The sequence below is a fragment of the Mercenaria mercenaria genome, chromosome 10 (genome assembly GCF_021730395.1).
Source record: "Mercenaria mercenaria strain notata chromosome 10, MADL_Memer_1, whole genome shotgun sequence".
Lineage (NCBI taxonomy): Eukaryota > Metazoa > Mollusca > Bivalvia > Venerida > Veneridae > Mercenaria > Mercenaria mercenaria.
The window spans coordinates 54,713,222-54,816,905 of record NC_069370.1 but is presented as its reverse complement, the minus strand read 5'-3'; the positions used below and the strand labels follow the sequence as shown (position 1 = coordinate 54,816,905).

General features: G+C 34.1%; 3 protein-coding genes across 8 annotated transcripts; all 3 read right to left on the bottom strand.

The window, feature by feature from the left end:
* Positions 1 to 422: 422 nt before the first annotated feature.
* Positions 423 to 29,654, bottom strand: LOC123561513 (uncharacterized). 6 transcript variants are annotated; one of them, XM_045353949.2, is made up of 3 exons: positions 29,505 to 29,654; positions 7,177 to 8,261; positions 423 to 5,730 (listed from the first exon to the last, which is right to left on the bottom strand). In XM_045353949.2, exons 2-3 carry the CDS (start codon positions 8,237 to 8,239, stop codon positions 4,334 to 4,336), a joined length of 2,460 nt encoding a protein of 819 aa, XP_045209884.2. In that variant the 5' UTR covers positions 8,240 to 8,261; positions 29,505 to 29,654; the 3' UTR covers positions 423 to 4,333. The 6 variants fall into 6 exon arrangements, with proteins under 6 accessions (XP_045209884.2, XP_045209883.2, XP_045209881.2 ...); XM_045353948.2 differs by lacking the exon at positions 29,505 to 29,654 and adding an exon at positions 20,193 to 20,330; XM_045353946.2 differs by lacking the exon at positions 29,505 to 29,654 and adding an exon at positions 13,969 to 14,123.
* Positions 29,655 to 35,182: 5,528 nt separating this feature from the next.
* Positions 35,183 to 40,611, bottom strand: LOC123561514 (leucine-rich repeat protein lrrA-like). Its single transcript, XM_045353954.2, has 3 exons — positions 40,300 to 40,611; positions 39,523 to 39,734; positions 35,183 to 36,403 (listed from the first exon to the last, which is right to left on the bottom strand). Exons 1-3 carry the CDS (start codon positions 40,364 to 40,366, stop codon positions 35,237 to 35,239), a joined length of 1,446 nt encoding a protein of 481 aa, XP_045209889.2. The 5' UTR covers positions 40,367 to 40,611; the 3' UTR covers positions 35,183 to 35,236.
* Positions 40,612 to 43,268: 2,657 nt separating this feature from the next.
* On the bottom strand, positions 43,269 to 98,359 carry LOC123560715 (uncharacterized). Its single transcript, XM_053516923.1, has 41 exons — positions 98,217 to 98,359; positions 93,990 to 94,202; positions 87,442 to 87,507; positions 86,446 to 86,553; positions 85,720 to 85,839; positions 84,490 to 84,604; positions 83,652 to 83,802; positions 82,640 to 82,733; positions 82,106 to 82,220; positions 78,737 to 78,808; positions 78,174 to 78,309; positions 77,759 to 77,984; positions 77,170 to 77,334; positions 76,591 to 76,733; positions 76,003 to 76,204; positions 75,028 to 75,083; positions 74,448 to 74,594; positions 74,093 to 74,207; positions 73,557 to 73,694; positions 73,151 to 73,270; positions 70,349 to 70,434; positions 69,937 to 70,144; positions 69,453 to 69,593; positions 67,680 to 68,647; positions 66,643 to 66,759; positions 65,445 to 65,654; positions 64,987 to 65,066; positions 64,341 to 64,449; positions 61,671 to 61,824; positions 61,176 to 61,358; positions 60,877 to 61,012; positions 60,500 to 60,700; positions 59,075 to 60,305; positions 58,581 to 58,749; positions 57,936 to 58,163; positions 55,938 to 56,131; positions 54,647 to 54,955; positions 54,328 to 54,401; positions 53,539 to 53,669; positions 49,130 to 49,159; positions 43,269 to 45,483 (listed from the first exon to the last, which is right to left on the bottom strand). The coding sequence occupies exons 2-41, from the start codon at positions 94,089 to 94,091 to the stop codon at positions 45,475 to 45,477; spliced, it is 7,359 nt and encodes a 2,452-aa protein (XP_053372898.1). The 5' UTR covers positions 94,092 to 94,202; positions 98,217 to 98,359; the 3' UTR covers positions 43,269 to 45,474.
* Positions 98,360 to 103,684: the final 5,325 nt, after the last annotated feature.

Sequence of the window (103,684 nt, the reverse complement as noted above, 5' to 3'; positions counted from 1 at the left end):
ATGTTCAACAGAACATGTATTACAGTAGTTATCATGGTCATAGCTACTCTGTGCTGTTCAGTACCTCCCTATGAGAACAAAGTCACTGTTGCAGGGAATACCTACATGAAATCTGAACTTTATTAGATAAGAGTAACCGACTCCTTATTCCATTGTCACATATTCCAGTCTCACAGTGGCAGAATTTGACCTTGCTAGTTTAATTATAACTAGTCTATCCTGTACTTTTACTCTAGTTTTCCAGAGATACTACTACTACTAGCCTATCAGCGTAAGAAATTTCAAAAAGTTAAAAAAAAACTTGGGATTTGCAGTTGGAAGAGGATTCGTTTCAGCGGGCCTGATATTTCCAGAAAAAGAAAGTTAAAACTGAATAAAATCTGTAGTAGGGTAACATGTGCTTCAAATGAAATAAAAACAAAGATATTTCGAAGTTTAATTAGTTACGATTGCTCATACTAAAAATAACAACAAGACACGTATTTCTCATAACTAGGTTATTACAATACTTCTTATAAATAACCAACCCACAGTTTGTGCTACCAAACCAAAATATGATCAGTCTTTATTCAACACATGTCTGCTAGGCTAAAAACAACTTACAGAAAACTGACTCCTGATACAATGTTATAAATAACACTTATTAAATGGCTTGCCTTAGGCCTTTGACAAATAATTTTGACTATTGAGTGGAAAGTCACTTTGTGTATATACTACTTAAGAATAACTAATTTTACAGCAAAGATTTTGCATGATCTTGTAAGTGCAACATTATTCAGTGACGGAACTTGTGCACAATTATTGACTGATACAAAGCTAACAATCTTTTTATTACATACTTTTACACAAATAACACTTGTTCTTCAGCATGAAGAAAATACTAGTATTAACATTTACAAACTTTGAAACACAATATCAAACATTAAAATACATCACAAAAGACATCACACACATCAAACATTAAAATATATCACAAAAGACATCACACACATCAAACATTAAAATATATCACAAAAGACATCACACATCTGATAATATTCTGTTTATTCACAGAGTTTTGAAATGACTATTATTCGTATAACAAATGTACATTTCAGCATTAACGCCCCCTATCATTTCATTTTCAAGTATTTACTGACCATTCATAAACTCGAAAAATTTATATCATATAAGCATTTTGCTTTTGTTAAAGATTTTAAGATTAAACAGTTATAGTTATATAATATAGCAATGAAGTTATATTCAATCAAACTCGAAAGGTGCATGAACATTAATACTGAACTGTCCGGCAGTCCAAGAACTGGAAGCCTAGTCTGCCATTTAGACGCTTTATAAGCTTCAGATATTGAAAAAGTTTATGAATAGCATGATAATTTCATTAACCATATTTTTTGCTGGAAGTAACAACTGGAAAAACAAACATCAATTTCAATTACTGTATTTTTAGCATTTAAGCATTACAATAATATCATGTAAATGTTACTGGACATCTGGACGGCAGGGTAAACTTCAGGTTACAGGTAGACAGATAAGACATTTGTCATTCTTCCACTGAGCTTACAACGTAAAACTGCACATAGTAACAAAACATTTCACTGATATAAAATATATAAAGTTGAGCTATGCCTCAAGTCTAAATGTTACAAGTGACTTAGAAGTATACTGATAATTTGATAATATTTACTACATTTCTGGTGTATATACTATTGAAACAATTTAAAATTCTGCCTTTTCTGTGACCCTTATTGTATGATTCATACTTTAAATTATTTTTTAATAAACATGTATAGATAAGAAACACTAACACAATACTGTTTTCATATAAGGGCAACTTGTCAATTTTTTGTTTTCTTCCCTATTCTCATAGGCTTCCCTGGAAGATGTTATATACTGCTAATGTGTACCAACTCTCGTGAATGTTGTTGTGACCCTAAAGGTCGAGAACTCCAGAGGTCACAATACTTGTCTGGCTATGATAGTTTACTTCACAGTATGAAACCGTCCTGTGTATTTTCCCACAAGTGACCCATGGAAAGCCTGTGTTGTGATGTCATATTTGAACGTTTGCTATTCTATCAGCCACTGTTAGTTGACGATTTTGTCACTTCAGACATCTACTTGAAAGCACCAGTATGCACCATTAAATTCAATAAACAAATGCGGAAAAAAAGCAAACAAAATTATAAATCTATTTAAGAAATAAATCATTATGTAGTTGCCATTTGGATAAAAGTATATTGGGTTGTTTACAGTATGTCTGTATATATTCTTTGATCACACTTATAACAGCCAAATTTATTTTACATTCAGTTGTTAGCTATATCCCCATAATTTGTTTCTTAAATGAATATCACTTTTCGCCTCTCTCAAGGTATAGATGTTTTAAAATATATCCATGAAGTTTTGTACACATTATACTCTGTTTAATATTTCCAAAGTGGACACATTGGTTGGGTCTGGGTCTGAATCCTAGCCACCCCTATTGCAGTGTGTCCTTTTGCAAGGCACTGTATAATGACTGCCTCAGTCAACAGAGCTGTAAATGGTTACCAGCAAACTGCTTGAAGTAACGTATAATTAATTTAAATGTTCTTAAAAATAGTGCCAAATAAAAGCTCTACACGGCTCATGTTAAATGTTTCACAAAGCAATCTACCTTTTCACAAAAACCCCTGCAACTAAGTCAACTACATATTCAAAACTTCCTAATAAACAATTTATATTTCTTATCAAGTTGAGTCTGCTTAGTGCACTATATAAAGAAACGCTAGTAGTTCTTAAAGCAGCATGTTAACAGTGGTACAGTAAAATACCCAAATGTTTAAACAGGAAGATAAGTAAATTCTATAAAAATCATAACTTTTGATATACTTTACAATTTCACCTCGCATACAAACATGTTTTTGAAATTAATAATGCCTAAAAACTCACTGAATCAAATAGTTTTCCAAGTATAAACAACGTTATCTTCTTCTACTTCTTAGCGTTCACAATGATATGATATAAGCACTTTCTCCATTTAAAAAGCGTATGATGTGAACCTGGTGGCAAAAAATGAGTTTTACAAAAATCCTGTAAATACCAATGTTGACTTAGACCAAAAAATGTCAGTGACCAGTTATTTACATTCCAAAAAGTACAAGAATATTTTAGAGACAGAACTTTTAGTACCTACAACTTGGTTAGCAAGTGTTTGCTTAAGTTTTTCATTTCAAAGTCAGATACAAAATGACCTTTCTTGCAAAGGTCATTTACTCAATACTGTGAAATCACTTATCTTCCTGGGGGACTATTTTTTGTGGATTTTATGGTTGGGTCAATCTGCAAAATTAAATCCTAAAGAATAAACAAAATCCTGTTACTGTATCTTTAAAATAGGAAATCCACAAATTTATGTCTTATTTTTGTGTAAACTTAGTAGAATGGAACTTTATGCCCATGAAATCAAACGATTTCAGATTAATAACCTGTTCAAACTGTTTTTGTTTTAAATACATGTACAGTCAAACCTGTATTAAACAGCCAGCAGAGAGTGACTGCCTAACACAAGATAAAACTAGAACAAACACTCAATCTGGGAAGTTAGCTAACTAGCTGCTTAAAACAAGTGGCTGTGTAATACAGGAGCCCACCAATGCACGTTCAACTTATTAATTCTGCCATAAATCTACTTACACCCTTTGCCAAAATGGTCATGTAGAATCTGACTGTACATGTCAAACAATTGCAACAATGGGTCAATGAACTCAGCATTACATGTATGTTTCAAATACAAAAACGACTGACTGGTTACACACAGAATGCTCCTTGTGACAACTTATATATTAAGTTAATGACTGTGTTTTAATAGAAATACATTTGTTTTTTTAGCTTTAATGTGACTTTAAGATAATATGATGGTCAACTTCTTTAACCCAGTCAGGCATTTACAGTCGAACCTCTGCCAATGACACCATCACACAAAAAGGCAAACATCTGCTTTCCTATTATATCATTTTCTTAGCAAATCTCTAGCAAACAACAACCTGTGTACAACAACTTACTTCCTTGTTGAGGTACAGAGATTTCACTGTACATTGAAAGTTAAGTTTGCCCCACTAAAAGATGGGTAAATCATGTATTAACCTCTAGCCTGCTGGTGGCGAGTTAGTCTGCCTTTGCGACCAGTGCAGTCCAAGATTTGCAGGCTAATCATGGTCTGCACTGTTCGCTATTCAGTTTGTAAATTTCCACTGAACACCTCTTCAAATAATAAAATAATGGTACTGCCCAAATTGAATGATGGACCAGTCCATTTTAGAAATTTAGCAGGCAGAGGTTAAAGGTAATAAAATCAAGGCTGAAGCAATTCAAAACGTTCTACCATTGGATCCTCCCCAAAATGCGCGAGAACATGCTGTTCATAAGTCTCCTGGGGGATTGTAACTGGAAAAACATCTCCACACATTGGACAAGTTCTATCATCATCATTTGTTGTACCACCAGCTGCAGGCTGTAGAGTAGCTGGGGATTCGTCGTAAGTGTCGAAACATTCAAACACGTGCATTTGAAACTGGTCTTGCGTAAGGCGAGAAAATTCTTCATTACAAACAGGACATATTTTAACTGCCGCCACATTTCCTTCTGTTGTCTCTTCTTGCACAGGCCTAACAATGTTACGAAGCTCTCGCGGATTAGCTGTTACAAACACAGTATCCTCATGTTCCTCAATTGGACGCTTTGTTTCTGTTTGTGCGTTTGCATTGTATATATTTTCATAATCTGGTTCATTATACTGTTCTCTATACTGATTTTGGTAGGTATGGTCGCTAGCATTCTGTTGTTGTATAACTATATTTTGACCAACCCCTGAAGTTTCTGCATGTACGAACTCACTCTGTTTGCCATTAGCGGACTGAGGTATTTCAAGTGGTTGTAAGGGGTCGAGTACTGATCGAGTCATAGCATTATTATCTGAAGGTCTCCCTCTAACAATAATTTCAGACTGCGTCATTCGATCTGGAATCCTCTGCTGCTGTTTCTGCCTCGGACTTGAAATTTCTTGACTATCAAACTGATTTAAGTAATTAATATTGGCTGAGCTTGTTGGAACTCTTGGTCTAGCACCAGCCTGAATGAAAGCTGTTTCTTGTGAACTAGACTGAAATAATGCTGGATTATTTGAAACATTTGGATTATTAAAAGTCTCTTTAGCTCTAGGAGATTCTACAAATGCTGAACCGTATGGGTCATGAATATTTTCTGCTCTTGGACTAGCAGCATTTCTTGGACTTTGTTGAGCATAGGCAGGCTGATTTGCAGAAACAGAAGTTCTTGGAAATGTATTTTCCTGTGTATTTGACTTAATAATATTACTATGTTTTGGATCAATCAGATTTTCTGCAGGACTTCTGTTGTGATTAACTACATTTGCAGAATCAAAGTTGCCTGCCAATTCCATCCGTTTTGGTTGTTGGTTTGTTTCCATGGCAAGCATCGGAGTAACGTTTCCTGTTGGTCGTATTGTATCGTCAACCCTCGGACTCGTTTTCTGTCCAGGTCTTTCTCTGCTCCTATAGTCTCCTCTGTCACTACTTCGTCTAGATATAGGAGAATGGCCAATTTGTGCGTTCTGATGTAAACCTGAATAGTTTTCATAAACAGGAAGTTCCTGATACGGATTAAAAGATGATCCTTGTGCTTCAGGACGAAATGACGAAGTATCCAGGGACCTGCCTGGTAGCTTTTTACCTGAAACATTTATAATAGAACAATCATAGATCATATCATTATTATGACTGCGTAACAGTAACAGAAATTATAACAAAATAAATTACCCAAGTCTGACATTGAAATAGATCGCAATTACATTTAGTATAATTTACAGTATGACGTCAGGTAGAGGAATTTTTTTCATACCATATTCAATAAAAATATTTTCCTTTCCCAGTACTGTAGAAGTGCTCATTAAACACCTTCTAAACAAAAAAATAACTAAATTTCTAAGCAGCACAAGTAAATTTCCATTTGCAGACAAAATACTACCATTCCTTGTAAAAACAGTCTCCTTCAACATCGCGAACAGTCCTTGTCCAGAAACTGCCATGCAACATTGACCTATGCAACTGGTTCTTCAATAATGACATGACTTTGACAGCTGTTTATAAAACACACATGTATGCCCCACCCCACATGGCAGTCTTTGGAATGTAAAAAGGTGTGTTTTATTTCCAGTATGCAGTGACCTTAACAAGAATCATTCCAACCATAAACAATAATGCAACAAAGTCTAATGGCAACAATCCTATCATTTTTAGTATAAAGTTCATAAACCCATTTTCAGTCCTGAGGTCTCTGTTGCCTTGACCTTTAGCCTCAAGAACACCAAAAGAATAGGGGTCACTAAGTGATCATAGATACATGTAAAATGTTATCAAGTATAATGACTGTATTCCAATGCATTCTAAATGTCAAACTGTTTTAGCCTCAAGGTCAGTGTGATTTTTGACCTAAAACAAAAGAACAAAGGGGACATCTAGTAGACCAGGGCAAGCATCCTATAAAGTTAGACAACTGCAGGCCCAAGTGCTGCACTAAAAATTTACTAACTGCAGGTTACCATACAATAATGTAACAGTGGCTTAGTGACTGCAAAAACAAACCGGGTCATCTACTGCCCAGACAATCATCCTACGAAGTTTGACATTCCTAGACCAATAAATTCTTCAATTATTATACATAAACCACTTTTAGTCTCTTTGACAAACTGGCTCATTAAACAACAGGGGTTATATACTGACCACAGGCAATCCCTCTCTAAAGATCTACCACTGAATGCCCAAACATTTATACTGGAGACAGTAACAATGACTGACTGAAGCCAAAACAATAAGTTATTTATCTACTAACCACAGAAAACCATCCTACGAAGCTTGGCCACATGAACATAACAATATACCCTCTCTTCTTCAAAGGTGAATATGAAAATGTAATGGACAAGACACCCAATAACTGATATATGACCTTCAGTTCAGATGTGGTGCATCGAGTCTGTTAAGTTTACGCAGTACCTTGCCTTTCTCTTATTCTTATTTTCCAACCAAGATTCAACTACTAACACATAAGCATGTAAATGCCTTATTTTTTGAAGGAGATGCGTTTAATGCATGGATGCTAAAAAGATACCAAGCTGTTTACCAGTACTCTGTATCTGAGAAATAATTCGTTGCTGATCTGAAATTTTCTTTTTGAGATCTTTTACTTCATCTTGTTGCGTACGAAGAATGTCCAATGCTTTTTTTAAGGCTTCAACATCACCATCAACATCATCAGTGTCATCCACCTGTCTTTGTTGACTTCTTATATTTACTTCTATTTCATACTGTTTACATTTGGCTTCCAATATTCCCCTACTCTTTTCTGATTCAACAAACTTTCTATCAAGTTCCCTATATTGTGAAACTGACTTCCTTAACTCATTTTCAGCTGCTGCCAAACTTGACCTTAAAGTTTGTATTTCACTTTGACCTGAAAAGCCAGTTCTCTTGTTTGTTTCAAGTTGTTCTTGTAATGATTCATTGCTAAGTTTTAGATTATGATTGAGTTCTTGTTCTGATTGCAGTGCATTTTTCATCTGTGCAACCTCTAAATTTTTCCTATCAATTTCATTTCTCATTACTTTTATGTCTTCTGTCATTGCTTCACAGTTGGAGTGCAGTTCTTCAATTTTTCTTAAATGTTTTACTGCCTCCCTTTCATACTCTTCATTTGAATGTTTAAGCCTAGCAATTTCTTCATTTCCTAACTGTATAGCATTTGCCGAAATAAGAACTTCCCTTTGTAAATGCTGAACATATCCCTGTTTAGCACGGTTCTCTGCAATTGAATCATCCTCACTTGTTCCCCCAGCAGCATGTACTACCTGTGCATCCTGCATGTATCCATCCATATTCTGAAACTGTCCCTGGTTCCCCTGTGTTGCATCCATTAGCGCTTTTTTGAATGATTTATTCACCTGTACCAGCTCTTTATTCTTTTTAAGCTGGTCATTGTGCTTTTTCTGAAGGGAGCTAAACGCAGTCTGCAAGGCAAGTGCCGGGGCCAGGTCTAAACTATCATTTGAATACTTTGCACGTTTTATCAGTTCCTGTGTATTAAAGTTTGAATCTAGCTGACTGGAGCCAGAAGCTGTATTTTCCTGACTGTCCTCTTCTGGTGTTTGTTTCAACAACTCAATATCATCATCTGACAAACTGTCCATATCATTATAGAATTCTCAATACCTGAAAAATAGATTGTGAACATTATGTTTATATTGATAAATATTCACAGGGTTATCTTAATTTTTTAAGAGCATCTAGCCTCTTCAGTTATTCAAGGAGACAATTTATGTGATTTTCAAGCTTTTACGAGTTTTTTGTTTTCATTCTAAAGAACATAATGATAGATTTTTTTTTATTTTACAAGAAGGCCATAATGATCATATATCATTCCCCTGAATATACAAACATGTTAGTTACTATCATTCTAGGCTGTTATGAAAGCATTTATGCCTATTTATATTATTGTTGTTTGACATACTGTGAGCATTTATATTTTGTGTACATGTAGCTCAAGACAGCTCAAGAAATGACGTCTTTAAGGCTCTAACAATGTTGAGTAAGTATATTAAGCACTGCATTTTTGACAAATTCAAGGGCCATACCCCTTGACTTTTGTACGAGACACTGTCACCATACACATTCTGCCGAAGTTTAAAGATGGTTGCTTAAAGAGTTGCTGCTGCTGATCTTCTAAATCAAGGACCATAACTCTTTCTTAACTATAAACACTGGATTGAAGTTCTGAACCAAAATCTTGTGGCTTTATGCATTAAAAGTAAATTGTTGCTAATGACTACTGTGTTAAAACCGGAAATAAAGCACTTATTACTACATGTATATCTATGGTCATAACTTATCTTTCCCATTATCACATTTTCCTATATCGAGTACCTATATACAACCTGAGTAAGTTTCATGAAGACTGTGTTAGGGAAATATGGCATCTCCTGTGCTAACTAAATGTGTGTCAATATGACACTGATACTTTTACTTCTATTACAAGTTATCAGTGCAAGACCAGGTAAACTTTCAAATTACCTTATAGTAAGGGGTGTTGGCTGGGGGTAAGGATACTATATAGAAACATGAAACAAAAGACACTATACTTATACAGAATTGTTCTTTTTACTAATATATGTGCATATCAGATAAACCCTTAATGTTTCTGTGGAAATAATTTAGTCCTTAGTCCTTTTTTTAAGTAATTACAAGATTGTGAAGAGTCCTTATTAGTGTCAGATATATTACTGTTTTAATTAATGAGTTTGAAGAGCCTTTCAAAGAAAATAGAAAGTAAAGTAAAAGGTAGAAATAACAAGTTTTGACTAAGAAATGATCTTTCTTTCAAAGTGAAGTTTGGTCATAAATTATGAACATTAGAATATCAGTAAAAAGATGACCGCGCCCAGAATCAAACCCAGACGCCAAGGCAATGAAGAAATTTTGTGCTGTTGTTACCAATACTGCTATGGAGGATTTAGTGTAAAATACTCCTTAAATATAGATATTTATAATTGAAGCAGTTAACCTTGAGGAAAACGTTACAAACGCTTTTCGATTTTCATTGTAAAAAAATAGTAAAAACAACCAAATCTCATGTGTTTCCATAACATATATAGTCTGTCAGTAAATAAGTTTCATTTAGCATTGATTTCCTGATATCTAAAAAAATCTTTTTATGTTGCTGTCGGACGATCTAGAGGCCAGTGCCTTTAAGGCGTAAGAATTTTTCCTTTCTGATGAGGTCTTGTCATATGCTGGGGAAATTCCTGAAGGTTACTACCCAGGAACCTAATCTTGATCAGGCTGGTCTCTGCACTTTTTTCTCTAGCTGAGTATCTAGATACCACTGGGTTTGAGGGGTCTAGGACAGAACTCACTGACTAGTTTTGCTAACTTCACTAGAGCCAGCCATATCTATTACTGACATCACTTCAGTGGCAAATTTGGCAATTAAAAAAAGGACTCTTTTCCAGCATCTGCTGAAGTACAATGTAGCTGAAAGACTGTTAATGCTGCCTGTGTCAACAGCTGATTGCGAGCGTGGTTTCAGCAAACAAATCATCAAAACGTTGCTGTGAAATGGACTTAGTGAGGCAAACATGGCAAATTCTTGTTTTTCCTGGGACTGATGACTTAATATTTTCTTTGGTATTTAAGACATGGATTGTGCTCATGAATTATTGAATTTACTTTACTGCTTAAGGAGGTAGGTTACCTTCATATTTGTATGTGCGCATGTCCAACCGGAAGCTAACGTGACGATTTACGACGACGTTTACGACAAACTAAATGTGTTTGTATATTCATTCTTCTGAAAACAAATCATGAACCTGTCTTCGATCTGATGCTTTATGGTTTAATAATGCAGAAATAATGAATAAATTGCCGCAGAAACGCTTCAAAACAATGTTGCCTTAAAATGACGTCATGACGTTACGTGTCAGTTACCGCTCAAAATTAATAGCTTTTATCTTGAAAGTACGTTATTCTGTGCATTTTCTTTATTTTAACTTTTTTTCAAATAACCATTATTAGCTAAAATATTTTTATGAGTCTTTTGCTCTGAATAATAATCAATATTTTGCTTCTTTTATGTAGTTAAATTGAAATGTTATGCGGAATGTAAGAAAATGGATGATGGTAACCAATGTTATTTGGAATATAGTTGGGTGAAAGGTTATTTGTTACGGCCATTTTCAAATAAAAAATCTAGCAGTTTGATTTGTAATACCTATTTTTCAGGTTCCGTTGATAATTTGTTACTTATATACTAAAACTAAGATCTAAAACTGTTCAAATTTAAGTAGAAAATTGTGGTTTCTTGAGTTGAATTGATGTTACCATGGAAATGAAGCCCGTGACCTATATTGTATCTAAATGTAAAATTCAAAAGCGTTGACACTGGTCTATTTAAGAAACACAGCTTCGGCTTTTTATTTTCATTTCAACAATTTCCATGAGAATAATAGTAGCATGCTGAACGAATTTCCATGAAAAATGCCAGACGAGGGGTACTGCTGTAAGTATTCTAAGATGTGAAATTTGTTTGAATAAATGCAAATAACACAAAAATATAACTTGCGTTAGAAATAATATGTTTTAAAGCTACATTAACTAGAAAGATAATCTTATTCAATATTTTTTTATAAGAAATTACGACAAAAAGCAAGATATAAGCTATTTTAAACATCTCTATTGCCATGGTTACTTTAAACTTTAAGAAAAATTGGGTTCCATGTAAAGTGCTTGGTATTTTGCTAATAATATTACCCAAATATTCCATGTTGGTCATTAACAGAATGGCACTGAAGCCATCGAAACCCCCTATTTTTATACATAGTTGTTTAAAAATGAGAGAACATGCGTTACCATGGAAACACGAGCCCCGCGACATATACATTTTAAGCTTATACTAGAAAGCTAACGTGCATACTAGTAAAATTATCAATTATGCAGACTTTTACAGATATCAATGAAACTAAATTACACTGAAAAGTGTTAAATATCCGTATTTTCCTTCTTCTTTCAATATGAAATACCTTTGAAGGGTCATGTTCTTCAAACCTGGATAAAAATTGAACTTGAAGGGACAGAGACTAACGAAATTGAGACTGTAGCAGTTAAAACTTCATATTACACAAAATACAAGAAAATGCTGCGGTTCAACTAATTTAAATTTACCCTTGTAACAAGGTAACCTACCTTCTTAAGTAAATAAATAAAGGTGACTACTGGAAATTGCAATTCAATAGATATGCCTCAGTTGAGAGTGAGATCTAATTAAGACTAAGGAAGTGGCTATTCGTTTGGTCCCATCTGAATAGCCTCTTAGGCTATTCATACGGCTTTCCTGTACGAATAGTGAAATAGCTTTCAGGTGGCTATTCGTATGGCAGTTTTGTATTACATTGTACTGAAGTCATTCCACCAAGTTATTTTTCAACCGATTTCTTTACTTTTCAGTCGCAAGTATTTCAAAAGTATTTAAAACTCTTTAATCCCAGGAAAAATACGATCTCAAGTTTGATGAATAATAACTGCAATTTGTACACCGAAATAGGAAGCTTTTATCAAATTATTCCTTTTTATCGGGACCAATGAATTAAAATAATAAACTTAATACTGTTTTCTTTAGTATAAATTTAAGACAATAAATTTTGGATAAGGCCTAATGCTCGTGAAAACATGTTGCCGTTATATTACGTGTTTTTTGTAAATATTCTATTTATAGATAGCTCTCACTCGGGTTGGAGGCTAGCTTGTTGAATATGAAATTTTAACAGTGTTTTTCATTGTTTTAGATACGTACATTTTAAATGACAGAAAACAGTAAACAGAATTATTTATAAAATTTTATTCATCCTGAGAAAAACTCGATCACAAATTTGATAAATCATTGATAGTAATTAGCCTTTGTACACCATAACCAGAACCATTTCAGCGGTTTTGTGTTTTTCTCGAGACTTAAGAATCTAGTTATTTTATGGAAAAGCCATACGGGAGAGCTGAACAAACAGCACTTGAGGCTATTTGGACTGGACCGTACGAATAGCCACTTCCTTCAGCTAAATATAATATTAGCTGTTATCCAATACTTGATCGACTGAAAAATCTGTAAATTTATAGAATGTAATATGTAAATTTACAAATAATACTTATTAATATCTTAGACATGCACTGTTAGCAGGTCTACCCCGAGACACTGCCAAAGTTATTCGGACTGACCTACACTCTTTACCTGGGATGTATGGTATAGAATATAGATACAATTACATAAGCAAGAATGTTAAACTTATATTTGGTACGAATAATGTGCCATTCAGCAATGAAAATACTAGTTCAATTACATTAAACTTGCACAGGGCGCCTTTTAATATTTGGACGTTCAACATGTCCCTGTGTCAAGTTTAATCGAATGTCAGCCATTTGCATAGCACAGATTACGACTTTATTTTATTGAAGTGTAATGTAGGAAAACTCTCAAACACGTGAAACATTGGTTTACCGTAACTAAAACTGCACCACCAATCACTTCTCCGGCGCATTTCACAGAAACTTCTAGCGTAATTTATTGAAATATCACGAACAATACAACACCGAATAAATATATAGAATCAATTATACATGCTTAGACGAAAACAAATACGTTTAGCCTACGACACTTGTAAAAATCTGCGGCCATTATTTAACGCATGGGTACCGCCGAACGCATGTGGACTAGCCTTTTAAACTGCTTTGATAGGACTTTACAACTAATTTAAGTAACTTTTAATAAAATTACAACCAATAAATGCTGATTACACCCATCGACTATAAACATATGCATACTACATAGACAATACGTTAGTAACGGGCCGCATTTTTTTTTCAAATCCGACCGTGAGAATATTTTTTCGTCTAAAATTAATCTTTATAATAAAGAAGATTTGACAGTTCGTGTTGTGTTGTGGAAGTGAATGGATGTAAATTTCATTTTCAAAGTGCGTACTGATCTTCAATAACTTCAGTAAGACTGTATGTTCAATGGATGTGTAAATTAGGTTTCTTTGTCCGTTGTTGGTATTTAGCTATCGCTTTCAAGTCACTTCTACCGTGAACTTGTAAAACCTTCCGCAAGAACTTTTGCGGAAAGCTCTACCGGGAAATTCATACTTTCGATAAAACGTCGGACTATATGAAATGTCAAAATCGTAAAATATTGAAGTCCGACGTTTATTTATAGAACTATGAAAATACGAGTTTGTGACTAACTACTGAAAAATTTCAAATCTGATTTTGTGCCAGCTGTCGAGCTTTGTCCATGTGACCTTTATTTCTGACATTATACATTTTAGGTATTTCGTAACTGTTCTCTACCATTTTGGGTACGTCAGTTATTGTTTACCAGAAATCCTTAAATACGTGTTCTACTGCACTTAAAGTCCATTCCTTCTAAAAAAGTGGAAATCCCAAAAACCGATTCCTGTACTGACAAATCTTTTCCTTCGGGAAGCGCGTAGAAGTACGGAAACCAGTCATTTTGTGGGAAAACACGGGGAATTCCCGAGTTTGTCTATTCCCCGTAACGGACCGTATGGTGCCGCACTAATCAAAATATTACGACATATATCGGTAAGATAAGATATCACAAGATTTATTCGTGAATATGTATGTCATAGTAATCATAAAATATCACAGGTAGTTATAACGAAGGTCATATCTCAAAAATAGTTATCACAAAAGGTCACATTCGCGGCCGATAGCCTAACATAATTTATAGAGAAATTTAAGACTCTAAACCTCTAAACTTCTTCAGTCTGATTTGGAAGCTGCTGGTAAATGGGAACAGGATTGTTTGATGCATTTCCATCCTGATAAATGTAACGTCCTTAGTATTACACAGAAAAAGAATCCCATCCAGTTTAATTATAAACTATCATCATACTCCAGAAAAAGTTAAGTCATCAAAGTATCTAGGCGTAACACTTCAAAACAACTTGACACATTTTTGTGTTTTACATTACATGCCTTCTGTTGCCTTTGCGTATGTTAGGCTTTCACCTGGCGGAGATAACTTTTATTTACACTGTCTTGTGACTTTGGAACATGGTGGGGGTAAGAGTGAGGTTAGGTGCACCATAAACTGGTTTAAGCTCCCCAGTGATGGTTTTGCCACTGACCGTTCCAAGGCGGTGCCCCACTGTGTTCGTTTATTTGTTTGTTTGTTTTGTCCTTGTGTGTTTGCCCTGTGTGTGTGTGTGTGTGTGTGTGTGTGTGTGTGTGTGTGTGTGTGTGTGCGCGTGCGTGCGTGCACGTGTATGTGTGTGTGTGTGTGTGTGTGTGGAACGTGGCTTTCCCTGTTGGATATTCTTCCTTGTTTTTTTTTTGAAATGGGATAAGCACATAAACTCAATAACTAACAAAGCAAATCAGTCCATTGGCTTTCTGTCTAGAAATTAAAAACAAAACTCTTCCAAAGTGAAAGAACATGTATATAAAGTTATAATAAGACCAAAGTAAGAATATTAATGTATTTTGGACCCGCATACTATAAGCCAGATAGATCAAAATACAAAAGTTAAGAGAAGGCTGCTAGATTTTTCACTAATCGCTATCACAAAACATGCCTAGTTTCTGATATGATAACACATTTGAATTGGCTATTATTAGAGATAAGAAGAACTAGAGCCCATCTAATAATGTTCTTTAAGATTGTCCACCATGTAGTAGCTATATATATCCGGAAAAGAGTTTACTAATACTAGCTGATTAAAGAAAGCGGCATGGACATGGTAACATATACAGCTTCAGTAACATTGGCACAGCCAAAGAATTTAAAAAAAAAAAAGAGTTTCCCCTAGAACAGTAGGTCAGTGGAACATGTTGCCCGCTGTCGCACACACAGCAGCCACAGTTAATCTCTGCCCTAAATCTTTACTTAACTACTTCCGAACTTAAAATCGCCCCTTTTTGTTTGTTTCATTTAAAAGTTATAAAAGTTAAACTTTTTAAGTATAAGTTGTAGAACTTGCTCATAATCAACAGAAAATAAATTAGTATAAACTAAAAGTTCTGGTGCTTAAAGAAGATAAGTGACAGCATTAACTAACTCGAATATACCATATTAAACTACATTCTGTCGATTCGTGTTGTTCAATGCAAATTAGAGCCGAGTCCCCCCTGTCCAATCACACACTTTTAGCCAATCATTGTATCACATCAAAACGACGTAGACAATATTGTTTCAGTATGTGGTAGTTGTTCTGATACCTGCATATAGATTTTTTCAGACGGCATCCGAAAATCCAAGAAAGGTCACCGATGCAACTGGGTAAGGAGAGGGCGGTGATTACATAAGTTTAATTTAAGGCCTGGTTTGATCACTTCAGGTTTTGGAAAAAGAGGTAAATGAAACAGCCAATAAACAGAGATCCAACTGAAACAAAAAGACACATATAGCCGTTTTAGCTTAAATTTCGTCAACACAATCGGTTATTACATTCACAAATGACTGTTTAAGGGCAGATATTTTAGGTACGACCTATTACCCGGACTTGAGGATTCCGCATTTGTTGTAAGAGGCATACCATCTGATCTAGCCTCTTGATGTTAGATTATTTGGTAACATCTTAAAGAAAACTGGATCCAGGCTGTAAGGAAATTCAGGACGGAACACGTTTCTAATATTTTAACAAAAACAAAAACAAAAGAAAGAAACTTGTGTAGCTGTGTCAAAAACAGCATGGAAATTATCTTAAACAAAAGAACATGTAATCAATGCCTTAGGTACATGTATACTGGAATATTCCCTATTAACGAATTGGTTGTTCATCGGAACCGTCAAAGGTATTCGAGCTTTTACGACTAGAAAGTTGTCATGTTACACCCTTTCAGCCATCTTGAACAGAATCATAACGATCACAAAGTCTGTCCGAACCAGAGGAGATGGAATCTGAAAACATTGAAACCAAGAGACATATAGTTGTCAATAAAATGAAGGACATAGAATGCCCGGAAAGCTTAAACAAAACGAAAAAGTTACACAGTAAAGCTCTCCATCAAAACCATGGACGATTGACATCTGACCATCTACTGAAACATCTGCCTTACTCGGCACCTCTCGCACCGCCAGCACATACATATTTCAGTAAGTATGGGAAAATAGCAAAACAAGAAACAGCAAAATCGTCTTTAAAAGAAAGACTTGGACGTGGAAAGAAACAGTGAAGAGAAGGAAGAAAACTAAAGTATAAATAAACGGAAAAGAAAACAGAAAGAAGCAAAATAAAGAAGACCTTAAAAAAGGAGTTAATATTGATGGAAAAGGAAATGAAAAAGATAATGACAAGTCAGAAGCGAAAAAAGTGAAAGGAATGATCTGGAATCACTTGATGGTGATTATTCCGTCAATGATTACTTTAAAGTTTTGTTTGATATAAACGATTAAAAATGCAACTGTTATGATGCGTATGATGATGCTGAAGTATTAAATTGGATCTTTGTTAGTTTTTAATTTTTGAGTTTTAAAATTACATGTATTCCCCTTCTAGATTGTTCCCCCTTTATATTTCTATATTGTTTAAAACTGTAAATGCTTACTCCGTTTCCCCGCACCCAAATTTTCCAAAAATAATATAGACATGATTGTATATAAGTTTCCCCAGTGAGAAGTGTGGTTTTAATCCAGGAAGTTTTCAAATTTAGAAAATAAATACTACCTAATTCAATATGGCGAATGCTGTTTAAAGACAGCTTGTACCCGGTATATAATTAAACACCGAATACTAATCTACTTCCCAACATGGGAAAAATTATCTTTAGTAACTAACTAACTACCTTCCCGAACGGGGAGTTTTCGCTGTTGTAAAAATGCAGTGATACAAAATTTAGTCTGCAACTTAATTTGTTTAAAAAAACAAAAACAATATAAAATAAATGGTACGCCTGTGTCAACTTCAGTTTCATGCATTATTGTGATAATCTAAGTGTATTTATCTTTTTGCTATAGTAAGATTTATTGCGAAGTGTTGAGTCATCACTTAATTGGCACTGGAAAAACCAATTTAAACTTTAGCATGTTTAGGTCCAACTGTCCAACTATTGCAAAGTTTATATGCATGGATATACTATTGAAATAAAGCAATATTTTAGACAAGTCTTTTGTTGCCCATTTATGTTATATGTATCTTCATTTCACAGAAATCATTAGTTAATTTGCAGAGATTTCTGAGTTAGAGACCTAGCTCTGATGTTGTCTGAAGAACTCGCCTGAATATACGTTGTTCATTCGCAGAAAGTTATACTTCACTTGATGCATCTAGTATAAGCAAAATATGTCTTGGTATTTATGGTTCTTTGGTACAAATCGTTGATAGAGAAGCATAATTATAAAAGTTTTGTATCAATTTATCATATTTATAACAATGGCATTTATTCAAAATTTCAACTCTCCCTATCAGACGGGTTTAAAATAGATTACCTGACTAAAGAATTTATTCATTTAATGAAAACATTCGAACCTTCGTTACATTTTTACTTCAAAATGTAACTGTATTAGATTTAGTTGTTTTTTAAAGCCCTGCTCCCCGGCTATTCAAATTCTTTTGTGTGTATGCAACCCATGATTACAATAGGTAACAGTTAACGGCCACGTGCCACACTTTAGCACGCAAAACCACGGGTATTTCATATAGAATTTTATATAAAATATACTCTATTTTAACAGGCATCACTGTTCATACTCAGGGTTTTCATGCTTTTTCAGTGACAATTCAAGGTTAAAAGGTAGGACGGGAGCAGGGCTTTAAATGTTTTCCGTGCAAGTTTTTGAAGTTATAGCTGCACATTTGTCAAAAAGATGTTCGATAGCAATCGATCGTCTTAATCAAATCTATATATTTAAAACAAATCAGAGAAGGGAAGTAGAATTTATAATTTTGCATCAATATTAAAAGACATTAAGCTGATATAATACATTTTTACTTCCATAGCATTCACTGTCTTTGATATCCTACATATTTATAAACATCTAGATAACTTTTGCTGTTATGAAGTGCGTCAAACGCTGCATCTTTTCCAAATTCATAATATCTAAGCTAGCTCTCTAATGAGGAATTCTTGATAGAGTTTTAAATTAATAATGTTTTGTAAAATGTTAAGTTATTCATGTATTACATACACACGGTTTTTGAAAAAAAATAAAGGGAGACATTTCAAAATATTTATATATGTTGTTCCAGAGCCGAAATAAACATTATTACATACTCATTTGATAACTCCGTTATGTTTCAATGGAATCTGAAACGTCAATATTTTTCCATATTGACGTTCAAATTTCGTACCGTGTGTCACATACTTTGTGACGTCAGTTTCATGTATATCGCCGCGTTTAAAAATTCTTTAACGACGATATTTTCAATTTTACTCAAGCTTATTAACAAATTTTTATCATCTATGTAATAATTTTAAGCGTTGATACGTATGTATTAAAAAGATCATTAGATTTGCATCAAGAAATATGCACTCATTCTTTCACGGAATAATTTTGCGCTCCTAAAGACGCGCAATATTTCCGCCGCAGAACGCAAGCATATTTTCTCGATACAAATCTAATAACCTATACATATATAACGATTTATACACAATTTGGTTTAAACAATATTTATTTTCAGAAAATGTAGAGCAAACTTTCATTTACACAAATCAAGGATTGAGTAGAAAGCTAAGCTTATTTAGAAACTCGTTCCTTATAGATAGCAGGGATAGCTGGTAAATTAGAAAATAAAGTATTTATATGCAAATAAAACATGTATATCAATAATATATTCCCAAAGCTAGACAATTTTATCTCATTTTCAATTTGCACTGATTGGATCGACATACGTTTTAAAGGCAGTACAAAATTGAGAATCCAACATATTTTACGCATCACTGCAATCAATTCGACGTAAACTAATTAATGTATACTCGTATAAGATAAGATAAGAATATATAGATTTCTTTTCTATATATACTTACACGCAACCAATATGTAAATATCAAGAAAACAATTGTGTATATCAACTGACAAAACGTGCCTTAGAACATGTTATACTTACTTTGCAATATATCGGGTGTAAGTTATTTTTGGAACGAAGTTGTATGATTAATAAGCTTAGAAGTATAGATACATTTCTGAAAATATTAATCCGTAGTGAAAGAACCCCCCGCCTAAAAAACAACAAAAAAAAAAAAAAAACAAAAACAAAAAACAACAACAACAACAACAGCTAACAGAAAATGTCAGAGAAAGACCATGTCAAAAATTGTACACATCTTTATTATAAATGTTGTCAGCTGCCTTGTAATTTTGTTTGCTTTATAAATAATCACATTTGTAGTTTTTTGATGATTTGTTGTCAATCGCCATTGTCGATCAAAATGTCAAAAATTCAAAATATAATTTTTTGTTGTTTTATTTATACTTCGTTTGTCACTTTACCTGCATTGTATGGAGATAGGCACTAAAGTTTGGAACAATTTGGAATAACCTAATGTGAAACTTACAGTAATCATGTTACCATATCATAATAAAATATTGCATCGGTAAAAAATAACATAGCTGAAAACATCTTATTAAAGAAATATTACCTTCAGAAGTATCAAAATCAGCTTTGATGGGTAGCAATATTCTCAAAACTGGTTAACTAAACCAAAGCTTGAAATATATCACATCCAAGGTTGTTTAGAAACGAAAGCGAAAGTGGAAAAAGCAAATGCGATGTAACACCTACCGGTCAGACAGTATATAAATATATCATATGCAATACTTAGATATAATATTTGTCACAAATAGGATGGTGATACGATATGCGATATGAATATAACGATAAAGAAACATGTGTAATACATTGCTATAACCGACATTGCACATTATACGGTTGGGGTTTTTCTACCGTAGCAAAATGAAAAGATAATCTATAACGTATATACATGATAGAAGAAAAAAATTGAAATTAGGTAGTTTCGTTCAAATAGATTGTTTTAGGTACGGATTGGAAAACCCTGCTAAATTTCACTGTCTTCGTTTTTCTATAGTTTTATGAATTTTGTTGCGAGGATAATATATAATCAGCGAACGTATTATTTTATTTAATGAAAAGCATTTGTAAGCTATGGTCTTAACCTTGATTAGGTTATCCATTTCTTTTACTTTTCTAATATTTTAATAACCAAGACAGCTGCTTACATCAGGTTGCTGTTATTTCTGATCCATTGTGATCTTAAAGTGCTATAAATGTTATTTTATTTTATTCAGTAGTTCCACAAATGCTTGCTCATGTCATAAATTCTTGCCAAACTGAGTCTGCTATTATTTGCTTAGTCGCACTCTAAACTGTTTGCTTTGAAAGGATCTTATTACTGATGAAACACATTGAGTTAGCAGCAAATGTGCTTCCAATTCGATAAAAATAAACTATTTTAAAACTGAAAAATATTGATTTAATGTCGTCAATTAGAAGGAAAAGAGTGATTCCACTTGCTCAACAATAGAATGAATATGATGAGCAGTACATATAAGATGTTCTGCACTTTTGCTTTGCTAAGTCGAACCTTTTCTACAAAACCAAAGCATACTGAATCCTTTTTTTTCTATTATAATAATTTCCTAAACATTAAATAAAATATTGTCAATGCCGATTTTGCGATACAATATACAACGAACCAGAAAGGATTACCCAAACGGCATGACGCTTGGTTGGGGATTGATGACATACTGAATGAATACATCAGAAGTACTTTACCTGTCATAAAATATTTAACCATGGTATCATTCCAAGGGAGGTAGCTGTAATTAATTAGTGATGACATTTACTCTTTAAACTTATAAATCTGGTACATTGTTTAGCTGTCTAGGAAAAGTCTTAACTTCTGTTTTAAATAAGGTTTGCAGATTTTTTTTTACGAAATATAACCTGATAAAAGAGTATTTGTCAGTCTTTTGAAAATGGTTATTTCCTACAGGCAATGTGTTGATAAAGAAACAGGGGACTTTTCTGGGCTTTTATTGACTTAAGACAAGCTATCGGCACTGTCCAGACATTGGGGTTATCGTCAATTCTAGCATAAAACTGCTGTTATTGTCACATTTCGGGGGTGTTTTAAAAGGAGAGAAAACGTGTGTTAACAGAGAGATTCTCGCGCTCACGTGCTGTTATTAACACCTTTTTATATATGCGAGTTTCGTGGCAAAGCGTAAACGTCTTTCGGCCCCAAAACGGATAATTCAAAACGAAATGACGTCAACGTAAAAAACAGTCAGACATTCCCGCACATTTCATGGAAATTTAATGACGTTGAGGTAGGATGTATTCATTTATTAGTATTTTTTCCGGGCTAGGGCACCAACCTATCCCTTGGGATTCTGCAGACGTTATAACACGAAAAAACATGCGTTATCCCAAACTTACCAGTATAATGTTTATTACATTTAAAGTAATTAAAAGTATATACACAACCAAGAAAATTATGTATTACGCAAATGGGCAAAAATCAAAATATTTCAACTGTATTATTGGCGTTATCTATCGCCAGTACTGATATTAATAATTGTCCCAGAAACTGAAAATGAATTGCATCACGCACTTAATTCATGTAGAGATTAAAACGATATTTTGAAATGTGGAAAGTCACAAATAGTGTAAAAACTTTTTAAATGTTTCTTTGCAAAACTTTTTAAATGTTTCTTTGCAAAAGATAAACAACATCAGTATAATTATATTTTGAAAATCGTTGAAAAATACCAATTTTTATGTCTCTAAAACGTTTTCGTGATATTTGTAAGACATTAACACGTCTACGGAGTGGGAAAAGTGTGCTGAGGAATTCTACATTTTAGTTGTCTTTTTTGTAATTCTAAAAATCTTGCTTTTCAAAGTGTATGGTATATGGAGAGACGTGTCATCATTGTCTTTGACATTAAGTAGGAAATAAAATCCCTCACATCTATAAAAGGAAGTAATAGAATACTATGCATTTTATAATCCAACTAAGTATTTCTTCGTAAAATGTATTGTAAAAAGGAAACAGAACATTATCATACCTGGGACAAATATTAAATCCCTCAACTGTTACATATTAATGCCAATTATTGAATGACTTGCCTGTCAATAGTCAAAACTGTTTGCCAGAAGTACATGTAATTAAAACTAATTTCAAAGTGTTTTTTTTTCAATTTTTGACTTTAACCCAGTAAACTTATGTTGAACTGGAGACCGGTGATTTATATAAAGAGTCGTGTAATACTAAGTCTTGTTAATCTGATAAACTCACTTGTCACACAATGCATGGACTAGCCATTATGTATGTAATAAAAGAATTGGAATGGATTGAAAAGAATTGTTTTCTGGAACATGAAAACCGACAATATTTGTCATAGTGTTACATATTTGTTAGTATTTTAGCACCTCTTAATCTTCATCATATTGACGGAAAAATGGATAGGATTCCGGTTTTTATTTTGTCTGACCGTTGGCAAACGTTTATCATGCTCCTTTGAAAATATCTCTTAATAAAAACTGATAGATTTAGTTAATAAATATAAAAGCCTTCTAAAATGTATGATTTGAATGAAGTACGTCAGATGTTGAAAATACGCAATGTCTTTACAAACAATGTTCACATTTACATCTTCAATTAAGGAAAATACTGTTGCTTTGTTCTCCTGGAACGCTATCTGCTTGCTTATATTAGGTGTACCCGTCTATATTTTTTCGCTTCAGCTTCTTTTTGCTGTGGGCCTACTTTGCAAATGATTGGCTCTGTGGCTGTGTTTGTGGTGCTCTGTGCTTCCGAGAATTCTACCCTTACCTATTATCTCTTGTTACATTGAATCAATACATTGTAATTAAGAGAAATGTTTTATCGTGTACCAATAAAACCTGAAATGTTATATCCATGACCTTACCCATATTGTACCTATCTCAGTTCATACAGTTATATTACAAACATCTAAACACGTGGCATGATTAGTTCTGTTAATTTAAGTTCTTTGGTCAGAGACCGCAAGGCAAATGAGTTTATTTATTCTGTATTTCCAGTTAACACTACAAGTCATAGAGGAAAAAAGAATAAATGTACCGGGCTTTACTCTGGGGAACAAATAAAATCATTGTTGTTAAAGGTTCACAGTGCTATTTCTTTAACACGCCCTGCACATTTTGCGAATACAAGGTAGATTTGAAACTCCAAAAAATATCCTTTTATAAGCAATAGTTATCTAAAAGTTTGAAAACATAAATATGAAATGTTTATTAGTATGTGATACTCTTCGTTATATGTTTTATTTCCCTAAAATAGTTTTGTTGGTTATTTCCCCAATAACAGATAACACCGTTTACATATACACCAAGAACTAAAAGGCAACGGAAAAAATGTTAGTCTGACGCTACTTCTTTCCGAATTGTTAAAAGCGTTCAGGGCTTCTGTGTTTATGTTTCTGTAAAAATGTGTAAACTTTTGAAAACGGTATTTTTCTGAAAGTTTTACCGGAAAATAACATTTTGATAACGTAATTCAAATACCTTCGACATCGTAAATTTTATATACCCATAGAACAAGATAAACATTTTGACTTAAAGTTACTTAAACGCTGTTATGTGAATAGTGAACCTCATTAGGAACAACTATCGTTTTAGTATTATTCGTTATAATCAAACAGGTTCACCATAAAACTGGGGAAAACCTGCACTTTGATACAATGACCGTGTTTTTCATCGGTACTTGTGCTGTAATTGAATATAAATTAGTGTATATCTAATTTTAAGATGTCACGTTAGTATTTGGTCATTAATGGGATTGCTGCATTACGTATTATCGTGTCTCAAGTTGTTCAGTCTTAAATAACCTTTATTTGTGAAACAGTTTAGGTTAAGTTAAGATAAAGCTTGGGAATTGTGCATTTTAATGAAATTGGCCACAGATAAACTTCATAATTTCGAGTACAATGTATCGGATAATACAATTTCGAGCGTGACCTATCAATTTGCTTAAACAGCTTAGGTATTATTTGTTTCATTTATTACTTCCCCGTCGCTAAACCTTCCAACTTATTTGTACGCTTAACAAATTCAGCATGCATTTGGCTCAAGCATATCGTCAATATATTAACTAAATGAGCTATTTTATTGTAATACAGTGTTTAAGTTTTTGTTTGATAGTCTATAAATGGTATGGCCGAAAGATTTTTGAATAACTTTGTAAAATGACTAACTAGAAACTTTGTCAAGTGTATCAATGCTTTATAACTGAGGTCTATACACATGCATGCAAAAATTAGTCAAAAAATTAGTTTTAATAAGGCAGGATGTTTTTACATTTGATTTATGCAATATATTGTTACCATATTTATATTTGTTTAGCATATAATAATACAGGTAACATCTTAAAGAATTATGCAGAAAGCACTACTTTGATTTTAAAACGCTCTCTCTAATCATTATGTGTGTCCATGGTAATTAGATAGATAATTCAATGTGCGTTGTCTGCTTGCAGTTTTTTTCCTTTTATCCAAATGGTGCGAGTTCTAAATTCGTCAAACAATGATATAAAAAGAAGAATACGATTTCAGATATAATATTCAAGTAATTGATACAAACTTAGATCTGAAGTGTAAAGTCATTTTTACGTATTCTTTTTTACAAAGAAAGAACATGTCATTGACAGAAAGATGTGAGTTAGAAGAGATGAGGTGAATAGGCCAGGATTGTCACACAAAAAATTGACCACGAAGTTGTATTTTTACTTTGAGTTCTGCTAAAGTATTATAGCTATGTATCATATTCATTGTTTCCTGCATATATTTATGTGCGTGTAGAAATAAACTATTTAGTGCGCATTAATTATGAAATCCAAATTCATCGGTTACAGTTATTGAAGGGATTTGTGCGTTCTCGTTGGTATAAGGGACAGCTGAAGTAAAAATGTTAAGGTTTCTCAATTAGCCTGCTTACACCCAAAGGAAATAGATCTTCATTGCGACTACCATAAGTCTTGAATCTGATATATACCTTCCCCAGCATAAAAGTGGCCTTTGACTTCCAGTACATCAGAGTAAAATTGTCTTTTGAAGATCGCTAAAATGTATAATTGCTATGATCTGATCGTAGTTGATTCCATTCACATAGCGCAGAAGGCAGAAAAGAATAAGCAAAAAGTTGAGTATGACAATGAAAAATACTAGAATCACTGGTATTTCTAAGATTGTATACGGATGTTTGTCCAACAGTTTCAGACGTCAAGGATGAAAGGTACGTGCGGTCGTGTCGGCACTATAGGAACATCAATAGGACTAGGGTGTTTAAATAACCAGAAGATATTTTTAAATGATAATATTCTAACTTTCAGTTTTATATTACCTTTGGATGATTTTATTTTAAAATAATAAAAGAAATTCTTAAATATTGAAATAACTGTTTTTGTGTTTAGATTCTAAAACAATGTTTTTGGTTTATATACTTCACCTTATTTACATATTACGAATGATATAATTGGGTTATTATAACAGTAGTCCCGCATTGAGTGTACGCACGGAATGAATGTACACTATTAAACCTATGTAAAACCAAACCCTAACCTTTAGTCATTATACCGTACACTCAATGCGTTGACGTATAACAGGAGTTCGATCTGGCAGATCGGATCTCACGAGGCGCGCATGCGCCGAATGTAATCCGTCCTTGCAAAATCTACGAGATGCGAATACAAAATCTTAGATCTAACTACTGTTGTAATGACCCTTTTATTATATACCTCCACCTTTTTGTTTCTTTATTTGTAATCAAACGAAATCTGAAATGTTTGTTAATGTTAAAATGTTTTTGTGTGCGCTAATTATATTACTGTGTCAGCTCATGCATATTTAATTAAAGTAGTCTGGCAACATTACAATACAAAAGGTACAATACGAATTTTGTTCCGCCTGGTCATATTTACTTGTGAAATACAATCGAAATTTTTGACAAAATTTATATAGGTATATAATACACTTTTATTTTATTATCACAGCAGCGGCCGTAAAAAGTCTAACCGTACCTTCTATCAGAGCTGTTATATTTCGATCTCTTCAGATCGTTCAGCACGACATTTATGTTGTGTTAAGGTACTGTTTAATTTTTCAGCTTGACCATTTCGGCTCGGGTGGTTCCAATACACCAGCTTTAAAAGCTTTGGGTATTGTTTAATCAACCCTTGGATATGGTGCCTGCTTTTTAATTTTGTCTTTTGGCAGTTTCTGTGATATGCAGGCTCCATAACCACCGATCCCCTCTCTAAATTTCAGTTTGTTTAGTTCTGCCCATTGTTTTCTCGTTTAGGGCAAAGTCATTATTTTTATATGGGATACGCCGCTTTTCATGGAATTGCACTCTGTGCATCATTGAAGGTTCCATGTGTACCGCCGTATGAATACATCTGCGGATGTCTCTAAATTATATTATGGTACTTATTACATGTGTAAATGTTGATTTCTGCTCAACCCGGGGTTAGAGGGCGTAGATGGTAGCTTGCATTTCCACCACCGTTTATGAACAGGCTCAATCAAACCGAGCCTACAACATTTTCGTTTATGTCGTGTTGGGCGACCTCTGGTTTTCCGCTTTTTATTTTATTTTCTTATTGTATGTGCACTGGAATCAATATTGACACAACAGGTTTATATTTTAGTCAATATTTGAATCAATATTTAAGTTATGTATTTATGTGCATACAGACGAACGATTCTCGGTCATAAAAATGGAGCTGTTAAATTCTTTTTGAAAAAAGAAATAACATGAAATAAAGAGCAAAATAATCAATAATCTTCTACGAATACACCTAAATTTAATTAGGCCGAACCTCAAACAAATTCCAACATCCAAGTTTTATTGCTGATTTATAATTTTTAGTTAAGTATACAGTACAGAAAAAAGTCCTCAAAAGAAATCCAAGCCAAACCCTGAAAATTAGGAGATATTTAATGGCAGCTTCCTTTACATTTTAATTTCACAAAGTATTCCAAATTTATCTATACTGAACAGCAAAAGAAACTATCCAGTTTTAAAACTGGGGTATTTTTTATTCAAAAACTTTAATTTATAAATCACTTGTGTTTTTCATATCACATTACACTTGCAGAACTTCACGTGTAAAATTTAAAAAAAAAATCAATCAACCGTGAAGTCAGTAGTCCCACAATAGCCGTTTTGCAAGAAATTCACGTGCGCCTGTAATTAACAACTTTCTTTGTGAAATTTTATTGTCATTGGAAATATTGATAATTGGCTAACTCGAAAAACAGCATAAAGTTTCAAAAATATTGTTGGCTGCACCGTACGACTGGATCAAATTTAGCGCGAGCGCCTAATTGGAATGTTACAATGCAACTGACGCGCAGAAGATATAGCCTTTCAAACGGCTAATGTGGGACTACTGACTTCACGGTTGATTGATTTTTAAAAAAATATCACGTGAAGATCTTCAAGTGTAATTTTGGTATGAAGGAACAATTCAAATTTGAAAAATTGATTTTTTATTTCAAAATATACCAATTATACATCTGGATAGTTTCTTTTGCTGTTCAGTATACAATAAAATCAATTACAAAACATTAGTATAATTTCTTCATTCACATGCATGCATTGCATAATAAACCAGTTCAAGAAGCATTAATAATTGTCGTAACTGATTATGAATCTAGAGCAAATATTGATATTTTCATGTATCTCACCCACCATCTTGGTAAGAAATTCTGTTCTGAATATTGACACCTATGTTCTAAATGTTGACACCTTAACACTTTATGACAGATGGTAAAATACTATAGGTAGGCTACCAGTAAGTGCTAGAGATCTTAAAATACCCTTTTTACTGATATTCAAGGAACATATTTATGCTGTAGTGTACCAGTAAAAGAACAATACAGCATTATGGTCCACAGTATATACGATTTAAACGGTATTTCAGAATTCCAGATGTTATTTTGCAAAACTGTGCTTTGATATTTTTGAGGACATTTTTTTCTACGTTTCACTTCCTTACATACTACTTATTCCACACCAGAAACTTTGTTGGAATTAGTTAAACCCCAAACGTTGAAATGACCAGCCTAAATCCAATTGATTTCGCCTAACCTATACTAATCCTTTGCCCAAGACTTCTTACACACATTGTCTATATATTGGGCATACGAATAAGGAACATGTGCTAAAGTCTGAAATATAAATGAATATAAAACAATCTCATTTTCCATTTATAGCCGAAAACTTTACATTTTGATCTTAAAATGGCATTTTAGTGAAGGCAAAAGGTATTTATTTAAGCTGTCCTAAAAATATTCTGACCGTTGTAACCAAAAAATTGAACCCCATGTCACACTTAATATATTAATTCTTGAACTATATTTTTTAAATGTAGTGAAGTTTATCAATTGTTTGGAGTGATTAGATATGACCTCACTTAGATCTAATTTCATTGATCATATTCAGTTATGCTCGTTATTTTCCTTTATTTATCTGTAACCTGTGATGTGATATGGTAGGATTGTCTTTTTCAGAAGAAAATGTCAGGGTAATACCCGTACATGTAAAATAGAAAAAGCGGAAACTCTACGCAGCACGACAAAAATGCTGCAGGCTCAGTTTGCAAACATTTTTTTTTCATGTTTCGTCGCTATATTTTTACAGTTATAAATTCACAGGAACTATACAAGTATAAAAAGTCTAGTACCTCTTGGCAACGAATATACTAAAATAAATACTTTAATAGAATTTTGCCTGTGGATACTAGACTTTTGATACTTTCTGGATAACAATATATTTGATACAATATGGATAAAAATGATAGATATAATATTATGAAAAGAATTAGATCTACCTACAGCAACATAGGGGCAGCATAGCATGATAGTGATTTAAATAATTTCCTTACCTGAAATTGAACAAAAGCTACTATCCGTTCATTGTAAAGCTATGATAGTATATCGTCGGTAAAGTATAAAAATTTCAGAGGGAGTTTCCCTATATTTTCCAACGTTATAGTTAGTGTACATTGTTTACTGAAGTATAGAGTACAGATTTAAGTTAACAAAATGTGCAGTTTACATGTATAAATATATTGTATCAATTGAAGCAAATAAGTTTACATCTAGTTATTTATTGGCGTATTTCAAGGTTCCACAGCAGCATGTTCATTAACACCAGATGCAAGGGTTTTTTTCACGTGTGGTATAATCCACGAATGAAAATGTAAGATATGGTGTTCATGCGTAAAAGATATTTTGATCAAACAAATTTTGTTTTTGTTTCATCTTTTTGACTATTTATCCATTTTTATAGTTTCTTACTAACTAGTGGAAAATATGTTTGACATTTGTCACTGTGAAAATACCAGATATATGTCATTCTAATATTGCGATAATTCACCGTTAAAAATGTAATTTGCTTCTGTTTAAAGGGCACTTATGGCCGTTATTTGAATTTGTGTTGTTTGTTTCACATTAGTACAAAATAACGCCCTGCCTGTTATCACGTATGTTCGGCGCTACGTTAAATTTTATCTGTACCAAATGTATTTACTTAATTGAAGGGGTCCGTGCATAAAGGTACCTATCTCCATTTAGTAAAAATGTTGGGAAAACGCATTTTTGTAAAATTTCGATGAAATGTGATTTTCCCCCAAATAATTGCAGCTATAGATTGTATACTATTTAAACAATCATATTACAAAGTTTCGTGTATTTTGCTTTATTCATATCATTTTATAACAAAAAATCTTGTTTTTGTCGATTACGTTAAACCATGATTTGCGAATCAAATTTTCCTAAATATATTAATGAAACATATTACATTCATATACCTGATATTGTCTTTTTACATTAGGCTTCTGTTCTTTTTATTATCCGAAACAGCCATTAAAGCCCAGAACTCCTTGATGTCAACTAATGGTGGAGTTAGACCCAATGTTGCATAATTTATGTGAAATACCATTTTTTTCACTCTTAAACAGTAGAATGCGCTGCTGGGGGTGTTAATCAGGTGCAGAATATTCTTTTTTATGCCACAAATGCCCTAACTCCATTTTGACCAAAAATGGAGATAAGTAACTTTTTGCACGGACCCCATCAATTATTCCTATCTCATTTTAAATCTTTACATTTCTTCCTCACTGTATGGTAACTACAACGATAGCCGTGTGTTTGGATTTATCCAGTATGGCTGCTCAAAACAACAACAAAATATTGGACGGAACCTCTTAAAGATAATTTACTATGTCTTGCTATGTTTCGTTACCAAACTCTGTTTAGTAACCCCGGTAATGTCCAAAAGAAGTAATCGCCGGACTGTCATGGCGGTCGGAGTCGTATTTAGCACATATGTATTTTATAAACTCTTGGACTTTGGCGTTAGATCTTCCAAAATTTCGTTTTTATCAACTGTAAAATCAAAATATTTGGGACTAAATGGATGTAAACATACTACATGATAATCTCTAGTATAAGTTATGCATAAACTATGATTTGATATATATAAAGCAACAAAAAAAAAGAAAAAAATGAAAGATTCAAAAAGACATAAAACGTATAGTTTGTAACGGTTTGGATAACATGGATGACTTAGTATCTTTGTATGTTTGCGGTTTGGACTTACCCTTTCAACTGCAAATTTTAATATTTTCATATTTTACAGTGGTTTATGTTCAGATATATCCTCCGGCAAACCAAACATGGCCATCAAACATTTATTTAAGATTATTGTAAATGTATATGCTTATAAAAGTTAAATCAATACATTCATATGTTGATCAGTATGAATGCTAATTTTGCTAGTGTATTTAATCATGCAGATGTTACTGCTGACAATTTTCAAACCTGTATTTTCAAGAATTTTATGAAATGTGTATATACATATCCTTGCATATGACCAGAAAAAATGTGTTAAATTTGAGCAAATGTTCAGTGTATGCTGAAGCTTGCTTCGATTTGCTGCACACTGACGCACACCTCACAAGTAATATCTGCGTTAGCACTTGCCCAAATGAACATCCTCGTAGAAGGCATAGCTCCTTGGTCTGCCGGAAATACGTTAAGCAAAAGGTGTACAATATTGTGCTTCCACACGAATGGAACATCTTGCCACCTTTCCGTATGTTCTAACAGGTTTATACCCCAGTGGTGGTTTTGATAATGACAGTTCAAAGTCGACACCCAAATGTTTGTTTGTTTCTTCTACGTTACGTATACGTTATAGTATGTTTATAGTTTAATAATGTACACATCCATGCATACACTGCTTTCGTGTTTTTTTTCTATTAGATATGTTTCCCTTTTTATAATTTCTTTTGTCAAGCCTAGCAGTGAAATTTTCCAGTCTCCAGTGGGAAAGGGATGGCCAAGAAAAACAATGGTCAACACGATACATCTTTGTTGAAAATTCAAACGCACAGGGTTATTACTAGGTAAGATGCAAATGCAAGAATACATACAATTGTTAATTAAGTAAATAATACGTCCCAATTAAAGGCTTTGTGATCTGTTCAAAATGAATGATTCACTTGCTTGTTTAATATATACTGACTTCTGTTCTAAATTTGAAAATGATTTCACGACTGTTTATATTCATCTCAATAAAAACAGCAAAGATTAAGTTCAATAGGGGAAAAAAGGTCGACTATTTAAATGCCATGTCACTAGAAAGCTAACTGAATGAATCAATGACATAAAGAAGTACAAAAGAGCCAGTAATTTTGTTAAGACGTATGTTTTAATCATAGAAAGTTCCCCCATCTGATGCTAAATAAGATACCTGCTTAGATAAATGAACTTAACCATAACTTGCCAAGTGAAAATAGCGACATAATGTCTTTAAAAAGGAAACTGTGCGCTGCATGTCGGATCATCGGAAGGAACTACTCATTTCATTCTTAAAAGTGATATAAGTGAGGTACCTGCTTACATACCAAAGCTACATCAGTATTTATTAGCTCAAGGTAGCGGCAAACTTTGCAAATCCTTACTTTGCATGTTAGATCATCACAGTGAACAAGTGTGTGAAGTTTCAATCATTTCTGTTGATTTCCGAGATACCTGCGCACATACTAAAAAAGTTACAAACTTCAATTCGACAAATCAGGAAAAGGGTCATAACTTCGTGAAAAAGCAAACTAGAGTTATGAAACATGTGTATTGCATGTCAGATCATCACATTAAACAATTTAGTTTCAATAAATTCTCGCTGGACATTTCTGATATAGCATCTTACAAATAATTAACAAAGAGTACGCGGAAGCAGACAAACGGATGCGTGCAATAGCCGTAAGTATTCTTCAAGTAGTCGAGGTAAATGATCTTTCGGACTGGTGAAAAAACTACTGCATACAGAGGTTGCTTTTATGTTGGTATGGGAAAGGGCAAGCGAACGTTTTTGTTAATTTTGGACCTATTTTCTATACATTCACTAATTCCTTTTTCTAATAAAGCAGTTGACAAGTGGGATAAACAAATGAACATTTATTTTAAAAGAACTTAAATCAAATTACCCTCGAGACTATAGATGGAACCAACCCAGGGTTTCAAAAACGAACGACTTGGTATCTAACCGCCCTGACACTAAAAGGTACTTACGCTTTTTTAAAAGTCGTCAGGAATCAAGGTGATTCCTTTTGAAAATGTTCCCGGAAATAAATTCTTTATTAAACGTTACACATTTTCATAAAGCAGTAACCACAGTAGGTACAGTAATAATTTCGAATCGTTTATACACAGCTCTTTCTTCTAGCTTCGATATTTAGTTTTATGATCTTCAGTTTACTTCTTTCCTTAGATCGTATGCAATACTTTAAAAAGGGTACCTCTGATATCCTAGAAACGAATGAAGGAGATACATGTGTTGTATCTGATTTTATCAACCTTGATACTAAACTCCCGTTCAGGAATGTGAATTAAGTTGCTGTCCAAACCGGTGCATATACTACATCTTTTCCGTTATCTGCAAGAAAATACATCTGACCTAATATCGAACATAGGGAATGTTAGGGATTATATTTCGACTTGTGTTTTTCAACAAGCACATCATTTTTGCAATTGAAATTGCGCTTGACTTTGTTGTCAATAAGACGGTATATATAAATTTTCTTACATATGCGTAGAATTAACAAACAAGAAGGCATATGCGTAACAACGCAATAACTGATACAGATGTACTAGTGCATTTAGATAAATCATTACATTGTTTACGTTGTCGAATTGTTTGGAACACAATGACTATCAAATGAAAGTATTATACCAGCTTTGAGATAAATGGCAAAAATATGTATGCATGTCCTATTAAAGAGTCACAATTTGGTTATATTGCAAGGTACCTCGTATATTACGTTTTGACGCATCTGTCGAGGGATTCCTTACAGATGAAGATGTCGGTGTCTAAGGTCTGACGGTGATTTTACCATAACCCATTTTCATGCATAGGCACCTCCTGTGGCCTGCCTGCAACCGTATGGATGTCCAGCTGTAACAAACCAGTATACCACAGGGAAGGGAGTAAATAACATGCTGCAAGCATATACAGTTACACCCTGCGACTTGCATACACTTGTATGTAGACGTTTAGATTTGGTTCAGCACCAAATATAACAAACGCCGTGTTGTATGATATTCTTTATATATGTCCGAAAGTAGAAAGTTTGGATAATGCCATGTAATAAAGGACTCACACTATGTTATGGGATCTTCTTAAAAATATATATGGTACTCCGCAAAGTTACAATTTTTAGCTGAGTTTGTTAAGTAATGATAAAACAGCTCAAATTTAGTTACACATGAGCAGTTGCAACATCTACGTTCAGCGACCACATGGTAATATATCAGTACTGTCAATAACCTGTCTCTGTCATGTTATTATGTATTTCTCGTACTTAGTGTTGAATTTACTTTAACTTTTCACAGACCATTAAAATATTAAAACATGCAATGTTCAATATTTTCGAAGTAAAATCCAAACACAACTATGTCTCTTTAGTGACTCTTTTTTAGTTAACTTATATTTTTGGTGTCAGAGATCAGAAAAGAAAAAATGATTCTCAGGGCAATTTTTGTTCTATATTTATACACCTTTGAGAGGTACCATTAAATCACCATATTAACCAGTCAAAAACCTACACTTTCCTAAAATTAGTCCTCAACAAAAATCAATGACAAATCAATAATGAGACAATCTCATATATTTTGCTTCAATCTGGCCATTTCCTTATATCATAACAGTTACAATCACTTGTAAAACAAAAATAATTGTACATAGTGCAAAGACTAGTTGAATGGTCACCAATAGATTGTTGTAATACATAATAAAAATCCTGACAATACTCATGAAACCTTATAAATCTTATGAATGAAAATACCAAAATCTACAGCTCTACGATTTAAACATACATTCGTATTGTCTTGTATCTGGTCCTGCTCGTAGAAAAACAATTCCCCTGGCCAGCGCAAACCACAAGTATATGATAAGTCCTCAATATAGGAAGTGCAGGCCCCTTAATTAGTTAACAAGTAAACAACAAATAAATCCCATATCAAACTGAAAAGAACAAAAAATACAATTCAAGCCTGTTGATCATGTTATATGTGACGTTTAATTTAAACATACAAAGGATTTCAAATACTATCATTACTGACATCTAGGTAACTCCAACAGAATGAACGTTTGGATTGGTTCACCAAAATGTGGGTTTGCACATTCGCCGGTAATATGGATTGAATTGACTTGCGGCCAACTTTTCATCCAAGCAAGATAATCACAACTGCAGTTCAATTTATTTTTCCTAAAGTCTAATGTATGCAGATTCTTAAGGTCCTGAATTGTCCGCGGTATTGTTGGAAGGTCTGTTCCATCAAGACTAAGCTGATAAAGGCTGCTCCTGTTTGTGAAGGTGTGGTCATCGATCAAGCTGATTGGATTATTGCTTAAAAGTAGGCGTGTCAAATGAGTAAGATGATCAAGGTCATTGTCAAAAAGTTCTGTGATATTGTTTGACTGAAAGTCAAGGGTCCGCAAGTTTGTTAAATTCCCAATATGTTGAGGAATTTCATAAAAGTTATTTTCTCTAAGGGTTAATGATGTTAGTGCAGTACTTTCCGGAACTGAAACACCAGACATAGAAGTCAGTCTTGGGTTAGACGACAAGGACAAACTCGACATGCTTGGAAACAGAGTAAAGACTCTCGGAAATTCTACCAAATTGTTGTTGTCCATAGTCACGGAAGTGACTGATGTAAGGGCGGAATTGCAAACTGGTAAAATATCATCATCGTCAAGGTTGATATTGCTGGTAAAATAGAAATTAACTACTCGTTGCAAATTACACACGGCATGTGGTATTCGTGTCAAATTAGACCCGTCGATTTCAAAGTTAACTAGAGATGTGGCTACGCTTTTGAATGCATCGACGGGCAGGTCATTCATCGTAAAATCAAAGAGATGAAGTGCCTTCAAATGTTTCAAAAAACTTAGTTCGCTCGGCCATTCAGCCAATGAGTCAGATCCAGCATAGAATATTTCAAGATGACCACCAAGGGGCTCTAAAACAGTTTGATCGAAAGACTTTATTGGATTTGCATGTACGTCAAGATAAACAAGTTTGGTGAGGTTGGCAACTGCGACTGGAACAGTGGTCAGTAGATTGTGGTCCAGTTTCAATATGGTTATCTTGTCCTGGATACTTTTGAAGGCGAGTGGGTGTATATCTCGCATGTGGTTTGATGACATGTCAATATACATCTGATCAGCACTGATACCAACAAAGGAGTCTTCAGGAACCACAATTATTCGGTTGTGCTGGAACAAAATCGGTAAGGTTCAGTTTTTTTCAGAGCTGGTGTAACTAGAACTGTCACAGGAGTGACTCATACCCACACCATACGGTCTTGTCACAGAAGAATGGCAACCATAAGAAATCTTAAAAATACTTAGAATAATATAAAAATGTCAAAAAAAGCTGAATATTTGAAAAATATTTTACTCGTCTTTGGAGTACTTCATCCTGGGCTTCCACATATAAGTAATACTAGTATAATACTAGTATAGTAATACTAGTAAATATAAAAAATCTCTAATATTAGAGATACACTAAAAGTGAATACAAAAAAGTGTCTTACCGACCCATGTTACCACAGAAAAATGTATTTACGTTTTACACAGGACTTATAATAAAAAAGTTAGAAAAATACCTAAAATAACGAAAATCTAAAAATAGGATTTCTAAAAATAGATTAATTCCTGGAATTTAAGGGGAAGAAACTCAGTACAAAAGTTAAAAAAAGGTTACTTCCCTTTAGCTCTAAGCCAATCAGAATGAGATATAGTGAAAATACATCAAAATTAACCTTAAATTCTAAGTAAAAGGGGACATAATTCAAGAAAAATTGGTGTCAGAGTTATGCACCTTGTGTCACATGATGTGGGTGATGAGATGGAACATCTATTTTAAGTTTGAATCAAATCCATTCAGAAGTAACTGAGATATAGTGAAAATACATCAAAATTAACCTTAAATTCTAAGTAAAAAGGGGCATAATTCATGAAAAATTGGTGTCAGAGTTATGCACCTTGTGTCACATGATGTGGGTGATGAGGTGGAACATCTATTTTAAGTTTGAATCAAATCCATTTTGTAATAACTGAGATATAGTGAAAATACATCAAAATCAACCTTAAATTTAATGTAAAAGGGGACATAATTCATAAACAATTGATGTCAGAGTTAAGCACCTTATGTCACATGATGTGGGTGATGAGGTGGAACAACTATTTTAAGTTTGAATCAAATCCATTTAGTAATAACTGAGATATAGTGAAAATACAACAAAATTAACCTTAAATTCTAAGTAAAAGGGGACATAATTCATGAAAACTTGCTGTCAGAGGTTTGCACCTTGTGTCACATGATGAAAGTGATAAGTGGAACATCTATTTTAAGTTTGAATCAAATCCATTTAGTAATAACTGAGATGATAGATTTCGCGAAGCGACGCGACAAAACTGACTCCTATATAGCCCCCCAAACATGTTTGGTGGGGGTACAAAAATGATTAATATCGTTATTTGTTGAAAACAGTAGTTACTTTTAGTCAAAACTGTTACCTTTCACACCGAATAGCTTTTAACGATTTTGTTTTTACTCATGATATACAAGACTTAAAATGAACTTTTGTTCCTTCACAGGTAATGAGAAAATTGCAAAAGATCAATTCAATCTGTTGAATCGCAATAAACCATAAATAATAGCAAGTACCATTCAATGAAACACTAGTACATGTCCTGTCCATTACTGGTACTTACTATTTAGCGCTAAAAGTTCTTTACATAAAATCGATTGTACTCGACTTACCAACGTTCTTCTGGTGAATATCACACATGTTCTCATTAAAACTTAGAATTTATTTCTTGTGTATATTTGTATAAACCACATTCGGGATTTTGCAATCCGGAATTCGCGCTAGCGACGCTTGATGATTCGCCAGAATCCCAGTGGTTCTTCCCGTATCAACGTCACTAAAATACATTTCACGTCCTTGTATTTAATTGTTTCCGTCCAGTACCGTTCTACAAAATAAGGCTTCTTCATATTAAGAACTCATGTTTACTAAAATTAACTCACTACGACCTACAGCCAAAAAGGCTTGTCAATTCGCATCCAAAAAACACTTCAATTCAATTTAGTACTTGAATTCAAGAAACCTCAGGTCGATTCAGTTGTGATCCTTACCGTGAGAAAAGGGAGTTTTCGGTATTTTATGAAAACAATCGACTACTGATTTTTAAAGATTTTTAAAGAACGCCATTTTGTTAGCTTGTTTTTATTGTGAATGACACCAACGCACGTTCAATTTCCTGTGATATTATTGTACCAATGCTGTTTATACGTTTATAAACTTTTTTTCTTTCTATACAAATAAATAATGAACAATATATAGATGCGGTAGGCCGTGTGGCCACTGGTTTCAGTTTTTTGAGAGTATGGTAACAACCGACTTCAGATAAATTTTGTACTGTATTTGAGATTGTGTGCTACCGTATACTAGTAGTCAAATAGAAAAATAACCATACTTTCCTTTTTTCATATATCACTTCTCGTTAATTATAATTACAAAAGATCCAGCGCTAATGAAGTTGTTGTAAGATTAGACCTGGTACGGATTAAAATTCACATTTTCTTCAAAAGCGCCCAATTTTAATTTTTTGATTTTTTTTTTCGTATACAGTTACTTGATTTGGTGACTGATGTTCACTAGTATTAATTTTGCAAGATATAGCTTCTACTGGTTGAAAATATATTTTGTGATATGATTGGCATCTATTCTTACGGGAGCTATAATCTATGGCCTATGACAGCGTTACACGTATTCATTTGGCAACAATAGATAAAAATATTCATTTAAACTTTAATTTGAAACTTCGGTAACTTATCGCGCAGCATATGGGTGATTGTCTCATGGCATGGGAACAAGAAAGAGGACTTTCATCTTCCTTCGGCTCGTTCTATTTTTGGCGAAAGTCCGCTTTTTATGGCAATTATTCAAGGTGAAAGTCCCCTTTTTTCATCATGCCACGAGCTTTCTACCAATACTATATTAATTGTGTGCGAAATGGTATTATATGATTATAATACAAGAAGTGATAGACTAACCTTTCATGTTTGATCATTTCTCAGACATGTCAATTGGAGCCTGCTTGATCATAATTCGAAAGGGTTTCACTTTTTAAGTACAGTTTATTGTTTAATCGCGATACAAAAGGACTGCGTATATTTCGAATGTTTATTGTTTTGTCATCTTTTAAAAGCGTCTTATGGAAATCGGCTGATGAATATTGTTTGATTTCAATGCAGAAGCGTTGCGTGAAGATCGGCTAAAAATCTGTTGTTGGATCACAAAAGTTACAAGCATAAGACTTACCTGTAATTGTAAATACATCATGTGTAGGGGGTTTGACATATTAAACTGCGGAATTCTTGGTAGACGTTTGTTAGAGCAGTCAATGGTTGGCGATGAGCACGTGCATTGTATTGGGGCATCACACTTTTCTTCAAGTATAAAGCCATTTGTCCGGGATATCACCGTGATTAATATTAGGAATACAGAAATATGTGTATGAATGTTGTCCATGCCTGCAATTAAGCAAGATTACATTACTGCAGCATTAAAAGGTGGATAACTTATTTCCACATATTACATGAGCTATTGCTTTTTTTAGAAAAACATGAATGTCTCGTGACTGCCAAAGAGGATCGTCATAGCCAAAACAGTTTCCCTCGAACCAAAATCAGTGATATTGCAACCTAGTGTAGTCGTCATCGACGTAAATTGGCACGAGAAGACGTACGATGCCCAAAATGAAGAAAGTATAGGCTACATTTTTGCGAGAAGCAATGAAATATTATGTATGGTGCTCAATTCATGAAACTGAAATGATCTATTTTGTCTTCAGTATCTTAATGATAAATATAATGATAGCGTTTGAAATGCCAAATTAGTAAAAAAAATAAAAAAAATTCTTTAATTAACATAAAAAAGTTAAGGAAACTAGAATAACAACTGTAGTTTCTACATAATGGGCTAACACACTCCCTTAGATTGATCTGACTGTATTTCAAGTACATAAATTAGGCGGTTTTAGACACTTTTAGATGTTATATATTCATCAAACAATTGTTAAAACAATATAAAACTCACTTTTTCTGGTACGTTTCCTACTGCTGAGTAACATTTGACTTCTGAAAATTTGCTTAAATGATCTCATTTGACGATTTAAGTAATGGGCACCACTGCAGAAATTATCTTTACTTTAAGGTGCTGTTGTGACTAGGAAGAATTTACTGACGCGATATAAATAAAGACACAACCTGAAAAAATATTCCACATTTCATACAAATTTGACCTGATAGAACCAGGTTAATTTTAGATTTTGATTAAGAAAATATTTCACATCTTATATTTAGATAGGATGACCTTTATGAAATTTATAAAGTGAACACCGGAGAAATATTGGACATATTTTTCAACGTTTTCTGCTCATTAGAGGAATCGTTTTCCTGCACTAGTCAAATCTGTGATCAAGACCGCATGTAAATGGACACCACATGACTCGTGCGACAAATGGAATCGTCTCCAGTCAAGGTACTTGCAGTGTACTATAACTTATGAATACAGACCACACACAAATGCAGACCAAGTTTTGGTCCTCCCAAAATGGGTTTAAATACAGGGTTTACTTCAACGTACTTTTTGTAGCAGCAGGCAAGCAGATTTAATTGTCGCATAGCCTGTCTCACATTTTCATGACATAACACGATATGAAGTAAGAATGCGCCTACTGAAGAATTAAAACATTTCGGCTGTATAACTATAAGGATCTTACATGCCTGCCTGTGTAAGACGGAGTTTTCCCTACCCGAGGGACAGTGTGGAATGGAAAACCCGAGCTGTCCCGAGGGTTGGGAAAACAGATGTCTTACACAGGCAGACATGTTAGATCATTTTTCTTGCCTATCACGGTCAAAATAGATCGTGGAGACAAATAGATTTGGGTATTTCCTACCATTATTTATATAGTTTATGACGTCACAATAGTGCCAGTACTATGTGACGTCACCTTAGCGCACGCTATATTAGACAAGATTTTTCCATAGGGAAAGACAGGAATATCTATCCCCGGCGCGTGCTCGGACAAATGTACACTTTCCCCGCTAGGTAGGCAAGAATATAAGGATCTTACATGCCTGCCTGTGTAAGACAGGGTTTTCCCTACCCGAGGGACAATGTGGAATGGAAAACCGAGCGTTAGCGAGGTTTTTTATCCATGCTGTCCCGAGGGTAGGGAAAACAGCTGTCTTACACAGGCAGACATGTTAGATCATTTTTCTTGCCTATCATGTTCAAAATAGATCAGGGAGACAAATAGGTTTGGGTATTTCCTGACATTATTTATAAATTTTATGACGTCACAACGGTACCAGTACTATGTGACGTCACCTTAGTGCACGCTATTTTAGACAAGTTTTTTTTCTAGGGAAAGACAGTAATATCTATCCTTGGCGCGTGCTCGGATAAATGTATACTTTCCCCGCTAGGTAGGCAAGAATACGGTGTCTTACATCCTTAAGTAATGGAAGACGCCTGTAAATAGAGTGCGAGATACCTTTAGATATAATCATACGACACAAAAATGTTGCACTGCATGGATGTTTAAGTTATTTTGTATATATTAAGTTTAGCCAACAAGTACTTATTTAGATAAGGTCATATATCGTGACTATGAAAAGGTGAGGTGTACCGTATGCATGCAAACAGTCTATTATTAGTGCGTGATAGAACCTTACTCGGACTAACAGAAATGTGGAAAAACATTACGGCGCACAAACAGATTTTACAGATAGTTTTTCTTGCTGACATTCGAAAATTGTTTTTCTTTCTCAACAAAGTGAAGCTACTCTGAGAGACCAGAATTGAATAACATTCAAATTGGTTCAGTATCGAGTTTCCGCCCGCATCATCAACAAAAAATTTCGCGTCGCTGTCTCGTCTTCATGCGCAACAACGACGCATTACAATATCGCAGTATTGCCTGTCGCTTTCTGATTCGTATTTATATACCTGCAAATTAAGATTTTTGATCTTAATATTGATAGAAGCTACTGTTGTCAAACTAAAGAAAATGTGCATGCATAGCCAAAGGCTTGTAGACAATGCAATGGAACTTCCAAAATTCGTTATGGCACGTTGACAACACAGTGCACGCCAGCGCGACGTAAAAGAAAGCAACCATATCATCCTGACCTTGACAATGACCCTGACAATAAACCTAGTATCTGTATGCTTTGATAAATTTAAACAGATAAATTTGTTGGCAACATAGATATGACAACAATGTTATAGACCTTTCTGACTCGCGACCTCTTGACCTGAAATGATTTTAAACGTTGCGTTCAGCACGTATATGTAAATAAGAAAAACTGAAATCATATTTTTACAGAGCATTGGCCCGGAAAACAAGTGCAGATGTTTACAATATTTTGACCTTCTTGAACACTTGTTTCGGACTGATATAAAATCGAGATAAGAGCTAGAAGAAAGAAAATCCTGTTAGACCAGTTTAATCATTCATTATATGAGGAAGCGATCCAGCTGGTTTATGGAAGACCAGGCTTCTACAAAGGTGTCTGCCTGTTACGAAATAATGCATCGGGGTCGGGGATACCCAGGACATTATTTCACCACTAAAAGCTGGAAAATTGCCAATAATTATGTCGATGTGACGTTAAACCTAAGAAGAAGAAGAAGAAGAAAAAAGCACAAGCACAATGATGCGCCATTCAACAGGTCTTCTCAAATTTTACATTTCAACCGAGTAGAAATTCAATCAATTACTTGTTGTTACGTCTGGTACCTCTCGGTAACATGGGGGACTAAATACAGGTATTCGGATATTAACTTATCACAAACTCTGTAGACATTTTCTGGTTTCAATTAAGATGAGGTGACTGATGTTAGACAATCTTTGCTATGTTTGTTTCTGGTGCAAGGCAAGTACAAATATCTGAACGCTTTAATGTTAAAGACAAGAAACGTACACGCACTTTGCTCTGTCAGTAGACGCATACTACCATATGATCATATATAGATTTATAAGCGAAAAACATGAAAACCGTTACTCTTTATTATGTCTTTAAATGTTATGTGCAATAACAAATACAAGAAAATATTGTTGCAAAGTGCCACGTGAAAAAAACAAAGAAAAAACAACACAACAACAACAACAAACAAACTCAACAAAACTTAACCGAAACTAACTGAATACAGAAAACAATCAAATTTATTAAAAATAGATTCTTTGATGTTTAATTCCGTGCCAAATATGTTACCCCCTTTTTTTGTTGAAGAATATTTAACCTGTCAATTTGTAAAGTAAGCGGAGTATAGAAACATTGCTTCATTAAAATCAAAATGTACTTTTCATCGTTTACAATCATTTTCTGACACAGGAAAGAAACATCAAGAAAAAAGTTGTTATTTAAATGAAAAATAAAAAGCATTGATTAACATATATATTTGCCTTCATCTAAGCACAAGATGTATGTCAACGTTCAAAACAAATGTACCTTAACACATAGTAAATATTCATAAGATTGTATTTCGCAATTAGAAATAAAGTCAATTTTAAAATCAATAAAAAAACAAGAGGGTCAATCTGATCATATATCGCTCACATAAACATTCTGAACAAGTTTCATGAAGATAGGGTCATAAACGTTGACTCTACAGTGTTAATAAGCTTTTCCTCTGATTTGAGTGGTGACCTAGTTTTTGACCCCACATGACCCAGTTTCAAACTTGGCCTAGGAATCATCAAGATAAACATTCTGACCAAGTTTCATGAAGATATTATCATAAATGTGGCCTCAAATATGTTAACAAGCTTTTCCTTTCATTTGACCTTGTGACCTAGTTTTTTACTCAACATGAGCCAGTTTTGTACTTGGCCTAGGGATTACCAAGATAAACATTCTGTGCAAGTTTGTATCAAATCAAAGCATAAATGAAACCTCTTTATGGCTGAAAGGGCCAAAATAGAAAAGTTTGCCCCTTTCAGGGGTTGTAACTCTAGAACCCATGAAGGAATCTAGCCGGTTTTCGAAAGGAACGGAGATCTTATTGTGACTAAAGTTGGTTGCAAGTGTGGTCTTACTTCTATCATGTTCACCAGGTAAAATTATTTTTTTTGTCTCGTTCAGGGGTCAATCAGAAGCCGTAACTCTGGAACCTACGATTGGATCTGATAGATTCATCATAGAATCCAAGATCTATTGTTGTAAAGATATTTTGCAAGTTTTTATCAAATCAAACAACAAATGAAGCCCCTATACGGCTTTAAAAGCCAAAAATAATTGCAATTATTGGCCCTTCAATGGATCATAACTCTGGAACTCATGATGGGATCTGGCCTGGTTTTGTAAGGAACCGAGATATTATACCAATACAAGTTGTGTGCAAGTTTGATTAAAATTGACTGCAAATTATGATCTCTATCGTGTTCACAATTGTGGCACTTTAAGGGACCATAACTGATATTATGCCACTACAAGTTGTGTACAAGTTTGATTAAAATCGATTGCAAAATGTGGTATTTATCGTGTTCACAAGAAATTGTGAACGGCCGGACGGACGACGGACGAAGGGCGATCCCAATAGTTCAACTTGTCACTACGTGACAGGTGAGCTTAACAAAAATAGAAATTACGATTTGAATAAAACACACAGATTGAGGAACAAGAAAGTTGATATATATCCTAAGACATGTTAACAGAACAATATCGTGTGTTTGGCAAACAGAAAGATGAAAGATAAATGGTCTCTAACGAAGCGTAAAAAAGGGACAAACACATCTTTGTATATAGAAAACGAAGATAACTTTCAAAACAACGTTCATATTATTAAGTTATAAAATTACCTTCTGATAAACTCACGTGTTGCTTTCACAACACATATATACTTATTAATGTTTAAAGTTGTGTTAGCCAAATTACATAAAATGGATGATATCAAATGAAACTGATTGGGTTATATAGTAGAAACAAAAAACTATCACAGTCGAGTCCACATCACTTCTTAAGTCAATGGAGTGAAAAAGATAAGTGTTCCGGAATTTTAGAGCGTAGTCTGTCTTTAAGAAACCTGGTGCAAACAGAACAGTCATGTGATGAATATTGACGACAACGGAAAGCATGTCTTGGTGCTGGGTAGAACAGTGTACTATATTATTCCGTTCTCAGCAATGAAAGGAAAATGGCCTACATCAAATAAGACTGTAATGTTTCACAGTCTTTGTCATCTTCTCAAAATGTCGTGACCTCAGTAAAGCTGTAATATAAAACAAAAATCCAATTCTGAAATATTTTGAATGACGGTGATTCTATGGAAAACGAAAGAAAATCGATATACAATACATTAGTAGTAACTAAGCAGTGAAACATTGAAATCAATTTGCTGGATATCAACATCAACAATAAGCATTTTCAGAGAATAAGTCAATAGTTAGGCCTAAAAAAATTCTTTGTTTCCGGTAACATGCTCAAAGACATTAGGGTAGGTAGGTCGGAACTTTTGTCAAAAAATGATTACAAATAAGGGGGTTATGCCTTTAGAGCATCAGTAAGTTGATTTCTAACATCACTGGCCATGTTTAAAGCATAAAGAGTGCAGTTTTGCATCTTTTTGTTAAAAAGTTGAAAAAAATATTCTCCAAGGCCATAAAAACATTTAGGGTCGGGCCAAATATTTAGGGTAGGTCGGGATACCAGAAACAAACAATTTCTTTTTAAAGCCTTAGTTATTAAATGTATAGCAGCAATTTTGAATTTTAGTATAATGTCGCTGAGCAAATATTACCAGATTCCCGATAAAAAATAGGATTTTTTTTCACAAAAATTGGTTTCACACGATTCCTGAATATTTGACTATCTTATACTAGACAAGAAGGTCATGACGTTACTAAATGGCCCAACAGAGCTTCTCACCTTTAATAGCTAACACGGTATCTTTTCTGTCACATGACTTTGAAAACTGACATGCAGATTCGGAAAAGATTTCAAATTTTCAAATATCTCCATGAAGACATATACGGAATACTAATTTTTCCCTTGCAAACAGGAACATTTTGGTGATATAACTCAAAATATGACAAGGTGATTTGGATGAGTTCTATTTCTTTAATGTCTATGTTTTTGACAAACCGGAATAATTAAAAACCCTCTGGATAGACGGTAACGATATGGGCATTTCTGTTTTAATAATTTCAAATTTGAACATCCAGCAGTTTATCAGTTTTGTAATTTTAGACCAGGGGATGACTCGGAATAATTTCGGAACAAGTCATGCAAGGCACTTTTTGTAAAGTTGTTTGAAAAAGAAGCAATTTCAGACAAAAATATTTCATATTTTCTGTGAACGTATACATGTTTTTGTACAACTGGAGAATGACTTCAACAATCTTGGTAGAGGGCCAACAATCGCACATTTGCGTAAAGTTACGTTAAAACCTAGCCAAGAATACTTGACAGAATTCAATTAAATATCTATTTGAAAAAGCGCCATACAGCCCATGCGGACCATGTTTTTGGCAAATTAGATTATTTTGAACGATTTCGGTAGGGGATTTCCAAAGGAACATTTGTGTGATTTATGAAATCGGGTTAGTACTTAGGTATTTCTGAACAGAAGATTTTTACAGTTCCCATTATATAATATAAGGAGCAATGACCATGCCAATAAATAAATCATGTTGAACAGTCTTGATGGAGTGAATCCCAAGAAATTGTCTCGAAATCTAGCTAACAGGTTAGGAAGAGATGTTATAATAATATTTTTCAGTGTTTAGCTTTGGTTGCCATTTGTTTTGAAGAATCGGAATAATTAGAATCATTTTGGTAAATGGTCATGCAAGAAACATTTGCGTGAAATGATTCTGAAATCAGGCCAGGAATTTCTGACAGGAATATTTTCGTCTATAATATATATATATATACTGAACAGCAAAAGAAACTATCTAGATGTATAACTGGTATATTTTGAAATATAAAATTAATTTTTCAAATTTGAATTGTTTCTTCATACCAAAATTACACTTGAAGCTCTTCACGTGATAATTTTTTAAAAATCAATCAACCGTGAAGTCAGTAGTCCCACAATAGCCGTTTGAAAGGCTATATGTTCTGCGCGTCAGTTGCATTGTAACATCCCAATTAGGCGCTCGCGCTAAATTTGATTCTGTTGTGCGGTGCAACAAACAATATTTATGAAACTTTATGCTGTTTTTCGAGTTAGCCAATTACCAATATGTCCAATGACAATAAAATTTCACAAAGAAAATTGTTAATTACAGGCGCACGTGAATTTCGTGCAAAACAGCTATTGTGGGACTACTGACTTCACGGTTGATTGATTTTTTATAATTTTATCCGTGAAGTTCTTCAAGTGTAATGTGATATGAAAAACACAAGTGATTTATAAATTAAAGTTTTTAAATAAAAAATACCCCAGTTTTAAAACTGGATAGTTTCTTTTGCTGTTCAGTATATTTGGAAAAGAGATCACACCCTATGGCAGTCATTTTGTCAATAAGGTTAATTTGAAAATCATGATTGAGGTTATCCAAAGGAAGAAATGAAATAATTTTAAAATGGAACAAGCTGTTCCTGAAAAGAAAATTGCCTTATTAGGTATTGGCAAGGAGTCAACCTTGTTTTATGCATCCCCAAAATTTTGACAGTCAATATAAAAGTTTGCACCTTTTATACAAATTGTTAACGTAAGTCGGGGTATTATCGGACAAAAAAGTTAATATGATCATTCCAAAAGACTTGATGTAAAGGTTCTTGAAAATCCACATTCGGTTTAAAGTCATTTGTATACTTGTCATTTCTTGTTCCGCGTTATATCATATAACGCATGACAAGCCAAGCCAAATGTGGACCTCCAAGAGGGTACTATCACTCATGTCAGGGTATTATCGGACGATACAAAACAATCCGGGTTAAATGTCACCAACCTAATTTGCACAAGTTCAGTAGCTAATATATTTTCTGTGTCAAAGTATTTTCAAATGTTGCTCTTACGACAAATAAAGAAGTGCGAGATGGAAACGAGGCCTAATAAACAATGTATCCCACAATCACTTTGTTTGTATTACGTTTCTTTACAAAAATCTAGGAAAATTAAGTCGATTCACACAAATAAATTTGTCAGAAATCTAACTTCTGTTATTTCTAATCTGTTACCCTACATTTCAACGACCCAATATCTAGTTTTCAACCAAGATATCGGGTGTCTGATCTGTAGCATGATGGTCTGGGTATCCAGATCCGGATATATGGACATTATTCATTAGAAATCCTGTCCGATAATATCAAGATTTGAACATCTCTCGGTAATTAAACAATGCATAGAACCGGAGAATATTTTCATACTGTTTTATAGAGTTCCAAAATAAAATATAAACATGACTGATAATTTACTTCTCAAGTACATCATCGTATTTGGTTTCAAATTTCATTGTAGCTTTATCAATTGCAACCGGAAGTGGATTAGTTATGCCCAAACGATTTGTTTTGTGTGACTTCTATAGCATTATTTTTCTTTTTATGTACTTTGTTTATATAAGCAGGAAAGCTGTCTTAAAAACAAATGACTGATTTATTATACAAACGATACCCACTAGTCCGATAATACCCTGATTGCCGTTATAAGTCTTTTTCAAAACATGATTTAAAACACTCAGTTTAGTTAAGCAATACATGATAAAACAAATATTTCTGAAACACAGTATCTCGAATTCACTTGTCTTGAAATTTCAGTGATGTCAAAGGAAGAAAGGAAGTATGAAGACGTTTATCGAAACACATCTGTAACAATTTGCATTTTTACTCAAATTGCTGTTATCATGAAGTAAAATGCTCGGAATTCGGGATACCAAATTTTGACTGTAACGGTTACAGACATGGCAACGAACCTGCTTCCTGTAGGTCGTGTCATCTTCATCCTGAATATACATTTTAACCTTACTTTAAATACAATACTGAGAAATACTAAAAAAAACAAAACAGATCACATCGAGATTGAAAATTTGGATATCAGTTTATTAAAATAAACATTGTGATTCAATGAACAGAAGGCACTTTTTTCACTTTGGTTTAATTTGTGGTGGACAGCTTTACGACATTCAACTCCGGCTAATATTTTATTTTTATTTTCAATTAATATAAAACCTATATGCACACTATATATATACTAACTATTCTCCTTGCACACTGGGTAAGCTAGCAGGCCCTGAACCGAGCTTTAAGTACGAACCTAAATAGTACTTACTGCGATTTTAAGTATTGCGTTTTTATTGAATTTAGCTATATATATATATATATATATATACACTTTTACATATATGTAAAATCAAGCTGCTTTAATGCCAGTGAGAGTTGGGACTAACATTTTGTCCAAAAACGAGTTTCTTATGAACTTCTTGACATCACCCAAACCGAATGCTAGATTTCCTTCTTATATATTAATTGTACAGATTATATCTGCTAACATTTTATGTAATATAAGTTTTCTGAAATAAGAATTTTGAAAGTTCATCTAATTAGCAAAAATGGATACGGAGGGGACAAGATCACATATCATGCTGAAGGTCTGTTTTAGCGGCAGGATGTGTTTTACTCAATGGTTCTTATCAGTTAACAGCTATAAATGAAATTCAGCAGGGGATTCACTTGAAACCTTTCCCAGCATTATCATTTTGATACAGTATTGACAAAAATGACAGGTAAATATAATTTACATATATTAACTGATATTTTGTAAATTTCTATGAGAGTATTAAGTCATATGTGCAACTGATACAGATTTTACGACAATGATTAAACGACTTCTTACCCAGTATAAAATGTACCCCAATCTGACTAAAGTACATCTCCTATTACGCTACGCATAGGATCTGACAACGAGCTATTGATGGCCTCGTTCTGACAACCCTTCCGCTAGCCAATCAAAAGTTAACTTACAACATTCTGCAAGCTTTAAAAAGCCTTGGTATTTGATATTAACAATTTTTATGTTAGAAAATGTCAGATAGCCAGTTAGCTCAGTCGGTAGCGCACTTGCTTTGAAAGCGAGAGGTCCCAGGTTCGAGCCCTGGATTAACTGCAAATTTTTCTTACCCGTTGACTTTCGAACAAGTTGTCTGATTGGTTCAAACAAGAATAAATTTGCGAAAATAAAAATAGCAATCTTGGAAATCCAAAATATACAGAAGACGAATGTGAATGGGTCGTTCTCAGATCTTCGTTTAGAAGATCAAGTACTTTAGTCAGATTGAAATGTACCCCAATCAAAGGACATTTTAACTATCTTAAAAACTATCAACAATGTTTCAAAATTGAAATATGTAAATTTCTTTTACTTATTTTATAAAATATATTATTGTCAGCTGTAAATGACAATCTGACAGATCAGTTACAAAATATAATAACCAAACACTGATAAGCTGCACAAATACAATAGAACTGTACTAAAGTTACTAACTACGCTATAACTAGTTTCTCTAAAATATGTTAAAAGGCGTACTTATGAAAATAAAAAACTTTTCTCACGGCTTAATCAGTAGAACACATTCAAAATTACAGTCAAATAGAATTAAACCTGGATAAAATACGGGACAATGATTTCAACTTTACAGTTTATTAAACACAATCCAAAAACATGTATGTTTTATGTATTAAACCATTACATATGCAAAATTGATGTTGCGCTTTTAAATTAATGTCTGCGTATAATCTAATGATCCTATGTCTTAAGACAGCTGAGTACGATTAAAATAAATTGTCCATACTTTCAAATATGACACATAAAAACAATTCTCTGAAACATTTTGTCATGCATTGCTCAACGATATCGTGGGAATGATGTTCACAAATATTTTTATTTTAATAACATTATGCAACATTGTATTGTCCATGCTATTTTGTTATACAAATACTGACATAATGTATTGCACATCGTTGAAACAGCACAAAACAATCGATAAGTGCATTGACTTAAATGGACTAACCCACACATTTTAGACGCAAATAATTTCTCTCAAACATCCATTAAAAGTGACTATGGGTACAAATTTATTGACATAAGTTTTTTTCCCCACGACATTCTTATAAACAAACAAAATATTGTGAAGAAGTAGTAAACTGTTGCAACGCATCTGAAACATTTTTATGCAGAAAATTTACATTTTTCTCGCATTTTTAAAAAACATCTAACTCTTATTTTCACCCACTTTATCATTTAACAGTGTCATGTAGACATTCTATGCCAAACTTGATGGAAATGAACATGTTGAAAATTTCACCCACACTGTGGGCTAGTAGCTTTGAATTAGAACTAATCTACTTTTTCTGCTGAGCTCCTTTCATTCTCCACATAAATAAATAAACAGGACGTCACTCAAAAGATCACTCTTCGGTATTGACATTCCATATTCATATCACTACACTGATAATTCTATTACATGTTATTTTCAGTGCATTTCGACATATTAGGGTGAAATACATCTGGTAATGTTCAAAGTGAGAAATATCAAATATATTTTTAACTTGTAACTTTTAAGAAACTATGAAATGTATAAGTTTAGTCAAAACATGAAACAAAAAGAAAATTTGGTTATTTAGTTTTAAAGGGAATTACGATAGTTTTTTATGCGCATCTTTCTGCGCAGCCGACACTTTCTATGAAAAACTGAACTGAAGTCAACATTTGTTGAAACATGTTACAGACAGTCTTAAATATGAGGAATCTTGAATGAAATAACATTTTTGATAAGTTTTATCAGTAATCAAATGTTGATACTGGTTTATGTTGTATTGACAAGTAACATGCCTGACAGGTATCTTGCAATTTTTGTGGTTGTGTTTTCAAATCGCATTTTGGTACAAAGACAGTGTTGTTCATATAATGTAAGATAATTGACTTAGTACTGATAAGACAATATCACCTTTCAGATTATTTAGTATTCAATTATAGAAAGAATTAAGAATTTTAAAACTTTTTATAACTTCTAGCAGACATACATGTAATCAATTTGGCCAGGTTCGCTCCATTTTCCGTCCGAACAAGTGTTGTATTCTAGCGGTCTTAACATAAAATTTAGCCTGGTGACCCATACATTTTTAGCCATTTTTATGCTCACAATAAAATTATCTATATACAAGAAAAATAGGAAAAAAATCTATGAAAGAATTTTTTCAAAATTTAAAAAAATATTCTACACTATGGGTATTTTTCACTGAAAAAAGTTCACAAAAGTAATATGAAACAGTATTTTTTTTTCATTTGTACCCATTATTGTAAGGATAGAGTATTACAATTATGACTATGATATCAAATAAATATATGATAAAATCTGTAAAAAGAAAAAAAACTTTATTGTGTTGTGTTGATGTATATTTTGGTTGGTATTTATAAAAAAGCAGAAAATTATGAAAATGTTGAAAAATCGCTAGCAGTTTCAGCAACAGTGGGTGTGTTCAAAACAATTTTTCACAAAAACAAGCCTGGTGACCTATTGTTTTTATTTGTTCATTGTTTTCAGCACAAATTTTCCTATCATATATGTGAATTTTAAAAAAATCTATGAAAAAAAAAACTATAGGAATTCTCTTTAAGATCAAAATAACTTTCACTCATAAACACTATATATTACATTTTCATTTGTGGGTCTGCCACTCGTGAAACTATTGCATCTGCCGTTCACTCGTGAAAGATATATCGTAAACTGATAGAAACAAATATCCCTATATCTAAACGTTCATTTCAATAACTATATATAGTGGTTATGTTCATTGTGAACTTGTATTTTACCATTTCAGTATCTATCATGTCTACGATAATGAGGAAGGTGTCTGTGATGGATCGGTCACGGCTGAAATCAGTTAATGCAAGCATAATGACGAAAAATGCATGGATTCCCATAATCTCCTTAGATACGAGTGTTATAAATGTTTTCAGTTCATTATTCAACACGTTTTTCCATTTCATAGTTAATCAGAGCTGTGTTCATAAGACCACAATCAAAGTAAGCTAAAATTTGTAGAAATTGCAAGTGATATTTCTGTCGTAAAGCGCTAATTGCGAAAACCTTTATTGTAAGCTGTATATTTTACCAAACATAAATACCGAATCGCTACAAAATAAAAAAAATACAGACCTACGCTTGTTTGTGATGATTTGAAAGATTTTCAAAAATCGATATATTGTTCTATGTTATATTATCTTACACTGCACAATAAACCTAATTCCTCAGATGTTTAATTGAATTAGACTAGTTCCATCAATTACCAGTAAAAGTTTTTAATAAATAAATAAATCATATACCGTAGATGTTGGTCGTCCTGAGTTTTCAAAAGATACACAATGCTGGTTAGGTCCATTCGAACGTGATTCCATTAATTTCAACGATTTGTTACACAATTTCAGCCTTTTCCCAATTTGTCGACTTACTGTTCCTATTAAAAATATTTATATCATTGAAAAAAAAAACATTCGCATGTATGTTGTATAATTGGAACGAAAATGACTTCTAAGCAATATTTATCCTGGTAAACAACATGCCCTGTTAGTACGGGTTTATTTTTATCATATATTGCCCTCAGAGATATTACATGAGTTGCAAACGATACGTGGCTCTGCCTGGCATTTTATCAATTTTGTTCGACTTTAATAAATTCAGTCTAGAAAGACAACAATGTAATAATGTTTTCATCAAGTGTAAGCATTTCTAGCTGGAAACATCAAAATATCTTCTTTCTTTGCCTATAACAGCTCATGTTAATTCGACTAACGTCTCCTACGTCAACGCCATAGCTTTATTACTAAAAGTATGTAATGTTTTTTTTTATTTCACTCCCACGACGTCAAACATGTGATAGAATATTTATTTATACCATCGCTTTTTTTACTATTCAAGTTTCTTTCTTCATATTATTCAGCGACAGGGTAAGTCCAGATAAAAAATTCGGGAGGAAATATTTGTTAGAAAAAAGAACTACTTTTAATATATGACATTTGTTAAAAGCAATACATCCAATTTGATGTGTAATTCTTATCAAGAAAAAAAGCAAGGTCTATTAAAATCTTAATCGTATGAAATGTTGTCTGGTTAACCTTTTGATCCAATCCTGTCATAAATATCGTCATCTGAATCTCTCTCCTCAATCAAAGGTCTAGAAGCAGCAGGACTTAAAAAATAAGACATTAAGTGTTACTATACAAAACAGACAGGAGGTTATGTTGTTTGAACATGAGATTTCCTGTTTGTGAATTTTTGTCAACTTAAGCAATGTACCAAAAGTACTATTTTAATATATAAACAAAATTATCAAATTATCTATAATACATATTACTCCATTTTAAGCAAAACAAATGTGGCTTGGTTATAAATATAGTATATGATCAAAGATCAAGTATTAATTGTGTAACCTACTCTTCCAAATATTCTTGCAACCGTGTCGCTAGCTCCAATCTTCCTGGCCCAAGATTAAGTCTTCTTCGCCTGACAAGTGGAAGAGGTCTATCAACGTTTTTATCCTTTGCCCTGTAAGCTTCATAATGCATTCCCCGCCTCAACTCCTCACTTTTCGGAGCACTGGCATGCTGTCTCATTGTTGCTTGTAAACCGTCTTTGATATGTTTAGCGCTTTTAGACAAACCATCTCTTGATCTTCCCAAGTCAGTATAACCTAGACGCCGAGATGTTGCGCCGATGCCATTTTTTGTAACCGTAACACGATACCTGTTAAAATAAATTCAACATTCTAACATAGGAATAAAACAGAAAAATGCAAGCAAATTCTATGGTAAGATATTTAACTTGTTATGTATTTCACATTGATATAACTTTCAACTACAATACTATACATGAACACTTTTGCTCAGTTATCAGTAAGAATAACATAACTTTCATATTGGATTTGAAAAAAACCTGAAAAATTAAATGAATATAAAAGGCAACAAATATTCTGGGGAAAATTCGCATTTTCAGTATCAATATAGCATTGAACTTTTTGGATTACAGTTTGATTCAAAATGTTTTAACTAGACTGATGTTGTCTGCATGATAAATACTTGCCATTGATTTTGTGTATATACATGTATTATACAATATATGATCAACTAGTTAATAAACATTTTTTCATAATTCAAATGTATCTTTAGGCACGAATACCAAATGTTAAAACTCAAAATGAATTGGTTCTCTCCACCATAGAAAATATACGCTATGCATATCAGAGCATCATAATGATCATGTGTATGAAGATTAATTAAAACACTGTTAGTTTGCGCTTCATTTTTCATTCCTAAAAATGATTTGAAGGGGAGGAGGTACCCCAAATTAACTTTAAAGGAGGAAGGGGTCCAAAAACTCAATTGTTCTGAACTAACGGTTGAACGAAGCGATCCTTGCCATAGAATATGACAAGATTAATTTATATACCATTTTGGAGGGAAAAGGGAGGGTGTACGGCATATGTCCCTCCCACCTCTTCCCACCAAAACACTTGTCATGCACATTAACACTTCATGACATAAGGATAATATGTACGAATTTTCATTGGAATACTTAAAAACTGTTTGCTCCACTAAGTGGAGACGGTGATATGTGTGCCGTCCCCGTCCACTTCAAACAATACATCACACATCAACAATTTATTGTAATCGTGTGCATGTATCCTTTCATTCCTATTCATTACACTACTTGATCAAAACTATACCACCTCGATCCTGTTTTCTGTAAAACTTGAAGTTCTTCCTCAATTTCCTTTTCAAATTGCTCCTCAGCTCCACTGTCATCAGAATAGTCAGGTAACGGCTCCTTTAGTATATTATCTATTATTTCTCTAGCTTCCGCTGCATCGATATCTTTTGTTTCTTTCACAGAACTAGATTGTCGCCTTGTTTTCCTATCAGCCTAAATGTAGATGCAATCATGTGTGCTGTTATTTATTGGCATAACTGCAGAAACACAAAGGAAAGAGCTAGTGCAGCAATAAATAGAATCATTATATACTAATCTTTGACAACGCCTTATTTTACGGTGCAACAAGCACATTTGATGAATTGGTATCCCCCGCCGAATGGGTTTGTGGTGAGGAATGGCAAAGCAACATATCCGGCAAAACGTTAATTAGGATGTTACTAGGAAGCAAATAATTTCATTACATTTGAATTTTTAAGTACAGAAACAGATGTTCTTAAGAGAGCACAATCTAGTAAGAAATCTGGAACGTACGTGGGTGGTGACGGGACAGGGGTGGGGTGGGGCGGCTTGGGTGTTACACTTTCAAAAGGTTTGAAAAATTAAAAAAAGGAATGAAAACATTTTTTGGGGGGGAGAGGGTGGGGTGTGGGGGGGGGGATGAGGGACGTGTGACCGGGTTAGGGTACAAAACTTCGCAGTTAAACGAAATTCTACCAATTGGTTAGTTATGTACAACTGTGTTGACTTTTTGACAATTAATGGGCAATAACTCTGAAGTTACTAAAGAGATTCTTACGAAACCGTGTGTGCTCTACTACATTATAGTGATCTAAATTCAGTTTAATTTTTATTGTTCTAGGTCAAATATGTCACGAGTTATGAGGCAGAAATTGCCATGTTTATAATACCAAATACTATTGGCACTGAAATCTACTATGGACCATAACTCTAGTGTTACCTAAGCAATCTAACTGAAACTTGACAGGACGTATTTCCCGATAGTGGTAAATATGTATAAAAAGTTTTATTTGAATATTCCAAACCGCTTTCTAGATATGGCTCTGGAAGTACGGACGGAAAGACGGACAGAAGGACGGACGGACGGACAACGCGAAAACTATATCCCTCCGTCTTCGGCGGTGGGATAGAAACAATGTAAAGCTGATGCTAAATAAAATTGCCTGGTTAATTGCATTATTATGTCAAAGTTGTGGAAATAGCCGTTTTTTTAAAGATGTAGAAGAATATCCCAATGGTGTTCGATAACACAAAATTAAAACTCCTTCAGCTTTTGAAAAAGCTATTCAGCTTGAATAAACAAACAGAAGTCATATTTTACGTGGGTACTATAAATGTTTTACAGTATTGTATGAAAACAGTGAATTAATATGAAAATGATAAATATAAAGAAACACGAAAATAATTAAGGTTTTGGAGCATATCCTCAAAATACAGAAATATTTGATAAACGAACAACAAATTGACCCAAACTACATAACCATTACATGTTCTGCTGCACTGTACCGTATGATGAATTATTACCATATTACGAACAACTTGTCCCCCTTTAAAATGAATGCCATTTGTTAAGAAATAAAAATAAAAATTTGCAGAAAACTAAGTTCTACTTAGTTATGTTAAATTTCAGCACTGGGTCATTTTATGCATCAAAACAAACATATGTAACAGTTCTTTGAAAATGGTGAGTTTTTAAGGCGTTTAACTGTACGGAAATGTGGTCCCTCTACGTAGCCCTTTTCTTGAATTCAGCTCATATGAATGTACTGACAATTCTTTTGAAGAGTTATATACATGTTTTATATGTTCATGTGAAACAACACTTTCATTCTATGGTTTGGTGTTGTTTATTTTTTTCCCTCAAGATATAATGCTAAGCGTTAAGGAGTTAAAAATATCTCAAGATTAATGGCTGATGAACAGACAAGTAAACATCTGTCTGAAAATGTAAAATATAGATTTATATTTCGAATGTCGATTTTAGAAAAAGAGTTACTTTTGGAAAAGGATTCTTTAGTTTTGTCACGGAGACTAAATGCTGGAAGGTTCCCCAGCGATGAATAATCATGCCAATAAATTGCAGCAGCAAAATTGCAAGGTAGAAGAATATAAACAACAATCCCAAAACGTCAACTTCTATAATGTTATCAGCTGATTCAGAGACGTCAGAATCTTCTTGATTTTCCTCCAGGTAGTCAGGACTGTCAGGACTATTTTCAGATCCCTGAAATGTTCTTGTTTCTATTAGTGACCAGTATGTGTCTACTTAAAACTGACAAGTATCGATAACAATTGCATAAATGGAAAATATCCTAGATTCAATATGAACAAAACATATCATAAGGGTTTCTTTACCCTGTTATTTTATATAGTTGAATATGAGTCATTTTACCGTCACGTTGCGGCTGAAAACATCATAAGCATCTGCATTTAGTTAATATCACGAAGAAAATCAGTCTGGCTTATATTACATTTGGTTTTATCAAAATGCCGACTTGTGTTTTAAATAACATTCGTGTGAATATTATATTAATATTGAACTGTTTAATGAACACGTGACGTAGAAATGTATCGTTGCAACTTAGATCATAAAACGCCACCATTAATAACACAATAGTGCTTCGCAAAATGATATACTTACAGAGAATTTCAAAGGTATTGTTGTTGGACTTTCGAACTGAAACATAAAGTTGATGGCGATCCAAAGCAAGTTTATCATCGCCATGCCAAGAGCAATGTTATTGCGTAACTCTATCAGACCTTTTTCAACCTTTTTTTGTTCATCCGTAGAAGCAAGAGGTTCAAGGTACCTGAAATAATGTGTACAATGCATGATTTTCTAGAAACATTAAATTCTGTATTCATTTCAGTTCAAAGTAACTTAGAAAGTTTCACATACTTAATGGTTTAAAACTGGCTTAAAGGTTTAAAACAAGCTTCTTATACTAAAATTATTTGACCGTAATACATGTCTCCGTTATGTATTTTGTAACAATTAACTCAATTTCACAGTCATGACTAAAAACGTATCATTTTGTACACAGATGATACATATTAAAGGACGTTTACATAGCTATTTATGTAGATTATAGTAACAAACGTGTTCGCTTATAAAACGTTAATTCAATGTCTTACTTCTCCACAAAACTCTCCCAGAACTTCAATTCTTCAGATTCAAGAGTAATAACCTTTCCATTTTTGAGTTTTTTTGCCCATGTAGGATTAACGAGATCTTCTCTCTTTTTTTTATCGCTGTCATTAATTGTTTCAATATTTCTCTCACTTTCTGATATATGTGCGTGTTTTGTAGAATGATGATCAGTATGTTGATGCTTCAATATGCCCTTTGGTTTAACCACTGTCGTTTCATCTGCAGACAGTTGTACATTTTTTGCTTTCTCATCCGACATTAGCTGTCCCGTTGATTGTATCGGCTTATATTTTTGTTCAACAAGGGCCTTCAAATGTTCATTCACTTCCTTTAAAAGTTTATTAGTTTCATTCAAACTTAGATCTTCTTTCTTTGTGTTCTGACTCTCTGTAAGTTTGCTGATCATGTCTTTAAATTCCTTTGTTGGAAATGTTGGAAAAAACTTGCCGAAAAACCCTCTTTCTTTCTTTTTCTTTTTCTTTTCTTCAGCCTGCCTTTTCTCTTCCTCTTCTTCAGCTTTTGTCTTCTCCTTTGGAACTTCTCGAGTGCCCCAGGAAACGACATGCAGATTACAAATTGAGTATATGTTCAACAACAAAAATCCAGTAGGAATAAGAAGGAAGTATAGTGCACCAAAAATAATGCATGACCATTCCTTTGGATGCAACAAGGCTGAGAACGTAAACGCTACAACTAGAAATCCAAGAAATATGACGCTGGGATGAAATGGACTCTCTTGAGCTGCGGTTACTATAGTTCCAACTAACACTATCATCATCACAAAAGAGTATAGACCGGTGAGTACTTCTGCAATTTGAATCTGAGTCTTTGACTTCACGTAAAAACATATGATAAAATAGAAAACTGCAGGCGCAAGTGCAATCACATAACCCCAGATTACAGTGACCTTGAATACAACCATGTTTGCTCCAGCGATCATCATCAAAACTGTCGCAGGACCGACAATTGTAGACATCAGCAGCGCACCCTGGTACAGGATGTACAGCATACTGATGTTGGAATTAACGTACACGGTGTTCTTGTAGTCAGCAAGCAGGTCAATGATATTAAAGACTGTGGATGGCATCCATCTTCGGCGCTGATTGAAGAATTCTGCGAAGCCTTCTGGAGCGTAAGTAAAAGCGTCAGAACCAGCTGCATAGTCGACCCTATAACCTTGCTGGAGAAGGAGAGTGCACAACCAACGATCTTCACCTAGAAACAAATGTGTTAGTACGTGCTTAATTGCATTGTAAGTTTCTGTAAGAAAAAACTAATTTCAAAAATGTGGATAATGTGTTTTAAGACTAAACAGGCAACACGAATGTCGTAAATGGAATATGTATTATGTTTACAGACTATCTCTAACTACATCATTTAATATGGAATCTGTAAGGCATCATATATACCTAAATCATACATTAGGTGATGGGCGGGCTCTGTAGGTAGTATTGTATACTTTTTCATTACGTTATCGTCCATAAGTGCAGAACCTCTGAACATTGAGAAACACCCTGGACTACAAAGAACGCATCCAAGGACATGCTCTGTAGCTTTCTGTAACCAGTGAGCGATAGCATACTCAAACTTCTGGAACCAAACGACCGGACCTTAAAAAATAAAATAACAATGCATTTTAAAATACACCGCTCGATTTTCATGAAATTCTTCTATAATAGATACTTTATTTCAAAATGTTCAATAGTTTATTTTGTATTCATTTTTGATAGGTTGTGGTAATTTGTAAAATATCAAACTCTTGAGGTTAAGTTGTGATGCTACATACCCGTCCCTATTGGATGAATTCTGCCACAGGCGGCCCCAACTTTTTCACTTTTCCTCATTCTGTCGAGTAGAAGGCGCACAGCCCCAGGAGAAAAGTCAACATCTCCATCTAGAGCCAACAAGAACGTATTACTTGCCTAAAAATGAAATAAGAGCCATAGAGCGAATTTTACATACACATTCGAAGGTGGAGAGGTTCAATAGAAAGTTGTTTTGTTTTCCCTTTTCAGTGCTAATACATGTCATATCAAGCTCACAACGAAAATTACTAAAATTTAAAAACGTAAACTGAAGACATACTTTCTTCAGAACTTGGTCGTCGAAAACGTGGAAAATATGACTCCTGCCAATTCTTCCTCCAGAAGATGTTCCTTGTTCCCACTGAATAAGTTCATTTATGTTTCCTCCTTTTAGAGCTGCTGTGACCGTTTCTTCACACAGCCGTACAATTCGGAAGCCCAACAAATAATACATGTACATTACCTGGGTAAAATACATGTGAAACTAAAAAGAATGTATCACGTAAAGCACTGCAAATGCGTTGATTGGTTTAATGTTATTATTTCGATTGAGATATTGGCAAATAAATCTAAAATGATATTTTCAATTTTATGTGTGTTCTACTCTGTATCAATATAAACCGACTTCTAAAATCATTGGAACAAATTCAAAGACCAGACAACCCTTTTAACTTCAAATATCAAAAAACAATTTTCAAATAAATTATTGTACATTTCTCATGTATTACAACACGTTATCTGCGCTCCCTACTTTACATAAAATATAAAATTTTACCTGTGACCAACGTTTCTTGTGTCTTATTTTGTTTTTGTCTTTGAGGTGTATGAAAAGAAAATTGTCGCCTGGCATTGTAAAGATAAGCTGGCCTCCATATGGAGTTGGGACCTTGATTGGCGCCTTGATTGTAGTTGTTTTCTCATAAACGCAACTAGAATAAACAACATTTATTACTGAAATAGGAGCAAGTACCTATGGCAAACTAAGAAGTTACTTTTTGAGAGCAGCATAATCAAGTATAATCAATAAACATAGATGTACAAAAAACAACAACACAATTACACAACAATATACTAAAACACTATACACATTTTTTCTTTACATACGCATAAATGTGATGTATTCCCCATCGAAGGTTTCGTATTCAAAGGTCATAATGGTAATGAATGATACTTATTTTACCTGTTTGAATACTACTAAACTGTCTAGGGGGGTATTCTATATTTTATTTTGAAAGTGTCGTAGTGTTCTCGTGCTTTTCATTTTCTTAATCATAGTGTCATGGAATTCCTATCATCAGATTCAAAATTACTGTTTTAAATTAAATGCCTTTGATTACTCCGTTATAATCTTTATTGGCTAAAACGTTCATGAAATACATTGAGTATTTTCGTTTTTACTCACCTCTACCACGGATATTTCCTTATCTAAGCCCTTCTAAATCAAATAATTCACTAAACGCAAAGGGTAAACATTAATACTAAACTTATCTATAACCTGGAGTTTGAAAAATATTATCACATCAAATATAATGCGATTATAATTGTAAAACTGTGATTTTCCTTGGGTTGCTCCCCAAATAGTTTGTTGACTGTGAAAGATTTTATTTTTCCTACAAAAACCAGAGATGTTAGAAAATACAGATGTGATATCAGTTTTACATCTCATATTTTGAAAATTTTATAAGAAACACGCGAACAACATTAAGTACAGAAAGTGTTAATATTCAGGACAGAGTTATGGTTATTTTGCTTTTCATTCTGTTTATTTTTATATTTTTCTGTGTAAAGTTGCATTAAATTCCTATCTGTTGAGTCAAAAAAAATTATTGCCTTAAAATAACCAAGAAAATAAGTAAAAGAAGAGAGATAACTTCATCATTATACATGTCAGATTAATGATTACTTTGCATTTCATTTATATCAATCCTTGAACCTTGTTGACATCTTAAGAGAGCCACTTGACTGACTGGTACATGGTGTCTTGTTAGAAGACCTATACACAATGTTATATTCCAGTTATCTAAGTTCAATGTTTTGAGGCATACCAAAAGAATATTTTATCGGTGCTATACACCGGGCACGTTAAAGAACCAGAGCTAGGCTATGTAAGCCGGACAGGCCTGTATCAAAAAGGATTTTTCTCTATCTGTCCTGGAGGCTTTATCTCACTCTGTCCCTCTGGTCAAATCGCTCTGTGTCTGTACAAGTAGAGGATGAATTTCGCGCTCTGTGTGACTGCGTTTGCTATATGTAAAGCGCCTTTTAACGTGTTTATCATGAAAAGGGCGCTATATAAATCTGGTATAATAATAATAATAATAATAATAATGATAAAAATAATATGAGCCAAAAAGCCTATTGCATGTTTCAAAATGTATGTGTACTTGTTGCAAGCTGAAAGACTAACGAATGGGATATATTCAAAGTTCAAAGTAAAAACAACACAGATATTTCAAAACAGATGTCAAACTTATAGACCAAGTATGTGAACTTATATCATATCCAAAAATCTACTGGAAATTTCAAAATGATGCGTGTATGGTTTCGAAGATATTCAAGGGCAATAATTCGGGACGGGTCAAGAAAATGTGTTTAAAATGTAGCTCCGAACGAAGTTTAGTAGGAGCATTAAATAGTACAGCTACACTTTAATATGGTTATCATCTATATGAAGTTCAATGGAATTTATTTCAAATTGTAGAAGGTATTCCTTCAACACAGGTTTTCGAACTTATGAGGGCAGGGGTACCCAAGTAACCTCCGACTCCTTCCATCCAAGTTCACTGTGCTCCCAACCTTTAAAACTGTAGTAGTTCGAAACATTTTTGCAAACATTTAGGAACTTGGTTTCCTAGTGCCCCCACCTCACAACATTCGTCCAAAGAAGGAAGAAAGAATAAGTTACCCTCAACTACACTACATGGTGATCTGTATGAAATTCCATTGGAATCTGGAATCCCTTAAACACTTTCTTTCGACAAACTGTTTTGCACAAAAGGGGTCATGGAAAAAAGTCATGCAAAGCTACACTTCATATTGATCTTCTGTATGAATCTTTATCGATTTTTTTAACTGCGGAAATAGTTTGTTTAACAAACTTTTCGTACACTCGTAGCATCTGCGCTACAGTTCCCACATTTTCATCATCTAAAAAAAATTTATTATGCACTTTTACACTTCATAATGATCACTAGAATGAAGTTCCTTTAGAATCCTTTAGAAATTGAAGAAATTGTCCGCTCCACAAACGTTTTGCAACGGACCGGCTGACCAAACAACCGGCCATAAAATGACTCCTTTACACCCCTTAAGCATTGTTTTCGGTGTATAATAAACGTCACAACATATTGTAGTAAAATCAGATTAAAGTAAGTGTTTGTCAATGAAACAAATAAAACACTGTGGCTGTTGTAGCATCTAATAAACAAGAAAGCTTTATACTTACCTAGCTGCTTCGTCTATAAGGTTAACAAGCGTCATTACATAATCATTTGGTACCACCTTCTTCTCCTTCTCCTTGTTTTGTGTCATTGCATCATCGAACAAAATGTGTGCTAAAATGTTTACATTTAAAAACTGCTTCATCACAATATAGGCTACATTGTTGAACGCAACGTAAACAAAACTCTGAAACAATATATTATTTCTTAGGAGTATATGTATTAAAAGCAGTATCAATAGTATATTTGAGAAACATCTGAAGCATAGTGTTCTCAATATTGTACAAGTGCAGGAAAGTGTAACACTATTATACAACGAGATGTTTAATTACTCTACATTATTCGTTACAAAATTAAGGTACAAAGGTGTTTCGTTTGAATAGGCATGAACAAACGCAAACGGTCTCGGAAAAATAAACTTTATGACAAGAACTGCCCAAAGATTAATTGATTGCAAGAAGAAGGAACTACATAATTGAACATATTACGTGTTTATTAAATACGTTGTGTTTTCACATAACAGTACAATTGTGTCTTACTGTCGGAATTTATTAACAGACTTAGCTTTAATAGAAACGCTATCACATTTTATTACATTTCATATCCAGTCCCAAAAGGATGTTATATGTTTTGTCCAGTACTTGATTTTACCTTCGAAATCATAGAAATCTTTGTCAACTTCTTGGGACACCTCTTCTGCATGTCTTCTTATACATTGATCTCGGTCCATTCTGTAGTGTAACAGACAATATTGAGGTAGACAGGTAGACAGTTGGCAAATAAACCAATATCTAACCAAAAACGCTCTTCTGGTACATATTCTTAAAATTATATAAAATAGTTTCAGTTAACATTTGTACCATTTAGCTCTTCAAAGCAGATAGTATTCAATCAAAGCAAACTATTACTCCACTTTAAGAACAGTCTTTAAATAAGTGCTCCGCAAAGTGGGACAATGTACGCTCCATCACGTAAAACGTCTATGTTTTTCAGAAACGGGCTTATGAAAACATTTGATATATAAATTGTGGTTGAATTATACCATTGCACAGGTACGTGGATAACGCTTTGACGAACCTGTTATTATTTTTGTTGAAATAGAAACTGACCTAAAAAGTGACTTCATGAGTTGCAACATTTCGTATTTAGACTCGTGCCACATAGTTGCACATGCATATATCATTGGCGCATCCCTGAACTTTGGATTCTTATAATTAGATGCGTTAATATCTTCATTTTCCGTTTTACCGTCAGTTTGGCTGGGAGTATCCTCTTTCTCCTCACCCTCTATGTTTATCTTGGAGTTATACTGAGACAACCTGTAAGGAATGAAGCTAAGATATCCAATAAATATATTACCTCAAAATATTTTCGATTTTGGGTCAATATAATGCTCCTGAGTAAATGCCACATTGAATACCGTTTTAAAGCAAACTTTAAGTTTGATCTAAATATAGGAAATGTAGCTATTAAAAGATTTTTCTGGAAATGTCATTGACTACGTAATTTCAACAGACCAGAGAAAATCATGATATTTCCCCGCTTTTTGAAGAATTATTCTATAATACAAAGTGTTTTGCCTTGATCTTTTATAGATATGAATGAGCTCTGAAATGGTCATTTTCTTTCAAAGATGTGAGAGAGCAGGAAAGCTAACAATAAGTAGGCATAGGAAATAGAGATCAACCTTTACTAATCCTACCAGGTGTTCTGTATAACAAAAGTGCTTCTATTGTGACATTTTGATACAAGCAAAACTGTATTATCTGCACTATTAATTACATACTGCTACTTCATTTTATTATTGGATTGTTAAAAGTTAATTTTTTACCATATGTAAGTTGACAGAATCATAGGAACCATGTTTTGAGGGGTAAATCAAACACAAATGACTAAATCCTAAATGTTTTTGTTGAGCAAAAAACTATGATATTGTGTCTAAAACAGTTTTCATTTTCCAGATAATTGTGTAATTGCAAGGGAAGTAAACTTATAGATGTCTCTGCTTATAAGTACTAGCCCATGGCAAGAGTTGTAATTCGTTGTGGATCACAACTTTAATTTAAAAATCAAAACTTTTGTTATTGATATTAACAAAACTACCATAAACTTCACATTTGTGAAATCATTTTTTGTTCTTTCAAGGACTTGAAAATCAATTTCTAGAATTTATTTAATATATTACTATCATTGAAAATTTTAGGGCCAATCTCTAAAATAAGTTTGTTTGATGTTATAATTTATTTCTGATTTTTTGTTCTTTTAATCGGATGATGTGTGTGTACATATGATTTTATCTTACCGTACCTGTAGTAAGCCTTATCATCCTTTATTTGTAGATATACTTTTCTTGTATGACGACGTCTGTTTAGAATCATGGTTTGCTCGAAAAGAATGCCACAATAGAACGGATTCATAAACAACCTGGTAAATTGAATATACAATAAACGTATTGCGGCAACTACCTTAGCTTTCTCAAGAACATGGTACACACCCTAGCTAACTTCAGTACATTTGCTTACATTCTAGTTCTCAGTTACCTTATTTTTACTAAAGTAAATAAAGTACGTACTAGGTTGACATGTATTTTGATATGTCGTTAGTAAAATAATATTCAGACAATAGGACGCAAAAAATATTCTTGGAATAAAACTGAGTCACGGGGACACAGTATTATAAAAGGTAATAAATATTAAAAAAAGTCTTATATTTTCCACAAAGCATTATAATATGCTACAACACAATAATATTACACAGATAAAATCTGCAACGGGAAAACTTTGCTAACAGACATTTTAAAGCGATAAAAAAAAGAATGTGTAATACTTCATGAGATAAGAACCAGGATGTATCCTATTCATCTTTAGTCACAAGAAGTAGTGTTCCTTGATTGCAGAACATTTAGTTACAGCTTATAAAATAAAGCTGGTAAACACAATGCAATTAGTTTTTGTTTGTTCTGGATTTAACCCCGTTTTTCAACAGGATTTCAACAATCACGTTGTGTCAGCATTACATGTACATCCTTCTACTATCTTGATTGAGATAGAAATGTTGGAAATATATGAAAATTTGACCCTTTATTCTGAAAAAATATCACAGGGCAGTTAACCAATACTATTTACTAGTGTCATGGACAGACTCCGTCAAACTGTGTCTGCTATTATTTTGCTTGGTTCTTTTTTATGCTTCCAAAGGATCGTTCTATATATTTTATTAGAGACGTCTTCTATTTCTATCAAATGCGTTTTTGTAAAATTATCTCTTCAGTACTCTTCATCATCTTACGCATTAAATATAAAACATACTTTGCAAGTACATAAAATAGCATTATGCAGACTTACCTTTCTGCCTTTGCAAGTTTTTCTGTATTTGGGTAGAATATATGCCTACATAGCCAATACAAGGACATCCACGCAACTATACCGCATATGTAGTGCTCTACTGCATCCCGCACTGGTACATGTTTGCATGTTATTTTTTCATCTGTAAATGGCACAAGTAAACGTATAACAAAACAGTCCACTGATGCTAATAGTATAGCCATCGGAGTAGAAAGTATTAGAGGAATATTGAATGAAAACATTTGCAGTTGTAGTTTACATGCAATGTAACCTACGTAATGACCAACAAAAGCTGACAATGTCAATGCAATGATGGCAGCACTGTTTGCTATTGGCAATTCTCCAATTTTGTCAAACGCGTCAGAGAAGGTAACCATGTCGATACGCTTAGTGTTGTTATTTCTTTCTGGATCAGTAACAGTGACGTTCTCTGGGTGATATGTTTTGATAATCCAAGAGAAGAAAATGGTCAGACCAATCTTGAAAAAGGTGGTGGAGCACGAAATTATTGGTCTTGCCTCTTGAAGGTCGAATTTTGTCTTTAATATAAGCTTTCTCCAACATCCTCTTTGAATTTTTCGACCGCAGAATCTGTCATCCACAAAGTTCTCCCAATAAGTACACGAAACAAAAATCATTGACACAACAAAAAGTACAATATTGTATACTTCATTGTCCAATTTACTGTCTTCTATAAAATGATTTGTTAGCAGAACAACAGGGATGTATCCAAACTGCAGCAGTGCTGTTAGAATATTCAAGGTAAAGACAACACGTTTCAGGCCGCATGATTGTCTTTCACGTCTGTTATGTATTTTAACATCTGATGCACAAACCGGAAACAAAACTGCCGGAAGAACAGCAACGCCACTGAGCAGAAATATTCCACGAACAATGTCAAGTTCCGGAAGCACAATAAAAGCAAGTATGCACAGTCCAATCGAATGCATCACTTCGACAATCAAACACTGAAATATAAGATAAGTTTCCACATGTATTTAAAATGAATTATTATTAATTTTTCAATTACACATGTATAATGAAGTCTATTTAATCTTAGATTACATAAGGATAAACTTTCGCTGAACATTGTGGCAAGTAAATGTCATAAAGATCTACAATTGATTTAGATCAATGACATTTAACTTTTCCAGCATTTTTCAAAACCGTGTTTCAATACCTCTCATCATTGTTTTTGTTGGGTTTAACGTCGCACCGGCACATTTATAGGTCATATGGCGACATTTTAGCTTTAATTGTGGAGAAAGACCCAAGGCGCCCCTCCGTACATTATTTTATCACGGGCGGGCACCTGGGTAGAACAACCGACCTTCCGTTAGCCAGCTGAATGGCTTCCTCACATGAAGAATTCAACGCCCCAAGTAAGGCTCGAACTCACATCGGTGAGGGGCAAGTGATTCGAAGTAAGCGACCGTAACCACTCGGCAAAGGAGGCCCCACTCATGAAAAGTGTCAATCAAACCAAGTCTGCTACTATTTTGCTTGGTTGTGTTTTTTTTTGTTTCCGAAGGATCCTTTAACATAATTTATTACTCAAAAGCTGTAAGAATGTAAAAACGTATTAAGAGTTTGAACACAATAAAAACAACAGTCGTTTAAAACACTTTTTTGCCTTTTCGTCCTAGTAAAACTTTATATATAATTTATCTGCATAAAAAACAGCCTAAAGAAAACAAGTTTTACAAGCGGCATGCAACAAACCAGATAATGTTTATGCTACATCGGCTAAAACAGTTCATAAAAACCTCTCACCAAGAAGAATGTCGAGGCGCTTGGTAAAGGCAAGTTTCCAAACGTCCACTTGAAGACACTACTTAAGAAATTCAAGCAGTACGGGATTAAAATAGCTATTGTAAGGAGAATGTGTCTGGCCGCGGCTACCGTACTATCCTCCTGTTGTAACAGACATATTTCAAGATAACTTATTAAACACAAAACTGCTGACTGAATAATTTTGGTTACAGTTTGTTTGCAATGATGTTTGTAAAAATGGTGCAAAGGCTTTGAAGACATTACATATTCGAAACAGAAAACTATTTTATGTTTGCGTAGTATCCAGTTTATGGTAAAATAATAAGCTTCATGCAGAGAGCGACACATAAACGCTCACAAAAATATAGTTCTTACAGACACTTGGGCCTATCACAAACTTTAAAATTTGCTCTCAGTAGTATTTAACTTTTTATAAGACTGAAGGTAAAGCTGAATTAACAAGGGATATTAAGACTGCACTTACCATTACTTTCGACTCTGATCTGTTTTCAGTACGATCAAATTGCGGTGACACAAGAACCATTAGACTAAGTTTTTGAGCCGCAGCACACCACAGAAGAATACAAAACAGCAGGATGTAGGTAACAACCTTGATAACTTGGAGTCCTCTGTCTTCGTCAACGTCCCGAATTTTTCTTTCTCTAGCAATAATCTGACACACATCCCAGAAACTATAAAGCAGACTAACGTATATAAACTTACGACTATTAAAGATATAAATGTTGTATGGATTTTTTAATGACGTTTCTTCTTTCAATATTTAGTAGCTGCATTTTCATGTTCGTTCTATGTTAATTTACGACAAACATCAAAATTAGTAAAAGTAATATTGGTGAAAAAAAACTAGATGTTTCTTTTCAGTTTAAAATACGTACGCTGTTTCAGTCTTTTTTCTTTTCTTTTCTTTTGTTTCTTCTACCTCATGCATCGGAGGTCGTGGCTGTGGCACAGTATCTTCCGGCTATTTCAAGATATAACAATCATAACATGCACCATTATGCTTGAATTTTACATGTTTTATGCCTACTAATTTGACCTTTAAGTATGAAACTGGCAACCGACAGGTTGTCAGAACGAGTTCAGTCCCTTGTCGATGCAAATAAGCCTGACCATTTGTCCTCTATTTTGACTCCCGAACAATTCTGACTGACAGGTGTGAAGTTTTTACCGGTACTAGTAAATATCTGAAAGATTCAGACGCAATAAGTCTTGATTCGATTCCCTAGTTCTTTGCGATAAAAACTGCCTTGATTCTTTAACGTGTTCTATGTAAAGCATCAATACAACAAAAGCCCTCTTCGTGGTAGAATCAGTACTAGTCTATTGATTAAGTGAAAGACGCGTAATAACATCTCAGAAATTTACAGTGCCTGGACTGAAATTTGAATTCCGGATTGACGGTCCAGAATGTTATCAATAGTCAATCTCCGTTTCATTGCGAAAAGTTGCCATGCACTTGCGACGAACAAGCCCATACTTGTACTGCATGTACTTGCACTGGTTACGTCAGGTAACTTAAACACTGTCGACAAAAGCGCGTTAACCAACTGTTTATATATGTCAAAATGTTTACATTACTAGTATATTATGAAAATAATCTTGGTCTTTTATGGTATGAAGTACGATAAAGAAGAAATGACTTGAGTAAAGAACAGAAATATTATCTCGTAACTTTAACAGAAACAAGTACAAGTGTTGTTTCTGTAGTTTCAATTTAGAAATGAAATATTTTATTCGGTGTTCATGCGAAATGAACGACATAAAAGGATCGCACTAGCGATTCATGTTAAATTTGCCATCCTATTCTGTCGTTCATTTCGCATAATTATATATAAACACCGAAAAACAATAAGCGGGGCAATATACGCCCGAAGGGTTACATCAGAGGATGGGAGCAAAATTTAAAGAACTTGACTGTTGAAGCCCAAAGGACAGGAACAACAAAGAGAAGAAATTCCAAAAAAAAAAATTCTAAGTCCACAAAAAAATCCTTACCAGGTACAGGTATTTCAAAATACACCTAAAAATTGGAGGTACCATCCATGTTGTACTACAGAAAAGTGGTCTCGGTTTTTCCCTAAGGCCAATAATAAAAAAAGTTCAAAATAAGCTATTTATAGTAACATAAAAGGGAAGTAATTCAAATTTCTTTTATTGTAAGTGAACAAAAAAGGGATCTGCCAATTAAAAACAAAAACACTGCAATGCAGAGCAATATACACAAAGCAAAGTCGTATATGACCTTTGACCCCTAAGTGTGACCTTGAAGCGAATCACCCGAAACATGCGCCCTGCACGTCGTCTTGGTGTGGTGAACATTTGTACCAAGTTTCTTTGAAATTCTTCAAGAAGTTCAAGAGTTACAGAGCGGACACGAAACAAACTGATATGACCTTTGACCCCTAAGTGTGACTTGACCTTGAAGCGAGTCATCCGAAACATGCCCTCTGCACGTCGTCTTGGTGTGGTGAACATTTGTGCCAAGTGTCTCTGCAATCCTTCAAGCAGGTCAAGATTTACAGAACTGACACGAAACAAACTTATATGACCTTTGACCCCTAAATGTGACCTTGACCTTGAAGCGAGTCATCCAAAACATGCGCTCTACACGTCGTCTCGGTTTGATGAACATTTGTGTCAAGTTTCTTTGAAATCCTTCAAGGGGTTCAAGAGTTACAGACTGGACAGGAAATTGCTAACGGATGGACGGACAGACGGACGGACGGACAGACACCGGGGGTATAACATAATACGTCCCTTTGGGCGTATAAAATATTATATTATTAATTGCACACATTTAGTTGCATTTAACATTAAAATCAGCTTCCTGGCTATTCTGTTCACCAGACGGAACAACTGCGACGTCATCTAAGGAACGTTCCCTCTGACTACGCGGACTTCGTCAAACTAACGACCCGTTATTACTAAGCAGCGTTGATGTTACTTTTGCGTCCTTCCATTTGCTGTTCATACGAAATAAACGTCATAATTTTCAATGTAATAGAATAGGGGGAATGTAAATATTTCATTGTACATGTCAGCATAATACAAAACACGTTTCAGTAAAGGGCTCGTTGTAACTCGTTTAAAAGTAGAATGTAGAAAAACAATTGAAATTGACAAAACACTGTTACCCATCAGTTACTTAAATTATAATCGGCATTTATATAAACGTGAACTAAAACATAAAACATGCGGTGTATCTTTGCGATAAGAAACACTGAGAAAATGACCGGCGCACGATGAAATTGTTCAATATGCAAAGTACCCATTTGCCGAACTGCGCGTTTTGGATGACAAATGCTCCATTACAATGGTATTTGTATTTTCTGACTGCATATCATGGTTTTCGATATATTCATTCGAGTAGGGTGTAACATATACAAGGCATTCTCTTTCTGGTATAGTACTAGTGTGTGAGTTTATAATTAAGCAAATTTTAAGGTATTGTTATGGTTTCATAGTTGACAATTACCATTAATCATTTTCCCTTATGTAAACATAGGTAATGGAAAATAACAGTTTGGACTGTTTTACCGATGTATTATAATTAGTTTCACACAAACACACATGTTTATCGTATTGATTCATGATATTCCTCTCAAATTAATGTAATCTTAATTTATGAAGATGTAAAATTGAATTTAAGTTCAATAGTAATACTGAAGTCAACATACAGGATTAATTGATGATGGAAAATCATAACCTCCGGATGATGACGAGGACGACGATAATCCAGACGAAGATAGGTCACTACCTCCAACTGTTCCTGGTACAGGCCTAGGGGATGTGCTTTCCTGAAAATTGTGCTGTATTTCTTGTTACTTGTTATAAAAGAATTATGTAAATTTCATGATTAGACATAATCAATGTATTCATCAAAAATAAAATTATAATTGTTCCGGCTTGTATTATGGTGTACTTCAAAATACTGCAACATACGTAACAAATGAAATTCTTTTCATAATATGTTGAAATAGATTATCGGTGCTCCACTGTTGTAGTGTAAAAACCACGCATGACATACATGTACCAGTGTCGATTTAAGACCGCTTGTCTAGGAATTTCCTTCCGAATTCTTACCTTCTGTTCTTTATATCTCACCTTTATCTTGATTTCAGCTAATTTACGCATACATCTCGTGACTGTCAGAGCAGCAGTCTTCTGACGACAGCGCAATATACGCTCAAACCAATCGTTCAACTCGCTAGTCATAAATACCTGTACAAGTATTACATACATGATCAAACGCTGCAAATGCCCAGAGTCACCGTTTTCATATAATTTTCAACGGATTGAGAGGACATTGTTTTCATTGATAACAATCATTTAAATATAAAATCTCTGAGTAAGCCTTCAATATTTTTATATAGAATATATACGTTTCTTATTAAAAATAACTGCCAAAATCAGTATCTTCTGACTGACGAAAAATGTTACGAATAACACGAATAACGTCAATATTTACCGATCTTTATCTACACGGTTTCAAATGTCTTACTAGATTTTAGGTATGAACATTTTTGTTTAACGTGATTCTGCTTATGAGCAATCGGTCACTTAAGCAGTAGCGTGTAATGGTATGTTCTTTCCAACAACTATATATTTAGTACACAAACCCTTGTTTTTCCACATCTGAAGTCTCTATGATAGGCTGATGGGACTAGAAGAAGAAGGCTTTGCTTTACGTCTGGCTGTCGTTCTAACGGAGGTAATGGAAATAAACCACGGTACCTGTAATAACACATGCTAGAAACAATGTTGCTTTGATTTTTACATCAGAATACACTTCTCGAATCTGTATATAAACTGTATCGCGAATTTAGAATTATGAAGTTCTTTTCAGGATTAAAGCAAAATAATGCTTGTTGATATTTTTGACAAAGCTCAAGTGTTTGTATAATCATTTTCTCTTTCGAATATGGAATCACTGACAGTGATAACAAAGTGAACTATTACATAATTGATACAAACCTGTTAAAGAAATCGCTATATAGCTTCCTAACTGCAAAACCCATCTTTCTTATCTTTGCTATTTCAGCTAAACCGTTGTATCGAAGCTGATCCATTACAACTCTTTCGTCAAAATTGTCTGCTCTATGGTTCAAGTTGGCTTTTATTCACCTGAGATAGATGGATTACTTATAAAGGCAACATAAAACATTTAATTATTTAACAGTGAAATTATATTGAATGTGGTGGATTTATGTATGTAAGAAAAAAAAATTCTAAATACTGACTCGTTAAGTGACAAATTAATGTTTTAAAGCAATAGTTTTAAATGTACAGTGACCGATATTAATAGTCGCTTGTTGTGTTCATCACAATATATACAATACGCTATACTTTTGTTTGCTGAATGCATATTTACCAAGCAGTCAAAGCTCCTTAAAGAATTAATTAAATGTACCACACCAAGGATCACCAAACAAATGAGAATGCATTCAATAAAAGCCGGCTCTGAAACTTTAGTTAATTAACTTTTTCATTGGATATCTAGGATTACAACTGCAAAGATAAACAGTGTTTAATAGAGGCTTTCACTTATATCTACCTTACGAAAAATGGATCTCCGTCACCTAGTTTTTCTAATAGCTCCATCACTGACTTCTGAAAAAATATGCGTATGACATATTGAAGGTGGTACTCAAAATTTGGTTTGAAAAAGTGTCTGAAATACTAGTAGACAATTTGTACATAGCTTCAACTCATGAACTATTTTTGAGAAATAAAAAAGAAAACATTATGATGGGAACCTGAAGTTTGCGAAAACAAGGTGCAAATAAACAACTTTTAACACTTTTGTAAAATGAAGGTGGAAAATATTTAGCCTCTGGCCGACCATGTTTGAAAAGGATACAAGGTTTTAGTCAATAATAAACATTTATTGACTCTTGAGCCATTGGATATGATGTGATATTCACCGGAAGAGGTCAATATTGCCCTCTTCCGGTGAATATCACATCATATTCTATGGCTCAAGGGTCAATAACTGTTTTATTATATGAGTTTAGGTTTATGAACTTGTTGCAACATATTTAATGTTTGAAAGTAACACTAAATAACTTCCATTCTATTTTTAGAAAGTCATGTTTAATGGGGAAAACCAACTAACCATTAAACATGAAATATATTTTGAAAGATGATGAGCGGTTTCGTCCAATGAAATTAAGGTTATTTTTAGAACACATAATAATTCCTATTATTGTATGTTCTGAAAATAGCCTAAATTTCATTGGCCGAAACCGCTCATCATCTTTATATATTTCATGTTTAATGGTAATTGGGTTTTCCCCTTAAACGCGACTTTCTAAAAATAGAATGGAAGTGTTTATTGTTACTTTCAAACATTAAATATGTTGCAACAAATATTTGTTACTTATTCATAATCCTGAACCCATATAACAAAACAGTTATTGACTCTTGAGTCATTAGATATGATGTGATATTTTCCGGAAGAGGGCAATATAATTGTATACTAGTAATGTTTAAGGAACATATAATACTAATTGCTTATGCTTATTCCTACCTGGAAAAAGGATACAAGCGTTGCATGTTCCTTTCCTGGTGTGATTTGTGTCGTCTCGGATGGTCTCTGAACGTTTCCAAACTTTTTCTTTAGACTTTTACGGAGTTCTTCAGCTAGAGCAGCTCTTTGTGGCTTTGGCTTTAGCTGTTCAGGCTTACCCGGAACTCCTCGGCGTGAAGCTCGAAACTTAAAAGTGGGCCCCCTTTAAATTACATACAGTTTTGATTCAACATTTTATCTAACAATTCTAATTATTAGTTCAAGTAGTTTACGTAAGTATTCTATTGCTGTTGCGGATGCAGTTTTATTTTGATATTTTTTTCAAGATTTTAATTATCATATTTACAGTAATAATCATTGCTTTTAAAAAAGGAAAGAGTTGCTGAGTTTTACATGACATACTCTCTATGCATGGGAAAATGAATTTATACACTCACGTGTATTTTGTATTATTTTCCGGTAAAGGATAAGTAAGTGATACCAAATGTTTGGAATTGAATTGACTTTAGCAGATGTCAGCCAGTTAACTGCAAACTTTTCCCCTTTTTCACTTGACATGATTTTAAATGTGTATTCATTATCATTTACATTGAGATAGTTCCTGTTGGTCCCTTCTTTATGGTGAAAAGGTCAGCTATAAATTCATCTGTGCTCTCTCGCATCACTTGAACCAGTTCCTCGTTCAATCTGTCACGATTTTTCTCCAGAAATCCTTCTGCATTGTACGAAACCTTGAATAATAATAAGACACATTACAAGTGGTTATATACTAATTGTATATACTATTGAGTTTATTAGGAGAAGAGAAGAGAATAATTTAGAAATGTTCAGATACGAAAATGCATTTTTTCTTCTTAAAAGATGAAATCAATCATTTTAAATGAAATTCAATAACGTATTAAATTTTTAACTAAAAATCATTGGACCAAAAGAAAAGTATGAGCATTGAGAAAAGAGCATCCATAGAGGATATGGTTGAACTAATAAGACATTAAAGTAATTAGCAAATCTGATCCATATAAAACTATGTAAACTTAAAAGGAAATTGAAAGGAAGAAACATGAAAATGTAACGCATGGTGTTCACGTGTACAACCCTTTTCTTATCAGGTATGAAATTTGTTACCGAATCAGACTCAAAACCATGAAAGGGACTTGAACAACATACCAAAGCAGCAAAGTGCTGGATGCAGAAAATCGGTCTGTCTCCAGGTGGTTGTTTGAACAGTTCATGCTTGCCAAACTTTGTTTTCAACTGTTGGACGAATCCTACATCAGATGCATGCTGGGTATTGGAGTTCTCATCCAGTATTGCCAACACACCAGATTTTGGCTGTAATCGATATAACGTAAATGGATACATATATCGCCATTTCAACTTCTTTTTCCATTCTATCTAATTAACACCACCTTAGTCAACGGACTAACAGAACCTTACAGTGGCTAAGGTGCGACTGGCAATACCTGGCACAACGGTAAATGTTTAGGCGGAAAGAAGGCTCTACCGAGTTTCCGGAAACAGTTACCCAAGTGCCAGATGCTTCCGTCCGCAACTTAGCCTCTGATAGATTCCTTTTCTTGCATACCATAGACAAGATTAACAAAAACAAATGTTTCTTTTTTATTTTAGTAGTGTATGTATTTACGCATTCATTAAAAAATTACACTACATGGCAATGCGCAGGTAAACATTTGTATCGTTGTGACACACACATACATAAAACAATTAAAACAATTTTGTACATCCAATTTCTTACCGTTTCAAACATATCTAATAATTCGTCATTGTTTTTGAAATTTATTCCATCCAACTGAATACCCTCTTCTTTGTATATTTCTAACTCCATCGTAAAGATCTTCTTATTCATGAAGCTCTGTAACTTCTCGTTGACCAGATTTATACACAGTTGTTCAAAGCTATTGTTTTGTAGTTTCTCGAACCCGGCAATATCCAATATCCCTATGTTCGCAGCTATACTTGATCTAAAGAACATACGACGACATTGTTAAATGTCTTGAAAACAACTTGGAAATATTTTTATTAAAGTATCATATTTCTTTTTCTTTATTTCGTATTTTCCGACATTCAATATTCGGCAAACTGATATATATGCAAGATTTATGTTACATAAATTTTAGGTGCTTACGATGCCAGTATTAGGTTAAACATACCCGAGTCTGTTTGGATGAAGATCCTGATTTATCATTCTGACTAACCAGCCAAACATTCTTTCATACAACATTTTAGCCAGTGCATCACGACCATCATTTGCTTGTTTCACTGTTTTATGTGTTGCTACATAATCGCCTGAAAGGTAGAATAAATTTTTAATAAACTTTGATAATGTGGCAGTTGAGTCCATTAAGTCCAGGGGTGTTCAAAGATTCAAAGATAATCCGTCATAGATCTGTTGTAAAGCAAATATTGGATTTACCTGTATTAGAAAATAAACAGTGTCGATTGTATTGAGGTCAGCTGCCACATTATTAAAGTTTATTTGTACGTGTATTTTTTAATTAAGTCAACACGTTATGTAACTAAAATAAACAATGACAATAAATTTAAAACAAAACAAAACACATTAAGTATACATATGTTTAAGGATGTTACAGTAGAAAAGCAAAACACGAGACCAGCGTATTGAAACTGAACACATATTTTTCACTGTTTGACTTTTAAATTTAAATACTTATAATCTACATAGAAATGAGCTTTAAAATTGATTGTAGTTTACCTTGGATTTTACGCTTGCTAGTTATGAGAGCCTCGCCGAACGTGATTTCATCAAGGTTAAGCAGTATAACCACTGAAAATGGAATTTGTTAATTGTTTAATTTTCTAAGACTGCGGGTAAAACAATTCAAAATACGTCAAATACGGGTGTGAAAACTTTTACTTTCATTAAAACAACGAGCATTAACAACTTCTTAGCAACATTGTAAAATTGACTTAAACAAGTGGATGAAGTGTTTTCCATTCAATACAAAGTCCCCTACTGGAAGACACCTAATTTTCTCTGCTGCAGTATAACATAATGAAGTGACATCTGTCAATGGTATGTAGAAATATTGTACTATGTATACAATATGATATAACAAAACACTTTGATTAAACTTTGCATAAATAAAAACCTACAGTTGCTAATACTATATAATATCAGTCCACACAGAACTCTTTACCACGTAGAGATAGGTCAAGATAAATCTAAAATTTGATGTAACATGCATGTTGTACCACCGAAAAGTAAAATTTAATTTATAGTAACAAAAACGGGAGTTAATCCTGAAAAAATGTTTATAATGTGTCCAAAAATGTTTTTGCCAGGTAGAGATAAGTCAACAAACACCTAAATATTGGGTATATCATGCATGTTGTACCACAGAAAAGTGGTCTCGATTTGTCCCTACGGCCTGTAATTAAAAGTTACAATAAACGCTATTTATAGTACAAAGGGTATAAATTCTAAAAACAAGGGTGCCTCATGCTGGTGAATATTTATGCCAGTTAATTAAAATTTCTCCATGTATGAAGAAGAAATGCTCCTGACAAAACTATTCTTGCTTTTGACTTTTGACCCCCTAAGAGTGACCTTGACCTTTGGCCTAGGGATCTTGTTTCTTGTACATGACACTCCACCTCATGGTTTTGAACATTTGTGCAAAATAATATTAACATCCCTTCAAAGATTGTTGAGTTGCAGACCAAAACTTTCAAGTGTGACCTTGACCTTTCAGCTAAGAACCTGGGTTTTGCAAATGACACGTTGTTTCATCCAAGATCTCCAAGTGTGACCTTGGGCTTCAAGCTAATGTTCTAGGTACTGCTCATGACACGTCTGGACTGGAGAGGAAAAACCCATATTGACATTTGACCTCAAATTGTGACATTGACCTTTGAGCTAGGGGTCCGGGTTTTGCACATGACATGTCGTTTTTTCATGGAAATATTTGTTCCAAGTAATATTAAAATCCCTTCGTGGATGGCAGAGTTATAGACTGGATAGGAAAAAGCCCTGTTTACATTTGACCTTCAATCGTGACCTTGACCTTTGCACCAGGGGTCCGGATTTTACTCAAGACACATTGTCTCATCATGGGAAATATTTGTGCCAAGCAATGCTAAAATCCCTTCATGGATGGCAGAGTTATCGACCGGACAGGGAATAGCCTGGTTGACATCTGGCCTCTAATTGTGACCTTGATTTTTTAACCAGGGGTCCGTGCGGGACACGTTATATCATCATGAGGAACATTTCTGCCAAGTAATATGTAAATCCCTTTAACAATGACAGAGCAATGGACATGAAACACACCCTTTTCATGCCATGTAAACATTTGACTGCCAAGTGTGACCTTGTCCTTTCAGCTAGGGGTCTGAACTTAGTGCTTGACATATCCTCTTTTTATGAGGTACATTTGAACCAAGCAATATTGGAATCCCTTCATTTATGGCAGATTTATGGAATTGTCAGGTAAAAAGTCCTGTTGACCTTAAACCTCCAATTTTGACCTTAAACTTTGAGCCAGGAGTCCGAATTGTGCGCATGACAAGTCAACCCATCATAGGGGATATTTTGCCAAGCAATATCAAAATCCCTTAATGAATGAAAAAGTTATGGACCAGACACAAAACAGACTCTGACCATGCCATGTTAACATTTGACTGCCAAGTGTGACCTTGATCGGGTTTTGGCATGACATGTCGTTTCATCATAGGGGATATTTGTACCAAATAAAAAAATCCTTTCGTGGGTAGCAGAGTTATGGACCGGACAGGAAAAAGACACTGTTGACATTTGATCTCCAAGTGTGACCTTGATTTTTAAGTATGGGATCCGGTTTTTATGCATGACACGTTGTCTTATCACGGGGAACATATGTGCCAAGTAATATTAAAATCTCTTCATGGATGGCAGAGTTCTGGAACTGACACGAAATTGCGGACAGACGGAATGACAAAATGATGGAATGAGGACGGACGGAAATATGCATTTCTATAGTCTCCGAAGTTTGTTTTCAGCCAGTTGGGGACTAAAAAGATTAAATCAAGATAACGTAACTGATTCTGAATTGTTTAAGGTATTGAAATGAAATTAATTATATCCCTCTACTGTAGTTAATGGAAATTTTGAATCGCAGGGTCAATTATACACTGACCGTAGTTTATGTTTTCTATATGTTTTGTTCTGTATGTCACGTATTGTCCTCCGTAGTCGTAGTATTGTATTAAGTCCATTATCGTCTTGCGTAGTCTAATTGTTGTATTTAGTTATGTTTAGGCATTATTCTTCATTCAATACACCTCATATAAATCATATCCAATAGTCCAGACTTTACCCATATCATTTATTCATAATTCACTAACTATAATAACTAACCACATGCATGGGCCTCTCTTCTAATTTTCGATTTCCCGGTTAATTTGCACAACGCATGCGCACTTGGAATGAAATATTGATGGCGAAGGCCACAGATTTTGTCTCTGACAATAAATAAATTATATACGCGCACATTTGTGTATTTCCAGGTATTTTAGAAGATTGTTTTTGATGCTGAATCATTTATCTACATTTTGCCATTCATCGGTTTTGTTATTTCTATGTATTAGCACTTGGAATGAAATATTGATGGCGAAGGCCACAGATTTTGTCTCTGACAATAAATAAATTATAGACGCGCACATCTGTGTATTTCCAGACCCGTTATCCCTTGCCCGAGTCTCGAACTCACAGGAGCAGCATCATACCAGTAAATAAGCCAGGGTATTTTGGACTGCGACAGAAATATACTAAGTACATCTAAAAACGCAACACTTGGTCTACAGTCAATATTAGTTTAACCTGATAATTGACAAGAAAACTGAACTTACTTATTTTTTTTTTGTTTTTTGGTTTTGTTTTTGGATGATGGTCAGGTTTCTACACGATTTTACAATACTACTACACAAAATTCAATTATACATGTACAAGGGAAGTATGAAAAAAATCGAGGGAAAAACGTTGCGTTTCTAGATATACTGAGCATATCATCTGACCTATTTTTTCAGTATGCTACATGCAACACCGATTGGAAAAAGGTACCATATTAAACATGTTTATGTTTACCATGTGCAAATGGTGCTGCATCCATTATTTGAGCAGATCCTCTGTTATCCTCATCAAATTCTATTTCAGAAATAAGAATTACCGCTGCAAGCATCGCTTGAATTATTTCTCTGCTCTGTTTAAGAGAAATGGAACAGAGATTTCTTCCCTTATTAAAGTAAAACTAAAAATAAATGTACATATATAAACCCCAAAGCACAGTTTAACATGAAAATCTTTTTTCCTTCCAAAACCAGAAAACATCTGTGCTAATTTAGTATATATTTATTTACTTTAATTTTATTGTGATGAAAGCTTGAAACTTATTTGATTCATTACCGATGTCATGTGAGAAGTGATCGCAACCCCATGGGCACGGCAGACACCCACGACCTCCTGGTTAACTAACAGACCACCGTTCTCCTAACCATGTATGTAAACATACCAATGCAGCTTTTTTTTGAAATCGTTTTCTTCTAAATGTATAGTATTTTAAAGAGATAATTAGGAGTACATGCCCACAATATAATAAGCAACAATAAATGCTATACTTACAACATTGATTTTTCGCAGTATGTCCATACTTTCATGATACATCTGTTTGTATTTTTCAGTCTCACCTAAACTGGTTGGGTCACTTTGCATAATCCTACAGAATTGAACAATTAACTGTACAATGGTTGTCTGGGTTGTTTTATTATTTTAGTACAGGTGTTTCCGATTTAATTGCCTCAATCTGATTTTGAATTCAAACGCATTGCAAAAGGAGCAGTACAAATGGTTATATGCACAGATTTCTGCTTGTTACAGCCTTTTATATATAATTTGTAAGAGATACTACGAAATGAGGAGTCAATATTGTTTTACTACACATAATTTCAAACTAACTTGAACATTTGAGAAATTCAGTATTATATATATGCATTTTTACAGTCACAACTTTCTATCTTAAATAATATTTTTGTCAATAACAAGAGGCTAATAATGAAACTTAATTGCAAATCTGACTAACACACTTCAGAAAGGTTTGTTTCAAAGCTAGGTTTTGTGAGAATTTTCCAAGATCCTCCTAAGAAAAAGAGGTTTAAAGTTTTTAAGCTGCTATTTGAAGAGGTCAGTCAAAGCATTCTACACATCAGGTGTACAAAAAGGCGTTAAAATTTCTTTTACCCGCTTTAAACTTCATGTGTCACTCAAAAACGTAATGACAAGAAGTCGTTAACCTTTTTATGTCTTCACCTCTGACGGACTCTATCAAGGGCAAAGTGAACCATTCGAACAATCATAAAAGATACAGACCAAGTGAAAATCCATCGAGTGGTCCATGAGAAGTTGTTCAGTTGTTCAATGCTTATTTTCTTTTTCAGGTTTAGTGGTCCGCAAGTTGTCAAGCTGAATTATTTGCCCAGACTTTATAGACCTAGGTGTATATCAGCATGCTACAGACCAAGTTTGTAAGTCTAGCCACTGAAGATATTTGAGAGAAGAATTTGATGCAGAACGATGGGCAATGGATCATACGTACATCACGTTGAAAAATGTTCAGGAGAGCTAAACGGGTAATCACCTGTAATGATCTGTAGGTTCGTTTAGAAATAAGTCATCAAGAGCCTCTTGACGGCACCCAGCAAACAATGCATAGAAAATGTGGAAATTTCCTTCACCATTATTCTGATGAACAACACGCGATTTCTCCAACATATAGTCCCTAACCACCGCTGAAAATTAGTATTATTAAAACGTGATTTCTCCAACATATAGTCCCTAACCACCGCTGAAAATTAGTATTATAAACGTGATTTCTCCAACATATAGTCCCTAACCACCGCTGAAAATTAGTATTATAAATGTGAATACTCCTAATCATAGTCACATGCAAAAGAAGTATATATAGTTGTTTTTCATGTAATTGCTTCGAATACATAGTCCCCTCACCATCGCAAGTTAAAAAACTTTATAATCGCGTTTTCTCACAAAATATAGTTTTTTAGCCATCTCTGCTCTATAGAACCAACATCATATATAATTACTGTATCAGACAGAGTAGACTTTGTGTCAGAATTAATTGCAAAAATATAAAATTGTTTAGTGCTATGAAAAACCGTGTTTTTTATTCCTACGGATATGAAATACCGCTGCAGTTTAATATACTTTAGTCTCATTGTCACATGATCAGAGGGTCAAATTTTGTTTACATTATTTACTGATCTATTATTGTTTCAATAAGCTCTGAACATAAACTTTTCATAAGTTATCGATCTTTCATTAATTACAGGCAGGGACAAACCACTCCTTTTGCGGAAGTGTTGGACTTAGTTACGTGCCGTTAAAAGTATAAATTCTGACCAAGCTGATATTAAAATGTTTTTCTTTCACAGCAAAATGACACATAAATCAAAATTCACCTCCAGCTAGCTCTCCACCATCTTTAAAACTTATCTCAAGATATTTAGCGTATCTGCTTGAGTTGTCATTCATAATTGTTTTAGCATTGCCGAACGCTTCCAACAGAGGGTTGATCTGAAAATATTGTTAGTATGTGTTATATTAATAATTAACATTTCAAGTTGTAAATAAGTATTAGAATGTATTGCAATAATAAAATAAATATATATCAATATTTTGGGCCATCTTAGCCTACGCAATGAAATTTATTTTATAATAATTCATAGCTTTATTGTCGAAACTCTAACAGTTACGTTCTAAAATGAGAAAGTCACTCGTCTGGACGTCTTAAGTTGCCATGTACAATTGTTAGACATCTTGACAAATAATCAAAATACATACATTTCTAGATCATGAAAAAGAATTTAAAACTATGAAATGTCCTACGTATACCGCGCAAGCGCAAACTTGACATAATTATATTTCCTGTCCTAAATCAGTCGCCATAAAAATGCTGAGTATACCGATGTTATCATTTTATTATTTTTACCGTTTTTGCGCTTATTTTGTCAAGGAAAATAGAAATTCGGCAGATCACAGTTTTTGTTCATATAAAACGTTAAAATCACTGTACTAACAGAAAGCAATTTACAGTATGTATTGTTAATACGAATAAGGAAGTGAGATTTGACCACATACGAATGAAACACACAACACTACCTATCAAAATGAATAACACGTATACAACTAAATAACGGCTGGACACATATTATTGTTTGTATAAGCAAATTAATTTTTTTGTTATCTAGTTCCACGCAGCAACACGCATAATTTCTCCCAAAAGTCCATAAATAGTGAGTACTCCGAAAGTGCCCAGTCGTACCATTTGACATAAATATTTGTATAAATAACCAAATTTATTGTGAAGAAAGCAATAAACCCTTGCAACGCATTTGAAATAAAGCAGAAAATTTACATCCTTCTGAATTTTTACCTTTTGGTAACTTTTATTTTCACCCACTTTCATTTTTCAGTGTCATATATACATTCAATGCCAAACTTGATTGAAATGAACATGTCGGAAAATTTCACCCAAACTCTGAGCGAGTATCTTTACTATTCAACAAACTTCTGCTTTATATATTTTTATAAGATCTTTCTGGTCACATGTAGTAATTAAGAACAAATACAGTAACTTATTGATTCCCACAGTGGTGTGAGTAAAATTTCTAGCTGTCTTTAGGCGTTACCTTCACGATTTTCTCGTGTAGTTCCATATCTCCTTTCTGACTCATATGTACCATATGTTTCACCATATGTTTGGTGCTTTCTGTTTTTCCGGCTCCACTTTCTCCAGACACAATAATGACCTAAAATATTTAGCCGTTAGAAATTCTAACATAATTCAATTTCTTTTTCAAATACTTTCTGAATGACGACGGAATTTGCAAGATTTGTTTTGAAGTTTAAATACTAGAATAATGCACATATTGACATATTAATTTACTACTTTTATTGTAAAATTTATAATTCTATGCCCTATCTATGTATTGTACTCAATGTACTATAAAAAGAACGAGAAAATTAACTGAATTACCATGTTTCAAATAAAAGACTAATGATTACGGTACTATTAGACAGCAACAATAAAAGACTGATTCTCATATACACGTATCAAATGTTCCTTACAGTGAACAAAGTAAAAAAATAAGTACGAAATATTGAACAATAATACGAGTGTTAAAAATGTTCTCTTCAGTCAGATTCTGGCAAAATATAAATGCACGTACACAGTGTGTTTAAACATATCAATACCATTTAATGTATGCATACACTAGTATATATTTGTAATTAAGAACTGCATAGGTTGCAAAATATGATGATTACGGCACATAATCTGGTTAAACTTGAAAATATAGTTTTCTTCATATGACAATTTTATGTATACTTGTTCCGTGAAAATATTAAAAATAAACCTGATTTGCGTCATTTTCGCGCATGCGCCTGTAAGCTGTTGATGCAATTTGAAAAATATGCGGTTGCACTTCTGTTCCATATTTGTCAGCATGGTATTTGTCGTGGGTCTACAAAATGTAAAGTCATATTTGTAGTTAAAGATGGTATTACTGAAAATATTTTGTAACTTTAAATGTAATTATATATGTTTTCCTCATGTTTACACGAGTATTTCACTGTTTGACCACCGATTCATAAATTACATTTAAAGATTCAGTCATACATTTGATTAAAATTCAACCTTTACCTCAGTCATTCATTGGAAACAACACCCTGCTTAGACATAAATGCGAACTCTTTCTATGATTTAAACAAAAGTCTTTATAGAAAAAAATAACAGGAACATTTCAACAGTTGAAGGAAATGTAATACTAGTAATATGATAGGCATTCATGAAGTTTAGATTTTGTAATAATAAAGATAAAATTGCTGTTGTTTTGGCTTACTGCAGTCACGTTGTCAGAGTATCTGAATACTATAATTGCATATTTAAAGTCCGAAGTAGTCGTATAACTGTAAATACATCAGTCTATTCAAAATATAAAATACAAAGTCAGAATATACGCGTTGATAAATGAGCCGCGCCATGTGAAAACCAACATAGTGGTTTTGCGACCAGCATGGATCCAGACCAGCATGCGCATCCACACAGTCTGGTCAGGATCCATGCTGTTCGCTAATGATTTCTATAATTGCAGTGAGTATGGAAAGCGAACAGTATGGATCCTGAACAGACTGCGCGGATGCGCAAGCTGGTCTGGACCCATGCTGGTCGCAAAGCCACTATGTTGATTTTCTCGTGGCACGGTTCAAATAGCATTTAATGTAGAAGACAGAGCACAGATTAATTGTCCTTTAAATAAATTTTGTCATATCCAGTACTAGTATCAAATATAATTTTCAAGTAATGTCTTTAACTAATTGCACGTGTAATATAGCAACTTAAGACTACGTACCTTTTTGTCATAAATCTTGAGTTCCTTCCGTGGGTTAATGGCAATCAATATGTCACTGACGTTAGTCTGAAAGAAAACAGATGAGAGTACTGTATGTGCGCTCATATACGGGTACCATAACTAAACATTTCTGTCGTTGAATATATTTGAATCAGAAACAAAAGAACTGGCACAGCATGGTTTTAATCTGATCAAAGTCACAATTGTGATTAGGGTTTGCTAAGTTGTCTGAAATATTGGCGTAGTGTTATCATTTCCTGCATTGACTTATTCATAACCGCTACCAGATACCCACATGGGGGCCCCAAACAGAACGCTGTTAGTAATTTAAGTGGGAGGATAGATACAAAAGACACTCTAAACCAAGAATTTAATTTTTCCTCGTCATTTGCGAACCAGATGAAAAGCACCTATTGGGTCACTGGGTTACTTACTGACCAACGAGTATTGTTAGCAAATAACAGTTTGAACAGGCTATCATCCTATGTTGGTAGTCGCTTTTCACTTTGTTATAGACTTTGTTATAGGGTATTATAATCACGTAGTTTATCATTTTTTCCCCGGTGGTGGAGTGAAAGAGTATTAAACATCTAAATCAGCAAGGCATTTAGGCCGTAATCTGGACCACTTACTGTTCAGTATATAGTTTATACTAATTTATTTTAGGTAGATTGTGAAGCAAGTTCTGCAACCTATATCAATCACTCTTGAAACATCATTCCCGATGGAATTCATCGCTACGAGGGTATAAGAAAAGAGAAACCAGTTTCCCTTTTAATGTTGAGCACCAAGCATGGGAGGTACTTGTACCATTTGTTGGGTGTATTGTTACTCAGGAATTGTTTTTTTTTCTATTAGGTATACGTATTCAGGATAACTAGTAGTCATTTCATTGATGTCAAATAGTTCTTTTTAATAAGGAGATGAAGAAAAATATATGTCATAAACTGATGCACTAAAGAGTCGACTTATTTTTCTAGTAACTATGTCCATATATCGTTTCCTCAACATTTAATTTATAATGTTGATATTACAGATAACCTTGTGTAAAAGACATTTCTTACGAATAAATAACTCCTTACACGGCAAAAAGACTTTCGTTTCCACAAGAAGTATTGTCTTCATTAACCTCACTCTACATCAGCAAGCTCTACAAAACAGGCCAATTTCAGTTTTCTTTCAGATTTCTCAACAATTTTCGGTTCTATAGTGATTGAACTGGAAGCATTTCATTTCAAAATTATTTTACGAACGAAATGTCCTTTTAACCGCTTTGTGTATGTTGCTTTAAGCTTTGTAAAAGAAAGAGATACACTTTATTCTTCGAACACACCATGCGACCATGCAAATATGCTGTAATTTAGGTAAATATCATTTAATTATTTACTTTCATTACTGTTTTGAAGCGTAAATTAATATAAAAACAATAATATCTCATATGTAAGTGAAGTGTTTCATATAACTTTATCGTTAAAAACGGATAAAGTCAAATAATTGTAAACATTTTACGTAGCTTTGCAAGTCAGAATTCTATGGGCAAAGATATGTTGCGGCTGAAGTTTGATAATACATTTGTATATTAACTCTGAAATATATTTCTGAAGTTTCATTAATCAAAACAACAATCAACATCTTATGCATTTTGATAGGAATCACATATAACTTCTCATTAATGTATTCTACAATTTAAATCAAACTGTTTAGTCTGTGAATAAACTTGTTAATAAAGCAGCTTTATTGGCATTTACACTACGATCCCTTGGCCAAATATAAAGAAATTCAGAAAAGCCCAGGCGTAAGCGCGTAAGTGCAGTATGGTTGTGCGTGGCTTTCGAACAAAAATTGTCCTTGATTAGGGAGACATAGCGGTAAATGTTGAGTTTCTATACCTCTTTTGGCGGTGTTGAACCATCTGGTCCCATAATCATCAACAATGTAGCTCGAATTAATGTCGTGTACTGTCTCCCTTATAGAAAAGGCACTGGTATTCATGACAATTTGCAAAAGGAGCTCCTCTTAAATCAATATACGATCTTCAGCAGTATTGACGCAATGTATTCAAAGCCATGTGGAATTTAATTTTAAGGTAGATTTTTAGCATGAGCCTGATTTCATACTCAGAATAAACATCGATGAACTACATGCCCTGGTTTAGATGCCAAGTCTGTTTCTATGTATCATACACCTTTAAAATTGTTAAAATATAATTCACATTCTTCTTAATTTCTAAATGGTTCAATGAGTCTACTGCAAAGTCAGGTATATGTCCATAGGACACTGGCACCCATATTTCTCACACATTACTGCGGGGTAATACGTTACTTGTTTACGCTGCATGACAATGTAAACTCTAATGTCATTTTAAGTTGGGATACTTTAAACGGGTCAGTGTGAAAGGAGGGAGAAGTGGGGGTTTCAGCTACAAAATATAACGAAGAACTACAAGCTTAAACGATCTGGAAAAGATTTTGGCGGCTCCGTTTTTTATGTCCTTTATGTATATTATTTTTGACATAGTCAAGGTTCCTTACTCTGGTAAAGCTGAGAGAAATTCCACACAAAACCCCAGGTGCACATACATACTGAATGACAGTCCTGTGACGTTCGATAACTCATTTCAGCATTTCAAATAATAATTAGAAAATGCTTACTGCCATGCAAGTCATCTAGTACTTTCCGTTCATAATCAAGAAAAATGATTTCTTGACATTTTGTCTGATCAAGTGAAGAAAGGTGACTTTTGCAGGATGAAGATATGTTTTGATTTATCATTAAGTAAGCAGAGGGCGTTTCTTTCAATAAATGTCTCAATTATTTGTTGTTATCAGACTAACCCAAAACTCACGATGATTATTAAAATGTCCCATAAGAAAATATGGCTGTGGAAATTGTTTTATAAGATGGTCCAGATCTTTAAGATAAATTTTTAATTTTACATTACTGCTAATGATAACAGATGTCCAAATGTCTGTATTAGTATTAAAACATTTATATATTTAGTGATTATTTAAAGATATATTATTGGTTTCCTTTTAAAAAGTTTCACTAAGGCACATAGTGAAGGATTATATCTAAATACGAGAATTTCATTAAAATTAGATTTAAGTCCACGACAATTACATTGGATAATTTTACTTGACATTAAATATTTGTTTAAAATGGCAAACAGAAATTAGACGAATGGAAATTTGAACTATAGATTAGTGCAGCAATCACTCGGGAGGTTGGACCTTTTTGATCTTCCCTTCCTATGTGCTAGTCAAACTTGACGGTGCAGACATCATTCTCACCCGTCAACCGGTTCAAATTAAGGTGAAACCGGTTATGGGTTTGTATGGGATCATAAGATCTCTTTAGGAACCCATCAGTTTTCAAATCTTTTTTTGTTTAGGTGTTTGACTCACCCCAGATGGACTAGCATTTGACATAACGTTTCGATTTGACGACGGCGTATTTGAATACCTTGGTGCATTTTGAACAGCTGTTGGAAGGGCTGGTTTACAAGCTGCAGTTTGAACTACATTGCGTAGGTTTTGCTGCAACATTCGGTTTTTCATTAGGTACGTCACTGATTCAGTTTTGGTAGACGCATCAATACACTTTATTATTTTATTTGTGTTTGAGTTTGCAATTGAAAAATACGTTGATGTGAGTGAATTTGACATGTGGAACCTATTTTTCGATTTTCCTTGTCTTGCAATCACAAGACTTGGCTGAATGTGGCTCAGTGCTGCAATTCACATAACGAAGTGGACGACTGCAGGTGTCATGCTCATGACAATAGCTATTTCCTTCGGAATTTGGGCAGATAAAAGCACCTTTACTGTTCTTTATGCTGTTTCATACAAAAGAAGGCAAAAATGGAATGACAAATGTAAAAACGATAGTGTTTGTGTTGATTTCTTTGCCTTGTCGTTTGATTTTGGTGCCTTTTGCAGCAGTGGCATGTTGTTCAGTTAGTTGTTGCACAATTTCCACCTCCAATACCCCGGCAAGATCAAGGCAATAAATGATGTCCCTTGAGGAATTCAGAGAATGGTGTGCAATAAACATACATTGGTGAAATAAAAAATAATCTCATGCTAAGTAGATTCTGTGCGTGAGCTACTCTTTCAACCTCAGCATGCAGGTCCCCTGTACGTAACTTCTTGACTGAATTTGGAGCACCAGCGACACTCTCGAGTGTTTTTTTTCAATCACAAAGGAGAGATTCATGTCATTTTGAATGTATCGATGGTGGACTGAATCAGCAGAAATCTAGGAAAAGCAATTTTCGACTAGAATGGTCGTAGAGAAGAACTCTCGGCGTATGTGCCCTCAGAGTCTGTTTCGGCATGTATCTATAGTTTCCATATTGAATGGTTTAGATTCGTCTCTTGCAGCCTCCATCCGCCGCGGATCCGAACATGGGAACATGAACATAAAGCGGATATCCAGCTCAAACATGTAAGGAATAATGTAGTGATATATTCAGTCGTGTATTTTGCAATCTTGGTTATATCACCAGCTGTATTGCAAAAATGCATAGGGGATTCAATGGATTGCTACTTTACCCAACCAAATGATTCTAAGACACCGTCTTCTAGAAAATAAAAATTGAAATCATATTGCAAGGAAGTGTTCACGTGTGAACGTACTAAGAAGTTTGCTGAACGCAGTTAATGTCAATCTGACTAAAGTACTTAATCTTCTAAACGAAGATCTGAGAATGACCAGTTCACATTCGTCTTCTGTATATATATCGGTTTCTTTCTCACGGAGAATTCACTTCATAAACTCTGTCTATAACATAACGTCTTTCATATTGTCTCATTAGTTTTCAATATACCATAATATATATTTACAACTTTCCATAATTTTCATTAAAACATTTATGATAAAGTCACAGCTTTATCACACATAATTTTGTTTTTGTTTTGTTATAGTACTTAGTAATGCAGCGCGACTTAAGAAGTGATGAATTCCCATTACAACTTTTCAATGCTAAAACATGGTTGAATATCAACAGTCAGAGCATATGTAGCTCCTTCTCATTAACAAATGCAGCTGGACCCGTGCGTGCTTTAGACTACCTGCCAATAAATTCATAATGACTGCTTACAAAAGTCACATTTTATCTGTCTTGAAAGACTACCTGTTCACAAAAAGTAGCATTTTCAGTTCCCAAGGGAGGTTTTTACTGTCAGGCTCGACTGTATATATAAATATCCTAGTACCCACAGATGAATAAAAAGAACAATGGAATATTTTGTTTGCATGTCTTGTAAATGATCAGAATTGGAACAGCGTGAAATTACAATCATGCCGACAAATATATGAAATATGATTTGACTAGTTGTATACAGTTGAGAATTAAACTCGGCGGTTAGTTGGCCTATATCTCCTAGGGCGGGTAATCGATCTTTGAAGCCATATATCCATTATCAGTGCCAAATCGGGTCAGGAATCCAGGTGCAGGAAGAAAGATTGATTTGATATTGTAATAATTTATCTAAAGCTTGTATGATCCATTTTAAAGTAGATATGTAGTTTGATACATCCACAGTTGTCGGGTATGGGAAAACTATCAAAACTTTAAGAACCGGCAATGACATTGTTATATAAAGCGTGATATCGGCGTTCCTTGTCGACATTGTTTTACTGTAATAATCGTTCAACACTTCCTGATCTAATCACGTTTTCAAACGTGTTAACAATAATTAATTTGTTTCTTTCAACATATCCTACGCGAAATAATAGGTAACTTTTTGTATTGCAACTGTAAGATTTAAAGGTCTTGAAAGACAAATAGTTAAGATTTTAAAAAACCCAATTCGTCTTTAAAACTGATAAATTCAAAAGAAAAAGGCGATATAACACTACTGTGCTTCATGGGTTGGGTATAAATGACATTTCAAAAAATAAATTTTATCATAGAACAAATAAGTGGTGTTTTTTTAATTTAAAATAGTCAATGATCAGACATAAAAATCAAATTAAACAGTTTAAATACAAAAGTATTAATAGTTTTAATTTGTCTTTGCTAGATAGTGTAGTAGATGTTTATGTATGCACATTTATGCTGTTGATCAATTTATTTGTCTGTTTCCTTGTCCCGATGTAAGCTTTTTATAAAGATAAATAAAAGAATATTCAGAAACTATTTCTGTCGGAAACAACTAACATTAAAGCCCATGTAGCTAGTTTCCTTGCCAAAGTTATATCAGGCGTAAGTCAAACCTTCACAAATATTTTGAACTAATGCAACTAAAAAGAGGGATGATTATTCCACTCCTCTTCTAGGTATTCTATTAATATACATCCGGCTAGGACTTCTGTAACATCCTTGTGTTACAATAGTTTATAAATCCGTGTCAAAGAGAATGGGATATGAGGTATTTAATCAAAATATTCATCTCTTGTATTGTTTACATCGGATATAATACGCCTGCAAAATATTTTAAAACGTTCATTTTTAATCCACATCGATAATGGCGTTAGACACTACCAAGAGCAGAGGCTAAGGCTTTCCCTAGATATTGACTGGTACAGCAGATATTTTAACTTACGTAAATCAGATCTCTTTCATATCTTGCTTTCAAACATTTCTGGATGCTGTTGATGGACAGATCGTCCATGCGAGACAGGTCATCCTGTAGAAATTGTGTCATCTCTATCCTGACTGGTCACTTCATTGTACAGGTGCGTCGTTGGTCTTTTGAATATAATGGACAATCTAAATGGCTACTTTATTCCATGTTTTTTGTTGCACTTTTGTTCAGCTGAAAAGTAGAACTGATTATACAGATATATGTGAAAAAATAAGTCCATGTGTGTTCTGCAAGAATAGTGCTGTGTATGAGAGAGAGAGAGAGAGAGAGAGAGAGAGAGAGAGAGTGCAAACAATAAGTCCATATGTATTCTGCAAGAAAAGTGCAATGTAACAGAGAGAGAGAGAGAGAGAGAGAGAGAGAGAGTGTGTGTGTGTGTGTGTAAAAATAAGTCCATATGTGTTCTGCAAAATAGTGCAATGTATGAGAGAGAGAGAGAAAGATAGAGAGAGAGTGTGCAAAAAATAAGTCCATATATGTTCTGCAAGAATAGTGCGTTGTATGAGAGAGAGAAGTTATTTTATCAAATATTTTAAATTTAAAATAAATCTTACGTGAACGCTTGTGCCAGATTTTGTTTTATAGATATATCCAGCTCTATTTCATTGCGTTTCTCGATTTGCCAATATCAACGAATAACTTTTTTCTCTCTTTTAATTGCAATATACTGATATTCAACACCGATTAGTCCAGCATACAGAAGACCTTTTCATTATTAAAAGCTAGACGGTGAGTTTTTTGTTTTGAAAAGAAATGTACTCTATAACGATTTGCAAAAGACATCAAGTTACGTCATTCCCCCTTGTTTGAAAGTTGGCCGTTATTCGCGGGAACAAGTCAAACTTGTTACATAATAATGGTACAATGATATTGGTATCTGACGCTATTACCTAAGAACACTGATAAAAATTGTGTTAAGCACCGGCCAATCAACTCCCATACACCTGTCCTTTGAAAGAAAATTAACTAATAGTCTTCAAGCAACTACTTCTACAATGTACCTTATAGAGGACCATTCCTAGTGTCTGAACTAAGCGGTATTAGCTGTACAACGGTTACGGAAGCATAGGCTCTTAAATGCGACATTTATTTTCAATAAAATGCTGTTGTAAAATAAAGTATATAACTGACGAGCGAGTTAATTTTTTATGATTCGATGTTTTAACAGTGTTTTAACAAACATTTTGTTTTCATCATACAGTGATTTTAGTTTGTAGATGTTGGTTAAAAGTTGTTATGGTAGCATAAACGAGGTTTAGCGACATGGTAATTTCAGTAAGTTAAAATAGATATAGGGACCGAAGCCTTGTTAGATAGTGTTTATTTCCAGAGCATTCACATTTACCCTTTCAATTCAAACGCTTTTCCAAAATAAATGCCGTCTCATTTGTATCTCTAGCACAGACTTTAGAAAGTTAATTGGGGAAGCGACAAGCGGCTTTTGGAGGTACTTGATAACTTTGTGACATAAAGAGTAAGACTATAGAATACATTTGCGTATGTACTATAAATCATCATATGCTTTTATTTTGATGATAATTTGACCATTTGTGAAGGTTTTAGTGCAATGTTCAAGAGAAAAATACTCGGCCTGAAAATATGAACTGATACATATATTGAGTTGTTACTATGACTGTGGCGATGCCTTAAGAAACAGCAAAGTAAATATATAGAAAAAGTGGAAACTCCACAGGACACTCAACACGACACAAACGAAAATGTTGCAGGCTCGGTTTGACTGAGCCTGTTCACAGACGGTAGTGGAAATGCATGCTACCGTCCACGCTCGCTCTCTAGCCTCGGGTTGAGCAGAACTCAACATTTACATATGCTACAAGTACAGAAAATAATTTAGAAACATCTGCAAATGTGTACATACAGCGGTGCGCATGAAACCTTCAATGATACAGCGTGTAATTCCATGAAAAGCGGCAGTTGAAATAATGGATTTGTTCTAAACGAGAAAACAATGGGCAAAACTACACACACTGGAATTTAGAAAGGGGATCTGAGGTTATGGAGCCTGCATATCACAGGAACAGCTTAACGTTAAAGTTAAAAAGCAGGCACCATATCCAAGGGGCGATTATACAATACCTAAAGCTATGAAGGCGGGGAAATTGGAACCACCCAGGCCGAAATGTTCAAGCTGAGAAACTAAACAGTACCAATAACACGACACAAAACTCCTGAACTCCTGAAGAGCAATAAATTTACTTTAGGCCTAAAAATATTCTTTGTTTCCGGTAACATGCTCAAACGATTAGGGTAGGTAGGTCGGAATTTTTTTTGTTTGGATTTTTTTTATTAAGTGAGACTTTTCGGAAATTATTTTTATGTCAAAAAAAAAAAAAAGAATACAAATAAGGGGGTTATGCCTTTAGAGCATCAGTAAGTTGATTTCTAACATCACTGAACATGTTTAAAGCATAAAAAGTGAAGTTTTGCATATTTTTGTTAAAAAGCTGAAAACAATATTCTCCAAAGCCATAAAAACATTTAGGGTCGGGTCAAAAATTTAGGGTAGGTAAGGATACCGGAAACAAACAATTTTTAAGGCTTATATAGCAGATTATTTTGCTCGAAGATTGCAGACAGGGTTCTTTCAAAGGTGGATCTATTATAGGAGAATATAATATGTGCTAAAAGTACAAAAAAATGAAAGAACTAGACTTGGTATTTAGTTCCAGTGACTTATAATTTTGAACTTAATACCATCTATGCACATAGTTATACAAACATGTTGTATAAAAGCTTCAGAGTAAAAGACATACTTGAAAGTCCTTGGTCCGCGGCAGTTCTATTCAGAATAATCTATAAAACAGTATTGTATAAGGCAACCCAGTTACCCATGTTTTTTTGTTAAAAACAAAGAAAAATATCAAACAGGGAATGCCACGCACCAAATGCGCAGCCTCCCCAAAACGGACACCCAGCACGCAAACGCGTGCGCCACACACACACACACACTCAAAGCTTACACATCAGGACAAAACGAACAACACACACACACACACACACACTCAAAGCAAACACATAAGGACAAGACGAACAATAAGCATACACACACGCGCGCACACAAAGTCAACACACAAGGACAAAACGAACAAACAAAGGAACACAGTGGGGCACCGCCTTGGAACGGTCAGTGGCAAAAACACCACTGGGGAGCTTAAACCGGTTTATGGTGCGCACCCAACCTCACTCTTACCCCCACCATGTTCCAAAGACATGGGACAGTGTAAATAAAAGTAATTCCCTCCAGGTGAATCTCTAACACACGTAATGGAAACAAAAAGGCATGGCATGTAAAACACAAAAATGCTCGTGTATAAATATATAAAAAGCAAACCTTAAGAACCAAAAACGTATGTACTCAATGCCTTTTCAGAAGACAGAGCAACAAGAGAAACACCCTTAAGGGCCCGACGGAACAGGCCAGAAGACAAATATCAAAACAGTTCAGTCCTGGTAGGATTTAAAAACTGCTCATCATAGAGTCCTCCTAAAACAAAGTATCTTAAATTGTACAGATTATAAATAATAATAATATAATTGTTTGCAAACAGGCTATGAATTGTGTATTTAATTTCATTTCACACAAACTATGGGTTAAATGGAATTATTATGTATGCCTGACCTAGAGAAAAAACTAAAGAAACAAAACACAGTATTATCTATTTAAATTATATAAGTGCATAATGGACATTACAATAGCCCGTAGACGCGTATCTCCTTACCTAATAGTTCATATGTCAATTATTATTAAATAAGAAGTCGCGAATTCGATCATCCAGCCGGGTTGTGTGTGAAGTTATTCCATTTCCACATTTCAGTCCTACGTGGCAATTGTCGATTACTTGCAGAGATCAAGAAGTTGTCAGTTACTTGCGGAGACAAAATACTAAGTAACCATTTATTCAGGAACAATATTTAGACCGATGACGTTGCATGTTAAAACGGCGTTTAAAGCAAGCAAAACAAGAAACTGTACGGGTTAATCTAATTTAGTAAAATACTTAATAATCACACCGACTCCACACCAACATGGCTTACTAAAATTCATGCGGTTTCCCTAAATTTTACTTTTTTGGCATTGATAAATTTTCTGGATTTGTTGTTAATTTCTAAGCTTGTTGATTTATTCAAAATTGCGCATTTATGTTGAATAATAGTTTAACTTACCTTCTCCAATTAATTATAAAAGACGTTCCCAAAGGAAATATAGCTGAATAAACAGGTGAAGAAAGAACTTTAATTGTAACTTCCACAACTGCGCTTCAGATCGAATCTGCTAGAACAGAAAGATCATCCCTACAAGTGTCGTGTAGGTATGCGCGAGCTATCCTAAAACATATATGAGGTAAATTGTATCAATATGTAACGCTTCACGGAGCCCATTCAATGTGGTAGGAGGAAGTTACAATCATTGCGTGACATTCTTCAGGGTATTTTGTGCACAGCAGATTTAAGTAATCAAAAATCCGGTGGAAGTGTACTGACAATATATTTTTGTATTTTATGACAATGAACTGGTCATACGGTAATTAATTGAACCCCGTTTGATAAAGAGATACTTATACCCTCTAATTTGCTGTTTCCTGGCGCATTTTTTCATTGTATACACTGGAATTCAGAATTTTTCATTTTACAAAAAGAAAGGTTTAGGTGATTCCTTTAAACAACAAATTTTCTTAAATGTACATTTACCCCGGATAACGTGCTATTGTCCGTTTTAATCGACCTGACGGGGCGGAGTTTCGCAACGGTCCACCGCATTATTGTGCAGGGTATGTTGTATATTCGGCAACTTTATTTCTTATTCAGCGGCCATCTACCTTACATTGTAACCAATGTAGCGTTGAATTTTAGTTGTTGGTCACGGACTTAAACTGCTCTACCTATTTTGCTCGTTATTTTAGATAATCATTATTTGCATAAGTCAGAGATTAACTCCGCCCCACCTTGTCGAATAAAACGCACTATATAGCAATAGAAATTAAATAAAGAGACTGTTCATTCAGAGCGGTCGCTGTAGTGGTAACACTGTCTGATACGAAACCACGTTAATTCGAGACCCATCCCCCGGTCCTCCAACTAAAATTATATTTGGAGTTACACATTGCAAGCTTAAAGACCAGTGAAACCCATAAAACTGGGGCATTTTCTGTATCATGCAATATCCCGGTCCTCCCACTGAAATTACTTACTTCTGAAGGAGTCACACGACATCTGGTGGCGACTATAAAAAAGCTGATGTACACAAAAGTATTCAGTTGTAGCAAGATTTTGTAAATCACCTTCTACTTAAAAAAATCTAGGCTAATAGAATTCAAAAGCAAAACATGCATATGTATTCTGTTAATGCATCAAACGATTTTTTTGTGTAGCCTTTTTTTTCATATAGAAACACAATGCATGTACAGGCCCGAATCCAGAAAGTCTTGACTGGGGGCACCAAGTCATCGCCGAGGCGTTTTTGTAAGTATTTGAGGGGTGCCTTTCCCCATGTTAGTGAGGTCAGAGGGATCCCCCTTGAAATTGCTTGAAAAACATTTGAAATGGTGGCCTCTCGTGCATTTACTAGCGGCTGTACTCCCCATATTTTACGGGGAGGAGGGGACGTCAGGGGGCTCCCCCTCTGCAAATTTCTGAAATACAGGCTCTGGTGCATTTTAATGTCTAAATTTTGAGGTATTGGAAGGGTTACTCCTTTCTTGTGGGGAGTGGGGGGGAAGAAAGAGACAGGGGGCTCTACCCCTGGCAAATTTTGAAATACAGGTATGAAATGGTGGCCTCTGGTGCGTTCCTGGGTCTAAATTTTGAGAAAAAGAAAATATTCCTTTGCCAAAATAGTAGGGTTTAATTGATTAAAGGAATATCCGAGTGTTTCAAATATACTTTTAGAAAATATTTAGGACACGAGTAAAATAAGAATAAGAGTTTTGTTCCGAAAATCAGTGGAGTTCTGATAATAAGCTATTATACCTAAATCACAAAAGATTTAAAGAAATGAAATTTCATTTCTTTTTCTGTGTAGCCATATTAAGTTCATTTTCATGACCTATAAAGCCCTATGCTGTGTGTCTTGATAAAAATATGCAACAGTCTTGGTAAATGGATGAAAGTGTTCAAGTGTTTCACTCTTGGCTTTGTGCACCGCTGAAGGAAATGACAATGCGTATGTCTTGAATATCCCTGTTTGCAGTTTTAAAGTTATGTGTCGGTCAGTATATCTAGTAAGAATAATGGTATGTTTAATAAGTACAAAAAATTATGTTGAAATACTACTGTTTTAATTTCAGAAAGAGCTGTTTGCGGTTGTATAACTAGTAAATACTGCATTTCAAATAACCAGGTAAATCAGGACTTTTGGCGACAGTCTTTTCTCTTGTGTGTAACTATATAGCCATTTTCGTGCACAATATTTGTTCTCGTACAACTACACTGAGCCGACGTTTTCAAGATATTTCTTGTTTCTATTGCATGTTGGTGCTACACGACATTTTACCTATGTTTGAATGTAATAATAAAATAGTTTTAGATTTATTGAAGTTCAGTCGACCCGCCCGGAAGTAATAAAGATCGAGGACGATATCTGTATATTTTTATTGACTGTGCTTTATAAAATAAGATTCTATATTCTGTATTTAGAAATTCCTAGAGAGTAACCATATGTTCGAGGATATCCCTTTACATAGAACTTTAATGTGCGAATCCCATTTAAGATCCTGTTGTATGCAAATACCAAGGAATTTTTCATTCTGATATTGTTCTTGCATAGTGCTTTTATAGAAATCATTTAATTCGCTATTTTCAAGAAATCGACGCTTTTGTTGCGTTGTTATAAATGTCACTCCCCCCCCCCCCCCCCCCCCCGCCCAGAATTGAGCTGCATGCCATTTGCTTTGCACTAAATTTCTAACATGGATAGTTCGGAATACAGAGTTGCTTGTAAAACAGTCTTGTCATTTTGTATATCATAGAATGTTGTGTCGTCGGCATACAGATCTGTTGTCTATATTTCCTACCGTAAGTGGCAAGTCATTAATAGATAAAAGAAATAGCAGAGGCACTAAAATAGATCCCTGTGGCACGCCGCTTGTAACCTTGTTACAACTACTTGATAAGGAGTTGCTGACTTGTACTAACTGATGACGCTCCGATAAACATGATATTAACCAACTGATACATGACTTATGACATTTATAGATTTTCAATTTTTCAAAATCAGGATTATGATCCACTAGCTTTTCGGAAGTCTATCATTATGACCCATCGTTTATAGGTTTTAGCCATGAATCAGTCATGACTGTAAGAGCAGTTTCTGTTAAATGAGATTTTCGAAATCAGCTTTGTTTTTCGTGCAAAAGATTGAAATTTGATAAATGAGACATAAGAGAATCGTGTACGTGTTTTTCATTTAGTTTTGATAGGTTGGGTAAAATTGAAATTAGTCTATAGTTATTTATATCATGTTGATCTCTAGCTTAATGTAAAGGCTTGACTTTAGCTTTTTCCACACACTTGGAAATGTTGAGTTTAAAATACTGCAATTAGTGATAGATGTCAGACTACTCGCTATAAATAGAGATGGACTTTTCAACAATTTTGGCCCTATATTATCAAGTCCTGATGGTTTTGACACATCAAGATTTGATAAATGTGAAAATGAATCGCGGCATCGTACCGCTTGTGAAATTCCTGCGGAGAACCAATCTGGTTGATAATTACGCTTTAGCTGGTGCAAATTTATCAATGACATGTAAATGCAAAGTATTCAATTTTTCTAACATATTATCAGTATTGTTGCAATCGTTTATTACATCCTAATTTGTTTCTAGAAGATCAGTACAAAAACTGTTTTCATTAAAAATTTTGAAGTTTGAAAAAGTAATTGCTTAGTGTATTGCAGATTTAAAATTTTCACAAAGCCTCCAATTGCAGAACACAGGAAAATGATCACTGATTCCGATTTCAGGTATATCAATTGATGTTATATTTTGTGAAATGTTTGTGTATATGGTCAGTAAGTGTGCTACTATTGCCCGTTACCATAGAAGGGTCTTGAACTAACTGTTCTTATCTTAATGAATTTATATAGTCTGACCATCCATTTTTAATATTTTCAGTCAGTAAATTACGGTTTTTATCACCTAGGATATTATGTCTTTATCTTCTTCATACATATTACATCTATAAAATTTTCAAAATGATCCACTCAACTCTTTCAGAAGGATTGCGATACATTTAACAAACAATAAATGGTTTACATTTTTAAACGTATCTGAAGTACAAAAACATTAACGGACTTCGTATACCGATTGCATAATTTGGAAAAAATAGGATTTTTTCTCAAAAATATATTTGCGTTTAAACTTTCGCTGCAGTCAAATAACGTCTTTATTTTGTTTCAACACTTTTTACATATATTTCATACGTTCTTGTGGTGATAATAAGCGATATGAAAGATAAACGTAATCTTCATCGCTAGTGTCACTGCTAAAATTGAGTTCCTGGAGTATTTTTGGAACCTTTTTGGTCATAAATCTTCTGTACAAAGCTGTGTTTTCTCTGACTTGGTCTGTCTCCGATGTGCCGGCTGATATTGTTGATCACCTGCATTATTTGGCAAAACCTGCACTGGTCGCTGAGGCTGAGCTGCATCGGCATTTGTCAGGATACGAGTTAAGTAAACCCAGGAAAACCCAGGCACCCAGGGAAGTGCCTACGCCTTTAGTATCTTGAACAATGGTTTAGGTCCAATCGCTAAGGTGACTATGTCTTAGACTAGCAAACAAACGATGTAGAATGTCATTTGTTAAAACGTAGAGCTGGTGAGGCCAAATATCTCATATATAGAATTTTCCTCTGGCTACCTTGCCTAAATGATTCGTGTACCAATATATTAAATATAAAAATTATTCTGACAGCATTATTCTGTACAACATGCGCTTGTCGCGGAGGCTTTGGATGTACATGCAACAGACGCAGTAGCGAAGCTTGAGCGTCATCACCGCCCTCAACATTTACTGATGGATCTGCAGCATCATCATGAGGGAGGTGGTACCAGTCTACGTTCTAAGTCTCATACACGAAGCACACGCGTTCTGAAAATAAACTCATATTTCATCAAATGAAAATACTTCTTCCATCAAATAGAAACTGTCGTTTATTACTCTCAGAATAATATATTACATAAATACACGTGACTTAGATAAAGAAATATATGAAGGATATTGTCACTTAGGCAGTGTCTTTGAGTTTGACAAAATGCCAAACAAAAAAATACCGAGGCACATCCAAGGATGACATTATGTTATTACGTTTGGCAATGTATTTGTGTTACTCAAGGTCATATCGTACTTATAAAATAAAGTGAAACTACTGACATGTACAGATGGTCATTCACTTTAAGCCACGTTTGTTACTATTTGTCGTAAAAGCTTTGAATTTTCTGTAATGTTCTGATTTTGATTACACGTTGCATCTTAACAGAAATATTAAAATGCTAAAAACAGTTGGCGTTAACGATAAAATACGATATAACGAAAAGAACTGTGCGTATCTTATTTCAAGAGAAACATAATTAAAATGAGGCCAACGAATCTCACCTTATATCAGCATCTTCTGCTGTCTCTAAGTTGCTGTGA

Bases quoted from the DNA above. Each gene is read 5' to 3' on its own strand.
- LOC123561513 (XM_045353949.2), bottom strand. From the start codon at position 8,239: ATGGACAGTTTGTCAGATGATGATATTGAGTTGTTGAAACAAACACCA. The intron at 5,731-7,176 runs GTAAACAGCTTG...TAAATGTTTCAG, and splicing joins TTCTCAGATACAGAGTACTG to GTAAAAAGCTACCAGGCAGG.
- LOC123561514 (XM_045353954.2), bottom strand. From the start codon at position 40,366: ATGAGATCATTTAAGCAAATTTTCAGAAGTCAAATGTTACTCAGCAGT. The intron at 39,735-40,299 runs GTGAGTTTTATA...GCTTAATTGCAG, and splicing joins TAGGAAACGTACCAGAAAAA to GCATGGACAACATTCATACA. The intron at 36,404-39,522 runs GTAAGTCTTATG...ATTTTGTTCCAG, and splicing joins TGATGTATTTACAATTACAG to CACAACCGAATAATTGTGGT.
- LOC123560715 (XM_053516923.1), bottom strand. From the start codon at position 94,091: ATGACACAATTTCTACAGGATGACCTGTCTCGCATGGACGATCTGTCC. The intron at 78,310-78,736 runs GTAAACTACAAT...TCTACCTTTCAG, and splicing joins TAGCAAGCGTAAAATCCAAG to GCGATTATGTAGCAACACAT. The intron at 49,160-53,538 runs GTATATGATTTA...ATGTATATTCAG, and splicing joins CAGGACGACCAACATCTACG to GATGAAGATGACACGACCTA.